The sequence below is a fragment of the Saccostrea cucullata genome, unplaced genomic scaffold (assembly GCF_032062105.1).
Source record: "Saccostrea cucullata isolate Sc308-1 unplaced genomic scaffold, CSIRO_AGI_Scuc_v1 ctg2332, whole genome shotgun sequence".
NCBI lineage: Eukaryota > Metazoa > Mollusca > Bivalvia > Ostreida > Ostreidae > Saccostrea > Saccostrea cuccullata.
Window position 1 is genome coordinate 112,724 of NW_026927295.1, and position 124,777 is coordinate 237,500.

The 124,777-nt window shown below is 32.8% G+C and overlaps 5 protein-coding genes and 1 pseudogene across 5 annotated transcripts; 3 read left to right on the forward strand and 3 right to left on the reverse strand.

Annotated features, from left to right (window-relative positions):
* Window positions 1-37,368: 37,368 nt before the first annotated feature.
* On the forward strand, window positions 37,369-42,549 carry LOC134273981 (uracil-DNA glycosylase-like). The gene is made up of 6 exons (XM_062756206.1): window positions 37,369-37,528; window positions 39,231-39,325; window positions 39,867-40,063; window positions 40,164-40,208; window positions 41,693-41,865; window positions 42,075-42,549. Exons 2-6 carry the CDS (start codon window positions 39,277-39,279, stop codon window positions 42,364-42,366), a joined length of 756 nt encoding a protein of 251 aa, XP_062612190.1. The 5' UTR covers window positions 37,369-37,528; window positions 39,231-39,276; the 3' UTR covers window positions 42,367-42,549.
* A 4,373-nt stretch (window positions 42,550-46,922) lies between these two features.
* Window positions 46,923-69,525, reverse strand: LOC134273994 (uncharacterized). The gene is made up of 9 exons (XM_062756225.1): window positions 69,358-69,525; window positions 68,084-68,180; window positions 56,085-60,069; window positions 55,139-55,285; window positions 54,149-54,225; window positions 51,025-51,202; window positions 50,659-50,764; window positions 48,020-49,897; window positions 46,923-47,460 (listed from the first exon to the last, which is right to left on the reverse strand). Exons 2-9 carry the CDS (start codon window positions 68,132-68,134, stop codon window positions 47,253-47,255), a joined length of 6,630 nt encoding a protein of 2,209 aa, XP_062612209.1. The 5' UTR covers window positions 68,135-68,180; window positions 69,358-69,525; the 3' UTR covers window positions 46,923-47,252.
* A 2,474-nt stretch (window positions 69,526-71,999) lies between these two features.
* On the reverse strand, window positions 72,000-77,182 carry LOC134273979 (uncharacterized). Its single transcript, XM_062756205.1, has 9 exons — window positions 77,128-77,182; window positions 76,574-76,602; window positions 75,543-75,605; window positions 74,303-74,377; window positions 74,020-74,076; window positions 73,291-73,344; window positions 73,042-73,128; window positions 72,721-72,799; window positions 72,000-72,584 (listed from the first exon to the last, which is right to left on the reverse strand). The coding sequence occupies exons 1-8, from the start codon at window positions 77,180-77,182 to the stop codon at window positions 72,734-72,736; spliced, it is 486 nt and encodes a 161-aa protein (XP_062612189.1). The 3' UTR covers window positions 72,000-72,584; window positions 72,721-72,733.
* Window positions 77,183-80,484: 3,302 nt separating this feature from the next.
* On the forward strand, window positions 80,485-92,152 carry LOC134273982 (uncharacterized). Its single transcript, XM_062756208.1, has 11 exons — window positions 80,485-80,544; window positions 81,101-81,133; window positions 82,003-82,172; window positions 82,605-82,692; window positions 82,787-82,943; window positions 83,160-83,355; window positions 85,678-85,936; window positions 87,103-87,247; window positions 89,976-90,064; window positions 90,565-90,655; window positions 91,428-92,152. The coding sequence occupies exons 2-11, from the start codon at window positions 81,125-81,127 to the stop codon at window positions 91,574-91,576; spliced, it is 1,353 nt and encodes a 450-aa protein (XP_062612192.1). The 5' UTR covers window positions 80,485-80,544; window positions 81,101-81,124; the 3' UTR covers window positions 91,577-92,152.
* Window positions 92,153-99,366: 7,214 nt separating this feature from the next.
* Window positions 99,367-103,860, forward strand: LOC134273983 (PE-PGRS family protein PE_PGRS3-like; annotated as a pseudogene).
* A 4,357-nt stretch (window positions 103,861-108,217) lies between these two features.
* On the reverse strand, window positions 108,218-111,457 carry LOC134273984 (uncharacterized PE-PGRS family protein PE_PGRS36-like). The gene is made up of 3 exons (XM_062756209.1): window positions 111,418-111,457; window positions 110,853-111,140; window positions 108,218-109,545 (listed from the first exon to the last, which is right to left on the reverse strand). The coding sequence occupies exons 1-3, from the start codon at window positions 111,455-111,457 to the stop codon at window positions 108,659-108,661; spliced, it is 1,215 nt and encodes a 404-aa protein (XP_062612193.1). The 3' UTR covers window positions 108,218-108,658.
* Window positions 111,458-124,777: the final 13,320 nt, after the last annotated feature.

Genomic DNA, 124,777 nt, shown 5'->3' on the forward strand with positions numbered 1-124,777 from the left:
TTGTGTGATCATTCAAAACACAAGGGTCGTGCATGTGTAATTAACAATAACATGTGTACCTAATCATGCATCATTGTATGCACATTTGGGTTAAAATTAAAATCATTCATATAATATATGAACTCGCACGGATCCTGATTTAAGGGGGGGGGGGGGGGTTCTCATCCAGTCAAAAAATACACAACCCAAAATTCTCTTGTCATGAAAATTTAATGTAATGAATAATTTGCAGTTTTGTCCCGAAAAAAAAAACCTCAGAAAAGGAAAATTAATATCGGTATGACTACAAACAAGACTATTAACGTGTTTAAAATAATCAACAGATAGAGTGAATTCATAAATTCTTAATTTGGTCAATTGCGTTTTCCACCTACGTATAATCTAGCCAAAGAAAAATTTTAAAGTAAAAATTGTATTTCACCCGAAGAAAACCATTATCAATCTTGGCTGCGCCTCGATTAACAATGGTTTTCTTGGGGTGAAAATTTTCAATGTTACACTCAACTACATCCAATATTTATATACTAGAAACGTCAGAAAAATGGTTGTAGGATAATAAGATAATAAAACATCTATATGAAATTTATAGTAAAACTTTTGATTTACTTTAGTCAAAACTTTTGTTCAAAAATTACATTATATACAGTAACTATACTTAACTAAGAGTAAACTAATGTTAACTATAGTTAGCTCAAGTACTTTTTTTGCAGGGAATTTGCAGGGAATTCCTTAAATTTCTGAACAACGTAATATTTTCTTTAAATGACCAAATTAATCGTATCTTATTATCAACTGTTTATTTCAATATTTATATCTAAAACGAGCTCCCGTACATTTTACCTGTGTAAAAGTAAGCGTCGATTGTGAAAGTCAGCGCTTCTCGTAAAAGTCCATTAGAACACATCATGTTGTACAGTCAACGTCAATCTTTTACATAAAAAAATAATTCAGGGCATATAATGAGAACTTTAGGACATTATGAATTCAAATTTGGAACATGGATTGAAATTTCATCGCAATGCCTTTTGCGTATAAACTCTATATAAACCCGTTCAAACGCAATGTTCTAGCTGTGTTTAAAGGCAATTATTGTATTATCGTAGCATTACTGATTGGTAGATTGACAGATTGTATATTGTTTAACGTCCCTCTCAAGAATTTTTCACTCCTATGGAGACGCCACCTCTTACCGGCGGAGAGCTGCAAATTTTGTTCTATACTCGGCACTTAGGGCTATTGAGCAGTGAGGGATCTTTTATGTGCCAACACCTACTGTGATACGGGACCTCGGTATACAGACTCATCCGAAGGACCGGTCTGCACGTCCACAGTGGGCTTCGAACCCGCGACTTAAGAATTGACTCCTTCCTTCGGGACTCTAGAGCAGACGCTCAAACCACTGCGCCACTAGGGCAACTAGCATAGAAATATATTTATAGAAATTATATATTATAGAAATACATTTTTATCTTTCTCGGAATGGCCTCAGTAGGCTTCTGTGTCTTGCTGCGAAAACGAAAAAGTAAATGGGGCAATAAAACAACTCTTGTAAAAAGTTTTAAACAAAATTAAATAAAATTGGCGAGAAGTTTGGATAACTGCAGTGTTCTAATTTAGAGTAAACTAATTGAAATCTGACAATATTTATTTGATGTCATAATAAATGTGTTGTTTGTTTTGCTCCTGATTATTATTGTTAGGATAGAATTTGAGCTTGAATGCTGTTAGTTATATCCATATGTTTCATAACCACACAGTAAGAAAATGTTTACTTTTATTTATCTTGAGGAGTAATGTGTAATCTTTGCACCGCAGCAGGTCGTCATACGCATAACATGCAATAAAGAAATGACATAGATTTACAACCAATTAAACCAGCTTTATCATCATTAGTATAAAAATGCCTTCAATTGTTCGCGGCCAGTTTAATTCTGAATGATTCTTGAACAATTTAGAGGTACACCTGCTTGGACATATCTGGAGGAGAAGGTAATTAATTATCAACACTTCTTAACAGTTAAATAAACAAACATAACTTGTAATAAACTACTAAACTTCATATTTTCTTGTGAAATAATAATTTACGAAACTGCATTTATGTTGTGTTGACCTCCTTCAGGGTATATCCGTCTAGATAATGGTTATGGATGTCAGAGCTCCATTTATAAGTAGGTGTTACTTTGATCAAAATCCAAGTTCAATATATTTAATAGTAATTCTCTAGAAGCATTGGATGGATATATAAGCCTGCTAGTTCATGGATTTTAAAGCAATTATTGATATATGAAACTAAAATTCATAAAATGATTGCTACAGGCAATGGCAACCAACATATCGTTTTGGTGGTCTAGAAAATGCTAAATTGAAATGAAATTTAAGATATTTGACAAATTGAAAAACTTTACTTTCACCAAAACTTTAACTGACAATCTTTTTTCTATCAAATTTTATCATTTTGCTAATATTTAAGATACATTCGTGTTTGTACACAATGTTTAGTTAAAGAAAATGAAAAGCCTTCCTTTCAAGGATCGAGGGATTCTTGGTTTGTTTTTATCTAAATGAAATACTCAAAGTATATTTGCTTACACACCTTTTATATTTAGATGTTATGAATTTTAAAGATCATATTTTCTTTGAATTACAATTTGAAATATGTTAATGTTAATTTGACTTTGAAATCAAGCAGAGACTAATATTTTTGATGGAATAGTTGCTTATGAAATTGTCTCTATTCCTGTTCCTCATAATTACTACAGAATTATCAATTTAAAACGCTTTATTAAACAATCAAAGGCTTCATGATTTTTTATATAACTGAAATTTATAGTAATAGACTAAAATATATGTGACGCGCCAAGCAGCAACATTTAGATGAAAAAAAACCTTATTGTGGTAGTACAAACGACACACGTACGGCTTCCTACTAGCCTGGGGGTTAACCCTTAAGCTTATTCGGTAAAGCACAGAGGCCTCGGGTTCAATCCCAATTTAGGCACTTAATTTTCTCTGTTACACTGTCAAAGTATTTATCTTTAAAAAGTTCGAGACAGTCCCCCGAGCATTATAATTCTATAAAATACACAGAATAGATAGAAAGTATTGTCATAGTTCATGCTTTAAATACCTGAAATTTTAAAGAGTGCGACAGGGGTTTTTTTTTCTATCTACAGGAAAAATAACATTTCTTTTACCACAAGTTAACTATTTACATGTTTTAGTTTCTCTATACACCATCTCTTCTGGTACGTCTTCTGGAGTTCTTCTGAAAATCTACATGAAAAATAGACATTGTACATGTGAGTGAAACTGTCTTTAGGAAAATTTCATTACATCTGCTATATTTAAATTTCATCAGTATAAATGATGTTCAATCAATTTGCTCACCTGATATTCTCAAGTATAAACGTCTTCTTTTTTTTTTTTTTTTTTTTTTTTTTTTGCAAATTATCACGTTGGCAAATTGTTTGATAACATCAGAAAACAAAAAAAGTAAAGTTATTCCGTCCTTAAAAATCATTTTCACAATAAATGAAATAATGAGAGCCATATATTAAAGTACTTTTCCATTGTTTAAATTCTTAATTTGTAATTATAAAACTTCTAAATTAATTTTACCTCAGTATGTGCATCTTGCAGTGGGCTGTAATGTATCACATATGTCCTTCCCAGACTGTGGCTCACTACAATTGTATTCTAATATCTTGATCCTAGAAAGCTGGTTCAAATGTTGCAAGTAAGACACCAAACCCAAACAGTGATAGCACCCTGCATTGTCACTCTTTAAAATAATCTCACTCAGATTGGAAGCAAAACTTGGCAATGTGTGACACAGAAAACCACCTTTGTTTTCCCAGTTGTAAGATGTGAACGAAAGTATTGACAGCTAAGTGATTTTCCTGGTCGATAGCTGGATAGGCAGCACGAGTAATGACAGATGAAAGATACCAGCTTATACCTTTTTCCCAAAGAAATCACTTTGTGATTCTCTGTGCTTAATAGGCAAGAACTTCATTGCCCAGTCCATGACCACTAATGCTTGACTAGGTTGCAAGTCTTCCAAGACATTTTTCTTAGCTTGGTCTTGATGTACTGTTCTTACACAGTGTGCTTTCCATGACAAAATGTTCAATTTTGATTGATTGATTACAAAGTCCATCTCTTCCATTGTGTCTTTTGGAATGTATGCCTTGATTGTACATTCATCAAATTCTCTTGCCACTTCACACAGGGTTTTATCCACAATTTCACACTCTTCACATCCGGATGCATGTTCATGGTCACACTTTGAACGAAATATTTCACATTTTGGCTCACTAAGACTGAAAGTTGTACAGTGACTAACACAGGAGGAATGTGTTGACAGATGACCCTTGAAGTCACATTTCAAATGTTGATTTAGAGATGCTATCATGCTTTTCAATTCTTCAGCTCTTTCCTCTGATAATCCAAATGTTTCCAGTTTTGAAATGATTCCTTCCAACACCTCAACAGATTTCAAGCCACCAGCTGTGATGCTGTCAAGCCCATGAAGGTTCCTCTTCTGGGAAGCAATGCAAACTTTCAAAATGTTGTACAATGTAGATCGACTGAAGTTTTGTACTCTTGATCTTTACAATAAGCTAAGTAAGTGTTGATCAGCCTTGAAGATATGACATTTCGAACAACTTTGGGAATTTGTATTTCCACACCAGAGGACAAGATGCAATTTCCTGGAGCCATTTCCAACAACCTGATGATAAGCTGGACTGCTAATAAACTGAATAAAGTGTGTAATTTGCGGTACACTTAATCGTATTCTTTAAATTGTTGGCTTGTTGATGATTTGTCTTGGTGATTCCAATGCTGCATGCCTTCTTGCTGCATCAATTTTTGCAACTGTCATACCTGGTATTAGCCTCAAGAGTTTTTCTTTTGTAAACTTGTGAGCAAAGAGTGACAAAATCTGTACTTGGTTTGGTCGATTGTCGTGGTCCAAGTAAGCTTTAATCAAAGCTTTTGTCAGTATATCTTCATTCAGCAAATTACCTTCATTTGCTGTATGTTTTGATGCAAGTTCTGATATAACTTTATCAACCTGTCCTGGTACAATATGTTCAAGTAATAAGTGTATAGCATCATTCGCAATTCTTAAATACAAGGATTTTGTACTTCTCGATATGTTTTCCCATGGTAATTGCAGCTGGCTCTTTAAGGCAGGAAATTTTCCTTTACTGAGCAAACTCATGGCACGATTGAACTTTTCTCTGGTACTTACATTCTCCAGTTCCCAATCAGAATGTGACTCCAGGGAAAAGTCAGAAAAATCAGAAGCCGTTGTTTTTGTTGCAGAACTTTCTTGGGAGAATTCTTTCGGCACATCTTCTGTAAAATAAAGCACAAAAATAAGAATATCAGTTAAAAAACCAGACATAAATTAACAAAATCTTAGCATTTAAAAAAAGATTCTTTTCATATTTAATATATTCAGAAAATAATGAAATTAAGCATGGAAACATTTTAAGATATGCACATTTAAGAAAAAGTACTGGGTCATCATCCTTGATTTTGCTTGAAAGTCAACTGAAAAGTCGATGGTAAAAATAGATTTTTTCCTCCTGTAGAGTTATAAACAAGAGGCCCATGGACCACATCGCTCACCTGAGCACATGGGCTAGTTAAAAAACACAATTCATCTCAGTATTGAAAAATTTAGTTGTTGGGGGAGGGGGAATATGAATTTTTTTATTACTTGAGAATGTCACTATATCAATTAAGCATATATGTATAATTTTGCCATACTTTAGAAAAAGATTTAAAGATTTTTCCTATATATTTCTACGTATGGATTTGATTTCCCATTATGGCCCCGCCTTGCCCCAAGGGGTCATGATATGAACAAACTTGAATTACCTCAAACATTTTTCCACATTAATATAACCGATCATAGCTTTGCTGATCTTGAGAAGAAGATTTTTAAAAGATTTTTCCTACATATTCCTATGTTAAATTAAATGAAGTTGTTACGTTAATCAGCCATTGTGGCCCCACCCCTGGGGGTCATGATTTGAACAAACTTGAATCTACACTACCTGAGGATGCTTCCACTTGAGTTTCATTTTTCCTGGCTAATGGTTCTGGAGAAGAAAAGTTTTAAAAGATACCATTAATTTTTCATTAATTCATAATTATCTGCCCTTGAAAGAAGGCTCAGCCCTTTATTTGAACAAAATCAAATCTCCTTCACCAAAGGATACTTTATAACAAGTTTGGTTGAAATTGGCCCAGTGGTTCTTGAGAAGAATATGAAAATGTGAAAGGTTTACGACAACAGCTACAACGACAGACAACGGAAAAATTTTGATCAGAAAAGCTCATTTGAGCCTTTGGCTCAGGTGAGCTAAAAATCCAATATGGTATTCTAAAATTAATGTTTTAGAAAATAAGAGAAGATTAGATATTTCAACAAACAATTGAGTAGAATCACAAGAGAGAGAGAATGTGCCCTGGTATTCATCAATCTATCTGTATCCCAGTATATGGGTATGTGTCAGGGGTCAAATATGCTGCTAAATTTTCATAATTGCTGTCTTTTTCTGATTTAGTTGATTCTGCAAGTCTACACAGCCTCTCAAATGTTTCTAATAAAAGAAACAAATACATACAATATTAGACTAATAGTCAAATTCAGCTACCAATACTATGACTGCAAGAGTATCATATTTAATTAATAAGATGTGTTTGTGAAACAATGATGCATCCTTTTAGTGCAGATTATGGCATAAAAAGCATAAAACCTAATACCTGACAACAAAATTTTAGTGGACATCTTCACACAGAGAAAAAAGGGATGCAACTCAAATTTTATGGCCATTCTCCTTAAAATGGTCTATTTTATATACTGTTTATACCCGCATTTGAAAAGCAGGGGTATATGTGTATTGACGGGAATACCTGTTCATCTCCCAAAGCAAGACAAGGATTTAATAAACATATGGTAAGCTGTGATGGTGTTGTTCATTTTGTGAGCTCGATGCTCACAGTACCTCTAGTTTGAATATGAAAGCATTCCAGATACGACTGTACAGTAAGAGTTTTCATTTCATAATGATTGTGTTGATTTGACAAACATGAGATTGGATTTCTCTTAATTTTACTTTCTACACTTGTCCTTTACCATGTTTACATCAAGACAAATTTTAGGTTTCTCTTACAAGCAGATATAAATAAAACTCCCCATTTTCTTCCTGAAGATTGATTTTGACTTCTCCTGACAATTTGTAAATGTACTATATAAACATGATAAAAGAAATATTTTTTAAGGTATGACAAAATATAAAAATATCTTAATCAGAAATTACATAGAAAAATATATATTTTATCATGAATCATTAGAAAAGAGAGTTAATTTATACAAGTATCTCTTCATTTTATTTGATACTTAGTATATGTATCCGGCTAATAAACTTGACAGGAAAATGACAAATCTAAATTTAATTTCAATACATTATAAATAAAACCTTGCATTCATTACACTTCAATTTCATATAAATATGTGTGTGTTTGTGTGAAGTGTATGCAACATGGTTCAAATTGGGGGGAGGGGGGGGGGGTGGTATTATTACGAGAATATTAAGAAATGGTGTGTATAAACGACAGTTTTAGGGATTTTCATTTTTGGTGCTTATATATAATTAGCTCACCTGAGCCAAAAGCTCAAGTGAGCTTTTCTAATGAGGACCTTAACTTTTGTGAAAGCTTCCTAGGGTAGTGTAGATTCTAATTTGTTCAAATCATGACCCACGGGAGAAGGGTGAGGCCATAATAGGTAATTCAAGTCTTACATTAAAACATTAAAATGTATAGGAAAAAATCTTCTTCTTGGGAACTATTCGGCCAGAAAAGCTGAAACATATATGAAAGCATCGTGGGATAGTGCAGATTTTATATTGTCTAAATTATGACCCGTGGGGTAGGGCTGTAAAAATTAACCTTCTATTTACGCCAGCGATTTTTTGTCGCTACTTCAGTCTTTTTGTATTATTTCTTGTAGTTTAGCTTTTTTTGGCTTTTAGAATGGTTTTAGATAATTAACAAAATATTTACCCTTTATCGGTTTGAAACAGTAAATAAATCACATAAATGTGAGAGGACTACATGTGTATGCATTCTTTGTACATTGCATGCATATGTGGTTGGTCATTTTCCCTTATACCTAGCAGAAACATGCCACATATGCCTACTAATACTATTATATTATGTGTATATGAATATATCCATGTAATCTTGAATTCTCTCTATTCAGCCATTATATCAAAATTTATTAAAAAAAAAAAAGGTGTCCACTACAATAACAAATAAATTATACTGTAATTTTCCATCCTATATCATGTATATCCCATGGCATTTTATAACAAAAACCATATCACCTGATTATAAATGATTTTCCATTGAGATTAAGCAAGAGTAACTCCCCATGGCCGGCATATTATAGGGCAACATAATTCCCAGATTCCTTCATTATATTCAACCAAGTTCAATTTGTTATACTGATTACTGAGGTAAAGATATCACTATTTTTATTATGAGTTTATGTTTGTTAAAGCCTCTTTTAACTCACAATTTTAAGATTATAAATATTTTCCCCGTATAATTATGGCATTCATGGTTATAATTGGTTGTTCAAAGAGGAAAATTCACTGCTTTGCTTTAAAGGATGGCGGCACGCAAAATATGTCAGGAAAACTATCTAGTCTATAACTTAATTCAAACATAGAATTTTTTTTACAATTACAATCATGTTTTCTAATATTGATCCATGAATGCACTTTTAATTTCTTACCAGCTCCAACTGTAATAATTTCCCTTGTATGCAGCTAGTGCTGCTTGCAAGTGGTTGGATGTGTACCCCTACTAGGCTTTTCTTTGCTGTCTTTTGGATGACCTGAAAATTTGCAAGTATGTCTTTTGTCCTTCCAATAGATTCCTAGCTCATCCCGATGTTTTGGACATATTGCAAGATGTAAACAAGAGTCATCGATAGTAAAAATACCACTCATGTACAAAATGAGAAGTCCTTCAGGAATGTCACTTCTGTACCCAACATGTTCCGAGCAATTTGTTCGCCGAAGGTGTATTGTAGTGTCTTTTACACATTCAGTTATATTAAAACATCCCTTTTCACTCTCATAGTGAAGTGACGCACCACATTTTGAAGAAATACTTGAAAAGTCAAAAATCCTGTTCTTATCTTCTGATTCTTCATCTTCCATGTTGTTACATGTACATCTGTCATTTTCACCCGAAAACACAGAAGAGTTTTAACAATGGGAAATAACTATTTAACTTCAGAGAAAATTAGAAAAGGGGGCATAAATTAGCAAACAAATGTAAATAAAGTATCTGAATCAATAAATCCTGTTTTTAAGAATATGTAAGATTTGAAATCTTACTTTTTTATTTAAATATTGTAAAAAAAAAAAATAGTGTATAAATACGATGATGGAATGTTATTTGTATTATGTGAAATTGTAGCAGAGTATGGTATTTCATAGTTGATTAACAGCATGTAAATATTATTTCCCAAGCTCAATAATTTAACACAAAGTAGACTTTAGATCATTCTTTCAGTAACAATTAATGATAACTTTTTCTGAGATAGTTTTATTCCAGATTCTTTCCAGGTCTTGAACTTGTAAATATCACTATCTTCATTTTGATTTTTGTTTAATTCCTCACGGTCAAAAATATCTGACAACCCGAAAGCAATTTTATCAACACTGTCAACTGGCCTTATTGTTAAAGGAGTAATATACTTTATATCACTCTCGAAAGTGTTTTGCTCGAGTGCAAAAATGGCACCCAGCACAAGGTAATTGACTCAATTCTATTCCAGGTCTATATTCATTACAAAGATCTAAACTATCTGGTATTCTGGAAAGGGGATCTGCATTACTATGGTTTTTCCCTGGTCTATGTTGTACAATGATGTTATAGTGTGACAATTCCTCAATCCATCTTGCTAGTTGACTTTCAATGTTTTTTGAAATTTAAGAGCCATATCAAACTATTGTGGTCGGTTCCTAGAATAAAGGTATCACCCAACAAAAAATGTCTGAACTGTCTTGTGAATGTAATAATTCCCAAGAGTTCTTTCCAAGTGGTACAATATTTTCTTTGGGCTGGTGTTAATACCTTGCTTGCAAAACTTACAATTTGTTATTTACCATTTTGTACTTGACATAATTCAGCACCAATTGAATTATCTGATGCATCTGTGTCTAAAACTAGAGGTACTGTGAGCTATGAGCTCAATAAATGATCCCCCCCCCCCCCGCCTCCCATATGAATAAAATGGCAGTGTCCATGTTTTGCTCTGGAAAATCCAAAATATGCGTCAGATCAAAAAGTAAAATAGGAGGTGCACAATGGCAATATGTAATAAAGATTCTGTGAAAGTTTCATTAAATTTCACTCAGTGGTATAAGAGGAGTTGCGGATAAGAGATGGGTACCCCAAAGCGTAACAGACGGACGGACGGACAGACGTACAGACGGACGGAATTAACGATTACTATATACCCTCCCGCTTTTCAAGCGGGGGTATAATAACTAGAGGTACTGTGAGCGATGAGCTCACTAAATGATACCCCCCGCCTCCCATATGGTTATAACTGGTGAAAAAGTCCATGTTTTCCTGTGGCCGGGAAACCCAAAATATGTGTCGGATCAAAAAATAAAATAGGAGGTGCACAATGGCAATATGTAATAAAGATTCTGTGAAAGTTTCATCAAATTCCATTCAGTGGTATGAGAGGAGTTACAGATAAGAGATGGGTACCCCAAAGCGTAACAGACGGACGGACGGACGGACGGACGGACGGACGGACAGACGGACGGACGGACGGACGGACGGACAGACGGACGGACGGACGGACGTACAGACGGAATTAACGATTACTATATACCCTCCCGCTTTTCAAGCGGGGGGTATAATAAAGGTATCTTGTGAATTTGGGTACGCTAATGTCAAAGCTTGAATGATGCATATTTTGATCATTTCAAATGCATTTTGATGTTCTTCTGACCGTTCAAATTTTGACTTTTTTTGATGTTTTTACAAGTTGGTATAATGAATGGGAAATTTTAGCAAATCCCTTAACATTTATGTGGTAGTTTGCGAATCCAAAGAATGATTCTAATTGCTTTGTATCTTTTGGGACCGGCCACTTTTTGATTATATCTATACTTTCAGGGTTGACTGAAACACCATTTTGATTGACTAATTTTCCTAGAAATTTGATTTCTCTTTGGTATAATTCACACTTTTGGGGTTTGAGTTTCAGATAGTATTTTTCAAACCTGGAAATAACTGCAGTAAGATTTTTAGTATGGGACAGCATATCACTACCTAAAATGATATGCTAAGCATTCTTACCATGTTTATCCCCTTAGAACTTGTTGGATAACTCTACTAAACGTAGCTGTTACATAAACCGAAGGATAATCTAACATGTTCATACAAGCCATACTTAGTTGTAAATGCTGTTTTGCTTCTTTCTTGTTTATCTACTAGTATCTTCCAGTAACCTAAAGCCATATCTAGTGAACTGGAAAAAATATTTTCCCCCTAGCGTGTCAATGCAATCTTGTATATTTGGTATGGAAAAAGCATGTTTTGTTGTAACTTTGTTAAGGGCCCTATAATCTATACAAAATGTCATTTTCCCATCTTTCTTTCGGATAAATACGGGATAAGAGGCCCACTCTGAATTAATGGGTTGAATTATACCTTTTTCAACATTTGTCCAATATGTTTTTTCTCTTCATTTTTAAACTCCATTGGATTTAAATGCAACTTTTGTTTAATTGTCTTGCTCCACCAATGTTAATTTTAGGAGTCATCTCCCCATTAAAAAGACCTACATCAAAATCATCTTTGGCAAAAACATGTTGAAGTCTGTTTAACAAAGAGGAAACGTCATAATATTCTTCTTTATTTAGGTTAGTAATTGATCTATCATATAGGTCTTGTAAGTGAGGTGGTAACTGAGATCTTAAAATTTCTGACGATGGTTTATAAAATTAGTAATGGGGTGATCTATTTAAATTTTATAGACAGATATTTGTTCGTCATCTTCCTAATCATTTCATCTATTTCCATTCCAAAACCTATATTTTCACCTTTTTTAAAGGGACAAATCTGTCCGTTGGATTTCTAAAGGAAATGCTTGTATGCTCTGAATTAATCACAAAATTCGGAGGCATAATTCACTTCGAAAAGTTTTGTTTTCCGTCTCAATACAAAGTGAACCTTTGAATGATCTGTCAACTTTTACTGGTGTACTTTGAACATTTTGAAGTGGTATAACTGTTCTTTTCTGTACAGAAATTCTGTATACCTTAACATCATTCTTAAAACCCTCTGTTTTGATCTTAGTGATTGGTACTGATGTTTCGTCCAAAGTAAGAGTCAAGTTTTCCATATTGATTATGCTATTGAGTGCTATCAAAAAATCAAGACCAAGTACTAATGAGTCTCCAATCTCCCCAACCACTACAACCCATCGTTGTACTACTGGCCCTACTCTCAAATTAACCTTTTCTGCTATTTTGGCGTTGGTGTTACAGTCCCTGAGACGTTCTATTTTCCCACCTGAACCGTGAACGAACAGTGAATGAACGCAGAGTGAATGGTGAAGGCAACTTGGTGAACAATGTGTGAACTGTGAACACAGAACGCGAAAGCGAGCGCAAAGTGAACGGAACGCGAACGCGAGCGCAAAGTGAACGGTTAACGCAAGATGAACGATTTATTCGGAATGCCTCCGATCTTTTCCTTGCATTGATATTAGTCAATGATTCTAATTTCAGGTTTTTTAATATAATTACACAGTAGATAAATTAATGAATAAATAAATTAACTAATAAATAATAAGAACATTTTTTTTGCACGTATATACACCTTTAATTTAAATCGATTGTTTTATGACACGATTTTAATTGCCGTAAAACATGTGCATTTGTTACCAAACGCGTGTAGTTTATAAATAAAATTTAATCTAATTATATATGTAGTAAATATGCTTATCTTTTCACTAATAAAAAATGTGGAATTTAGAAGATAAATCTACTACTTATAGAATGAATTAATTACATTGTTCGCGGTTGAATCAACCATAAAGTATTTTCCTGTCAAGGCGACTCTGATTAAAATAACGGATTTTTTTTTTAATTCACAAATGTCTGTTGACGTATTGCATAAAAACTCTTTTTTTATTCTAATGAAAAATATTCTTAGTTATGTGTCTTTTGTTTCTTTTATGATATTTAATTTAGCTTCATTGTAACTTCTACAGGTATATTTAAACATTTCCCGGCCGTGATTATACTCGGCAAAATGATGGAAATTAAGAAGCATTCAAATTATTTGTAATATATTAAATTTTCAAAACTAAATAAGTAATGTACTGTCATAGTTTTTATAGAACGGAAAAATGTACGAGAGAGAGAGAGAGAGAGAGAGAGAGAGAGAGAGAGAGAGAGATACACCCTCAATTCTCAGATATCTGTTGTATGAAATATAAATTCTTATTATTTTTCCTAAATATTCCAAACAGTAAAGGTAATCAATTTTTTTAGATTAACAAACCAATTTGACAGTAATCATTGGCTTTTATTCTCCGTCATCAAGTTCACACGGTTTACAAGAAGTCCACGTGTTTGTCCTTTCAATCACGACACAGTGGAGATGTGGAAATCGCGTTTCACGAATTATGCCGAAGGCAGTCACTTAGTATTTCCAAGTTTTAATATTTTCCCTATCATTTCTAGATCTGATGTTTGCATTCCTGCAGAAAAATAATAAATAATGGGAATATAATACTTGGAAGGATTAAAGAACAAAATGTAAACATTTCTTCATATGGCTAAAATACATTATATTTTGATCAAATTGTAAGCCCTTTTGATAAAGATGCAATAAATATGCATAAATGAATGCATGCTGTGTAAATATAATCCATACTTTTGCAGAAAAATGCTTTTGATATGCTCTTTAGAAATGCGCAGCTACAGAATTCAGCAGAGCCTTAAAAAATCCCCCAAAAATATGCAAATTGTGCATTAATGTTCTCTCTACAACCATTTGTTGAGAAAATGTCTAAATTTTGCATTTTCAAAGGATAATTTCAAGTTCAAAACAAGTTACCGTTGACTTAAAAAAGAGTGCAAAGAACAATAAAAGTAGTTCATGGATAGCAGCACGTGGTCTATTTTTAGCACAGAATTTTGTTTTCCAGACCTCTTCTTAATACAATCTTTAAATGTAGAAGACAATTACAGTTGCAAAATACTTCAAATAATATGAACACTTTTAAAAGAGGAAAGGTGTTATAGTGTGGCTTGAAGTAATTTATTTATTATTATTATCGAACAGTTGTTAAGTAGTGTACGTATTGATATAAAAAATCTTAAACTTAAACTCTCTGATTCCAGGTAAGGAAGTATATTAATGCAGTTTGCATCAAATATATTTTGAGAAACAGGACTCTTACCGTTTACGATTAAACTGTACTAAATCTTGTCCCTGACTGGATTCTGTGCGTATTTTTTCATATAAATTCAACTTCGGCGCCCCAAAACTCACTACTGCTTTTGACTTTTGAATCCAAAAAATGAATATAAGTTACTCAGACATGTAAAGTCTTATTTATTTTCCATGCATTAAAATTTGCGAATATGTGGAGGTACGGTGGGGTTAAAACTGCGTCGCCGCCATTTTGGATTTTACCAAAAAATATTGGGCACACTAAACTTAACTTCCCTTGAGCCTTCATCGATCCCACAAATCTGGTTAAAACACCTGACGAATTTATGCCATCTTAGTTTGTAACATGATCGCTTATTTTTTTTTTTTTTGATTGTCAACTTTGTCTTTTTCTCACATTTAGGTATCTTTTAGGCAAAAGTTTGAGCAAGATTCGATAAAACCATGCTAAATTTGACACTCGCTAAAACCATTTCAGAACAAGATGGTCTCCAAAATAAAATAATTTATGATAGTTTGTAGTCTATGTAAATATTCCACCACCTGGCATCTGCGTCCGTTAACTTGCGTCCGAGTAATTAGCAAAAGTTTTCTTGAAAATTTAAATTTGATCAAACTGTGTCCTTTGTTACGTCATTTTTATTGTCAGTATTCTAAACTTTCTATATTCTGACGTCATTTTCGGAGTTATTACGTCATAGAAATTATAAAGTGACGTCACAATATGTGTATATTTTTCTGATCTTTCCAATGATATCAAACTCAATAATTTCCGTAAAACGGTTAATCTTTTATTAAACAGTTGCCAGAACTTTTTAAATGCCCCTCGTATTAAGCGGAATCTTGGTATTTCTTATCTTACACCATACTAGATCCAATATTGCCTGTACACCCCCCTTTAAGAATTGAACTGAGTTTGAAACATATTTCCTGCCATTACAAAATACTACTGTCGGCACAAGTGTATTCTAAAATACCATTGTTTTACGACTATTTGATGCTTGTTTTAAGACTCATTTTCTTGTGGTGCAAAACACATTAAGTACGTATTAGTTAGATACTGAAAATACTCACTAAGAATTTTATTTCGGGAGAAAAGGCACCGGGGGGATCTGAATGATACTGAATGTCAAACATATATTTCGGTACTGTGAAGGAAGGAATTTTCCTTCTCTAATAGACAAATTTAAACAGTTGGTCTTTTCTAAAATTTAAAATCACACTATCAATTTAATTAGCTCTAAAGATATTTAATTAAATGAATATTTGCAGTACTGTTCAAAATTTTCAGACCTACGTGTAGTTTTAAATACGTGCTACTGTAGAAGTAATTTTTTTGTGTATTCTTGTCTTGGATTAATTATTATACATTCATTAATGCTTTGTCGTCTTTAACATTGCAACAAATTGCTGCCGTGCGTGAAGCATTTGTACACTGGCCTCTTTTTAATTTAATATTCAAGCATCGTTCTACATTCATGCAGGTACTTATTTTCCAGGAAAATTTCATGAATAAAGTAACAGCTGAATTAAAATAATAGAAATATCATAGATAAATTTTGCAATTAAATAATTATTCTTCAAACACGATATCTAATAAGTTATTTAATTAATAAAGTTCATCGGCCGTTGTCTTGCCCGATTTTGACCTCTCCTTTTGTCGGTCGACCAATTTTTTGTCTATCGGTCCAAGTTATAATTTTTTATGCGTCGGTGGCCGATTCCTTCAATTAAAGTTACCCGTCGACCAACCTTCCATCATCGTCCGACCATTGGTGGTCAGTTTATTAAATCAGTCGTCCGTCGTTGGACAATAAGTGTGTTTAAAATTTCGGCCGACGCTTAAAATCAAATTGTAGCTCAGAGCTCGATGATCGGACGACAATTGGCCGACTTGTGAATATTTAACCTAGTAAGGATACAAAACACAAACAAAATTTTGATGCATGGAATGACATAATTTTTTTGAACGGAAATAACTTGAATAATTAATCCATAAGATATCAGGAAATCTGAAGTATTCTTTGCTGCTTAAATATGCACCATTTGTCGTTTTTATGCGATTCCATACAAAATTTTGCACACATTTTCAACATTGAGTCACAATTTTATAAGTTTCTGCCACTTTGCCTTGCAAACACTACACAGGCCACCTATCTGAATATAGATCTATGAAAAAATGTTGCTGAATTTTAAAGAAAAAAGATTTTTTGTGTTATTTATCTTAGTCATCGGTGTCCCTAGGAATTAATGTGACTGATAAGTGTCGCCCGATACTGGATCGGCCGATCATGTTCTTTCAGCCGACAAGACCAGAAAAATTTAGACTCCCGACCTATTCCTACTCTGAAATTGTGAACTACTTCTACGATTAGTCTTGAACAGTCTCTACTGTTGGACGTGTAATTGTGTTGCTGATTTGGAGATTTAAATTTTTTTTTAAATATCTTGGATGCTTGTTTTTATTTCTTTAGTGTCATTTTCTAATTTTGTGACCCTTGACACAAGTCTTGACATTTTTGTTTGTTCTATGTATATATGGGGCCTAAAATAAAATTAAGTTTGTTTGCAGTTGCCGACCGACCCAATGAAAATGCACCCAACCCAAACTTGATTTAGCCATTTGGAAATTTTATTTTCAATTTTTTCAGAATATTGAAACAGTTTCGTTTTCAAATTTTGAAACTTTTTTTTTATCAATCAGTAGTTTATAACAAGAGGTAAGCTTATTCATGTCTAGTAGGTGTATGAAAACCTCTTTTAATTGTTATCTAACAAAAATCTGATTTTTTTTCCTAAAAAAAACTTTAAAAAAAGAATGCCTACCTACCTACCCAGTCTAAAAACTATAGGTCAGCAACTGCAAACAAAGATTTTTTTTAAGCTTGGCCTGGTGTTGATGTTTGTTTATTGAAAAGAGATCTTATCTTGCTAACTTTCTCTTTATCTTCTTCATTATCACTTTCTGAACTTTCAAACTTTACCCTGCTTGTTTCAGACTTGTTTTATACCTAAAAGAGCTTCTGGTTTGTGATTGCACTTTGTGTGGCAATGTCTAGTGTGTATGGCTTTTTTTCCATGGCAATGAGTGCTGTTTGTTGATTTGTGCAGCCTCTCAAAAATGCATCTATTGCAACAGTTTGTCGACAGTTTTCAGGCGTGTGGAAATCCGTCTGTGGCCATTACCAAAACCTTACATGTATCTACAAACTCGTCTGCGGATTCCTCAGGACCTTGTTTGATATCTTGAAGTTGTCTTCGTAGTAAATGAGGCAGGTCTTTCTTGCCAAATTTCTCATTCATTTTTGCACTCAGTTTCTTGAAGCTTCTTTGATCTGAACCTGGTCTGGAACTGAAGTATTTCAAGGCCTTATCTCGAAGACTCTCAATAAGTTTGTCCAGTTTTTGTTCATCAGACCATTTGAATCTTGACGCAATGTGAGAAAACTGTGTAAAGAAGGGTCTCCAGTCGCTCTTTCCATCAAAGGTGGACATTTTTGGTGGACTTGGTCCCTTTGGCTCATTGATTCAGGGTTCGCAGATGAGGTCTTTTTGTAGACTCCCTGTGGTGCTAACTTGTCTACTTCTCGGCTGATTTTTTCATCTTCAAGTTGCTTAATTTTGTTTTCTAAATGTTGAAACTTACCTACCCATCTGCTGCATTGTTCGTCAAGTTTTTGTTCTAATAAAGCAAGTTCTTCGTTCTTTGCCGTCATTTTTTTTTACTTATTGTGTTTTCGTAGTTTGCTTTTGTGTTTGCTAGCTCTGTTTCAATTTATTGTTGTAGTTTGTACATTTGTTGTTCATGTTCTGATCTTAATCTATTTTCTTAATCTGCTATTTGCTGTTGTATAGAAGTGATTCTTTTTCTGACTGAATAATGTGTATGTTTTTTTTATTTCATTGTCTTTGGTGAGCCATGCTATATATGACTGTAATTTTGTAATTTCATTTAAAGCATCTTCAATTTTGGGGTGTTGTGTTTTTTTCTGATTGTGTGTCTCTTTCTCCAAAAACAATCACACCCTCACTCACAAGGGGGTCCCTTATTGTGCTTGGGATTGATGTTAGTGTTTTTAGATCTTCTACAGAGGCTCATGATTAACCCAGCTCTTTTATCTTCTCTGTTTGGAATTGTTTTTAATTCCCCAAAACTAGCATTGTTTATGTCTACAGGGATTATATTATTTGCCATTCTGATTCAGTTTTGTTTTGTTCAAAAATAAAAATAAAGATAGGAAAAACAGACGTGTTGTTGATTAAGTATCAGAATGTCCCACAGAAAATCGAGAGTGAACTGTATATGATTGTTTTCAGAAAATTCGACAACAATCAAATCTAAATGAAAACAAAAAGATGAGAAAAAAGCCATTGAATTAATTTTTTGAAAAAGAATTTTATTTGATAAAATAAACGAAAAACAAAGAATAAATTGGCGCGAAATATAAACACACAATGTTGCACTTCACCGATCGGAATAACCTATCGGTGACACCAGTGTTGTGAAGTGCGTTAGTATAAGGAAGTACAATATATAGTTAGTACAACTCGTGACAATGGTGACCGGTAACAATAGGTTACAACCCACCTGAGTTGTGGACTCCGAACGGGACAGTGTCGTCAGACGTCTGTATAAATCCAGGGTATAATCACAACTGGCTTAATACCGGTATGGCAGTAAATCAGCTGATTGTGACGTATCAAATATATGAATCCCGAACCCGAACTATTTTATAAACCCTTTATCACTGCATTATGGATACAAGAAACTTCAAATTTAATTGAATAAAACAAAACTGGCGACAAACAGGACTGCCCAGCTGACAGATGCCCTGAAAATGTTTAGGTTATGCCCCTGTCAGATCACGGGTGTGAATTTAAAAAATCGCTGATGTCATATTTATGGCACGCCAAATTCACAAAAATGAGATAAACCTAGTTTCACAAATGATAAACTAGGTTTATCGACTGTAAACTATAGTTTACAAACCGTAAACTATAGTTAACGATTCGTAAAGCATAGTTTTCATCTGTAAAACTATATTTAACTAAAGTTTACGAATGCTTATCTAAGTTTATCTGTCTGAATAAAGCGTTAACAAAAGAGTTTGTTGATAAACATAGATTAACGTTTGTAAACTATAGTTTACAATCGTAAACTATAGTTAAGAGTTGTAAATCATAGTTTCACAAATCGTAAAACTATGTTTATCAGATCGTTAACTATAGTTAATGGTTTGTAAACTATAGTTTACAGATCGTGAAACTGTATTTATCATATAATCTATGTTTTGCAATCACAAATGATTGTTTTCGGTGTTAAGTATTGCCCTGTTCACACGGAGAGTTTAATTCGAATTAAACGTAAGTTTACTGCGAATTAGTTTCGCTTAGCGTTCACACGGAGAATTAAATGCGAATTAGTTTACTTCGCATTAGTTTACTGCGCATTAAATTACTTCGCATTAGCTCCGTGTGAACGCTAAGCGAAGCTAATTCGAATTAAATTTTGAGGCATGCCTAATGGCAAAATTAGGTCAAATGCCACATGTGCGTGGTCAGCTTGAAGTATTTGTGCTATTTTTGAGTGAAAAACTAAGGAAAATTGTGTTAATCACTAAAATATGTGTGCAGACACTGTAACATTATGTCAGATGTATCTGCTCCTGTATAAGGTGACGTGATTTGCAAATGACGTCATAATAGCCTTACTGACGCCTGGCCGTAGAAGTAGAATTCGCATTAGTTTACTTCGCATTAGCTGTCGTGTGAACGCATTTTAATTCGCATTATTTTGATTCGCATTAGTTTACTTCGCATTAATTTACTGCGAATTAAACTCGTCGTGTGAACAGGGCATATAGTTTACGGTTGTGAATCATAGATTATCCCCTTAACTATGGTTTACAGATGTGAAATATAGATTAACGTTGTTAACTATAGTTTACAGTCCGTAAACTATAGTTCAGGTCAGCATTTTTTTATTTTTAGGTTTACAAACCCGCCGCTCGAGTTTGTGAATTTTCAGAAAAAAAAAATAAAATTTAGAAAAACTGATTTTTTTTCTTTCTGATGTCAAATTTTAGTCGGGATCGAGATTTCAAATTTACGAACTCGTACTACCGGTTTCAAAAAAAAAGAAGGTAGTTTTGTCAAGTCCATAGCAGCACTAAACCTTGGTTTAATATAAATATTAATACTTGTCACTCATTTAAGGAACAAATAAAGTGCTGACAACTTTGTTGCACAATGACATGTTGGTGAGATAATTATGTATCCGTATTCAAAAGTATCTGTCATCTGTCTCTAAATTAATTTCCTCCCACAGGTTTAAAACTGCCCATGGTAGCTAAGCTCTTGTCAGAGACATTGTTGAAGTTTCTGTTATAGCTTTTAGTCTTAGCATCATTCTTCAGTAAGGGGTTGCTTATGCATCAGATGTAATGAATAAAACTATGGGAGAGATTAAGTCTATTTGAGGAAAAAATAAACAACTATAATTTTGCATAAAGAAACAAAATATATCAAATATTTAAAAACAAGTATATACAAAATTACAAATATATACAGGCAGGTAGTATCTTTTGTGGCTGGCAGCCAGAAAAATTATTTTACACAAAAAATTCCTACTCCCGAATACTCCCTTTCTATTTTAAGAAAGGAATTATTATTTTAGGTCTCAAGTATATTTAGAACAATTTCAACACATTCATCTATTACGTATTAAAAAATTATATTTGATATGAATATATAATATATATATATATATATATATATATATATATATATATATATATATATATATATATATATATATATATATATATATATATATATAAAATCATAAAAGAAAAAGAAAATGAAGTTTCCAAATTTCATTTAACACAAGCGCTTTCTGGATTTCATAATCCGTCTTCAGGTGTACATAAATTTGAACTGAGTGTTTTGCTTAGTAACGTTACTAAGCAAAACAATCAGTTCAATTTATGTACACCTGAAGACGGATTATGAAATCCAGAAAGCGCTTGTGTTAAATGAAATTTGGAAACTTCATTTTCTTTTTCTTTTATGATTATTTTCACCCGTGTGACATCGACTGTGAACTATTTTCAACTATATATATATATATATATATATATATATATATATATATATATATATATATATATATATATATATATATATATATAAAAGAAAAAAAGACAACACAAGTTGTAAAACGTTAGCGCTTTCATTTCAAATTTTTCAGACGTTTTACTTTAAACATTTGACGTTAAAATGTTATGGTAATGACGTTGCCAACAATACATTGACGTCACAATGAATGTTCGGGAAACAAGCAATAGCGTATACGTTGAACATATAAGAAATAATTATACATGTATATAAAAATACAATAAACTATGTTAAACTGTTCAAAGTTGGTTTTAAAGACTTAATAAAATGTTTTTCTTTTTCTCTTCTTTCTACCGTGCTGTCGGTAAACAGTTTGTAAAACGGGAACACGGTAAAATTTCCGTTACCACAGTGGTCCAGATGTTCACTTACTTTGACCTGTCTATATTCCGGATGTTGAATATGTTTGTGGATTCGGATACGGGTGCGGAGAGTAGTTCCAGTCTCGCCGGTGTAAAATTGTCCACATCCTCCACACGTTATACAATATATCACGTTTTTAGAACCACAAGACATATTAGCATTAACTTTAAAATCTTTGAGTCCGATTATAAAGGTATTTCCTTCTCTTATGTACGGACATGTTCCACAGCGACGGTCAGGGCATTTGCTGACTGAATGCACATTATTTTGTTGAAAATGCGACTTGCATAATAAGCGACGGAGGTTTTTAGGTTGCCTCTTACTATTAATAAATTGGAAATTTTAAAGAATTTTTGATTTTCTTTCGTCGGTTTTAAGAACTCCATTGAAGTGTTGAACAATTGGGGTCATGTTTCTATTTCTTGGATTGTGGGTCGTAACGAAAGGAAGTATTTTCACCTCTGTAGTGTCCGTAGACGGTGGATTAATTAATTTGTTACGGTCCAGTTGTTCAGCTTTTTTAATTCCATCCTCTATTATTCTTAAAGGATATTGCTGATCCACAAGATACTCTTTCAATTCTCTAAGACGTTCCTTTCTTCGTGCCTCATCACTGACTATCGTACAGATTCTTCTTGATAAATTATATGGTATTGAACGTTTAGTATGTCTGGGGTGGCATGAACCGAAATGGAGGTACTGGTGTGTGTCTGTCGCTTTGTAGTATACATCAGTTGACAGTTTCTCTCCATTTCGAGTAATTAGGACGTCCAAAAATGATATACTTTCCAGATTCTCCTCCACAGTAAAATGAATGTCGGGATCAAGCTCATTTAGAATGTTGTGGAAAATGTCTATATTCATGTTGCTTACACTCCAAATGATGAAACAGTCATCAAGATATCTTTTCCATTTCTGTTTAATGTTAACAGCTGTAGTTGGATCAAACCGATCACTGATTTTCTCATACAGTATTTCTTCTAAATACCCTAATGTTAGAGTAGCGTAGGTGGGGTCCATTTTGGTGCCCATTGCTGATCCTTTGATTTGCTCGTAATGTTTATCACAAAAAAAAAAGTATTGTTCTTCATCCTTATATTTATATAAACGAGTTTCAAAACATTTCATCAAAAATGTTAAAGTAATGGCTATATTAAATATATCAGTCATTTCACTTATTTCACACGCCTGCACGTGCATGCGTATGCGCGCAAAATGACCTTCGTTCCGCAGACCAACACTACATACCTAAAAAACCTAAAATGTTTTAACTCAGTTATGTGAACAGTTCTGTTCCTTTACAAATCTACACGAAAATAAAATCTAACATTTCTAATGTTTTGCTTAACTGGCTTAAAAAAATCGGATGTTGGACCGGTCGATGAGATGTTGGACAGCTTACTTCACAGAATGGACGGAGTTTATTTACATTTTCATTCCTTGGTAAATTGACGGACCTGAGTTTGCATCACGGAAGACAATACAAATTACGTGTACCATATGTCAAAAAATTAAAATGAAAGGTATAACAAAACATTTATTGACTATGTTCTCGGGCAAATGCGTTTAGTCGACCCTCGAACCAAACTGTCTAGTTAGGTTCTTGGCTCCGACAAAACGCGTGTTGCCCTCGAACTTAGTAAATAAATGTATATTGTTCCCAAACTCTATTTGGGGAACATAATAAGGATTAATCAAGCATTAACTTACTTTAAAATCAATGTAATATATAAATCGCTGTAAAAATTTAGATTTGTGGACATTTTTTTTTCAAGATCACTGACATGTCCTTTAGAGAATTATGATGTTCATTTTGTTTTTGAGACAATTATTTTCTCATGTTTTATATCTTGAATTGGTCCAATTATTGTAGAATGACTGAATAACGTTAAGAATACATCTTCTAAAAGAAAAAAAAAATTAACACAGACTAACTTATTTTTAATTACCAAATAACATTGATTTAAGCTGTTTAATTATAATTCCTAAACGTGCCTGATGCTGCATTGGTCAATAAGTATAATATGTTGCCTAAATACATTATTTCGTTAGTATGCCCACTCCAAGTGACCTGCCAACCACATACCAAATGAATATGCCCCTCCACGTGCGACACTGTTCAGATCATATTCAATTTTTTTTTATTTGAATACCGATGTCACACAAGCATTAAACGACTTGACAGTATAAACCATTGGAACGGAACGGTTTGTTTAACTACGAGAAATGAACTCTTTCAAAATATTCGTCGATATGATAAATCTGTTTCATAAACACTTAGAGAGGTAATAAGGAAATAGAAATAGCAATTCAGGAAATTGGCATATCTAAAAAAAAAAACTGTATATATTTCTAAGTACAAACAAAATGTTTAATAGTCATGTTTAATTAAACACTATGTACTGATATAAATAGTTTTGATAATTGTTTAGGCTGAGCACACCCTTGCAACATTGAGATAGTTTTGAAGAAAACCTTTATTGGGATCACTTTTTATGATGGCTACCAACAGCAGTGGATGTAATTTGGAAAAATATTCCGAATTAGTACAATCGGCCTCGGGTGGAATTTTATTGAAAGGTGTTTGCCTTGACAGTCTGTCCGAGACTACAGCATGTAGACAAACAGTGGCGGATATAAAAAGACAAATAAAAACACAGTCTCCTTGGAAAATATGCATGCATTTCGATAGAAAGTTTACAAATGAACAAGAAATGCAAGAATTCGAAAAAAAAGTAACATATTTTGGTATGGCAGGCGCAATCAATTTTTCAAGTCAACTATCCATAGCCAACATAGAGTCAAATGCCTCGCTGAATAATGCAAATCAAAATGATAATTGTGAGTCAACTTCTTTAGAGAGAGAAATGAACGTGACTTACAGTATTGTTCCTACAGCATTATGGGAATCCAGTTTAGCTGACTTCTCATTAAGTACTTCTGCAATTGAGGATCTCATTTATATTGAGAAGAGTTTGGCAATGCTGGAAACAGAAGCAGATACATTATGTAGAAACTTTTTTGATAAATTTGGAACTCACATCATTGTTGGAAATGTTCATTTTGGAGGCATAAAAATAAAAAACACCAGGAAAATCGATAACAGAACTGAAACAAAGCTAGTAGATAAAAAGAAAAAAATGATTAAGGGTTCGATTTCTGGCAAAACTACGACTCTCTTACCAATAATGGATGTCGGTACAAGTCTTAGCATGGAAAATGAAGCTTCAAAGGAAATGTTTAGGAATACAAAATTTGTATCAAATTGCTTCGAGCAATTTTATATCGGAGGTCCAAAGAATTGTCAGTCTGATGAAGAATGGAAGAAAAAATTATTAGAACAGTCTTCAACATGGGCAGTCATTGACAGAGATGTTACAAAAGATCATAACTTTGAACCAGTTTGGAAACTGATTTTGCACGACTTGGACTCTTTTGAAGATCCAAAAAAACTAGCCGATTACATACGAAAGAGGATGCCTTCCGAATCGACACAAATAGAGTTTGTAGTTTATGAAGAAAAAAGTCTGAAAACGACCATTGATAGTCTTCATAGGCTTCTTAAAAGGGACACTAGCGAAGAAAATTGCATAATTTGTATAACACAGTTATTACAAGAAATCATTAATCTTGAACACAACGGTATGGAGAAATATTTTAGAAAATTATCATGCTGCATCTGAAATTATGCTTTTTACAACTCAGCACGTTAAAACAGCCCAATATAAAATTAATCTAAGAAGATGTCTTAACAATATACTGAATCATAGTACGAGGATACCATTTCAACATAGGACTGAAGTTGTAAGTTGGATTTACAAAAGCTTACAGAATGAACCAGGGAAATTGCCTGATATCGATATTGTTGACGTAAAAGGTCTTGTAGATTGGTTGGAAAAAGACAACATTCTAAAAATAGCCCATTCGCTGCAAGAATACGACAATGAACCAGACCACTGTCTGACAAACATTTTATGCAAAGCCATTTCTGATTTAATCAGTAAAATATGGCAACAACATTTCCACTCAGATTACATTCTTCTACTTGCAGCATTGATACCTTTCAGTTTTGATTATCAAGAGGGTTCATTTCGTACAAAGATGACGATGATTAAGATTAAACAGTTTTTGAATTATATGAGGAAACTTTTGAAGACTTATGATGACCTAGCTGCTAAATCAATGGTCGGTCAACATGCATGGGCATTACATTTGCTGATTACCAACGTAAAACAAATGTCAAATATTGAATCACCTGAATTATCAAAGCTCATCGAGAACGTTTTGACTAGCAAAATTAGATTAGAGAAGTCAGTGGTTACAGTTATTAGATATAACAAAGAATATAAAGGCATCAAAACTGAATTGCAAATGCTTTTTGAGGACGACAAGGATAAACACCTATGTTGGAATTTTCTTACAAGAAAATCAAGCAATCCTTATTCTAATGACTTTTCTGAATCACTCGAGGACTCGTCAACACCTTTTCCCACAATTCCTAACACGATTTCAAATATTCTACAAGAAATGGAATTATTGCAATTTTATCCTGGAAAACTTACTTTGCAGGAAGTTTTAAAAATAGACGAAAACACATATCAAAAGCCTAAATTTCTTAAAGATATTCCATTTGTAGTCTTGAAAAAAATTATTTCATGCAATTCTAAGTTTCGTGAAAAAGTACTCAATGAATTTTACTTGGAGACATCCAAACCTGTAACTAGCATTTTTGATAGTGATGACGAATGTACTGACCCTGAAGACGAAAATGTCAAAAATGACAACTTGCACCCATTAGATGTATTTTACTGTATTTATTTATGTTGTGATTCATTTTTGAAAGGTACACTTTGCAAAAAAATTGCTGAAGTACAACTTGCAATTCCATTAGTGTATCCGTGTGCTGATGACAAACTAATGTTTTCTCTATGGCCCTTGAGAAAAGTTTTTATTAGTGATCAATGTGACACAATGGCTAGGTCTTGCTTTAATTCAGTGTGTTTCTTGAGGATTGGAAAGGTGTCTTTTATGTCAAAGTCGAAACTAATCAATGAACTTATGAGAGAACAGAATGTTGAGCATAATACTTTTTTCAATATGCAGTGTCCTTTGGGTTTTAAACCTCGCAAAGCGTACAATGGAGTTATAGAAATATCCTGTTATATTCCCTCTGAATCAAATTCAATTACAAAAAATGACGGAAGCAGAAATGAAGAGACATCAGGGAGAATTGCGGGGGAAATTAACAATAGAATATTTATATTCAATCTAAGGGGGGATGTTAATGACTACCCAAAGCAAGCTGAGTTAATCTTGCAGATGTCGAATATTATAGTCGTTCTTGTAGAATTTTCCTGTATCAACGACAAGAAAATAGTCGACACAATGAAAAAAATTCATGAAAGTTGTGTTAAAGTAATCATCGTAACAAATAACTGTTCAGATCTGGAATACAAAGATTTGGTTAAAAACTTGAAAGAATACAAAAGAAATGCAAATGTAACAGCCTCCAGAACGTTGCCATTGTTTACAACTGATCCAAAAACAAAAGAAAGAAAAAATGCAATTAGAATCAAAGAAGAGCTTATAACACATATAAAAACTTTCTTGGACACAAACAACGGGATTGTTCTTGAACATATTGCAAAAAATGCCCCTAAGTTTGTTGTTGTTGACGAATTTGAAAGGAACGCTGAGCTGGGCAGAAAAGAAGCTGAAGCAATAATTGCAGGAATTAAAGAAATGGCGGGTGGGCGTTTAGACAAAACAAGAGCATTGCGTCTTCAAGGAAAAACACTGTGGCAGGAGTGGAGTAGGCAACAAAAGCAATTACATAATACAGAAAAATCAAGGTCAGATGATGACATTGAGCAGCTGATGACCTCAATGTTAACGATAAGAAAAATACAGACAGACATATGCAACTCTGAGAGTAATATCATGGATGACTTTGTCGACAATATTCTTTGTTTTGATGAAAATATGGACAAAGTTATGTTTTTTATCTCTTGGCTTCAGGAGTTTTTGAATAGTGAGTCCAGAAAGCTTCTACCTGAGAAAATCAAAAGTGTGTTGCAAGCTCATGAACTTTTTAGGTCAGGTCGTCTAAAGGAAGCTGATGTCAAACACGCAGAGGAGAATTTGTTGAATGCTTCATTTGGGCTAGAAAATTTTTTTAGGGAAATTGGACAGATATACGATTGCTACATGTATTGTGCTTTGAAAGGAGGATACATTATTGAACCACAAACTGTCTCCGTTATTCAAAAACTTCCAAGAGTTGTTGCCAAGCTTTTGATTTCTGGCTTGGCTTTTGAAATCATGGACGGGGACGCTGTAAATATTGCAACAAATTGGATGAAAGCTGTCTTTAAAGAATTAGAAATACTGATTGGGAATAAAAAAGTAATTTCAATATCAGTGGTTGGTGTTCAAAGTTCTGGAAAATCAACATTTTTAAATTCCATGTTTGGTTTAGAATTTCCAGTAAGATCAGGAAGATGTACTAGAGGAGTCTTTCTTCACTTACTTCCTGTTACGAAAAAGAATATTGATTTTGACTATGCTTTTGTATTTGATACTGAAGGTTTGAATTCACACACTTACGGTTTAGGGAGAACAAAGCATGATAACAAACTTGCGACTCTCGCTATTGGACTTGCTGATACTGTAATAATAAACATTATGGGAGAAACAATTGGTGAAAACATGGAAAACACATTGGAAATAGTTATTCACGCTCTAATGCGTTTAAAGCAAGCAAATAACCACATTGAACTAAGTCAGTCTTGCACTTTTGTACATCAAAACGTTTCAAAAACTGGCAAAGGCATTGAATTGAAACCAGATATGCAGCGCATGTATCAAAAATTAGATGAGGTGACCAAGGAAGTTGCTATTCATGAACATCTAGACTATATTGGATCTTTTAATGATGTCATATCATTTGATGTGGAGCGAGATGTTTTACATATACCAAACATATTCCAAGGTCATCCACCTATGGCACCCATAAGTCAGAAATATAGTGAAAGCGTTGAAAAAATTGCTGAACATGTCTTGATGCATTGTTCTAAAAGATGGAGTCACTTGACAATACGTGATACCTGTGATCTAATAGAAAGTGTATGGAAGGGCATTTTAGCAGATAATTTTGTATTTAGTTTCCGTAACCGTCTCGAAGTCAAGGCTTACATTCTACTAGAAACAAAATTTAAAGGATTAACTTGGGACATTGAAAAAATGTATCACACATTTTGGAATGATAAAGCAAAACAAAGGCTGCAGAAATGTACAGAAAGTACCATTGATGACGAGGAAGTTTCTCTATGTTCGGAATTTACAAGAAAATTGAATGAACATGTAAATTTGTCAAAGACGAAATTATGTGAATTCATTGAAAAATCTGAGTTATGTGAACACATGGCGCACTGGGAAGGTAGAAAGCTAAATGAATTATCAGAAACATCGAAGAGAATTTGCAACAAACTTGAAAACAAAATGAAGCAGACAGTTGGTCTTTTTAAGGTTAGACTAAAGAATGATGAAATGGGATCCGAAGAAAAAATTATGCAAAAAGTCTCTGATTATGCAAAACGCTTAAAAGGTAAAGATATATCAGAAGAGCAGAAACAAAACAAGTTTAAAGATTTATGGATGACTTCATTAAACGAACTGGCACCAAATTGTCCCATACTCTCACATGCAAAGAAACAAGAAGAATTACTGACAAAAATGCTACATGTACTGTACGAGTTCGATTCTAATACTTCATTGCTAAAAAAAGAACTTGGAAAAGTTTCTTATGAACATTTTGGGTCATCTGATCTCCTTCTAGATGTCAATGAAATCGATGACGAGTGCATAAATATAACATCAAATTGGAGAAATTTTCAAAAATTATTCATTGATGTTCTAAAAGAGTATAAGCAGAAAACTCTTACTGTCACCAAAAACGTATATCAGACAGTTTCAAGATATCTAAATGAATTACACAATCAGGATGTTGAATGTGATGAGACTCATTTTAGACACATTTTAAATCAATTTCTAGATTTTAAGGAAATTGATAATGATGATCGTAAGTTCAGCATTTCTAATTCGTTTCGGATAAAAGTAGCAATACGAGTTGCAAAATTTTCCTTTTTTCAATTTTCTGATATCAACAGACGTTATGAAGAAAATCATAGCTTGTATTCATTTCTTCAATCAAAAAAATCACAAGCCAAACGAGTGTTTTTTGACATCCTTCAAGAAAAAGCTGACGCTGAAATAGTAGCTAATTATCTGTGCAGCGAATTAAAAAAGCAGTTGAAGGCAAGTATTGGAATATCAATGACTACACTTGTAAAGGAAAGGATGTTGGGGTGTTTTGGGTTTCAAAAATCAAACATTATCAAGGAAATAATGTTAGAATTGGCAGAGAAAGATAACTTTGATGAATATATGGAATATATAAGCTATCCCGAAGTTTATGTGAAAACTTGGATTAAAGTAAAAACACATAGGGAATGTTTTGAGAAGAATGGTGATCAGTTGTCTTTTTTTGTAAGAATGGCAGAGAAATCTTTATCAACAGATATTTCAAACATAACTTATAATGCTAGAAGAGTCACAGAAGATTCGGATATAAAAACGCTCGGAGATTGGATTCAATGTTTATGCGATTCTTTATATGCTTTTGAACTAGGTTCAGGGTATGCTTTAATCTTCTCGGAATATAAAGTGAGAGATTTAAGGTCCTTTTGTGAGATTTTTACAACACAAATCAGTGAAGTAGAATCCGAACTTCTGTACACATATACAAATGGAAACCCTGATGATATTGAATGGGAAAGCACCGCACCTTATGAAGACATTTTTCACTCTTTATGGGGATGTTTAGAGCACTGTCCATTGTGCCTAGAACCATGCCAGTACACAGACAAGGATCATTGGGAAAAAGACAATATTCCACACAGCTGTGTTCAACACAGACCTTTTGCACTTGGGGGAAACTTTTTTCAAGAAAATGATAAGTTGTTAATTGAAACTTGTAATTATGCCATTCGAACTGAATTCTGTAGACGATGTGGGGAATGGTGTAATTGCCCTAGAAAAGATTACGATAATTTTCACTATTTGAGAAAATTTAAAACTTTTATGCCGTCGTGGGATATCGAACCCTCAATCGACATCGAAGGATCAACGTATTGGTGCTGGTTTACTGCAAAACACGCTACTCTCCTGGCCCTACACTATGCCAGAGAACCCCCTGATATTCCAGAACATTGGCGCAGAATTTCAGTTAGAGCAGCTTTAAAAAGCTTAAGTGAAAAACAAACTGAATCACATACTTTAGAACAGAGGTTGTTTGACAGTATATATTGAAAAGATAAATTCCTTGCTAATGAAGATGGTAGCCAAGAATAATTTCTCTTAACTACAGGTTGCGATCTCCTGGCATTATATGTGGATTCTAAATTAAGAATTTATCTGATCGCCTATTCCGAAAATGTGCATGTTTCAATATGGCGGACTGCAGGGCATCCAGAAGAATTAAACAAAAAATATAATTTGACTTTGTTTTAATTTTCCTACTAACAATGATCGGGAGACACGGCACATTGACTAATTGCTCCCGGCATGTTATAATTAATTGTTTTTAAAAACCTTAGGCCTATACGGTAATAATGTTTAAGTATATTCATGTTTCATGTAAAACTTTATTTTTTCCTAAACCAAGCACCATGAAATAACATACATGTACGTGTTACTGTATATAGTCTATAACTGTGCTTGTATAACATTTTTTTCTGTATGCAATTGTAAAAAAAGAAGATATGATTAGACCATAAACCAACCAGACAATGTTTTGATCTAGAATATCTTGACTTTCACATATTATTAAACATTTGAAATGTAAAATTGTCTTATTATATCAATTTGTGCTTTTCCTCTCTAACGTAGAGTAAAAGGTAAGTCATTCCACTTAAGCTAAATTATATAGCTGAAATATGATTATGTACTTTTTTCTTGTAAGCTGCTAAAATGGATGGTTTTTCTCTACATATCTGGTTAGATGGGTGTTACAAACACCAGAATTACATATATGATTTTTTTTATTCATTCATATAAGTAATGTTACTAATGTAAGCCAATGATGAAAACTTGTCTGCGTTTTCAAAAGTTTATTAAAGAAATCCAATTTATAATTTTCTTCGTGATCGTATAGTTTTTAGAATGAATCTGAAATATGTTCAGAATAGACCAATACACTTTTTATACAACTGTTCAAAGGATCCGTCCAATATAAAAAGAATTTAAGACTGAACTCCAAATATTAAATAAATAAAAGTCCAAAAGAATGATTCCCAGAATAATAAAAAGCCAAAGAAGTGTGATAGTTCGAGAACAAAACCGGGAATACTCTTTTCTGACTAAAACAGGGTATTTGGTGCTCAGTGGGTATCCATGGTCCCAGATATAAAAATATATTTCATTGGCTAATTCACTATCACTAACCACCTACGCTTTGTCCGTAGGTCTGTCCGTTGACCTATGAACCCCAACATGGCACCACCCTCGAATACAGGTAAACACTCATTACTAATATTTATGGGCTCAGTCCCCATCTCTGCACCACAGGAGTTCTAGCCTTAAGCTCTTTTACTTACTTACTTCAAAGTTCCCAATTTTATTGTTCTTAGTCAAAACTCTTAATGATACCATTGTATTTCCGTTCAAATTTTATTACTTACTATCGATGGGCTTGATTGGTCTATTCGGATCAATTTCATTACAAAATGATCTAACAAATTATAGTACATTTGAACAACACCAAAATCCAATTTGTTTTGACAAGATAATAATTGTTTACAAAATAAAGTCCTCTTTCCAATTATAAAGTCACCGAATTTGCGTCACTAATAATATACATTCTGATTTAATAAACTTTTATATCATTTTACCTTCACTGCTAATAACTAAAAATGATTATGATATTAATATTGTCTAAGTTTAAAATGTTCAAACAATATGTCTGTGCTAAACCCTATAGGTTTACATTCGTCCCCACACACTAAGAAATTTCCCTGTACACTGGAAATTTCTCCATTAGATCCGGAACATAATTTTAAACTTAGTCACAGTTTATTTCGTTCACAAGGTAAGAAGTTGTCCCGTGACACCGTTCACTTTTTATAAAACAAAATCCACAGTCCTCGAAGATAATTTAGTCACGATTTCTTTATTGTTCATATTGCGTACGGTAGTCGCACAGCATAGGAAGTTCGCGGACGTCATCTTCTTGTTCCCGAAATAAAGTCCAATATACTGTGAAATCACTAATTTTCGTGGGGGTTTAATTTTCGTTGTTTTCGTGGTATGAAGAGACCCACGAATTTATATCCACCACGAAATGTATATATATATGCATAGCTACTAAAAGGTTCTTAATCCACGAAATCAAATCCCAACGAACCAACATTTTTTCCTCAAACCACGAAAATTTGACCCCACGAAAATATGTGATTTTACAGTATACGGTTACATTGATTATATAAGTCCAATATATGTGTCCAATATATGTCCACCTAACAACTCTACGTGGATACATGGTTTTACTACTGTTCACTACTGGCGCCTTTACTACTCCTCACTAAACTCGTTCGCTTTGGAATCAATGTTCTCATTCCACACTTAGGTATAGATCAAAACTTAGTTATATTCCACAATAATATAAGTAACATAAGTTATTGTGGAACTCTTCAAGGTCATTCAGCTGATACAGTCCTTGTGATTTAGTAGATGACGGAGTGTAATAATCACCACTCCAGACGGTAGCATCGTCCTTCAAAATAGAAGCCATCATCGTATCCTATACATTTAAATTCGAATCCAATAGTTTAGTCCGAATAAAAAATTGTTCTCCAACCTCAGAATTTGTAATTGACTTATTAGTTGTTGGTACATCCGTTCAAAAGTACAACATAAATCAGTTAATGTCATTAGTCTCCAACGTTTTCTTCATCTGTGAGCATCTCTAAATGACTGCTATCACCTGTCCTATTCCTCATTTCCACGACTTCTTGTGATATCCACAGTCGGTTTACTCAAAACATAAACTCAGTACTATCCTTTTCACAATCGCATCCTCACAGCGAATTTAACTCAGGATTAGTACAAACACTTATGACGGCCCATTAACACTGGGTCAGACGTAATCACCGTCCTTAGTATCAGACCAACGTCATATTTAAAAATAAATGCCTCAAATTTAGTCCACGATAAATTCCAACGAATTGTTTGATTCAGTGTTGCACTTTTCTCGAGATCTCAAAACTTCAAAACAAATCTAGTCAATTTTCAAATTCAAGATTTAAAAAATGTGACAATAAATCTGACGTGAACTTCATTACCATTTTCTCTTGCCTGTCCGTTACGAAAATAATCTTAGTTTACTTTTTTAAATAACATTGATTACAAGCGAACTACCATAACTACATATACACAATATCATTTAACGCATTACTTGTTTTAATAAATTCAATTTCGAAATGATGATTTTTGTTTCAATTTTCCCACTATTACTTACTTTTTACTCTTGGTAATCAGAAATCGACTCTACATGATAAAAGTTTTTCTTCATATAAAATTTTAGATATTAATTTCCTTCACTTTCAAAACTGCTGCCAAATAAGTCATAAATATCCTTTAAAACAAACCAAAACAATAAGCCAAAAAAAATTCCAAAAAATTAATTTTAAAAAATCAAAACATGGTCAGGCTACAGATACTTCTGTGTCAGAAATTTACGTCCTACCTTGCCACATTTTCCCTCCGCGTTTGACATTTTAGTTATGCTTCGCATCGCCTTGATAGTGAGAAGCGAATCAACCTTGTAATAGTTTTCCATTCCTGGTTCCGAGCATTAATTCAATTCACAGCCCTTTTTCCGTCTTGATCGCAAACGTTAAATGTAATTGTACTTCGCAAATCCTGGTCAACGAGCACCAAATTGACTTGTAGGATGTAAGCCAATGATGAAAACTTTTCTGAAATATGATCAGAAAAGACCAATACACTTTTTATATAAATGTCCAAAGGATCCGTCCAATATAAAAAGAATTTAAGACTGAACTCCAAATATTAAATAAATAAAAGTCCAAAAGAATGATTCCCAGAATAATAAAAAGCCAAAGAAGTGTGATAGTTCGAGAACAAAACCGGGAATACTCTTTTCTGACTAAAACAGGATATTTGGTGCTCAGTGGGTATCCATGGTCCCAGATATAAAAATATATTTCATTGGCTAATTCACTATCACTAACCACCTACGCTTTGTCCGTAGGTCTGTCCGTTGACCTATGAACCCCAACATGGCACCACTCTCGAATACAGGTAAACACTCATTACTAATATTTATGGGCTCAGTCCCCATCTCTGCACCGCAGGAGTTCTAGCCTTAAGCTCTTCTACTTACTTACTTCAAAGTTCCCAATTTCATTGTTCTTAGTCAAAACTCTTAATGATACCATTGTATTTCCGTTCAAATTTTATTACTTACTATCGATGGGCTTGATTGGTCTATTCGGATCAATTTCATTACAAAATGATCTAACAAATTATAGTACATTTGAACAACACCAAAATCCAATTTGTTTTGACAAGATAATAATTGTTTACAAAATAAAGTCCTCTTTCCAATTATAAAGTCACCGAATTTGCGTCACTAATAATATACATTCTGATTTAATAAACTTTTATATCATTTTACCTTCACTACTAATAACTAAAAATGATTATGATATTAATATTGTCTAAGTTTAAAATGTTCAAACAATATGTCTGTGCTAAACCCTATAGGTCTACACTAATTTAATCTCCCAATTCATAAATATATCTCTAAGGAATCGCTGTGTTATTCATTACCGAATTTTTATCTTAATATAAATACATTCTTAATTTCTCGTAACAAATTATAGGCAGATGACTGCCAGATGTCCAAATCAACAATTAGTTATATATATGGCATGTCCTCAATTGTTGTATGACACTATTATTAGTTCGACCAGCTCCTTTACATTGCAAGTTTCATCAAATTTCATTCAGTGGTATGAGAGGAGTTGCGGATAAGAGATGGGTACTCCAAAGCATAAAAGACGGACAGACACAGACGGACGGACATACGAAATACTATATAACCTCTGGCTTTTCAAGCGAGGGTGTTTAAAAATTTGAATAAATTTTTCGTGGTTTGAGGCAAATTTAATTGGTTCATGGGGATTTTATTTTGTAGTTGAAGGATTGTTTAGTTGTAATATATGTAAAATATTCGTTTTAGGCATAAATTGGTGGGTCTCGTTAGACTTTGAAAACAGCAGAAATTAAACCCCCGCGAAAATTAGTGACTTCAGAGTAGGATTAAATTATGTTAAAAATGACAGCGTTGTAGTACAGCTTTGTAATTCATTACAAATGAATTTTTTTTTTTTTTTGAAAAACATACAAAATCAATGATTTAAGTTAGTCATTGAAAAGATTTCTTTACTGAAGGCAAATGGAAATATGTTCTAGATCCGAAATAAAACATAATGTTGACATGTGATACAGTGTTAAGCATTCATGACTTTGAAAGAAAATAGCGAATTAAATATATCATTTGATACATTAAATTTAATGTAAAGTCAAAGTAGTTCATATGATCAGAAAGAAGGGGTTAACGTAACATAAACGTGACAAGTCATGAAATAGTGATATATCTTTTTTTTCTTTTGTATACTTGAAAGGGACCTTAATTTGTGTCATTTAAATTTAATAGCTAATATTGAAATTGTATCATACTTTCTGGTACACTCTGTACATATGAACTAATACACTAACATGTTATTATTTTATGTGTATACTCTCTTTACCCTCAAAGAATGTCCTTTCCTTCAATAATTTTTCAAGTTATGTCACGAAAAATTCCTGGAATGTAAGAACATCCCGTAACTTCAGGTTTTTCCTAGTTTCAATTTCGGGCCCACCTTAAAATATATGTCAACGATATCTGGTCTTCATTTTAAAAAAGCAAAATCTTTCTAACCAATTCGTCTGCTGTTTTAAGTATTCTATTACACAGAGAACAAAGAGTTTTATTCAGTAGGTATATGCCAGTTTCATATCTATCTAAAGAATGATGTCAGACATGTTATCTCAATACCGCTGAATATGATCTCATTGTTTTGTTTCTTTTTGTACCCTTTTGAGAACTTGATGACTTTTTGAAATAAATAGGTTAACTTGAAGCTCTTTATGCGGTTTATTAAATCCCTTCTATGATATCAATTACAGTCATTATGTTCGTTTTTAACTATATAACAGCTGCCAAGAGGAGTTGCCAATCTATGTTCGTGAGCATGCGCAAAATGTAGGTCCTCTCGAGCATTTCTTGATATCTGACGTTCCTGATGTATATTTCAATATTGTGACAGAAGGTTTGGTAAGTCTACTCATTTTTTTTCTTCAGTATGTTTTACAAACATAATAAATATTCTAATTTGTACATCATTTTATAAATGTTTTTGTAAAAGAACTTTGAAAGAGATGTATTTGTAATAAATTAGATTACCTTATACATGTAATAACATGAATAAATAAATTAAAATATTGGTTGAAATTTTAAACTGCATGAGTGTTTCTATCATGTTTTAAAACAATATATTAAGAAAAATAATCTTACGTAAATGTACATTAATATATAGAAAAAAACATTAGATCCATCAAATTCTATGCTAAAACTGCGTTAGGAAATGTATTGAGAGATGTTTGTACATGTCTTTTCATTTTGTTTTAAAGAAACTCTCTTTTTGACAATTGTATCATTTACGTTTTTCGAGATATATACATGCTGTATAATTATTTTCTACAAAAACATTGCTCACAGTATTTCATAATCAGGCTTTACTATTGGGAATTCAAAGTTATACCCTCCAAATGCCGTGACTTTTACCAAAAAATGTCTAACGCGACAAGTATTTGATACTTAGGAGACGATGGTATATTTTCTGCCCCCGTAATCGAAGACTTGGGTTTATAAGTTTTGTCATGTCAGCCTGCCTAGCTGTCTTTCGGTCTGTCTGTTTGTCTGCAGCACTTTAACCTTGCTCATAACTTTTGAATTTGATTTAGAGGAGCTGTGATTTTTGTATTTCACATGTGTATTTCTTGTGTCCAGACCTTTCTTTGGGTACCGCCGAATTTGACCTTTTGGCCTTTGAGTTTGACACACTTTTACACAAAATTCTAAACTTTGAATTTATCCATGACTTTCGAATGGGAGATACTAGGACTTTCGTACTTAATATATATATATTTTGTGACAAGAACTTATATTGGATACCAACATGCTTGACCTTTACCTTGGAAATATTTTTTCCTAAAAAAAATTAACCTCGGACTTTACTTTTGAACGGTAAGGGTTAGGATTTTCACACTTCATATATATTTAATCCTTGTGACAACACTTTTCATTGGATACCAAAAACTTTGAACCTCCAACCTTGACCTTGGAGTTTGACCTACTTCATGTATTTATGAACCTTAACCTTACTCATAGTATTTGAACTGTTAGGAATATGGCTGTCATACTTCTTATATATAATCCGTATAATAAGACCTTTATTTGTAAACCAACAACGTTGACCCTTGACATTGACCCTGGAGTTTTAATTACATGTACCTTTCAAAAACTAAATCCTTGGCGATAACTTTTGAACAGGTGTTTCTACAGCTTTTACATTTCGAAATTGTATTTCTTGTGAGAAGACCTAACTTTGGGTACATATATATTATTACAACAGTAACTTGATCTGAAGGGTCGTATCACGTCGAGTTGACAGGCGTGGATCATCAAATCTAACGAGACGCGAAGCGTCGAGTTTGATCTGATGATCCGCGCCTGTAAACGAGACGTGATACGGCTCTTTGGATCAAGTTACTGATATAATGATAAATTTATTATATACCCCCTTATAACTGGCTAAATATATTAAAATAAACCTTTAGAGATAAATTGGATAATATTAATGAATTAAACAGAGTATTATAACAAGGGACTTTTTAATGCGCAAGAAAAATAGCGTCATATTTGGTAAATAAGAGTTCAGTAAACAGTTGTAATACTTAAATTCTATCTTTTTTAGGAAAGGGCAAACTAACAGCTATACCAGATAAAAAACAGACAATTTGATGTCGAAAGTATTCCAGGGTATTCTAGAGTATTGCACTATGGACTGGTGTGAGTATTTTTAAAGAGAAGTGCAGCTTTTTGACAAAGAAATGTAGTTTTTAAAAATTATTTTAGAAATAAATCTTAATAAATTATTGGACTATTCTCACAAAAGTTCCCCTTTATATGTAATTTTTTTAATGATATAAATTAAATTTAATGTTGGTTTAATATTTTCTACTCTAGGGTGCACAATCACTACATCAAAGAACATTTTATATTATGACAGTATAAAGAGGCTTCATGTCATGTAAAGATTCTTTACCCCCCCCCCTTCCCCCTAAAAAAAAGAATGGGTATAATATTGAATGATTTTTAATTGAAAAATGATAAAATGTGTACGGGTTAGGTTAAAATTTAATAACACAGGAGCATATACATGTATTTTTTTCTTTATTTTAAATAAGATGCAAACATTACAAAAGTATTTTTAAATCTAATATTACATCAAATAAGTGATAATTGACGTTTAAAATCTCTTCAATTAAAAAAGAATATCTTTAAAAGATAAAATTCATGAATAAGTATATAATGCATCACAATATTTTAGGTCTTCCGATTTTTCCAATTTCTCTCATGGACTATATCAACAACAATCAGTGGAAGCAACTGCTTGCAGAAGAATTCAACAAACCTTATATTAAACAGATTGAGTACAAAATAACAAATCATCTTATTGATCTTGACATTATTTATCCGCCATTAAATTTGATATTCCATGCCCTAAATGTGACACCATTGGAAACGGTGAGACGGCAATTGTCGATTATTTTGTATACTTTTATTCTACATTAACTTTTAACATAGGAATTATAAAAAGTTTCTCTAATTGTCTTTTTATTATTAGACCAGGGCAGTAATTGTTGCACAAGATCCATATCCTGGTGGTCAGGTGAGATTTTCATAGTATTGTTTTTACATTACGTGAAATATTATTTACATAAATATGCAAATAATTTTGTTGTTTCGTCGCTTTCTTTTTTACTTTGATTACTCATACCTTACACATTAAAGTTCTAAATATCTTATTACTCAGCTTGCTTTTAAGTAATTATGTTTTCGTTTAGAACTGTTGACTATCTCTCTTATAATATAATTTTGGTTGTATAACGCGTTTACTAATTTGATTGAAAACAAATATAATCTAAGTTGTAAACAATCGTTTACGTCAAAAACAGCTATAATCTCCCCGAACTGAACAAGACTCTCATTTTTTCAGCACTAAAACAATACTCATTAGCTAAGCTTGAACAACAACTCGTATCTGTACTTTCAGTACTTTGATTTAAAAATCAAAGTTAAAGAATTTTCACTTTTCCCATGTTTCCATGGAAGCTATGGACAATTTGCAATTTTTAAATCCAATGAGCATAATTAAAGATACTAATCATTAAATCAATAAAATTTAAAGAAGAATGTTCAACGGACAAGAGAGAAAACTCGCCGACAATATTCGTCACATTTGCATCGGTAGCCATTTTGAAACTGCATGACCACACAACACAGCTACAACCAGTGATCTTCCTTTGAGGAAAGTTTCAGGAAGATTGTTCCAGCCATCTCTGAAAAACCGCCTGGAGAAGAAAAACATGCGTACAATCGCTATATATCGCCCAACTTCGTTCTGGGAGACATAGTTATACTGATATAAGTTCCTTTGTAGGAGGAGTTTACGCTTTTTTAATAAACCGCTTCGCGTTAACTGTCCCAACCCAGGTCATAAGTATCAGTTAAGTTGCTAGCTTTTTGAAAAGTGTAGTTTTCAAGACTTCTATTTCTAAAAGGTTTTACAATATTAAATGATTTAGGGGAGACATATAAAAGACAAGATAGGGTAAGATCCCTGTTTGGCCCCCAAATTTGGGTGTCTTTCAGAATTATGAAACATTTTATCCATAAAAACCTCTTGTCACCCCTGTCACAAAATATCCTACCTTTTTACCCTCTAGTGACTTCCACATAAGTTTTGAATCTAAATTAGTACTACTATAAGGTATGAAAGATTTTAATCAATAGGGATCTAATACTTGTATTTAAAACCGAACTACCTAGCTATTCAGGAAGAACATGATCTGTATAAGTACATTTGTAAAATAAACACTTATTCCAATTTAATTTTTTCTCCATTTTGTAAATTTTCTATCCACTTGACTATAAAAATTTACCTTGCTATCCATAAACTTTATTTCAGTGGTATCATTCTGGTATTTATTCAGTATAAAAATCAAAATCCTCTTTCTACTTCAGAAAAGAGCTATGAATATTTCATAGGGCAGTTTTAAATGAATTGCTGATATCATCGCAAATCATTTTGATTCAGTTTTCGCAAAAATAAAATTATTAATAGTATTTAAATCTTGCATTTCTCTATTGTAGGCAACGGGGGATGCTTTCTCGGTACACATGGCCGATCCGGTTTCTCGATCGTTAGATAATATATTTAAGTTATTTCAAATGATTATCCCGGGATTTCAAATCCCGAATCATGGATGCCTGGACCCCTGGGCAAGCAACGGCGTTCTCCTTCTAAATTCTATACTTACGGTGACGTAAGTATTAATTTCAAGTCAAATCTAATTTAAAAAGTGCATATAGACACAGATTTGATGTAAATATTTTCTGTATAATATTACGACTTATATAAATTATTTTTATAACATTTCCCGCGAAAACATATTAAAGTCTTATTTCAACTAAAAGTTATTTAAACATCCAAAAATATTAACTTCTAATGTTTTATTTTATTTTGATTTTTCAGTGCCGGTAAGCCGATGTCCCATAAAACATATGGCTGGCAGGAGCTGACAAATGCCATAATAAGAATCATCAGTGAAAAATGCAATGGTGTCGTTTTCATTTTATTTGGTTCTATTGCCAAACAAAAGGAAGGGTTGATCGACAAAAACAAACATACCATTTATACATTTCCACATCCTTCCCCACGCTCAATGTCGTCATTCTTGAAAGGTCCACTTGTTCCTTACCCAATCGATGCACCCATAAGTCAAATTAATTGGACACTGCCAATTCCTAATCCTTTTTTAAGCTAACAGTGTATACCAATGATTGAATACAATTAAATATTTCTTTTAAAAGCGGTAAAGCGAAGGTTTGTAGCATTGGAGTTTTTTATTCAACTTTCATGAGAAGCTTTAGAATAAATATATATTATCAAGGAAAGACGGCGATATCAGTAAATTATTTGCTGTACTAGTATTCTTTAACTTCAATAAACAGAGAGTAACTAAAGCATCTGTCATAACGTTTCATGTACCCATGACCTCAATATAATTAAAATTAGATGTTCCAAATCCACTACCGCTTCTTCTTTGTAGATTCGGAACAACTAATTTTAATCAGATTGACCATGACTTTGTGTTTCTCGAATATAGAAAAAATTACAAAACTTGTATGTGTAGACAGATAAATATTGGTGATGATGGAATTTCACAGCATTTTTATCTGGAGAGGAAAGTCCTGTTCTATAGTAGGGGGTCTCGAAAAGGGATATCTTTTGCAACACAGTGCACTCAATTCATCTTCAAGATTTTCTAAGAACATTTTCAAAATAAAACCTCTACGATATCTGGCCCTTGACACAAGGTTATGAATGACAAAATGTCTTAGTCACTCTTTCTTTTTCCATGCATTCAGATTCGCTTCAACGTTTGCAGCAGTAAAAATTGCTTCTCATTAATATCTTTTTTTTGTCCTGGGAGTTAAAAGATGAAACGAAAAAGCAATAATTTCCCTATCCCTGGCATGATTCGTATTTTATTTGAAAATACTTGGGTATGTAATATTTGAGCAAAAGCTGTAAATATCTTATTGTAAGCAGCCACCTTTGACAATCGATAAAGACCAAGATTATACGTAATCTGATTGAAGCAGACATAACTAGAAAACTGACCAGTCAGCAAGGGCCTCGATATGGGGTAGAGTTAACAGGGTTCAGCTTACGGAATGATTAAAAATATACAAAGAATAAGCAACAGCAACTGTATTCTTAAAATTTCAAGATGATTCCTGAATATTCAAAAACTTGAAATAATATCCTTGTATTTACTTTAGGCAGTAAAGAACAATTTGAAATTGAATGTATTAAACAATTATGAAGCTTGTGTTATATAGAATGCCAGCCTTCAATGAATGCAAATATCATGAAGGCTTGACCTTAACTTCAAACAAACAGCAGTTGCAGACAAAGGTTTACATTAATCTTAAAGATAAAGTAAAGCCTACTAAACTTTCTGCAGCAGGCTAGATAATTGATCCCAAAGGATTAATTGTACCTCTTTCATCATTTTCTTCTAAAGTTACAACAAGAACTTTTTTCAGTATTAATGATTGAATGGGATTTTTATAAAACAACCTTAAAATTAATTTACATAAAGTAAAAAAAGTAATTCAAAAAAAATCTTCTTTAATCTATTTCCTGTTTTTAGAATTCAATGAAATCATAACTATTAAAGAAAAATAAATTATAAAAATCTATATCTAAATCCACATTTCACAGTGTTCATAGCATTCCAAATTGACTTTACTTCAAAACAAACTTTATTTGCAGACAGAGGTGGTAATTCATCTCAATGTGACAGATAAAGATAATGCTCTGGATTTTCTTCAGGAGGAAACCTAATTAATCCCAAAGGACTCATAGCCAGCATTCATTTTACAATGGGAACATCTTCAGCAGTTATCTCTCTTTGCCAATGCATTCTAAAGTTAAAGAATCTACCCCACCACCCCAGCTCCAAACCAGGGGACAGAAAGAACCAAACTTAGCATCAAAATATGTATTTCTGCCTACTGAACTACCATACCAAATTTGAACTTGATTGGGCAACCATAAAAAAAGTTGCCCATTCATTCTTAAGATAGTTAAGGAATCTACCCCATCACCCTAGCTCCAAACCAGAAGACATTGAGAACCAAACTTAGCATCAAATATGTATTTCTGCCTACTGAACTACCATATCAAATTTGAACTTGATTGGGCAACCATAAAAAAAGTTATTAGAAAAAAAACAGAAAATTTGTGGACGGAAGACAGACGGACAGACAGAGTGATTACTATAGGGCACCCGCAAATCCTTGCGGGGCCCTAATAAAAACTCTTAAAACTTATTACACTGAAATACAAAGATAATGAATGGTGAAAATAGGTCCACATCTTATGAATCAAAATGCTTTCCCTGATTGTGCACGTGTTGTTTTTCCATCTTCATTAACATCAAAACAACTAACTGCACTTTAAATGTTTATTTATCCACAGAAAATGAATTGCAAAGTTTATGTGTATCATCTATACTGTTATCTACTCTTGTCCTTTTTCGTATATCATGAACTTGAAATCAATAAATCTATAATTAAATGCAAACATAAAAGTTAATGAAAAGAACTTAGCAAAGTTTAAATGCAGCTTTAAAAAAGAAATATGTATAGCAATCATAAATTAAAAACAAACATGATACATGATTTGAACACATAGTCACATACACCACTGTATCAATGTAGATATTTTCAAGAAAGTTTTTGTTAAATAAACCAATCTTTATCAGAAATCAAAGTTTGTATCTAAGAAATTAATAAATAAAATAAAAATAAATCAATCTGCAAATAAGTACATCATATATGAATAAAATGTAGTTGGGTTACATTGATTGTATCCCAAATTGCGATAAATAGTGAAAAATGCAGTTAAGGAAGGATTTAACATTCGAAAACAAATAATTTCTTTAACAGTCTATTAACACAAAATTATTATCATAATATTAAATAAAAATGTGACTAGAAACAACCTGTATAATAACCTTAACTTGCATGAATACTTATTGACAAATACTGTGGAGGGACATAAATTGACTAGTAATACATAAAAATGTAGTTTTCCTTATATTGCACAGGTATACATTAATAAAAACCAATTGACACAGTCACTTTAAATATGAATATTAACAAGCATAATGCTATAAAACATTAGCAATGTGCAAAAAAAAAAACGTACAAGAGAGATAAATTTTTCTGCTATCATTTTCAGTTAATACTATTGTTCTGTACTATGCAGGATTATTTAATTGCGAAATGAAAAATAAATCCTGTATGACTGAAGAACAACTGATGTAGCAACAATAAAAGATATTAAAGAGTCCATGATCTTTCTGTTCACTCTTTTCATTTTGTAAGCCTCTTAAATACCAATGTTGACACTATAGTAAGTATAACAAGAGCGAAACCATCTTTTGGAAAGCAATACCATACACCGTATAAGACATTTTACCATATTAATCTACTGGGGGAACAAGAGTTTATCTTGCAAAGAGTGATAACTCTTCATTTTCTATCTTAAACAGACTTTCGTGTAGCTGTCTTTCCCTTTAAACTGAGTATTTTTTTTAAATGACTTAATCATAATGATTTAAATGTCACAAGAATTCATAATATGACACCAAATTATTAATAAACTTATTATAAATAATATAGTGTTTCATATTAAATCTTGATCAAATAGAAAAGTATCAACATTGTTCTTTAAGATGGGCTCACAAAACTCCCTCCATGATTTAAACTCGTCCTCAATTTAATCTAAATTTAAATTGTAAAATATTTACTGAGATAACAAATTTCAAATATTTTATGTTCATTATAAATTTCTTTAGGCATGCAAAATTATGTTTCATTTTGAGAAAATTAACACACTATGATGCATTAGTGTAAATGTATAGCAGACCGAGGACATTCATTATTGCATGGAGGGCAATCGAAAGAAAAAAAGTTTTCAGACGACACTTGAAAGATCATATCCCCCATAATACATTACAGTACAAGAGCAAAAATCCAGTGTTAATATACATATCAATATAGGATGTCAACAAAAAGAACTATAAATTTTGCAATAAAAAAACTTAATAGGAAATACATGTGTAGTTTGATTTTAGCGAGTTAAAACAACAAAATCTAAAAAATCAATAATCACAATTTAAGATATTTGTAATAACTTTTATCACAACAGGTCCAGGGCAACATAATAAGAAAAAATAAACAAGTGTACTAGGAATTAAGCACATAACAAAGCCAATAAGATCACATCTTACACAACCATAGTAACCTACTTAGCATAATGGGTTTAGCCAATAAAATGACATCTTAAAAATACATGGTAACATAGAATGTTAAGCCAATAAAATGACATCTTACAAACACAACCTGGTAACATAGAATGTGAAGCCAATAAAATCACATCTTACAAACACAATTTGTTAACCTACGTACATGATGGAAGTATATGTATGCATTTAACATGCTGCATACTTATGCACTGTCATAAAGTATATGTAAAAAGTATATATTGCACTCTTCAAACTCCTTGGCATGGTAAATGTACATAATAAGTTTTATCTAAATACAAATGTAATTGAAATTATTTTTATCTACCAACAGAGGAAAAAACCCAAAGTAAATGTATATACATACCGTAAAAAGTATATATTAGCAATAAGTCCATTGCATTGCAAAAAATGCTGTAAATTTATCAGAAAATAATCAAAGCAGTAATTGAAATTATTTTCCAGCCTAATAATACGTAAAAATTTCAACTTTGAGTAAAGCAATATTAGAGTCCATGTATTGACTAATGCTGTAAATTTATCATATTTTCAGTAGTCCAGCCTAATAATATGGATTTCAACTTTGAAAACCCTGCATTTGCCTTTCTAAACTTCAGAAAAACAACTTTTTTTTATTTGAATAAACATGTTGTTTTTCTATTAAACATCTCCTTGTTATATAGACCATAGAGATATCCATTTATATAGTTTTAACAAATCATTATTTATTGTACTGTACCAGATGAATATGACTTAAATCAAGGACATTAATTTCACTAAATATTATAAATAAATTATGAACAAAATAAACACAGAGTTGATTATGACTATTATGAAAACTTATTATGAAGCAGATGAAACTCGTCTTTGTCACTCAGAGGCTTGACAGCGTCAACATGAACTAGTCCTTCCTGTGGCCCGTTCACACAGTAAAACCAACTCGAGTCGATCTCGGCAAGCACCTCAAAGTGATCTCCCTTCCTATACGAGAGCTGAGATATCTCACTGGACTCAAAGTCTGTCACTGTCTCTATGTACCTAATAAAATACAGAAACATATTCATTTTGATTGAATCAATATAGATTTTTCTTGACTAGCATAAACAGGAGAGTCAGTCTTGGAAGATTTCTATAAACCAGACAATGTGTATTCCTATAAGAATATGGTTTACTACAAACCAAATGTAAAATTCTTTCAAATCCTATGCATAATTATATGCTTTCAAAATACAATCGATTTTCATTATGAAAAGAACAAAATTGGACATATGCATATAATTTAATAAACCAGTGTACAAACTGAATGGCTGAATTAAGGAATCACATTGACAAGACAAAATGAACCACAAATGACATGTAATTTTATATAGATATAACACTACAGGTTATGAATTTAATAAACCTGAAGAAGGGCTTCATGAAGTACAAAAGCAGCAAAATAGATACACTTATACATGTATTTTGATAAATCTTGTGTAACTTGATGATTGGATAAATTGCAGGAATCAATTGGAGAGACATAAATTACCCGAATACCTGTGAATAGACAGCTATAACAACTCAGGATAAGATTTTATATCAGTCTGATTTAACATACCTGAAGTCAGGCTTCATGAAGTCCTTACTCGGGGCTGGTTGTGTTGTCCCTCCACTCACACACTGTACCCCACCACCCACGGCCTGATCTGGAACAGGGAGGGCTGAGTTAGAGTTAATATCAAGCTCCATTGTCTGGGACCCAGGAACCGGAGGAGTTCTTCTATTTCGGCTTTCCTCAGCAGTATTTTTCTCAGTAGAAGACCTGTGCTTTTTCTTTTCTTGACAAGGTGCTACAAGTGTCGGGCCCACTTCTAGAGATGCACATTCACTTGATGAGTTAGATTCCACAGATTCAGAGGGATCCTTACTTGGAAACTCAGTAGAGGAGATGATTCCTTCAAACTTATCCACTGGTGCTTTGGGGACTGTTTTTAGAGATCCACTCTTGTTTGTAGACACTTCTGCATTCTTTGATGAGTTTGTTTTGGTTTTCTTGGGTGACTGTACGGGGACTGGGATTTGACCAGCTGAGTGAGAATGCTTGACTCGAGTAGGTGAGTTGAGCACACTCGATGAGCTATACCCTGATGAATCTAACACAAGGCTATTCCTCTGGGGCTTTTTGCTCTCTGACTTCTTTTGCAGTGTTGGGATCTTACTGACTTTTCCTTTGTCTGTTACTCTCCTCTGAGGTGACCCAAATTTTCTGGAAGGAGAATCTGCCGCCTTCGCTGGCACTTTTTCAGGAGTCTCTGGGACATTTCTGATCTTCAAACTTAAATCTGAGGGTGGATTTCTTGCCTGTTTGCTGGACAATTTATCATCCACTTTCTGCGAGAGATTTTTGCCAACACACCTTTCTTCATTTTTCCTTGTATCTTTTTTCTCAATGTCCATCTTTGCCTCACTCTGAATACTTCTAGCGACCACATTCTCTGCTTTGGATTTCGGAATTTTTCGAGCATTAGCAAACTTCTGCTTCTGATATTCCAGACTGTTCTTCAATTCCTTGTTTCCAGAAACAGGTGAGAGACTCTTACTTTCTTGTGATCCAGGTGACCTCTGACCTCCCTCATTCGGAACATTCCAGCTGTGACGTTTTGGTATCTGACTTTTAGGTGCTGAGCCAGTGTCCTTAGGAAGCAACAGTTTGTCAAAGAATTTCAGGATCCCAGACTTGGCCTTTGAGGACACTGTCTCTACATTCTCCTTGACTGTTCCTTGTTCTTTTGGCATTTTCTTCTCAGTGTTGGGTACAGATGGAGTTTTTGTAACACTACTTTCAGAATTTCTTTCTCGGGAAGTATTCATTCCTAATAATTTCTGGGCAATACCAGAAAATGAGTCTGACATTCCTTTTAGGTCCACCTGGTTACCACTACTTAATGGTTTCTTCTCCTTATTCACAGAAACTTTGCTTTCCCTTGGTTTTTGCATTTTTTCAATTTGCATGTCTTCAACATTTTTCCTAGGCTTATCACCAAGGTCATCAGCCACTTTAGCTGAAACCTCTTTTTTCTTCTCCTCCATCTTGGTTTCCATTTTTTGCTCAGGTCCATCATCACAAACACTCCCTTTGATCCACTCCCAAGCTTTAGTTGAGATCAGACCAGTCCCATTCAGATTCATACTCCTGGCGGGTTTTGGGGGTGGCACCACGATTTCCTTTTCTAGGGAAGGGCTTATCAACGGGGACTTGTTCCTATTCGGACTCAAGGTAGGTGAGTGAGAGAGATACTTTGAGTTCTCCAATACATACTCGAGTCCGAGTTGAAAGGGAAGAACTGATAGAGGTTGTAAGGAGATGAGCATCTCATCGTAAGCACGCTCGTGACAGGTCCGGCTTAGGACGATGACGCCATCAGAGTTATAGAATTTGTCTGTCAGACTGTCACTGTAACGTAGGTATCCCATCCAGTAGTCCAGTAAACGCAGGCTGAAATTATAAAAAAATAGTTATATGTTATGTACAATGAACTGCTTGATTAAAATTGTTTAAAGCTATGACTTGATCACTCTTTCAGTCATTCAGTGTATTTTGTTTCTGATAAAATATAAATTTTTAACATACATGTATATATGAGATGCAAGGAAATTACAGTGACCATGTAACCAGGTTAGTTTTATAGATAATGTAGTTTTAAAAAGTTTGTCATTAATAAACATCACAGAATGTACAGTGCAAATATGCATCTCTTATTGAGATTATTCTTCTATATTCATGAATTTTCATAATAACTGTTCAATAACACAAGTCTGCCATTAAATAAACTAATTTTTACCTTCACATAACACTGAATATTGATAAGAGCTTACTTGAGAAGACCAAACAGGAATGCTTCAAACTTGGCAGAGCAGCTGGTCAGGGCGGGGTTACTCTTCAACTGCTGGACAAGGTCATGGATAGCTCTTGTGTATGGACCTATATGAGAGTTATAGAAATTAATATTATTGAGTATATTTTCGGTGATAACAAACATGAATGTAAATATAGTTTATGTTTTTAATTTATTGAATTAAATTGGTGTAAGGTCACACAGGACATGCAAATCTTGTTGGCATATTTTGTCATGAAGAAATAAGTGTCATGTAAATATTAATACTGCCTGTGTGATTCACACACCAATAACTCACACAAAACTTAAAAACATTCCTTAAATAACACTGAATATTAAGTACTTAATAATAAGAGCTTACTTGAGAAGACCAAACAGGAAAGCTTCAAACTTGGCAGAACAGCTGGTCAGGGCGGGGTTACTCTTCAACTGCTGGACCAGGTCATGGATAGCTCTGGTGTATGGACCTGTATGAGATTTAATATAAAATATTAATTTAATAAACACTGATTAGCTAACCGATTAAGAGATTAACAGTTATCATATTAAGGTAATCACAGATAATTAGATAATTCAAAACTTTAACAAAAATTTAAATTGTCATAGTTTAAGAGCATGATTTGCTAAATATTAGTGATTAATTTCTTTTTCAAATTTTGCTTCTTGGTTAAAAAAAATATTCTTTGATGATGTCTTATGCACTGACACAAAAACTAAAGGTTGATACCTTGTTCAGCTGAGATTTCTGCTACTTTCCAGACTGTGATGTTGACTCGACCAAACATCTGGAAGCCGTTAAGGAACGGTTTGAGCCCGTCACCTACCACCTGGTTCAGAGCAGGACACAGTCGGTTCAAAATTAGGTCACCGATTTCTGGTGTGTCTGCTGAACTACCCAATCGCAACTAGAAGTAAAATTGTGTATCAGACTATCAGTAGACAGTACATTTTTATGAAATAATTTTTCCTTATATTTTTGTGTACTTTACAAATTTCATGCCCTATCAGATTTTCATAATTAATATATCCTGGCGTTATCGGTTTTCGATAGTGTAAAACTTAAGTCAAAAAATTAATCTAGGCATGTATGTTATATTTATCTTAATTATATATGTCGTATTAGTCAACAATACATAAATATATTCAGACATTTATTTGTTTTTGAAATAAAGAATTTCAGTACTGTTTCAACTTTTTTTGATCCGCCATAAAGTTGTTTTGAATGACGTCACCTATTTTCGATAGCAAGTATGGCGCACCGTAATTGTCATAAAAACATCGAATTATATTAATATGTGTGGTTTTTTGTTTTCTTTTATTTATTTTTTTTTGTCCTTTTTATGGTTTTGGATTTTTTAAAGTTCTGTTTTTCATTAAAATCTAACAACAAAAAAATCATAGTTGACTATAGCATTACGAATTTCATTTTTTGGGTTGAATTTTTTGAAAATTGAAATTTTAAGTCTGGAGCCAGTGTCTTCTTGGAAAGCATTATCCACAGCCTTTAGACTATAATAATTCTTGTAGTTTTCCCTTTTGATGGAAAATATCTACAAGGAAACGAACAGTAAAGCAACAGAAACAAGACTTGAAACATAGAAAGATATCAAAATTTAAAATAAAATACGTGTAACAAGCTTCCATACTTTATTTTTTTCAGCGGAAGTTTGCTAAAGTAAGGCTTGTCTACTTTTAGGCCACAAGACAGGTTTTTATCAGACGATATGATAGGGTGATCAGATATCGTTTTCAGGCTTAGGAAATAGGGTTTTAAGAGTGAATTTTTTGGCATTATGAGAAAAGGGCGTGATTTGATTAGTTAAAAAGAAAAAGAAAATCTTACCTCTTCAAATGGCATAATTTTTTATCTTTTTGGCTTTATTACACTATTTACATCTGATGATAATTTTGGGATAAGAGTTCAAAAAAATTACGAAAAGTTTTCTGATTTATTGTTAAAAACATTAGCCTATCGAAATTAGGATACTATTAAAAATAGGTAACGTCACAATATATTGCAAACCATCACAAAAGTTTTAAACCAATGGCCACCTTTGACATGCATTATTTTTTGCATTGATTTTTTCTATTGAACACCCTGTTAAATGAAATTGAAAAATGGTCAATTTTTAGCTGGAACTCTGAGCCGAAGGCTCAAGTGAGATTCAACATTTTGTCCGGCGTCCGTCTGTCTAGCTGTCTGTCCGTCTGACTGTCTGTCTGTAAACTTTTCACATTTTCAACTTCTTCCAAGAACCGAATGGGCCAATTTCAACCAAACTTGCCACAAAGTATCCTTAATGAAGGGGATTCAAGTTTGTTTTTTTGAAGGGCCACGCCCTCATTCAAGGGGAGATAATTGGGAATTAATGAAAATTTGGTGGCATACTGTAGAAGTACTTTTTTCCGCGTGGTATTAATTTACGCTATGTACACGGTCACAAATTTTCCGCGGAAATTTGTCCAAGCGTATTTAAAATAAATGCAAGGCATATAGTGACAATCTAGAAAATCAACAAGTAATTTTTAACCAGGCGGATTAAACAGAAATTGAGATTCCGCGGAATTATGACCCCGTGGAAAAAAGTACGTCTACAGTATTTTAAAAATCTTCTTTCCAAGAACCACTGTGCCAGGAAAGATGAAACTTATGGGGAAACATCCTCATGTAGTGTAGATTCAAGTTTGTGATAGAGGGTAACAAAATGACCAAAGTTTTACATAGAAATATATAGGAAAATTCTTTAAAAATCTTCTTCCTAAGAATGACAAAGCCATAATTCATCATATTTTATGGAAGCCTGTAGGTATGTAGATTAAAAGAACATGACCCCCGGGGGTAGGGCGGGGCCAAAATGGCCGACCAAAGTTTTACATAGAAATATATAGGAAAATTCTTTAAAAATCTTCTTCTCAAGAATGACAAAGCCATAATTCAGCATATTTATATGGAAGCATGTTCAGGTAGTGTAGATTCAAGTTTGTTCAAATCATGACCCCCAGGGTTAGGGCGGGGCCAAAATGGCCGACCAAAGGTTTACATAGAAATATAGATTAGGAAAATTCTTTAAAAATCTTCTTCCCAAGAATGACAAAGCCATAATTCATCATATTTATATGGAAGCCTGCTCAGGTAGTGTAGATTAAAGTTTGTTCAAATCATGACCCCCGGGGGTAGGGGGCCAAAATGGCCGACCAAAGTTTTACATAGAAATATATAGGAAAATTCTTTAAAAATCTTCTTCTCAAGAATGACAAAGCCATAATTCAGCATTTTATGCAAATGAAAGGTAGTGTAGATTCAAGTTTGTTATTGACCCCCAGGGTTCGGGGCCAAAATGCAAAGGTTTACATAGAAATAGAGATTAGGAAAATTCTTTTTCTTTTTGACAAAATAATGTATCATATTTATATGGAAGCCTGCTCAGGTAGTTAGATTAAAGTTTGTTCAATTTCAAAAAGGCCGACAAAGTTTTTAGATATATATAGGAAAATTCTTTAAAAATCACTTTCTAAAAAATAGCAAATCCATGATTGGTCATGGGACTACTTTTGGATTTAAACTTTACAATAAAAAGCCATTTTCTACTTTTTCCTACCCTTAGTGCTCAGGTGAGCGATATGGCCCATGGGCCTCTTGTTTTTGTTATAGTTTTGCAAATAATATCTGACAGAGTGTATGAAATACTATCTAGAGTAAATTCCACATACACCCTTAACATGGATAACTAATAAATATGTTGTAATAATACGCCTTTCGGCATTACAGAATTTTATCATTTTCCGGACTTCATATATAAAAATGATATCTTATTTCTTAAATAAGAGTTGTTTTTAATATAGTGCCGTACCTTGTCAAATGGGTTTTTGGCTGAGCTGAAGTGATTCAAGATGACCTCCGACACCTGACACACCTCTATCAACATACCTACAATGCCATCAAGTTTATTTCAAAATGCAATTAATTTACTTTTATTAATATTTTCAATATCAACACAATTCATGATCAATTGCTTTTACTTTAAACATTAGCAACTAGAAACATATTCTATAAAGATTGTTAACACATACAATGAATTTCATTTACCAAATTTTAGTTTCTTCTTTTCTCCCTATTATGATCTACAAGTATGACGTGTACTTTTGCATATTTTTTTATGTACACGTACACGTTTTTGTAATTTGTCTGTTGAGATTTTTATGACAGTAATATGTATGTGTACACCAAGACTGGAGTCTCAGTAACAATCTTTTTAGCAGTTTTGTTACATCAGTTTGATTTTATTAAGCTTATAACAAAACATGATTAAAATAAGTGCTCATGAAAATAAACTTCTTAAAAAAAGTTAAAAAAACTACATTGCCACAGATAAATTGACCAATTTTTATTATTAAAGCTACACATTTTCACGCACTTGTAGCTGCCATTCTACAAGTTCTAAGGACGTGTAGAAAACTCGTCATCACTAAAATTGATACGCGAGGAATTTAGGATTCCACCTATCTGTGTCCTACAAGTTCAACCTCTCTATTTTAAAATACATTTACAGGGACATGCATGAACCTACAAGTTCTTTTATTTCATATAAATTAATAATTTTTAAACTACTATTTGAAGTATTTCCTCATGAACACAGATATTTAGTGAGTAAAATAGCTAGGTTCTTTACCTTATAAAATGATGAATAACAAATAACCAATAAACATGATAAATAAAGGCAATTCAAGTCCGTTTTCCAATTTCAAATTCTGTCCTTCATAAGTTTCTAAAGTAACTATTTTTTTAAAAGCAATTCATTCATTAGTACTCAAGGACATTATTATGATGTTATCAGCCCTACCTCTTTTTCTCTCCAGTTCATCAAACCTGTCTGAGTACACATTCTGTTCTGACGAGGGGGACAATCGGAAACTCTCGGGGGGAACATCCGAGTCTGAGGAGGACTCACAACTCTCGGTCGAGTTGGCTCGAGCTAGGACTGGTGGACCTGTAGAATAAGGATACACTGTGGTTTAATAAAGAGATCAAATGATAAGCTGTTTGTGAGTTTCATCTGAGTCACATAGAAATATTAATATAGAAGTATTAATATAGAAGTATTAAGACAGGTTGTACATGTGTACTTGTATGTTAATGGGTCTTAAAAGAACATGATAAACAAAAATTCAAAATTTCAGGAAGTAAAATGTTAACAGAAAATAAAGTACATGTATCAATATTTATGAGGTTGATTTAAGAAAACCTGAAAAAATCAGACTGAAAAAAAGTCTTCAAGAAGTGGTCCCTCTCATTATTGATTCTGATGTGATTAATTCTAATCATCATCATGTAATTTGATTCTGAGAGTAATGCTGTCTTTTAACATTGTTTAGCATGTTCAGTGTACGGCAATCAAATTTAAATCAATTATTCATCTGATTCAGTGAAATTTGATCACCTATCTGGGTACCTGCAGCGACATACAGATATTAATAAAAGCATTTACTCATCCATGTGATGCATCAGTGGAAAACTAAAACAGATGAGGATTCTGTTTCATATCAAATGGATTGTTAAACCGGAAAAATAAAGTTTTATGTTTAATTTAAACACATTTTGAATGTAATAGATTGATTGATTAAATGGGCTAGTAAATTATGTAAAACATTTTTTTTTCAAGGGTTGGGGCTGGCTCTTTTTTCTTCAAAAGCATGTCATAACTGAGAATTGTGTCGAAATGTTGAAATAGTAATTGAAGTGCCCTATCAGCTTTATGTGAACAAACAATACAACACAATAATTATTACCTGTTGTTTTATCTTCCTCTCCTTTGACCTCAGCCTCTTCCACCCTGTGTTTAGGTGAGGGATGTGGACTGATGTCATGGAAGGAGACTTCAGAGGCAAAACTGACACTCTTTCTCTTCCCACTCAGTGCATCATTGGCCTCTGACCCTGTCTTGGTTCCTGCCTCAGCTGGATTTTTCCGCCTCAATTTGACCGTCTGCATCCCCTCTCCAGGCACCACATCGTCTAGACAGAACATGATGGGCCCGGAGCTCTCATTGGACTGGGAGGAGTTATCACTCTGACACAGATAATACTGACCAGACTCGTCAGTCAGAAGATACACCTCCTCACAGGCATAGGAATGGCGGTTCAACTTCCTCCGCTGCTTCTGACTCTCTGCCGTCTGACCCAGGTTATGGGGGTCAGACAGTGACCTTGACCTCAAAAAGTGCTGTTTTCGGAGGCAAGACTTGAGGGGTTTTCGGTTGGGTTTTGTCTGCCCACTTCCATTGGAGGAGTTGGATTCACTGGAGAACTGGTTGGGATGATTGACAAAGAAACAGTCCTCTCCTTGACAGCAGTTATGGTGACATCTACTGACATCAGGAGAGGAAACTGGGGTGTTCTCTTCCTGTAAAGAATACAGATGCTCTACTGCTGGGTGGTTTTCCAGTAACATCTTCCCATCAGCTTTATTTTCTGTTTCAGCGTCAAGTGCTTTTGGTTTATTTATTGCATCCAGGGAAAAAGGGTGAATCTCATTTGCATATTTATTGACCCTGTTTTCGGCCACTCTCTTAAGTTTCGGATGACTTGGTTTATTTCGGGTTTGAGTCTCAACTTGACCTTCCCCTTTCTGACTTTCACTTTCTACTTTTTCTCTCTTAGCACTCTCTACATGTGGAGGGTAGAATAGTAGTCGCTCAATGTCATTTGAAGGACTGCCGACACTGAATGGTCTCTCATCAGTGATGTAACCTGGATCTATTCCAGATGATGTGGAACAGGTACTAACACCACTACTACTGGAGCCGGATTCCCCGGCATTCTTCAGCAGATGTTGATTCACCAGTTTAGCAGGAACCGACCTTGACCTTTTACTAGTTGTTCCACTTGACTGAGTTTCCTTCTTAGCAGGTACCCCAGAGAATGATTTTGCAAATGTTGGTGTTAGAATAGGGATTGGCATGGCTACAGGTATAGGATCAAATAAAGAGATTTCTTCCTCCGATTGAATATCAGAACAAGAGACTGTAAAATTCAAATCTGGCAAAGTTTTAAAAGTGTAATAGGAAATGCAGCCTCTCTCAGGGATTTCTGCTGTGTCTCTGGGAACATTGCTGTCAGCACTCTTTGATCTTGGCACATGTTTGTGACTTCTGTGATTTCTTCTGGGAATGATGTCATCAAGGTCTGTAAAGGTCTCTGGCAGCATGGACAGGATGTCATGCCTGTCAGAATTTGGAGAGGTCTGTTGAGCGACTTCTGTCATGTACAGCCTTTTATATTCCATTTCTAATGTAGGTGATGTCTGTTGCTCCATGTGAGTAATATGCCCCTCTTTTAAAATATTGGTTGTAGTCTGTATCCCACAGTCTCTGGTGTGAGGTGGAAACTGAGCACTGAAGTTCTTGGTACCACACCACAGTGTAACAGTTGTGGGAGAAATGATGGTCTCTGTGTTCTTCATTTGTTTCTCAGTCTGGCAGCCCTTGGCCTTACAATGTCCATCCAGCCTGTCCTTTTCCAACCATTCAATAATCCTTTTCCTGGTGTACTGGTCAAGCTGTTGTCCAGTGCGGCTAGTGTTGACCAAGTGGTGGATGTTACTGTTAGTAAGGGTGTGACTACTGTGTGATCCGTCCCGCCCACAGACACCACATGGACCAATGGGAGCACTCAGATTGGCCTCACCATGGCAACGATTTTGACTGATCAGTGGATGGAACAGGATCTGCTCTATATTGGCCATGGTTTCTGGGGAGACTGGATTGGACTGATTTCTGACTCTCTGATACAGATCCAGAAGGTATGCAGAATGTCTCTTTCCATGAAAGCTCTCTGCAATTTTTGCAATGTCAAGACATTCCTGGGAAGTAAAAGACTGCCAAGTCTGGACATACAGCTCAGGCATACTACTGCTGCGATCGGGATCCATATTCGTATCTAGCTTTCCTAAAGACTTGAGAGACTTGACCTGCTTCCAAGATGTCACCTTCCTGTTAGGTATAGTATGCCTCATGGAGGACTTTATAGGAGAAGATCCATTGGATTTATGCAGGGAGGCTCTCTTGCCTTGACAACAACCTTTCTTTCCATTATGTCCACCATTTAACTTCTGGTTGAACTCTGAGATGGGACTTCTTGTTATTTTGGGTAGAGAGGTGGATAATTTTCCTTCACTTTCATCAATGTCTGCATCACCATTACTCTCCTGTACTGTCTTTAGAGACTGGAACTTGATTCTCCTGTGTCCATGCTGAACGTTTCCATTACCATTCATGTAACAGAAGTGGAAACTGTCTGTACATTCCTCTGAGACCATTTCCTCCCCCGATGAACTCTGACCCCAGTGACCTTGACCTGATCCAATGGAAAGCAAGGACGCATCATTTTCCGAGTCTGTCCTGGATCGACCTTGAGATCCATCAAATGAGAGGAAGTAATCCTCTTTCTTTGGACAACAGTTGACACAGAGGTTACCATCACTGGATTCTAAGCTGCCTTCCTGACAGCATCGATCACTAGGTCTAAAATTCTTATCTAAGCTATCTGTGGAAACATTCTGTTTTTCTAACTCTTTTGTTGGTGAAGGTGTGAAAAGTGGGTTGTCACTGAATTCCAACATGTCACTTGAGCACATCATTTCTCGTTCACTGGATGACATGTCCATCACTGAATTCCTACAGGAGGAAAGTTCAGATTCATCTGGGCAAAACAGTTCTGTATTGACTTGTTGATCAAAAAGTCCAGATCCCTTCATATTGTTAAACGACAAGTAACTTCCAGTTGCAATGTTTGGAAAATCACTGACAATGGTGGGATCAATACATGTACAGTTTAGTCCAGGGGAAGACTCCCTTAAGTTTGTGTCAAACTGCACAGTAAAGTCCTCATCATAGAAATACTCGTTATTTTGTTCCTCTGATGGGGCACTCTCCAGCCGAGATGAAGGCTTACATGTGTGTTCGGGACTTCCTTGGTTTTTGTTATTCACATTCTGATTGGCTTTTTTGCCTACATTAGCTTTACAGTTACAGGCTGGGTTTTTGTCACCACCTCCATGTCCGTTGTCAGTGGTATGAACACAAGTGGTCACATGACCATGCTCTGTCTTACCATTGTCAGTCACGGTGTTATTTATAGCAGCCGTAATGGAGGCGTTGTCCGTACCCTGGTTTTGAGTGGTCTGGTTCTGCACTAATTTAGTTCTCTGACCCTCAGTTCCTCTATGCTCAGGACTACATACACACTTCCCAATTTGGTTCTCATTTGTGCTGGTTCCTTTCGATGGCAAATGCTCATCTGAAGTATCTCCAGACTTGTTACCTGACAGATCTTTCCAGGAGAGGGCATTATTTCTGTTGCTTTCACGGATGGATTTCCAAGACTTTGTGGGACTGGATGGTGGTGAACCGGAATAATCGCTGCTCCCTGATGTACCACTGGCACTGCCACTACTACTACTTTTGATGCTCCCAGAGCTGTTCTGCCGTGTGATTTTCCTTTCCCTCTTTGGTGACATCTCTTGCCATGTTGTTTTAGTTTTAAGTGTCTCTAATTTCACATCAGTAATTCTCATTTCTTTATTTTCATCAGGTGATAAACGATTGACTACTCCATTGAGAATAGGTCTCTCCTCCTGATGAATATTCAAATTAGCAACATGATTTGGCGATGATTGGTTGTCTGTGGCAGAGGTTTTCCCTGATTGGATGGAATCATGACCAATCAATGGATCCATGCTGTCCACCTTGGAATATAACTGGTTGCCATTTAGACCCTGAAACAAAGTGAAATAAGGTTTAAATTTCAAAAAGAAGATCATCATTTTTCAATACATGTCTTAAAGACTATGAAACATAAAATAATCATCACTTTCTCCAATAAAGTATGCAATAAAATACATAGCTAAATTGCATGTTTTTTTCTGTTTTCTTTCTATCTCCAACCAGTTATTTATTTCAATAAAAGTGTGTTAATTATCTGACTGGAAAAGTCAACTTCTGAAAGATTTTGTCACTAGCAGGACAAAAATAAATTAAAGTAACCCCAATCCAGTTTCATTGGTAGGACTAGGGGACTAAAAATTGATGAGTTCATACAAAGAAAAAAGAACATCAATTTGTCAATCTCACCTTCATTTCTGACTCAATGGTAATAATTCCATAGAAAATGCATAGCACCAGAGTCTCAAGGACACGAGGGAAGGTCAACAGCCAAGTAACCAATGACAACGTAAAATACCAAAGACAAAGCAGTAACCATAGCAACAATGTCAGCAAATCATTCATCCATGAAGGTCAAGAGGTCATTCAAACCTCAAATAATGATGACAACAATTCATGAGAAGTTAAAATAAAAAACAGAAATGTGTCAACAATTCATGAAAAGTTCTATATATAATTCTGAATAAAATCTGTTCATTTATTGGTTTAGACTAATCTAAACATTCTAGATGAGTTGACAACAGAAAGGATTGTGTGGCTATTGATCCTGCCTTCTACAGTATTCTGAACAAAATGTGCTACAGTAAAAAGGCAATTCTCTAGTCTACAATGTAGATGTACATGTATATGTCAATGCGAAAACTTTTGAATCATCTTGTTTCATCAAGAAGTGCGTAACACAAAGACATTTACAGAGGCAATCTATATAATCATCACCTGACAGAGTGCATGTTGAAAGGCCACATCATGATTTTTAAAAACAATTTAAAGCTTCATTGATTAGTCTCAGAATCTCGGAATAATGTAAGATGGATTAAAATAAATATTGATCTGTGGAGAGTTTCTTTGGTTTTACTGAATAATATTTGATGGTTCATACGCATTTGTTCTTGAATGACATTCTGCTACACTCAAAAATGACCTTCTTTACAATTTTTTTTTCCCAATTGCCTGCAGAAATATTGCAATATTAATAGACAAACATTTTTAACAACAATATGTACTCCAAGTTTAAACTGAATGATTAAACCTGACAGTGAGACATGAAAACTCATCGTAAAGCATTCATTTACATGTAAAATTCTGTTTCTGACTCAGGCAGCTGTTACATAACACAACTAAACAAAACCAACAGACACAGCACTGATGTCTGTAAAAATTCCACAAACTTACTCCACTTCCAATGAACACATAAAATAGATTTCACCGGCATCCAGTAAAGGAGTTCATGAAGTTATCCTTCTATAACATTTTAAAGTAATTCTTCATAATCTGAAAATTCGAAGCCAAGCATATCTGACTGTAAGGGCATAGTATGCATTTCAGTGACATCCACATCACCTAAACGACTCAACATGAAGAGAGGTCATTAAATTCCAATGTCAGCTTCAACTTGTAACCACAAAAATAACAATTCATTTTTTTTTTTTTGGTTTAAACATGTACTTGGCACCATCAGCACACAGACCAGAATAAGAAGCACACAGACAGCTATATAGTCCTATAGACTGAGTCTTGGGAATCAATACACTGTAATATTATCATGGCATCTTGAAACACTTTCAATCAATACTGGTCCATTGTGTGGCTCTATTACTAAACCAATCCCTCCTCGTCTGAGAGAGACTTCCGAAATTGTGGTCTGAACAGTTCCCAGTTTTTGTCGTCAATAAAAACATTTGTTCGAGGGGGATATATCATACTACAGCACTTCAGCAGACAAATGTCCTTGATCAATGAAAATGTTAATGCACTGTTAATACTAACTGTATTATGTATGCATTATAGGACAATTTCAAGAATTTCTTTGTACATGGTGTATATACAAAACTTAGCAATAATAATCAATCTTTTTTTTCATGCCCCTAGCTGTAATACAGGATAAATATCATGGTGTATGTACAAAACTTATCATTAATAATTAATCCTTTTTTTCATACCCCTGTAATAAAGGATTTGGGGTTATATAGATTTTGTCCTGTCCATCCATCTGTCTGTCTGTTTGTCTTAATGTCTTAAAAATATTAACCCTGCCCATAACTTTTGACTGGATGGGTTATGGCTTTCTCATTTCACAGACAAAACTTTTTTTTTGGATATTAGTAAATTTGATCTCCTGACCTTGACTTTGGAGTTTGGTCTCTTTATACCAAAAAATACCAATCTTTAACCTTGGCCATAAATTTTTAACAGTTGGTTCTAAGGCTTTAATTCTTCACATGTCTATTCATTGTGACAAGACCTTTAAATTGTATCATTATTTTTTACCTCTTGACTTTGACAATAGAATTTGACCCACTTTGTAAAAAAAAAAAAACTTAACCTTGAACATTACTTTAGAGCTCTCATATTTCAAAGCCTTTAAGGTAGGTTCCAAATGTGAAAAGACAATCTTCTTGGTACCTACAACTTGCACATTTTGACCTTGACGTTGGAGTTTGACTTGCAATTGAGAGACTTCAACTGTTGCCATAAAGCTGTCAAATGAAGGCATCGATCAGTGTTTCACAAACACAGCTTCTTTTTTTATGATATTCTTTTAATAAAAGAATCAATGAATTCAATGCGAAAATATTTCACAAACCAGCAGCCAAAAAAATTCAATTTCTGGCAGCAAGGTTTTTAATGCCTGTTATTTTGATTCGCATCTGAGATCATTTCCCTTTCCAAACTACCATTATATGCAGCTGCAACCGCCATTAGATAATATCTAGAATCGACTTGATTGAACGGCAGATCAGCAATAATGCACTGCAGGGATCGGACAATATTCCTCTGCCAAATGCTTCAGTTAAGCAGCTCACCCCTTTACAAAATAGGTACCACCGCAATATAAATGCTGTGTAGCTTGTGCATTAGACAATAATATCACACACAGCTGTAATGAATCATTCATAAAAACAAATCTTGATTGTACAAATAGATAGGCAAAGCATGAAAATCATTGAGTTTTTATACTATCAGCCAAACAGATTTAATTGCGGTTGTAAATTTTTTTTTTTATCTCATCTTAAGTTGATTGTTTTATACATTCCTTGAAGACTGCATGTGTTCCGAGCAATACATTAAGTTTGGCAATCTGAGAATTTAACTGATATTTTTGTATCAAATGATGATTATATGGTTAAAAAATTGTCTCTATGCCTAAATTGCATGAAAGTTATGACAAATATTTCTAAATTTAACAAAGCTCATTATCAAATATTGATAATATTTGCGTACTAAGCAAACAATTATTTCTGAAAATTAAACATGACTGCAGTGTAACGAAAGATGCATTGTAGTAACAAAATTCCTACAGGACTCCGAAAACAGGGGGAAATGAGAGAGAAAATCTATAAATTCTCCCTCATCTTTACATATTTATTGATTGAGTTGCTGGTAATAACCTTCGTTATAAATACAGCATTTAATGTATCAGACTGCATAGATCTTCAGACAAAAAATTGTCTTATTAAGTAAAGACTTGACTTTGTATCTTCCCTTGGTTTCGAGTTTTTGGTCAAAATTGTTTCAGCTCTTTAAGAGAGGAAGTTATTCACAGAGGGTCAGGGACAAACACAGTGAGACAGATACTGTAAATTCATAAATATATACAAGGAATGAATTATTGCATTATTTCATGAGAGATGGACCACTGATCATGCTGCTGAAATAAAATTAGTAATTATTCATTTTTATTTTCATGGTGCTGATATCAGTGCAAAATATCTCACTTAACCATCAATTCCCAATAGTTCTCATGATTTTTGGCATTAAAAAGGCATTTCCCAATAGTAAGTCCTCAGGAAAAAAGGAATTAATCTACAGAAGATGAAGAGTGATCAGGAAAGCTCACTTGAGTTTTTATTCAGAAAAGGCTAGTGGCAGCATTAGTTTAATGGCATTAGGAATAGCACAGTCTTATGCAACATCAAGAATCTGAACTGAAAATGATATCATATAAGAATGCAATGACCTATGGGCATGTTACAGTCAAACTTCATTACGTCCGTTTTTATTGGGACCAACAAAAAAGCTTAAAGATACCAGCTAGTATACAGGTACATGTATTTGAAATTGTCAGTGGAATTCATTCTAGATCACTTTGTCATATCCATGGTATTGGAAATATCAGTGTTCAAGTTATGTTCAACTGTATTTGAATTGACTGGTACTACAGGCTCACTGAAATAAATTCCAAATGTTCAAAATATCAGCAATTGAAATACTAAAGTTCAAATGTTTTCCCAATACAGACAATGTACACATATAAATAGTACAAAGAAGATAAAAATTTAATTATACTGAAAATACATGAATGAATCTGAATGAATTGCAAAACGACAAAAATCCATCACATTTTAAAACACTAGTTTAACCCTATGACTGACCAACATTTTTTCTTTTGCAGATTCTGTCGCATTTACATGTAAATTACAACATGTACTGTACGAGTAAGCTAGCCAAATCCTTCCACAATTCCCAGTGACAATTACAAAGGTATAAATAACAGACAACATGAATATTCATGAACTGTCTTAAAATTGACTACAGAACTTCCTAGAGGAATCCCTGTAAATACACTACTGGCGTGAACAAGAAAATCAATACAAGCTTGTATATTTGGAAAGCATTTTGGCCGATAAAAATTGAAGAGGTTGCAGTTATGTAAATACCACAGTAACCTGTGTGCCAGAAACAGGGTTGTTTACTCCATCCTGCAATTTTTGTCTATTTGCTGTAATATTTTTTGTGTTCCACTCTCTCACTGAAAGTATTAATTAATATTAATATCAGTTTGTCTGTCCATCCTTCTGTCTGTCTGTCCATGTCTACCTTGTTAATTCCACAGGATATCTCACGAAGCCTTTGAGCTTTTGCTATGAAATGTTACCCAACTCCCTGTGGCCCAAGAAAGACCCCTATTGATTTTAAGGTCAAAAGTCAAGGTTATAAATTCTGTCTGTTTTTTAAATTTTCTCTCAGCATAATATCTCATCAGAAGCCTCTGAGCTTTTGTAAATTAATTTTACACAACCTTCCTCTGGTCCAAAAAAAAACCCTTATTTATTTCAGGTCAAAGATCATTGGTCAAGGTTATAAGGCATACATTCTGTTTGTGGTTAAAACTTTCACATTAAAGAGCTATATATCTAGAAGCATTTGCAATGAAATTTTATTCCATAAATTTCTTTTGCCCCATACCTTTTTTTTTTACATGTTTTAAATTATAGGTCATTAAGTGAATCCTTTTCAATATTTGAGCATTAAAAATTTGATATAGAAAAGATTTAATTTCAGAGCATATCCCAGTAGCATTATTTCAATCTGTTAAGAATTTTAAAATCAAAACTGATTGTTTGATTTTTGATTAACGCCCCTATCGAGAAATATGCTAGTTATACCTACTGTGACATGGGACCTCGGTTCATAGCGTCTCATCCAATGGATTGGCAAGAATCTCAGTGATTCAGAAGAATGCGATTTAAGAATACAGAGGAATGTGATTTGAGAATAATTGTGTAACAAATTCTCCCATCACAACAGGGGTTTATATAAATATCTTTTATATAAATCATTAGTATGATAGGTTCTTCAAAAGCTGATATTGCTCAAAGAATGCTATCTTAGCTCTTCAGAGATTTTATCTTTTTATAATTTGCAAATATAACATGTAAACAGTCTTCAGCACTTTGAGATTGGAGCAATGCAATTCAATCATAACATCTATATCATCATCATTGTTATGTAAATTTACCATATCATCCAAAAAGCTAAACTTTAATTTCCTTAAAGGGAAAATTATGAAATATATTTACATGTTTTATGTGAGGTATACCATACTTGAACAGGGAAGATCATTCTTTATTATAACTATAGTGACCGGCTAAGGCATTAATTGCTTCTGCTTTATGAAAATCTGGATATTAGACATGGTAGATTTAACTCATGTGAAATTGTGAATATATAATTTATATGTGCACTAAATTTATAATGGACTACAGGTATGTGAAAATACTATTTTAAACTTTCTTCACCCTTTGACAATCCAAGTTCAATATGAAATTCACACAAACTACAATAGTTTCCAATAATGACTCATTTATGATTCAGAGAGAGCTCTAATTACCATTTTATTTGACCAGGATCAGGTCACATCACATGTCAACTCAACTGCAGTACCAGAGGTCAATATAGCAATAGACTACACTCATTCGGAATACTTCGGCTGATTCCCTCACATTCATGCCTAGAGAGGTTTGATTCGTATGAGGTGTGCCGAATGACAGTACACTCATAGGCTTCTCAAATAAAGACCCTTAATGAGCCTTCACTGAGTGACAACTGGAGAAAATAGATTATTCTCTTCTATTACAATCAATAAATACAGAATTATACCATCATGACCATTGACTTTGCTATTTTGGACCTTCGAATGGGCAATAATCATGAAGGATCAAGTTTCCTCCAATAAATCGGGCGTTGATATCAAATACCATTACTAGAGTTCCTTAATCATGTTAATATGTCTGAGCAACTTAATATATCTCAGCTAAAAATAATGTGTACTATTAGTACATGAAGTGAACAGCAAAACTAACTAAACAGAGTGTTCTTTTTGGGGGTAGTTTTGGTCGGGGAAGAGGGGGGTGGGGGTGGCATGCTCAATGCTTCAAAAACAACGAAAATTCAACCCCGGTGAAAATTAGAGATTTTACAATATGCTTTTAATGAAATAAAATTTCCATCCGTGGCACTTCATTATCAAGGATATAAATTTTTATTTTTTTTTTTAATTTTTATGATTTTGTATTTAAACTTCGATATATTTCACAATGTCAGGTTTCTTTATTCATTCGAAAAAATTAATTATGTTTTAGTTTGACTGTACAGTTAAAACTATTAAATCAAATCTCCTTTGACTAGTATGCTACAATGCCAGAGAGAGACATTCTTCATATCAAATTGCCATAACAAATCTAAATGACCCTCAGACAATTGTAAATAATTGATGATTTATTGAGCAAAAAAATTGTGCAGTGAATCAATTTTTCCCTGGAGTCAATGAAAAGAAATAATTTTATAGGCTAGCGCAATCTCCACTTTGAAATCTCCCAAATTCAATATTTCTCTTTGGTTTTTTCAGTGTCTCTAAATTGTTATTGATTTTTTCGTACAGCTTCCCACAACTATATTTGGCTCACATAGAATATTATAGCATGACAGAAGCCTAATTATTTCATAGCACCAGCTATGAAATAATGACATTTCCTTTTTCTAATCTAGAAATGTTGGAAAACTAAATATTGGAATTTTATCCTCTTTTTTGAGGATTACTGTATTAGCCCCCTAAAAAGGAACTAGTACACCACTGGCAAATTGCCATTTATATTTCAAAGTGGCGGACGCTGTGGTCATCAAAAAAATGTTAGAGTTATATGCTTGTGGAGGAATAATCCAATGCCCTTAAAATGTTACATATTTACAAATATCCACGAATTCATGTCCACCACTAACTATAAAATGTTACATACATTTACAAATATCCACGAATTCATGTCCACCACTAACTATAAAATGTTACATACATTTACAAATATCCACGAATTCATGTCCACCACTAACTATAAAATGTTACATACATTTACAACTATCCACGAATTTCAATCCCTATGAACCAATTCAGAGTCTTTTTTCTCAAACCACTAAAATTTGACCCCTCGAAAATGTGTGAATTTACAGCAAGTCTATACAATTTTTGTCTGTATGGTGCAGGTTTTACCAATTAAAGTTTGTAGAATTTATTTCCACCTTCATTATGGCCAGAATTGACCAGACTGTGGAATGAGTTCTGGGTGTGATTACCTGTTTATCTGTGACACGGTTTCTCTGTCTTGTGTTGTCATTTATGTCCATCCCCGGGGTCAGCGGCCGGGGTCACTGGACTGTGACATTGTCACACCTACAAAGATAAGGCATCATAAATTACAAGCCTGATGTAATAATGTGTACAGGGCTATTAATTTGTCTTTTTACGCTTGCAGACAATTTTGCCCCATTTTAAATTTTCCCTGTCTCAAGTCTTGGACTACAAAAATTATCCTGCCCTAAACCATGAGAAATTGGGTGTAAATAAAACAGGGATACAGGATCTACGTTTTTAAGGTCATATCTGAAAGACCCGTGACTTTCACTTCTACTGCCAAGCGTTTGTGAGGGAACAGTCACTACCTATGTTTACACCTTAGGTTTGACACAGCCCCGCGAACGAGAATCAAACCCAGGCCTCCCAATCATGAAGCGAATGCTCTACCACTAGGCTACCATAACCGGTGCCTTTATTGAAGAATACAATTAAAAATTATTTGTACATAGGATATATGGTGCGGATGAGTGTAACTCTAGTTCACAATTCCCTTGCTGTGATTGGGCTAAATTTTGAAAGTGTGAATTTCTATACATGTACAATAATATTAATTCAACTGAGACATGAGTTAGGTCAGCCGCATCCAAGATTTGAACTCACAACCTCCCGATCATGTGAATCAGTTGAAGTTAAGGTAGAGACATATGGGTTTTATTAACAATGATTAATGAAACCCAATAAACAGCTGATAAGCACTTTATATATACACATGAAGGAGACAGCCAACCCCCTCTCTTTCAATTCCATATTCTCACAACATATAGACTTATTTGTTACTTTTAATAAAATTTGTACTTTTTACCCATTAAAGCATTCAATTAATGTATGTGCATATTTGTATGTATGTCAGTATGTGTATATGCACTGTATAAGCTGTATAAACATGTTGATTGTATACAGTTAGAAATTATTAATACATTCCTCATTTACAGTTACACCAAAACACATGTGAATAATTTATTTTGTTTTCCTGCCTATCATGCAAGTTTCAGTTTGAACTTCTTACCTCTACATCAAAGAAGAAATATACTACATTTGATATCAAACCCAAACAATGGTCAGTTTAATTTATCTGTTTATATTAAAATTTCGTACATATCTATACAATATCTATTAATGAAACCATATTTACTGTACACATACATATCAACTCCAGCGTTACTTCCATTATACACAAATTACTGGGCTCTGCCTGTGACTCTATATACATTACCTATGGCCTTTCAGATTCCATGATGATGAAGAAGATAAAAAGACGTGTGTTTATAACAAGTTAAAATTGTAAATATACACGATGAAGTCGGAAAATTATTGAAACACAATCCTTACTCAGGAATATTCTATCCGTACGCCATTTTGAAGATACTTATGATAAACAGGCGAACAGCATGCAATGCAACCAACACCGTATTGATTATGTTAATTAGCAATCCAAGGGACGTCACTCTAAATCTACATCGGAAAATGCGAGAATATTGATTCCAGAAATCGATTTTAGCTCCCAGCGCTGCACATACAATTCTTCAAGCCCTGCTTTCTCTGTATGTTTACATTTCACATTTGTTTCTATTTATCGTGTAGAAAATAGTCTTTCATCGAGAACAGAACATCAGCAACCGGAAATTGATTTTAATTGACTTATAATTATTGGCGGGAAAATACGAAACACATTCGAGTGCGTTAAAGGGGAAAAACTCTAGCTTTCGTTCGGTTATTAATATCTATGAAACACTCAGACGGGAATTGAAGGGGATATAGAATTCAATGCCTGTAAATATAAAATTATTGAATGTACATAATAATGAAGATATATTCTCTAGGCCCATACTTACTACATATGTGCATTGAGCTCATTCTTTGATATCCTCCCTCCCATATGACTATAATTGCAAATTAAAAGTCCATTTTGCTCCGGGAGATCCGAAATAATCGTCATGCATATCAAGAAGTGAAATAGGAGGTGAACAAGGGCATTATATATGTAACTGAAGAATTTGTGAAAGTATCATTAATTTTTATACAGTGGTATAGGAAATGGGTACCCTTTAATATTATTGAAAGAATGGCAGTGTCCATGTTTTACCATGGAAACCCAAAATATGTATACACATCGGATCAAACAGTAAAAAAGGAGTTGCACCATAGGCGTCGGAACCGGTGGGGAGGGGGGGGGGGTGGTGCAGGGGAGGCTTAACCCGGCCCCCCTTTTTATCCAAACATAGACTTAGCTAGGCTTTAAACATTGTGGTGTAAGTTTAACCCCCCAACTTTCCATAGACACTATGCAGTATAGGTAAAAAAAAAAAATAAGGAAAGAGGTGGTGTTTGAAAAAGAATATATGGTACTGGTGTAGGTTTGGCCCACAGCACACCCCCCCCCCCCCGGAAATGGACACATTTCCTTTTTTTTGCTTGTCAGGTATTTTTGAAGGTCTAAAAAAATTTAAACTTAGCCCCCCCCCCCCTTTCAATTTGCTTCCGACGCCAATGTATGTTCAAATCAAATAGGTCATTTTATTGAATGAACAAGTATAAGTTTTCTTAAAAATCAAGTTTAAAAACCTTAAGTTGCATTCCCTAGGCTATGAAGTATCCGTAAAAAGTGAATTATTGTCGTGTACAGTAAAATGTTTTTTTAAAACCAATTCCAAGATCAAAGGGTCAAAGTTGTTGTGCCTGGTTTTACAAGGATTACATATAAAATACTTACTGAAAACCCAGGTTAAAGTTTTTTTCTGTGCCCCTATGCTCCAAACAGGGCTTTGCCATGGACCCACTGGAGACCCTCACACCCCCTGCCTGAAAGAACCGTAGGGATTATCCTGCTGTGTGTTGTGACGACTTACTTCTCGCAAAGCAAAGTTAATTTTTTACTTTGAATGAAAAAATAATCATGAGCAATAACATTGGCGGATCCAGTAGGAATCTCGGAAAAGAAGGATGTTGTGGTGGGGGTCAAGGTCAAGGTCAAAAGGTCAAGGCTGTTTATCCACATCCACACGACAAAAAAAAAACCCGATTTATTATATCTTATGCATATTTTAGACCCTGTTGGAGGGAGGGGATTTAAATCAACTAGTGAATAATACAGTATACACTTATCCAAAGTAAAATGGAATTTTTGTGTAAAAGTGGGATAGCTCAAGGTCAATCAAACCCGTCGACAGGGAACTATTCCCAAAGAAAGGGCTTGTCACAAGGAATACACATGTGAAATATGAAAGTCATAGCTCCACTAAATCAAAAGTTATGGGCAAGGTTAAAGTTTTTGATGAAAAGAGCTATCCCACTCACAACCATTGGATAAATGTTTTATTATACTGATGTATAATACAGTTTTTGAGGTTTGAATATTTTTTTTTGAGTAAGATAATACTACAAGAATAATCTGACATCATGATGACGTCACAATGCTACTGAAGTCATTATGACATCATCAATCATGCAATAGATTTATCGCTGGAAATCAAAACTGGTGGCAAAAATTGCATGAAAATTTTCCGAGGGTGGATAGCAAAAACTAAACCCCGGGGTATAGCTTTGCTATGCGTGGACTATCAAAGATAGCTATTTTACCTTCTTAACTTTATGTAGGAAACATTTTAACAGAAGTATAATAATCAAAACTAAATAGCGCGAATGTGACAAGAATGACAACAAGTAATACAGGGTATGCGAGTTTTTGAAGACTCAAGTGCATTTTTATGCAACACTGCACCTTCATCTCACGTATAACGCAGTTCTATATTTATTAATAACATTTAATAATGTTTTTTGGCACCAAATACAGAGAAGGCCGAACCCTTTTGGCATAAGAAAAAAAGAAGATAAAAAATGATAACATGCTATATAATGTGTTTATTAATAATTTGAATAACAGAATTTTGAAAAGAGAGGACAACGGAGCTTTAGAACATCTCTAAATGGATGCTTCCTTTACAATTTAGAAGTTTTTGACGAGGAACGCCCATCCCTGATCCCTGACGGGATGGATGTTCCAACGTAATACCCATTCCTGATCCCTGACGGAATGAGTATTTATAGGGCCAAAGTTCCGAAAGACGTGAACATTTTGGAATAAGTAAATTTTGTTCCGCAATGCTAGCATTAGATCTGTCTCCAAGGCCCCACATTGCAAAAGAATTTTGTTTAAAGGGTTCAAAAAGGAAATGGATTACATTAAACGCCAAAAAAATAAATAAAGAGCTCGGGTGTCCCCTCTTTGGGTCCAATATTCAAAATTAAAAGCTTTAAAATAATTGTATGAATTAAATATTAGTCAGTGATATTAAGAGTCAAATTCATTCGGCAGTGATATTGACGTTGATATATTTCTCGAGTCTCTCTATCTCCTTGTGGACCACTTCAATCTCTTTCTGAATACGGGCTTCCTCTCTCTCTTCCGCTTGTCCGCTTCCGTTTCTCGATCTGGGCTTTTTCCTGCGATTTTGTAAAACATACAGAATTTGTTACAAATATTCTATTTTTTTTTTCAAGTAATAAACACAGCTTGACATGAAATGTATAACAGCATTTCAATAACTCGAAGTTGTTTTTGAGAACAAAATATTGTTACTTTGAATTCATCTCTAGCACATGCAACTAAAACAGGATCGCAGGCAGGACACGAGGCCCCTCAGGATGTTACGCTTCGGCTGAAACGAGATTTTTTTAAATATATAAAATAAAGCTCATATTATCATTGAAGGGGTAATCATTTCAAGATATTAATTAACTTGATTGAGTAAAATTTCAACTCCATCATTTTTTCAACCTTTCAAATTGAGAAGGTATTTTAAAAAAATATTTAAAAATCATTTTTTTTAAAAATAAAAACAGGACTTGACCACCAAATTTATGATTTTTTGTTTTTACAAATTTGTCCACGTTTTCTTACCTTAAATCTTGCCCTGCATCCGCCCTCAGATACAGATACGGCCGCTGAGAATGCGCTGTGAATGGCTGTTAAGGACAGTCGCCTAGCCTATATGTGAAAAATGTCATAAACTGAATATCTTGAAATGATCCTGAATATAAACTCATTGAATTGAGCTCTGAAAATGGTTTGTACAAACATCTCATAAAAGACGCAACAATATTGCGTATAAACACTTTTTAAATAGTGAAAACTTTAAGAATACAATACCTCCTCTTCAATGCTCTCTCTAGAAAACCCAGTTCTGGATGGAATTGGTGAGGTCTTAAAGAAAAAACAACCTTGATTTATTATAAGTTCAGTAGAATTTTGATATAAGAGCTATTATCACATGAGATTGATTGATTATATGTTGTTTAACGTCCCTCTCGAGAATTTTTCACTCATATTGAGACACCACCGCCGGTAGAGAGCTGCAATTTTTTTTCTATACTCGGCACTTGCGGTCATTGCATGAGCAGTGAGGGATCTTTTTCTGCTGCGACATAGAACCAGTCTCCATTTCCAACAGTGGATTCGAACCCGCGACGTAAGGATCAAATCCTTACTTCGCGCGTCTAGAGTAGACGCCCTAACCACTACGCCACGCGGGCAACATGCATAAGAGGATTCTGTTATGATCACAGGCACTTAACTTTACATATCTTTTTTATTAAAAAAAAAAAAATATTTACTAGATATAGGCAATCGACAACCCTCCGATGATTCCCTCACATTCATCATTTCATTAATAGGTAAGTTGTTTTTTTTTTAAATAAAAAAAAATATATAGTCTAGTGTTTGTGGATACGATATACGTACACAAAAGAAAACTTTTATCATATACAAACAAATTCAAACAATTTTATTTTGGTTAAGACCATTTTTTCTCGGTACACACATAAAAAATACACAATTTTATTGATAATAGTAAATTGGTTAGTGCGCAAGCGTGATTACCTTTTCCATTTCCTCTAAATCCTCAGATATGGTTGGCATAACTGCGGCAGTTGATGACTAGTGTAAATAAAACAATATCTTCAATCAATAAATTTTCAAGTCAAACAGTTACATGTCGAAAGTTACCTTACGGTCATTCTGAAATTACTCTTTCGCAATTGATACTTCTTTTTCTTTCAATAAGTGTTATCTAGACCACATTGTAAACCAAAATTTCTATTTCCAAACTTTAGCAATGGTAGTCGATAGATTTTTACTGGTTGTACAGAAAAGAAGAGCTTACTGGTCTCATCCTCTCGTAGCTGCTCTCAAGCTGCTCTCTTGCTATGAGCATTCGTATCATTGTAGAAGTGGAGGTCTGAGGGTAGATAGAAGTCAAAGAAATAAGAAAAAAAAGATTTATTAAACAAACAAGATGTGTTTGTGAAACACTGATGCTGCCGTATGGCCTATTATGGCGAGAATTAAAGTTTCTCAAATGCAAGTAAAATTCAAGGTCAAAATTAAAAGGTCAAATTGTCTGTATCCAAAGAAGGTCTTTTTATAAAGGAATCACCTGTGAAATATAAAATTCCTATAGTCCTAACGGTTAAACTGTTATGGTCAAGGTTAAAGTTTTTTTGGGAAGTTGGTCAAACTTAAATTCAAGGTCATCAGGTCAAATACTTTTTTACCCTAAGAAAGACCCTGTCATAGTCTGCACATGTCAAAGGTCTAATTCAGAGGTACCCGGAGATAGTTTTTGTCACAAGGAATACACCTGTGAAATATGAAAGCCATAGATCCACTTCAAGCATACTTAAAGCTTATGGCCGAGGTACAAGTTTGTGCGGAAAAAATGGACAAACAGACAGGCTGACCGACGGAAAAACAGGGCACAAACTATATACGCCCGAATCTTAGATTACGGGGACAAAAATATTTTTCCTCTTTTTTAGTATACATGGAAGATTAACCTGGGGGAAAAAATTGCGTATGGTGTATAATGTAGGGTTGGCAGATTACAGCTGATTATACATGTATAACAAGAGGTCCATGGACCACGATGCTCATCTGAGTCAATATGTTCTTGTCAATATGTTTCATCAGCCAATTTCTTTTGATATACATTCATATGTAAAACGCCTTTTCTAGCTCCAAGTGTCATATTTGAACAAACTGAATCTAAACTACCCGGGAAATTGCTATCAGTTCATATTCATATATGATAAACTATAACTTTATAATGGAGAGGGGGTCATGACTAGATCTAACTTGAATTTAAACAAAATTGAATTTCCTTTCCACCCAGCTAGGATGCTTTGTAACAAATTTGGGTCAAATTAGTCCTTAAGAAGTAGTTGAAAATCTTATGTTTACAGATGGACAGACAGACAGACGAACACCAGGCAAAATTTGATCAGAAAAGCTCACTTGAGCTTTAATTTCAGATCAGTTGAGCTAAAATGGTATGGAATAGGTCATGTGTATATATATATAGATCTATGCGTGCCGATACTGCGTATATATAAATAGAAGCCTACCAGCTCCCTTCTCGGTAGTATGTGGGTGACTACAGGCTCCTGTTCCACTTCATCGTCTTCTTCCTGTAAAATAAAGTACTAATTATATTACAGGAATATATTGCTAAAAAGAGGCACATTTGCTTAAATGTAGAAATGTCGAATTGATTTCAGCTGAATATAAAAAATTTCTAAGCTAAGGCTTATGATTTTTTTTTTTTATTTTGTGCCAGTCATATATTTTTGGTCCCCTACTGGTTAAAGTGGCAGGGGACTAAAATTAACTCTGGGTCTCTCCGTCCGTCTGAAAGAGAAAATTATCATTTGTCTTATTTTTAGTTCTCTTATAAATGAGGCCCTGGAATATATTTTGTATAATGTAGTCGCATGCATTTGTGATTGAAAAAAACAAACAAACTTGAATTGATTTCATTTGAATTCCGAATATTACTGTACATATTTTTAGTATTTTAAAAACATTATGATCCGTAATTACTGTAAATCGCTATTTATTCGCGAGAACCTTATTTTCGCGTAATAGCGCGAGGCAGAATGCTTGCGAAATTTCATTCTCACGTATGATAATAGAATTCCTTAAGATTTTATACCGCAATGACCACAATTCGTAAAAATTTTATCTAGCTAATATATATAGTCAATGACTATCTCGCGAAAATAAGGTATCGCGAAAATTAATGAGTGTTCCAATGAGAAACGAATAAAAGTCCTCTTTAACTGAAGCAGCACGTTCATAGTCTCTCTCCTTTGTTTACGAATAGACACTTACTTGAATTTTTATACCAAAAAGGGGCAGGTTAAATATTTCTTTTCGCATCTTGTCATTTTTATTGTGTAATACAATGTACATATAATACTTCAAAACTCGAACAGCGAACCCCCAAAAAATTATACACAAATTTGTTTATCCAATTTTCAGAATTCATGTATAAATATTCGACCCCCACTCCCTCATCAGTTTCTATATTTCTGAAAGAAAAACACCCTATTAACTTGTGATTTCAAAAAGTATTGAAACATGAAAAAAAGGTTACCTCAATCACGCCAAGATCCATTATGTATCCTACAAAAGAAATTGAAAAAAAAAATCAGCTGGTATTCAAACCTGTGTCCGTATGTTTTAATTTAAAGAAATTACTAAAGAGGTGGTGGGGGGGGGGGGGTCCTCGTTATCTCTTAGGAATGATTAACCATCTTAAGACCAACAGATAGTACAGCTCATTGTAGTCATTTGTCCTGATTTTTCAAAATATTATTAGAAATAATCTCTTAATCTTTCTGTAAAGTTTTGCCCCCCCTCTCAAATTGTGATTCTGCGGTAGCCTCAATGGTTCATGATATAAAACTATGTGTGAACATAACAAAGTGAAGCACGTGCTCTTTAAAAAAAAAACATGTAAGCAATCATTATCATGTAAAATTTTAATAATGTCTTCTTTGTACATATTTTGAACAATAAAGATTCCAAAGAAAGCGAATATGCTTTATATTTTGATCTTTTTAAAAAGAAATTATAACATATCTTTGGAATATTTTTAATACACTTTACCTATGACCTACTGTATGTGCCCCCCCCCTTTTTTTTTACCAGATCTAGAGTCAGTAATTTGAGCATGATTGAATCGAATCACAATTGGGGGCATGTGTATAAGAATAATGCCCGTGCTTTGCTTTGGTAAACACGAAATATGTGTCAGATCAAAAAATGAAATAGGAGGTGCACAATGGCATCATCACCCATTATGTAACAAAGATTCCGTGATTGTCATAAAAAATAATCCATTCAGTAGTAGAGGAGGTGTTGTAGATAAAAAATGGGTACCCCAAAGCGTAACAGACCAACGTACCTGAGACGGACATCCCGATCAATTTATACCCCCGACTTCAAATGTGTGTGTGTGTGTGGGGGGGGGGGATAAAAATATATAACGCATTAATTATTAAATTAGATTAGAGAATAGACACGAGAAAGATACTAGTAAGTCAGGTTAAATGCCTGAGGCAAGAAACCATATAAATCTCACCCTACTTCGTCAGGAAAGCTTAAAAAGGGATAATGTATTTACAAAACGCAGAGGGATTTCTGAGATTTTTGTTTATATTAACTTAATATATACTGAAGCATATATGAATAATTGGTTGTGAAGATTTGCTTACTCCATCCCACACTTTTTTAGTATGTGACACTACTATTCTAAACAACCGTGGCACAGAACTTTTACATTTCCCATGTACCATGCCCATGTATACTCCTTTCATATTTTCTTAATTCCATTTAAAGTCCCTTTGTAAATTATCGCAGATTTTCGTAGATTACATTCTATAAATTAATAACATTTATTATACATGATTGTAACATATTAGTATTTTAAGATTTAACAATGAGATTTTAAAAGAATTCCATGCAATAGAAATACTCACCACTTTTATCAGCTGATAAGGCTGCCAATTTTTTGTTTGTGACGTCAAAGAATTATTCCTTGACGACGTCACAATGGGCTTTCTTGGTGACGTCACGTGATTAAAAGTAGGAACGATCACTCTAAATGTATTTCCTCCATGCATATTTATAATCATGATATGGGGTTGTAGCGTAACGTAATACTGGTCTGTCTGGAGCCCGAATGCAATCTACGAGAGTAAAAGAAAAATCCAAATGGACTCAACGTCTATGGTTCGGGAAACAACCAACTCCACATGATTCTCATCTTCATCATATTTCCTGAAATATTAACAACCAGAACAACACACAATTAATATCGGTAAACATATTTAATACTCGTTATCAAAAGGCCTTGGCTGTGAAAATTAAAAAAAAATGTTTTTAAAATTAATTTAAAAAATATTTCAAACATTATCCTTAAAAATCAAAAGAAAAATGTTTACATAAAATTTCAGTACACCAAACATGCCCACTGTTGGATTTGAGAGGGCGGGGCGTGTTTCAAAGTATGACAAAACTAATATTTATTAAGAAATACTTGGGTTTTATGATTATATGGCATAGGCGTTGGAACCGGGGGGGGGGGTCTAAAAGTTTTTGTTTTTTTTTTACGCCCCCCCCCCCCCCTTTCAATTTGCTTCCGACGCCAATGTGCACAATTGCACTATATATGTAAAATAGAATACAATATGTGAAAGTCAATCAATGGTATAGATAGAGTCTCGGAAAAGAAATGGTACCCCCAAAATCCCGAAATGTATTGCACCTCTCCCCACCGCGGGCTTCGACATCACTTAACTGCCCTTCCTCCAAACATCCATATTCTAAAACCTCGATCTGCATGCATTGACTGTGAAATTGATGCCCCTCCCCTGGTCAAATATTTATTTTTCCATTGTAATGCGAGAATTGAACTCATGCAGAAAACGACAGAGCTAGGCTTACAGTGAATCAAAGACAGAGACCCCGGAAACTCCTGGGTTTCACAAAAAGGTATACGCCAATCATTTTCTCGGAGATAATGTCATGCCATTTTACCAGATTTTCTTCAGAAATAAGATTTAGTTATAAATTGTTTGAAATTAAGCAAAGTTAAAACTTGCACAGAAACTATACCAAAAACGTTTACTTGAGGGCTGGGTGAGTATTTTTCATTTTACTGATATCATCTCCAAGAGTTACATAAAATGTTCAGCGATACGTTGAATAGTTAGTAGAAAAATAATAAAGGATTTGGGATCTTACATTGAATTGCACGTAGTCTTTCGACGATATAATTGAAATTAAATTATTTAAAAGACCTATAAAAATATATAATAAATGTTTTTCATTTGAATTTTCTCTTACAAACTCTTAAAATTAATATTTCATATGAAATGGTTTCAAATTTCATTGTCAAGAGGCATGCAAGCTATTTATAAAAGTTGAAAGCTCACAGAAAAATGTGCATGGATCGAGATTACAACACATGACCTGTATCTACACACGTGCACTTTCTTTCTTTCTTTTTTGGTGGGGAGGGGGGGGGGTGTTTTATTTGTTGGTCATGGAAATTTTGGTAGTTTATAACCCCCTCCCTTAAAGAAATGTAATTACCTTGTTTGGGCCTTGCATGCATACACCTAACTTTACATCTAAATTAGAAATATTTATTTATTTTTTTAGAATTTTTATTAATCTTAAATTTAAGATAATCGCTGAGTGTAATAAAGACCCACAACATTGAATTCGTGTGAAATAAAAAAGAGATTCAAAGTAGGGGGGGGGGCTAAGCCCCCTCCCCCCCCCCGTTCCAACGCCTATGGCAGATAATCATAAAACCAAAATAAAGCTACTGCACCTCAAGTCCAACTGAGGATGAATTGCATTTTTTGCTAGAATGTCCACTTTACAATGACTCAAGAAAATCTTTAAAACCTTTCCTAATTTGATCCTATTGTTTAACAATGTTGACCTGTTTAGATGGATTATGTCAAATGAAGATTCCGAGTTTGTTGACTTGTTTTATTATGCCAACTTATAAGTGCAAATTTTAATAAGAGAAAACAACAAAATATTGCAGATATTATACATAGGCCATTTATTATGTACATTTTATACATCCTAAAAGAAGATAGCCAACTCTCTGTTCATTATACAATGTTTCTTTTGTTCTGTTTTTGTATATATAACTGTGATGATTTTGGACATTGTTCTGTATGCTCCACTGTTGGCCCAAATTGGTTGAATTAATATTCTAAAATATTCTGAATATTCTAAAGACCCACAACATTGAATTTACAACTGGACCCCCCCCCCCTTCGCGCTTCCTTCTCTATTCTCTAATTTTGAAAAAAAAGAATAAAGGAAATAGAATAAAGGGGACTTCTCTTCATTGTAAATTTGAAATCCACAATCAGAGATCTACATCAGAAAAATAGTTTATTACAAATAGGAGCCTACAAGTCGCATTGCCTAATGACCGGCTTCACTGTTGTAGTAATTGCTATGGAAATGACGTCACTTCCCCCTAATTTCGCAAGCATTGAGAAGTAAATAAATCGCTTCGCTGCAGCGTACTAGGTAAGGTTTGGGGGTATTTCTCAAGTTTATCTTGGTTAAATGCACTCTTTAAGCGAGGTTTTTTAAAAAGGTAAGTGAATTCGAGAGGCTAAAAGAGCATTGTAAGATATCACTGCACTATATCAAAATTAACACGAAAATGGAGGAAAAGGAGGGGGGGGGGGTGCGAGCACCTGTGTTTACATGTATTTTTGAATTCAATCCATGCACCCCTGCTATCCTCCAGCTATATTTTTATTTAGTTTAAGCAAGTGCATATAATTTTGTTCATATATCAGCTATTAATCTACAGAAATGTTAAATACGATCAAATTTTAATTATTTATGATGATAAACACTGAACAATCAATGAATGTCCATTAACCTATTTATCTAAATTATAAAATAACATGTATACTGAAGAATAGAATCCTTAACCAAAAAGACTTAAATGAATTGCCAAGTTTTGAATTCACGTTGATAATCACTTCCCAATGTTTTGCACCCTATTTAACCTGTTTTCCATCTAAATCTTGTTTTACCGGTGTGTGTTTTCTTTTTCCTAATCCATCACTAGGCCTGCTGTTAAAACTACACCAACATGTCTGGGGTAAGTAGAATAATCATATATTTTGATTAAATGTAATCCTCTAGTTTAGTTTAGACAAAATCCAAATTTTACAGATTGCCTATACATATCAGGGTCAATTCAATTTTTACTCACTGTAAATTGTCTCAGCAGGTGACATACGTAGAGTCTATGCAAAAGCATTTTTTTTTACCACATAGGACATTGAATCCTGTGTATTCAATCAACATACTGAATCAACTGAATCAAACTGTGTCAGACCAAAAATCTAATGTAAAAAAAATGAAACGCATGAGAAACTGAAAAAACAGAACCAAGGAAATCTTATACTGCAGATTGGTCTATAAGTTTTCAATCAAATGCATTGATTTATGGATTTGAATTTATGCAATATTTTTTTTTACAAATAACCAACATCTAGATGACTGTCTCAAAATAGTATAGTTTAAAGCCGCACTCTGACGCATCATACCAGAGACACTATACACATCTATCAGGCTCAATGGTCTGATGTCTTTTGCATAGACTGTACGTCTAGGCCCCAGGATCATGAATCAGACATACACTTAAATAAGTCAAATTTTGTTTGCTCATAAAATGTTTCCTTTTTTTAAACAAATACCCAACTTTACAGATAACATTAGATTTTTGACAAGCAGTCAAGTTAATAATTTTAATTTTGAACTGCTTCATGACACTGACAGACCTCTACATCGAACGATCATTTAATACAGATAAAGATTTTGAAATCCAGGGGTCTGACATACCATTTCGTCCCTTCAAGTCTCAATTCATTTTATTTTGTGACTCAGGCTATACATGAATATATAAGATCTTTTATAATATTATGAATTTTAAAAAAAATGTGCTGACATTTTATTTGCTTTCAGGAGGTAACCATGGAAACCCTCAACAAATATGTTGCCCTTGACAACAAAATCCGCATACTGGAGAACAAAAATATCCGCAAGACGTACAACAGTCTCCAGAAACAATACGACGAGACACTGGCTACCGTCAAAAATCTAGAAAACCTCTACGAGCAATGTAAAAAACAAACGTAAGTGTTTGGGGATTCTGTGCCCCTGGTCACTGATGACATATGAGTTTTAATATTTACATTTCCAATGTCTTTGTCCGAGATAAAATTACAAATAATAAATGTACTTTATTTACCCATCAATGTATTGGTTCATCGGAATATCCCTGTTTGTACTAAACAAGTTTGACAGATATTTCTTAACATTAATATTATTCTGATATTAAATTCATCCTAGCCATGTCCACTTCTTTTTCACTTACTCCTACTCCGCATTTCATTTTTCTTAAACCACAACCATTTATGAACCAATATAGCTTTATGAAAAAATTTCAGTTTTTTTCTCTTGTCATTTGTAGTTTTATCTCTGACAAAGAAGTTTGAGATGTAAATATATGTGGGTGAAGTTTATGTTAGGTATGTATAAAATTAATATATGATTGTTATCTACAGAGCAAAAGAGAAAGATGATGTGGACAAGCTAGATATCAAATCCTTTCTGAACAAGGAGGCCTTCGACAAGTCAATGTCCAAAGAACAGGTAACATTTTCAGATCCATCCATATGTATTCAACATTAAAAGCTCACAAGCTCCTACTGTATTTAGATTTCTAATTGATTTCTCCAACTTGAAGGCTGAATACTTAGAAGCTTTAAACAAAGAGGAAGTAATGAAGAAAAAGCTGGATTCTGTAAAGGCCCAGGTAGGAGAGAAAGACAAAGAGATGAAGAAAGCGAAAGAATCCATGGAGGAGTTAGAGAAGTTAGTTCAGGAACAGGAAACCTTATTGTGTAAGTAACTTACGTAGGTAACTTTCATGTATGGTAACATATGTAAGTTACTTCTCTAAGTAACATGTGTATGAAACAAGGATAAGTAACAAGTGTAAATTACATGTGTTAGAAACATATGTAAGTTACTTCTCTAGATCTAGATCTGTGTAACACGTGTATGAAACCAGTATAAGTAACATGTGTAAATTAAATGTGTAAGATGTTTTTTTTCAGCTGAAATTTTTGATGGTGCATATGGTAGTGACCTTGAAAACAAATTGGAAAGTGACCTTGACCTTGTCAGGGAAAAGAGGCAGAGGATAGGTAATGCCAAGTACAAGTGGACCAATGGTAGGATCCTACTGCAACACGCCTGTAATCAGCTGGCCTTTGCCAACAAACGCTGGGGCGACATACAAAACTCATCTCTGTAAGTAGGCTACTATACTGAAGCACAAAACTCATCTCTATATATAGGCTACTTACAATACAGGATAAGATGTTATGTATACAAATTCTTGTACATACAAAACTCGTCTCTGTATGTGTGTGACTTATAATACAGGATAAGATCTTATGTATAAACAAACGCTTGGCCGTCATACAAAACTCATCTCTGTAAGTGTGCGACTTATAATACAAGATAAGATCATATAACTTTATGCTTTTGGAAAAAGAAAACAATTTTTTTTCTTTTATTTCAACATAGAGTATATTTTAATAAGCTATAAAGTTGAACACACTAAAGTACATTATTTCTCATACAATAAAGAAATTATCAAATATAATTCTCAGGGAAAAAAATTAAATGTTCAAAAAGCAGGATAAATTTATTAATTTGATGTGTACTTTGAAAGAAACATAGAAAAATATAATCTCATTTTATACATTTGCTACATTAATATAGAATTGCTTTAAAAAGATCTTTTTTGGTAAAATGGTGTTTAGGGGAGGGGTCAGAACATTTTTTAGATGTGTTGGAAGCATTGCATCTGGAAATCTGGAAATTTTTACATCGATTTTGTTTTGCGAATTCGGGTCAAAGTGCTGTTGATAAATTTTTACGTTTCAAAATTTTGCTAATGACCACTGCTTTTTTACATTTCCTTATTGGTGATTTATTTTGAAGAAAAATATTTTTGCGAATGCAATGAACTCGCAAATTTGCTAAAAATTTATCTACAGTAAAAATTTCCAGATTTTTGGTATATAAATCTGATATTGAAAAAGAAAACCTCACTTTAACAGTTCTTTCCTATGTATTCTCCAGAAACATGCAAGAGAAATATGGCATTGCCACAGAGGCCCGAAACAACCTAATCGCAGCCATACAGAATCTACAGAGCTGTCTGTCTGTATCTGTCGACAACATGACTTCCCCTCTGTAAACCCAACATTCACGACCTTCTGGAGAAGGCCACTAATAATATTTACAAACTTGGTACAAAGCATTCTTGGGTGAAGGGAATTTAAATTGTCACACAAAAAAGGGACATATCCCCTCTGCTACAGTGGTTTGATAATGTAAGTGTAAAAAAAGGGTTGATCAGAAAAAATCTTTTTCTGAAGATACAAAAATTAAACTGAAAATATTGGAAGCATCTCTTTTTTGTTTTAGTGTAATAAGTCTTTGAAAATTGTTGAAATCATGATCACTCCACTTGTAAATTTGGCCACAATGGGGAATCAAAGTTTTACTTGGAAATATATAGGAAAAATCTTTGAAAATCTTCTTCTCAAGAACCACTGGGCCAAAAAAGCTTAAACTTATGTGGAAGCATCCTGGTATAGTGAAGTTTGAAATTGTTCACATCATATGGTGTAATAAATTTTTACTTAGAAATATATAGGAAAAATCTTTGAAAATCTTCTTCACAAGAAACTGGGCCAGAAAAGGAAACTTATGTGGAAGCATCCTGGTATAGTGTAACAAAAGTTCAAATCATGATTATTTTGCATAAGGGCGGGGCCACAATGGGGAATCAAAGTTTTACTTGAAATATATAGGAAAAATCTTTGAAAATCTTTGCATAAAGTAAATACTGGGCCAGAAAAGCTGAAACTTATGTGGAGCATCCTATATAGTATATAGATTTTAAATTGTTCTTTTGACATCATGACCCCAAGGGGTTAAGGGCAGGGAAACTGGGGAATCAAATTTTTAAATAGAAATATATAGGAAAAATCTTTGAAAATCTTCTTCACAAACTGATACCACTTCTCATATTCACATGCTGAAACTTATTGGAAGCATCCTGGTATAACACAGTAATAGAAATTGACATATGGAGGCAACTAAGGGGCCAAATGGGGTATCAAAGTTTTACATAGAAATATATAGGAAAAATCTTTGAAAAGAAAGAACCACTGGGCCAGAAAAAGTGAAGCTTATGTGGAAGCATTCTGGGGTAGTGTAAATTCTGAATTGTAGGAATCATGACCCCCGGGGGAAGGGCGGGGCCACACTGGGGAATCAAAATTTTAAATAGAAATATATAGGAAAAATCTTTGAAAATCTTTATTCTAAAGGAACCACTGGGATAAAAAATGTGAACATTGTGCCCATGGATTAAAATAATTTGGGTAGTGTAGATTATCAAAATGTCTAAATTATGATCAGTGGGGTAGGGTGGGGATGCATTATGTATAACACGGGGGAAATCTGGTAAAGAACAGAATGGTCAAAGCTTCTCAGGTGAGCGATGTGGCCCATGGGCCTCTTGTTAACAAATCTTTCCTATGTATGCTCCAGAAACATGCAAGAGAAATATGGCATTGCCACAGAGGCCCGAAACAACCTAATCGCAGCTATACAGAATCTACAGAGCTGTCAGAAGTACCTTGACAATATCGACTTCCCCTACTGTAAACCCAAGGAGGTCACGACCCTGGAGAAGGCCACTAATAATATATACATAGACATGCAGTCCCCAGACAGACACAAACACGCCGGGGAATGTTATAAAGTCACACACAAAAGGGCAGCGGCTCTGCTACAGTGGTTTGATAATGTAAGTGTAAAAGTAGGATGATGAGAAATTAAATCTTTTTCTGAGATATACAAAAATTTTACTAAATATTTCCATCTCTTTTTTGTTTTCTTTATGATAAGTCTTTGAAAGTTAGTTGACTTGATTTCTTGATCACTCCTGTATTCCAGTGGGCCACTGGAATGTAAATTTGGCCCAGCGATCTTAGGACTCTAATATGCATGTAAATCTTGTGTACCTGTGTCTTGGTGTCTTAAGCTAAGAAAGCCAAATATGCATGTAAATCTTGTGCAGCTGTATATGTGTTTGACAAGAGGGCGAGGACAATTGAAATTGGCATGGGAGGCCTCGTGTAATTTAAATTTATTAGTCTACATTTTTAAAATCTGAATTAACAATTTTATTCACAATGAAATGGAATTATAATTAAGAATCACTGTCTAGTTTAAGTAGAGTATGCCAGGAACATCAACAATAGTTGGAAACATGGGATTATAATGCATAATGGGCTCCTACATTTCCAACTATCATTCATACCCTGGCATACTCTACTAATAAGACTGTGATTCCTAAAATACATTGCATAAAGTGAATATTTTTAAGTAAGACACTCTGACGTTAAGGAGGAGAAAATTTACATAGATTTTCTTTTTAAGTTCTTTTGACATTGATCAATGATGTCCCTCTTAGTTGGTTACACAGTGGAAACTGTTACATGTATTTTAACAGACAAGAACTTGACAGTTCAGATGGTGTTTACAAACTAATATTTACATCCACTGAATATTTTTTCTCCTTTATTTCTTAAGAAAACCCATTGCGTTAATCAGTGCATGAGTTACACTAGGCATGTCACCTGTATCGATTTCTTGCTCAGTGGCTGTTTCATCAATGAAACATATACATGTAAACATGTTCGCAACGTTCGCATTGTTAATGCAATAATTAATCTTTTTAATCCTACTTTAAATGATTATTGAAACAGATATAAATGTAAACAATAAAATGTCTTTCTTCAGTTGTTAGAATGGGAATAAATGTCCCAGCTATTGCAGAAAAAATTTACATAACCTGCTTATGCGGGTTATATATTTTTTCTGCAACAGCTGCGACATTCATCCTCGTACTTTATTGTTTAAATGTTGTCCAGCTTCTCAAATTCACATGTTTTGTCCTTTTTTCCCTAGGTCATTAACACAGTAATAGAAAAAGATATACTGGAGGCCACTAAGGAGGAGTCTGAGGCAAACCGAAAGCTGAGGGCTGAGAGGATAAAACTACTGAAAGAGAAAGTAGAGGGGGAGGGCGGAAAGGTGGACATTGATGACACAGGTAGGTGGTGCTAAAGTGTGAAAATGAAAGTAAATTGTCAATCAGAAAATTGGAAAAAAAAAAGAAATTTCACATGATTTAAGGTTCATTATAAATTTTCTTTTTTCAAAGGGGGATAAATGTTATATAAATTATATCTGTAAAGTAGAAAGCCTGGATAAAAAATGTGAAAATTTACTATGTAATTCAAATGATTTTTTTTTTTGAAACTATTTTTCTTATTTCTTTTCAAAACTAGAATTAAATGTTTTATTTGCAGTCATATGACATTAATTAAACATTTTTACAATAATAAATTATTTTTCCATCTAAAAAAGTGTTATTTTAAGAATTTGTTTTTATTGTGCCTTGGTTATGAGTATATATGACCAATTTGTATAAATGTAGAATGCATGACTGTATTAAGCAACATTGTTACATGTACTGTACACAGTTGAGTAAAATTGTTTTTAATATTATTTCCTTAAAAAGCAAAAAAACCTGGTAAGATAATCTATCGTTTATAGATACAAGAGTTTCTTTTAATGGGTTTTTGTTAGTGCTGTTTGAAAATAATGGTTTATTTGTTGCATTTCTTCAAGTTATAGGCTAGAGCATTAATGAAGTTTGAATATATAACTGGTAGTGAAATCAACTGCTGCAAGAATAAACAATATTCATGCTCTATTGTGTGCTTATTTAGAGTGGTCAGTCAAAAGTTCTACTTTGAGAAATTCAAATTATCAACATCAAGATTTTGTGATAATATAAATATTTCTATTGCAAATTATTCAATTGTACAGTAAACCTTGTCCTATCATGGCAACTTGGATATTAAAGAATATGGCTGAATTATACAACATTGTTTTCAATAAAATTTACTGAAAAAGACTTCAAATGTATAGGTCATATTAAACAAGAATTTGGAATACACAGTATCAGGATTAGGCTAGTTTTACTGATTACTTTTGATTTCGGTACTTAATGAAAGCCTAAATAATAAATATAATCAGCATGCTTTTGAATATAAATCTTGAATGAGTACACAATCAGTATGTATAACAAAGATTAATACAGCTTCAAGCTTGCTAATTTAGTTAAAAGGTTAGTCTTGCACCAATTTGAATGTTGGGTGAATAAATTTTGTTGAGGAGCTGGATTTAGCAATTTTTTTTATTATAGTATAATTCTATTGAATATCAGATAGAAATGCCAACGATTGATCCGTTTCTGTTGCACTGATCTGTAATATCACAGAGTTTTACATATTTTATGACATCAGTATTTTCAACACTTTTCAATGATTAAAACATTCCATCATCTTTTTTTTAAATTGAAGATGAATTATTACCAAAACTGAGAAACTATCAACACTCTAGATAGAGGTCCACCATGGATATTTGTCTTAGGTTTACTTATTAAGTAAAAATATGCTTCTTTTATTGTAAGAAAAATATTTCTATCCAAAGCACTTGATCAAAATAGAAGAAAAATATAACATGCAGATATCCTCTTGCCCCCTCCCCCACTAATACATGAAAAATACCAAAATTAAAGAAACAAGACAAGTCAATAGAGTGGACATTGTTTCAGGTGTTTACATTGTGAAAATGCCTTGTAAAGGGCACATTTGATGTTACACCTAATGTTTAATAAACAAAAAAAAAAAAAAAAGCTAAAAAGACTAATTTATGCTATGCTGACCTTCTCCTAAATCTTTGATTTTTAGATAGGGAACTTCAAGGTGAGCTGGTAGCAAAGGAAGCCATATATTTATCTACCTGAGCACCGAATTACTCCTATTTCACCCCTTTTTATTCCCTTCCCCAAATTTTTAATTAGTGCATTTGTAAATGTAATGTGCCATCATAACTGTAGAAAATGACTCAGTGAGTTGTCTTTTGGTTATATTCATTATATACATTTTCCCTGGTAATAAGAATATAGAATTTCTCTTAGTTTGAAAAGATAATTATTTATTTTTCTTTTTTTTTATGTTAAATTAAAACAGTGCTGTAGCATTAGAGAGTGGTTGCTAACTCAAACTGTTTCTTTACTTAACTATGTTTAAAATGGTTTTCCTATTAATCTTCCTCAGAAATTTCCAGTAACCTTTTAATTAGGTTATATTGGCTTTGCAGTAACAGTACCATTTGGTGATGCAAGCTCACTTCTTTAAGTAGAAATACTTTATTTCATTGTAATTGCCTTGATTATTTAATCAACTATTTATCTAGTCAATATGAATATCAATTCATTTTCTTATATTTTATATTCTAAATCACTTTTACAATTAACCATACAATAGATGATTTGTTATAAATCTATAGATATAATGTTATCTTTATGAAAACAGATAATATATATATTTATTATTATCAATTTTATATATAGTTCTTAAAATTAAAGAATGAAAATTAAAATCAAATATGTTGTAGAATTTAACATCATGTTTTGCAAAAGAGCCTAGATGAGAAAGAATATCCTGAAATGAACACTTTATATGTTGAAATGCATTGTTAAAGTTGATAAAATTACCCTCTTCTGCATAAACATCATTAAACTAGCAAATTCAATATATACAACAGCACAGTAACTACTCAGATCATTTTGGATTGATGAATTCTTCTTTATTTTTATTTTGATTGGTGAATCCTTTTCTTACCTTTCCTTTGTTTTGATTGTTACATTTGTTTGATTGTTAAATTCTTTTCTTACATCTGTTTTGATTGGTGATTGCTTCTCTTAGCCATACAGCTAGCTGACGATGATGATGAAGCAGCAGATATTGAAATCCAAGCTGTTATCTTCAAAGCTGACAATGAAGAAGATAATTCGGTAAGAGATGCTGTCTATTACAATAAAATAATAATTTGCTAAGAAACACCATCTATTACAATGTCTATTGCAACAAAATAATAATTTGCTAAGAAACACCATCTATTACAATGTCTATTACAATAAAATAATAATTTGCTAAGAAACACCATCTATTACAATGTCTATTGCGATAAAATGATAATTTGCTCAGAAACACCATCTATTACAATGTCTATTGCAATAAAATGATAATTTGCTAAGAAACACCATCTATTACAATGTCTATTGCAATAAAATGATAATTTGCTAAGGAACACCATCTATTACAATGTCTATTACAATCAAAATATAATCTGGTTTTGGACATTGTCTATTACAATGAGTAAATAACTTGGTATGTAATACATATCAATGTTCAGCATTTTGGAATCGTCCGTTTTTTAATATCTACATTGAAAGACTACCAGTACATTGTAAACATATCTCTATGTAGACATATACTATTTATCTTTGTCTAGTTAAAACCTGGAGGACAAGACGTGGCTCCAGCACCCACCCCCGTCCCCCTGAGTGAGCTGGCACCACCCCCCTCCGGCGAGGATTTGTTCGGTAAGATTATGCCATTAATTAGCAAATGAATTTTAATTTAAAAGTTTTTGGAGGAATTCACCATGCTGGTATCTTGAAGGATCAGATGAAATAATTGCCTGGTTAAAAAAGGTCCATTTATTCCCAAAATTACAGCTTAAAATATTAATATTTGTTATAAAGCTAATCTTCAAAAGTTGAACTTCCTGAGATGATAAACGACTAAATTGTTACAAAAACAACTGTGTACACTGTGTTCATAAAGGCTTACATAAGGACAATTTCAAGTTGATGAAACAAGAATATCAACAGTCTCACTTTTTATAAGTCATCATTTCATAAGTATTAGGGTAGATACAATGACCTTGTCAGCAAATACAATTTATCATTGAGTGAAATGCTGACTGACGTTTTTCATACCAATTGTTGGTCCATTAATATACACTGAGATGACGACGGATTTTTTCATCATTTCCCGATCATGACAAGGAGCACACGGCAGATGTGACCGGTCAGCAGGGGATGCTCACTCCTCCATGGCACCTAATCCCACTTCTGATGTTTTGGAGGTCCGTGTTTGCTCTGCTCCTATTTTGATATTGAATATTGTTCGTTATCTCCATATCCTTCCATGAATAACCTCATTAAAAAAATTGAAAAAAAAATCACGTTTTGAATAAATTTCTTTTTCTTGAGAATAAAATTCAATCCAGGAACTACTTCAGTGATAAAGGATTAGTATACATATCATAGCGAAATTGCCTTTATATTAGTAATGTTCTATTTTGTGTAGGTAACATTGAACAACTAAAGAAACAACACGAGAAAGAAGTCAGTGATTTCCAGAAGGCCCAGGAGATGAATAAGGCCCGCCTTCAGCAGGGACTGGAGGCCAAGCTAGCGGCCCGACGACACAAACGGTCGAGAACCACCGCCGAATAGACACTTCACGATACTCATCACTGCTCAACATGTCTATTTTGATTGACCCCATATGAATGTGAATGTTGTAATAGTCAAAGAAAACCCTTTGTAAACACTCTCTCCTGTTGTTACATTAAGGTTGTCTGAGAAGGTTATGTTGGAGTTTTGTGGACTCCGTTTCTGCTTTAAATCACATATTAGTCAAAAGTTACCATTATTACCTAACCTACTATATACATGTAAAATGTAATTAGGCATTTTGAGCTGTTTCACGATTCATTTTATGTTTTTGCGTGATCATGAAACAGCAAACTGTTGACCGGGCCACAGAATGAACTGTTGCCTGTTTAAAGCGTCATCGTGATATTCAAGCGTTTTGATGATCACTATATACGTGCTATATCATTAACTGACTAAATTGGAATAAAAACACACAAATAATCAATTTATTAACTATTAATTAAAATTATTAAATATTAATTTAATCTTTACATTCTGTGTTCAGGTAATTAATAGACTGGTATGTGGATAAACAGTTGTTAAAACTCTTTATTGATTGTTTGTTTGTGTTTATTCCAGTTTAGTTAATTATATAGTAGGTTAGGTAATACAACACTTATTCAAGAGACTACTCGGTGAAACATATATACAATATTTCTCGATAGTGGGGAAGACCTGGGAAACTGTTGCCTGAGGCCGACCTGGGAAACTGTTGCCCGAGGCCTTCGGCCTTGGGCAACATTTTCCAAGGTCTTCACCACTATCTCGGGACAATAGTTTGACTGTTTACCTCGTAGTCATTAATTATACATTTACCAAGTGCGGATACATATGCACAAGTATGGGATTTTGTTTCAAACAATAAATAATAGAATTACTAAGGAAAATACACTTTCCCATCCAGAATTATATGATTTAAACATTGAATTGATTCAACAAACATGTAAAATTTATATTGCAATAACAAAGAAGGCAATCATAAGTACCGGTATTTTCAATAGGGAAATTGTAATAGTATAGGAGCTAGTAGTAATGTATCAAAGTTAAGATTTTAAGTCTTTGGTATATTAAGAATGCATAGTTTTTTTTTTTTTTTTTTTTTTTTTTTTTTTTACATGTATTACGTATGTAAAGTACTACATACTGGAGTGTTAATTACTGATTGAAAAAATAACTTTTTTTGGTTACAAAAATCAAGTTCTTATAGAAATTTAGAACAATCTGTGACAAACCAATTTAATTATAATGTTCTTTATATATTATTGAGAATATATATTGTTGCATGGTACATGCATTAAAAAAAAATATAGTAAAATTTATGCTTGCAGCGAAGTCACGTGAATTTCAAATCCTGTGATTTCAAAGTATGTTTATAACAGATTAAACTTGCTTCTAACGGGCACTCTTGTGTGAATTTGTTTTACAATTTAAAGTTAGGATATGCTTTATTCCAATTTTAATTAATGCTTTTTAATAAAGTAACTTCATGCATAATTTCGCTTTTAGTATATGAATATTATACTCGTATATTCTAGTAGCTTAACATTTTATCAAGTGAACCACCACACATCTTACCAAAGATTGTATGGACTATATGAAAAAAATATGATTTTAAAATTCTAAGTTGGATGCAGCAAGTTGACAGTGTATTTTATGTTGATTGTTGCTTCTTTTCTTTTCTTTTTTTTTTTTTTTTACAAACGTAGATCAATGCAATTTCTTCCTATTAAAGATCTTATACCTCTTACCAGTTTATATTCATGTGTTAAAAAAAAAAGATTTTATTATAGCTGTTTATTCCGTCCAACAAATACTGATATTTATTTTATGTTATTTTATCATGTGTAAAAAAAAATTGCTTCTCATTATTTGTATTTTTTTTATATTTATTTGTGCTTTTTATAAATAAAGTAATTTTAGAAGGCATGTTATTGAAAATGAATATTGTTGTAGAATTTGTGCACACAAATATACTCTGCATCATTTTTATGAAGAAAAGAAAGCACAAAATTATAATACCAAATGTTTTCACTTGAACTTCAAAGAAACCAATCATTTTAAATTTCTCTTTATTTTTATGTTAATAATAAATATTTTTTTTTTTGTATTTAAATTCAACTTCACTAACAATACTTTTGGAAAAGAAAAATCATAACTGACCAATAACATATAAATTTTCCATTTCTATAATCTAATCTTTTCCAGGTTATCTGCATAAAGATAATTTATCTTATGAGAAAAATGTAGAATATACCAATGGGGATTTCTATGTTCTTTTTTTATGTACGAAACCTTAATTTACTTACAACATTACGTAGTTCAAGCTGTTTTAATAAGCTGGGTATTTTGATCTCATGCATTTTTTTCTTTCAAGGGAAAATATTTTTATGTTTTTCCCCGAGCTTACATTCTTTGGTAATATATGCTGAGTCTCGAAACAACCATTCTTTTCAAATAAACATTGTCTCAAATTTATTTTTGAAATTTTTTATGTAGTCCTTGGAAGTATAATTCCTTGCCGACTGTGTTTCCACTGCACAATATTGTAATAAATTAAATTTCAAAAGTCACAAGTTTAAAACAAATGGATCTTGAAGTTGTGATATATGATTGAGTCAAATGGTGACTGACGTTTTTTATACTAATCGTTAGTCCATTATTTATATTCTGAACTGACAACGGGTTTTCCCAGTAATTCCCGATCATGAAAAGGAGCACATGACGGGTGTGACCAGTCGGCAGGGGATGCTCAATCCTCCACGGCACCTGATCTCATCTCTGATGTTTTGGAAGTCTGTATTTGTTCTGCTCCCTTTTTTTGTATTTTTAGTGGACTTTTGAGCATAAGTACTGTTCGTTATCTCCATATATTTCAATTTTGAAATTGTGATATATGAACTTTTTGATAAAAAAATAATGATTTAACACAATCATTAATTTACAGTCTAAAACTTTCTCATTTTCCGAAAAACACACTATACTTACATCTGTTTCAGAGAATGAAAAATTTAAAGGTTTCCTGAAAGTAAAAAAAAAGTTATTATGTAAAATAAAGTACAGGAATTATTTTGAAATTATCAAAACTGGAAAAAAAGTATACAACAGTATTCAATATACACCGTTCGAAAAGTAGAAGGGTGTATATCATTACTGGGGCATCCATCCGCGTGTCCGTTTGTTTGTAAGTCCGTCGGCCCTTTATTGTTCTTTGGGGTTCCCATCTCTTATCCACAACTCCTGTTTTACCACTGAATGAATTCTATTGAGACTTTTACAGAATTTTTTTTACACTATTTAGCTCTTATTTTACTTTTTGATCGGATACATATATAAACTAGGTTTCACATAGCAAAACATGGACACAGGCATTCTTTCTATAATACCGAGGGGTGCCCATCTGTTATTCACAACTCCTATACCACTGAATATAATTTAATGATACTTTTATATATTGTTTATTACATCCTCTATTATATGTCTCTGATAACAATACTATTGCTAAAAACGTTACTGTTTACTTTTTATCAGTTTTCACAATTCATTTATATTGGGATGTTCAGGAAGGAATGCATAAAGTTTTGATTAAGGAAATAAAATTATTTTCAAATCAATGCATTAAAACAATTCTTTTCCCTTGATCGTACTTTTGGCCAATTCTTGTAAATTAACTTCTTGTTGTAAATTTAAGGATGCTGTTTTATTTTTCTACATGTAGCTACGATTTGCTCATTGCGTTTCTGATTCAGAATCATCAAAATCAACCTACCTCTTTTGAAACTTAAGATAAAAGCTAGTTTTTTTTTGCTCAGAATTAGCAGTGTAAACTTGAACATTGATTTCATTTTTATAAAGCGTTAAAGTATTGTGGGATTGAGAATAGGGTCTCAACATAATGTGTTGAAAATAATAAGAAACATTCTTTTTTTATTTCGAAAAAAAAATCTGTAAAAATTTAATTTCTGAATAATGGCCTCACAGTACGAACTGATATATTTCCTTTTTCCGATCATGATAAAGAGCGCATAGCTAGTGTGACTAGTCTCCAGAGAGTTCCTTTATAACACCTTATTCCAACCAATATTATTTGGTGCTCATTGTTTGTTATTTTTCTGTGCTTGAATACTGATTGTCATCCCCATGTTTATCTTCACTCTCTTTTGGAGAAAAGAAAAGTTTGTTTTTTGTATATATATGTAAGACTCCAAAGTCCGATGGTGACGCCAAAGTCCGATGGTCTCGCCAAACCCCGATGGTCTGCGCCAAACCCCGATGGCTCGTTGTCTTTACGGACGCCAAAGTCCGATGGTCACGCCAAAGTCCGATGGCTCGTTTCCTATGAGACGCACGACGCTAAAGGGCGATGGTCTGACACGCCAAAGTCCGATGGTGCGGAAGAACAATGAACGTTTATGACGTCACAATAGCCTGACGTCATGACGTTATTCTGCATTCAAAATCCATTGAGCTAACATACATTTTTACTGATATTGCTTTTTGTTTTCACCCACCAGAGGTATTAGGATTAGTCCTCGTAGACCATTCGAGTGATAAGGGTTAGTCTTTGAACACTAATGTGTTTCTTCGAACCAACCCGAGAGATTTTAGGGTTAGTCCTCGCACACTATTGGACTGATTTAGATTAGTTTTACAAGAAATATATAAAGGTTAAAAATCTCGACTGATAATCTTAGTTTCGCACCTACATGTACATCCAAAAGACTGGGCCAGTATTTATGATATTTTGTATTTATTTATTGATATGGCATGGCATAGCATTTTTGACGTCATAAACGTTAATTGTTTTCAGCACCATCGGACTTCGGCGTGTCAAACCATCGGGGTTTGGCACAGACCATCGGATTTTGGCGTGACCATCGGACTTTGGAGTGACCATCGGAATATTGGAAAATTGCACTTTGGAACACACACACACACACACACACACACACCCTCACACACACACACACATATACATATACATATATATATATATATATATATATATATATATATATATATATATATATATAGTTGAAAATAGTTCACAGTCGATGTCACACAGGTGAAAATAATTATAAAAGAAAAAGAAAATGAAGTTTCCAAATTTCATTTAACACAAGCGCTTTCTGGATTTCATAATCCGTCTTCAGGTGTACATAAATTATATTGTTTTGCTTAGTAACGTTAACTATGACGTCATGACGTCATGAAGTCTTTGCAGGGAAGGAAGTAATCTATGACGTCATAGTATGGCTACGTTACGTAAAAGTTAGGGAAAATCAAATTGGACAATAATGGACAATACATCACATATTTTTCAGTCTCAATAAACAAAGTAAACAGAAATTCTAATTGATGATATATAAAATTAGGTAATTTCTCAATGTTAATGTTTGTTCAGTTTTGGTGAAAAAAGATTTATGAAGTAGTTTTCTTTTGCTAATCTCATTTCAGTGGAATCGTTCCTAAGTTTATAATAGGGGAACACACAGTAGTTTCCTTGTGAGCAAATATCGAAATGTTCACTGCATGGCGTGTTTCTTAGGCTCGGATTGTTAATTTGTTGGCGATGTACGCGCATGCGGGCGGTTAATTGGGTTAGTCCCGATGTATTCCTCTCCGCAGTTGTTACACGTAATACAATAAAGGAGGTTTTTGCTCTTACAGGTCATATTTTCATTCACAAGAAATGTTATTCCACACTTGAAAATAATAGAGGATCCTGTTCGTAGGTAAGGACAGGTACCGCATCTCGGATCACCGCATCTTGTTACGGAATATTGTTCTGGAGTGGTGTTGAATTTAGCTCTGGTCAATAGTCTTTTTAAATTTGGCGGTTGTCTTTGGCTGCGAATCAAATCCGATTTTGGTATAAGTTGATGAAGATCATTATCCCGTTCAATGATGGTAAAATTCTTTCTTGCCTCTTGAAATATATTAATGTGTTTTGGATTGAATGTTGTTACAAAAGGGATTAAGAATGGATCTTTGTCCTTTTTTCTGGTTGTTCTTAAAATATGCTGCGGAATTTTCTTGGATTCTTCTATGGCAGAAAGGATAAGATTTTCTGGATAATGTTGTGCTAGAAGAAATGATTTTATAATTTTATATATCATCAATTAGAATTTCTGTTTACTTTGTTTATTGAGACTGAAAAATATGTGATGTATTGTCCATTATTGTCCAATTTGATTTTCCCTAACTTTTACGTAACGTAGCCATACTATGACGTCATAGATTACTTCCTTCCCTGCAAAGATTCATGACGTCATGACGTCATAGTTAACGTTACTAAGCAAAACAATCAGTTCAATTTATGTACACCTGAAGACGGATTATATATATATATATATATATATATATATATATATATATATATATATATATATAAATATATATATTAAAAATATCAACATTTTTTAAAAGCATATGATGCTGTATTAATTAATTTTGATGCAAATAAATATATATTGCCTCTTGCATTTTTCTAATTAATTACGCAGAAAATTTCACTCACAATCTTGCTTTTAAACAGTATGTATATCTTCCTCAAAGTAAAATCAAATGACGTAAATGCTCTATGGTTCTATCTATAGAAATGCCCATTCATATGGCATGCAATCTACGTCATCACTTTTTGGTCGCTAGATCAAATAAGTAGCATACAAAAAAATGAGGAAATACAAGTCTCTTTAAATAAATGTTCAAATATCATATCTGCAGTTCATTCAATATCATATTCCATTTCAGTATATAAATAGATAGTCGCCATTAAATACAAAGTTACATTTTAAATATTATGCTAGATTGTTTGTGATTGTTTGTTTAGATTAGAATAAAGAGAGATACCCGGTATTTTAGAATATCCATTAACGTTTTTTTTCCTTAATGCAGATACACAACATAATTTAAAAGTATTTTTCTTTTCAAAATTTTGATTATTAGCATTGAAGCATGTGCTTTAAACAAAAAGGATGCGAAAATTATATGCATTTACCTTTTTCTGTACGTAACATATACTATTTTTGAAATATTACTGAACCGTTTATTTGAAATTGATAAATTACGAATATTTATTTAGATATTTTTTGTTTTTGTGACTTTTGAATAAAAATATTTTTTTGTATGTTCATATCAATTTTTTTGGAAATCCAACAGGACAACAAACATGCATTTTACTTCTCAAAAATACAATTTATGACCTGCCTATACATGTCATATTGATCATATCAAATTACATGCCCTTTTTATTGCATTAGTATTATCACCACAACTGTAATACACATTGATTAAGACTCAAATAGAAGTCCAGCGATGCAGAGCGTGTGTTATTCTGTAATTTATGACCTTTGGTGACAGCATACAGTGCAGATACCGCGTACGAATGAGAAGATCGTTTGCTTTGTTGACCATGAATACATCAATTATATTCTTTGTCCGCCGTCTCTGGTCAGCCGAAGAAAAAGGTCCGCATTGAGCTCAGTTTGGCCTTAAGAATTGACCCGCGTAGACTATTATAAGGAAATAGGACTTGTTGTAGAGGCAAAATGGAATACGTTTGGGTCATCACTTTATCTGTTTTACTGGGTAAGTATTCTTATGCATTATCGTATTGAAATTTTTATATAATTTTATATTTTAAAAATTTGAAATTAAAAAAGTTGGTTGATATCGTTGCTGATACGCAAACATGAAGTAAATTCAAAGGACTTTTGCTCTCTTAAAAAAATTACAGTCCAAAAATTGAACTATAAGATCATGTTGAAACTGATTTCCAAAATTCAAAATACCTAGAAATTGTTAAGTCAATGGGTAAAAGTAATTTCTAAAACTGTTATTTTTTAATTGTAGGTACCAACTTTTTACTTGCTCAAAATCAAGGTAAGTTTTCATTAAGATCACTGAAAGGATATTATAAAGAATCAAAAAAGAGAGAAAAAAGAGAAAAAAACCCGAAAGTTTTGCCTTATGATAAACACTTGTTATGAGTAAATCATCTTTTCTTTGTCAGTAAGTATGCCATTTTACGATAAGAGCTGTTAATTATCTATCAAGAAATGACATTAATTATTAAGGAAGTGACAAGTCCATTTGATGTATACCAAACAAACACTAAAACACCTACCGTTCTGCTCAAAACAAGAACAGAACTAAAGGTTTTCTGCAAGAACAAAATTTCTTGATCTTTATCTTCAAATATTTCATAGAAAAAAGTTTCAGAAATAAGAAAATAAAGCTATTTGAAAAAAATGGCCATAGCACTGCAACATTTCCACAAGCTTTTAGAAATCAGAGATAATTTTTTTTGTAAAGTTTTTTTTTTTTTATCTGGAATACTATTATTTTTAATCAAAGGAATATTCAGTTCTATTTATATATTTGAGAGAATCCTCTTTATATAGACCATTAATTGATATCCGATTTTTAGGTCATTGGGGTAAGTCTGTGATGGTTAATTTATATCCTTCTCTGAATATGGTTTCTTAGAACGAACTAATTTCCGTCAAAAATATATTTTTGGAAAAAAATATAATATTTTACAAATAGTTACAAATATACAACTATGAAAGACTAACTTTGCTGGAAATATGTGCATTGAAATAGACTTAAGTTTATTATTTTGTTGACATGGATATGTTCATCCTTCTTTAACAGTAGTATTGATTGACTAACTAAAGTTTGAAAGTGAGGAAAATTATATATTTTTTTCTTACTTAAAATTTGAAAGAACTCATATTCCATGGGTTTTTTGTTGATAACTTTGTGTACTAAAAAATATATAACTTTGTGTACTAAACAATATACAAAATATACTTTTAAACCTTATAAATTTATGCATGCATAAAGATATGCATATCCCAAAGTGTGTCACAAGAAATGGTATAATTCGTCGTTTATTTATGGAAATAGATATGCGTCATCAACCTATATAAATCGCCTTTTTGTAGATGTTAGATAGCAAGATAAGTGAAATAAGTAGATATGCATCTTGTAATTATACGCTGGTCGCCTCTTTGTACGTTTCCTGCGTCAGATCTGACTCGGGCTGTCATGTAGATGACAAAGAGGCATTAGTCCAGGTACCGTATAATATAGGCCAGCTTATTACTCACATCACGTAATGTTCATTTCATATGTCACGTGATCCATGTACTTATAATTTAATGTTTTTGCACGCAATGCTAAAAATAGAGAAAAAAAATTTTTGATTTATTATTTTATAATTTTGCAAAGGCATCCCGTTTCATATTACTAGTATATAGTTAATATACAAAAAAGTTTATTTCTTAGGATGTAAAGTTAGATTTCCAGTCAATATGAAAAAAATATAATTCCAAAATAACACACAACATATTTTGAGCTATTACCAGGTATTTAAGTTTTATAAAGGCATCCTGTCAACTTTATCGTAGTTTCCCATGTATCGACATTAATACAACATTAAAACAATGTAATATGCATTGTACTCTTTTTTGTAGATACTTATGATTAACCACAATCTAATATAACATGTATGTGACGTTATCTATCTTTAGAATGATATAAAAACACCCACCGTACAGTAACATGTGGTTTTTCTTATCTTGGAACATACATGAATAACACTTTTTTTTCTTCTTACAAATGTTATATCTTTGAACAAGTATGTTATAAGTTTCTAACACTTAAAGAAGCATATATTGATTTACAGAACTTTCAAAAAAATACTAAATACTTTTATTGTATTTGATGTGACTATTTCTTTCTTCCATTTTTTAAAAATTTTTCCTTTACGTTCATTAGGTACTGCTCTTTAAAATGAATTAAGTATTTTAGCTGTGCTTTCATTGCTTCATGTAAAAATCAATTTACTTAGATCATTACGATTATACAGATATAAATAATCTTCTGTATTGTAGGTTCTTCCTCATCCAATCCTTCGTGGGACCCAAACCCCCAATTTGGCAATGGTGGTGGAGGAGGCGGGGGAGGGGGTCAATCAGGCAACAGTTGGGGACCACAGAATAATGGATGGTCCAATCCTTCTTCACAATCTTCTAATTCCATGATGGAGGCAGCCAATATGGCGGCCATGATGAGCTTAGCTGGAATGGGAGGAAATTCAGGTGGCGGATCCATGGGTGGGATGGGTGGATTGGGAGGCCTGGGTGGCATGGCTGGTGAGTAGTATTAGAATTCAGTTTGCGAGATTCCTTATTCATTTAATACTTAGGTAACAATTACATGTAATGATAGAGAGTCTCAAGGTATTTTCACATATTACTGTGAAAGTGTTTTTGCTTTTCTTTACTTATTTTTTTATATAACTTTGATTGAAACAATTTGATTGGATTGCTTTTATGTTTTTTAACTTCCCATTCGAGAATTTTTACACTCATATTGAGACATATATTTTAGTAGAAAAAACTGTTGAATGCTTTTTGAGAAATTTTTTTTCCTTCAGGAATGATGAATCCCATGTCACTAATGTTGAGTATGCAGGCTAGCAGAATGGGAGGTTTGTACTGGTTGATTGCTTAGCAACATATAAGCAAACATTTTGATATTTAACTAATTCATTAGTGATTGACAAAAAAAATTAATCAACATTTGTTGATTAATATTTTACAGTGTCTGTTCAGTAAATTGGTATTGCTTTCTTTATTTTTGAAAGACATCTGAGAAAAGACGAAAATATATGAAATTAACCCCATTTTTGGCTTAGAAACTTAGATATAATTTTTGTAAGGAAAAAATGCAGTTTATTTCATCGAAATTTAGTCATTTTCTTTCAAAAGAGACTTTCCTCCTTAACCTTAAAAATGCATAAGAACATTGATATAACATGAATTTAACAATAGAATGTTTTCGTTTTTAAACATAGAAATACATTTAACTGAAATAATAAATATAAAAATACATAGAGTACATTAAATAATATTTTGTAAATGTATATTAAATATATATGTATTCAAATACTAAAAATAATTTTCCTTTAATTTTTTTTTAGATAACTTCAATCCTAGTAAGTAGATATTTAACATATTTGCGAGAACATTTGCTGAAGATGTGTAAAAATTAATGGAGTTATGCAGATTTCAAATTCTAATAAGTTTTTAAAATATACAGTTATGCTGCAATAAAATATTATTGCAAAGTGTTTTCTTTTCTGGTAAAGTAAGTTAAAATTGTTTTTCCTTAATTTTCAGATCCTCCTGAAGTTGTATATACACCAAATCGTAAGTATTTTATCGTAGACGGAAGGTTTTATATAGAGAACAAAAATAAATTAATGCTTTAGTAATGAATATGAAAAAAATAATTAAAAATTAAAAGATCGCCGTTTTTAAAAGAAAAAATAGGAAGGGATATTTATCTACAAATGTCTTAAAATGTCAATATATTAATTATAAAGATGTTTCACAGTACAAAAATAATAAATTATTTTTTAATAGAATGTCCATCCTTCACAACATTCCGTCAATGCCAAATCAACCCCTGTCCCGTTAGATGTAAAAGATTTCCAACAGCACGATGTGTGTAAGTAATAGACATGTATCTCTGTATTTTGACAGAACATAATACTGTGGTTTCATCAGCTTTCGTTGGCATCAATTTTCGTGTATTTCCAAGGATACGTAATTTTATGGGGGAAAAGCATTCTATATAAATGAATTTACATTTTTCTTAATTTAGTGAACATTGAATTTCAAGGATCTGTTCAACATCGAAATCCTCGAAAATTTGTGTTCAAGGAACATTGATAAAATCACAATATAAATAAATCATTATTATAAAATGAACTCTAAGTTCATTTAAAAAAAGACACTTAAAAATGTGACTAAGAAAAAGTTTTAAAAAAAATTGTAAAAAATGATATTTACTTTACAATTTTTTAATATGAATTTCATATTTCTTAGTTTTATTCTCTTTAACATTTTTCACGTTGGTAAAAAGGATAAAAAGTATCAAACTTGAAGTAAAATATTTAAAATTTCACATTATTACATGTATTTACTTATCAAAAATGAAATTATAAATAATGGTTTTAAAATGGAACAAAAGCGAATGTTTTTGTAAGGGATAATTTTTCATGAATACATTTGTAATTAAATTTGTATGGTTTTTAATAATTAATGCTAAGCATAAAACTTGTTTCAAACATAGAGACACTGTTTTTTCTAGAATCCTAGGCACCTTTTTTTCTTTCAAATAATTAGTTTTAGTGTTTAAAACCTGTTTCAACTAATTGTTTTATATCTTTATTATGTAGAACAAATCCCTGTGGTGGATGTGCACCAGAATGGTACACATATAAATAAATCAGATATCATTTCCCGTATTTAAAAAAAAATATATAAAAAGTGATAATTACTTAATTTTTAAATATGAATTTCATATTTCTTTAATACAGGTAAATCCAGGTGAACTGAATCATAGACTGTGATTAATACAGGTAAATCCAGGTAAACTGAATCAAAAATCAATGATGTTAAAATGAAACAAAAGCGAAAGTGTTGTAAAGGATAATTTTTCATGAATTTTTTTTATTGTTTTTAACAATACAGGTAAATCCAGGTGAAACGAATTATAGACTGCGATTAATACAGGTAAATCCAGGTGAACTGAATCATAGACTATGATTAATACAGGTAAATCCAGGTGAACTGAATCAAAGACTGTGATTGAAACCGGTAAATCCAGGTGAACTGAATCATAGCCTGTGATTAATACAGGTAAATCCAAGTAAACAGAATCATAAGCTGTGATTAATACAGGTAAATCCAGGTGAACTGAATCATAGATTGCGATTTATACAAGTAAATCCAGGTGAGGTGAATCATAGACTGTGGTTGATACAGGTAAATCTAAATAAACTGTGTCAAAGACTATGATCAATAAAGGTTAATCAAGGTGAAGAAAACCAAAGACCGTGACTAATACAAGTAAATCTAAGCAAACTGATTCATAGACTGTGATTAATACAGGCAAATCAAGGTAAACAGAACCAAAGGCTGTGATTAATACAGGTACATCAAGGTGAACTGAATTATAGTTAATCAAGGTAAACGGAATCATTGTCTGAGACAAACTCTAGATTAATTCAGGAAAAAAATTACAGGTAAGTTAGTTACAAGTTTTTCTAAATTATTATTATATACGGAATGATAGACTCCTCCATGGAAAAAATCCAGATTGACAAAATCGGAGTCATATTAAGTACAGGCAATTTACGATACGCATAAATTGTTATTAAATACAGATAATTTAAGGTTTTGTAAATTACGCTATTCTTTTTCTTATGAAAATGCAATTTTTTCTAATCTGAAAAGTATTCAAGTTATTTAGAATATATGCAAGTCAAAAATAACATGCACAATAGGTATTGCCGAATTTATTAGTACAATGTAATGACAGGACGAATACTCCGGTGAAAAATATATTGATTTGTGTAAAGTACTTGAGAAATGCAAACTACTTTCTTTTCATTTTCTTTCCAGACCAACGATTTGAAGAACTGGGCAAAATGTTGTATTTAATAGAGGGATTTCCAAAAGACCCATATTTATCAAGGAATTTAATATTTATTCACAACTTTTTTTAGAATTATTAAATGAATATGAAAAGAAATAAGAATATTATATCAATCAACATATATTTTACAAGTTGGAGAGCTCGATTTATATTTACAATTTATGAAATCTTTTTGGAAAGCCCAATGTCGTATAAACTAAAAAAAACTATTCAATATTTGAGACTTCCTCATTATATTGCATATTAAATATGCAAATTATTATGTATAGTTCTGAGTTTGTTTACATATTGTTATGCATTGTTGTAAAAAAAGACTTAAATAAATATTCATTATTTATAATTTTTTATTTCCTGTTTATTTGATTATGCTTGGAATTTTTTTCTTCCATTAAGACCCTTTATGTCTGTCAAGTTCGTAGTGTCAATATAAATAGTACAAGTTCATTTTGATTAAACTCACAATATCAAGACTTGAATAAAAAACTTAAGTGTGGGGAAATAGTGTAACTAACTAAATACTTTATTTTTTTTTTCAAAAAAAATAAAACAAAACAAAACAAAAAAAAAGAGGAAAAAACAAAGAACAAAAACAAAAAAAAAAACAAAAAAAAAAACAAAAAAAAAAAAACAACAACAACAACAACAACAAAAAAAACACCAAACATTCACATATTGGACAGTTGCAAATCAACGCTCTTCTTCAAATTCGTTCGCTAAATGTTTCTTGTATAAAACGTTTTTATATACATGTAAATGTTTCAAAAATATTCCGATGACCGTATTTTGAACCAACATAAGTTCATAAACTTTAAGGGAAACATGAAACAAAGTATGACTTTCTGCGAAGCTGGTAATTCATACTTAATAAACTTCTTTTTGGTAAATATCAGACTTCAATCTTTACTTAATTAGACTGCCTCGATCAGTTTGGATTAATTTGTATTTGTAGCCTTGTAGTAAAATGCAAATTGTTTATACCTGACAAATAAATAAAAATCAGACTAACGTAAACAAAAAATCAGATACACAATTCGGTTTTTAAGCTGGATGCTCTATTATAGTATTTTCCATACAAATTTGTTTTCGAAAAAGTTGAAGAAAAGCAGCGTCTTTACTGTTGCTTTATCAATTACAGCACTGCGCTTGACATAATTAATCGGGAGAAGTTGTTGTCAAATTATGAATAGGAAAACCTTTGTAAATCATACTGGACGGTATTTATTGTTAAACGTTGTTTAGTGCAGAGATAAGTAATGCAGAAAAAAATCATTATTGAAAATTTACCACCAAGGGAACTGCAGCATTTCAAACAAGAGGTACATGTACGATTTTGGCTTTATTGTGCCCTAAAAATGTAAAGTTCTTAAATATCTATGAAGTTTGCTTTAACAAGAGTTGAGTAGATGAATATAATAAACCATTAAAGGATATGACATGAAGGGAAACCATTCTGAAAATGGGACGTCATTAACAGTTCAAGTTTAATGCAGAAAAACCTCAGAATTACTCATTTCTATTCCTCTTTTCTTTTAGAAAATAGTGTCTACCTTCGTCGCCCAAAATTGAATATATTATGTAAATTGTATTGAAAAATCACACATCTGACTATGTTTTTGAAAGATAATTCAAAATAAAATAGCATTTAGGTCATATGAGAAAAATGATTTGTGTATTTTACTGTATGGAATTCCTTTGAATCAAAAAGAAAGAATTTTAATTTCTTATTTCACTTTTATTTTTAGAAAAATGTAGGGCTAAATTTGTATTGATAGTGTACCATGTTCTTTATTAATTTCATTGTTGTTAGCTGATACGAAAATATTTGAAAATTCGCCAGAGGATTGGCAAACAATGCAAAATTTCCTGCATCTTTGTTTCTGCATGGGACCTATTCGCAAATACATAAAAGATAATGTATTCCAAAACAATTTAGCGGTAAATTCTATATGGTCATGTAATCATAACCTCCTCAGTGTGTCGATTGTTTCAATTATGTAGGACTTAAATTGTTTTATAATACACTGCACAGAATTTAGTTCTAAACATAAAAAGACAGGTCAGGGGCAAAATGGCAATTTTTGGACTAAATCGAAATATTCAAATGGTAGAATGTTATGTTAGAATTTAATGAGAATCGCTTTGTCAATTGTTTAATACCAACATATTGAGCGTTTTAAATTATGCTCGTGAAATTTTTAATTTCTACAAATTTGCTAAGATAGAGCGCATTCATCTTACATTCTGTAAAAAGCCTGTTTTTTTTTAAAGATCAACTTGTATTTACATAGTTCATCGTGATTTAGATCGTTTATTTTTTTAATTATATCCATGAAAATAAGAATTATAAAATGTTAGGTTATTTAGGTTATTTACATGTACTTCGTACAAATGATTGCATATTGTAATCTTCTTATGAATATTAATAACATAGAATGCTAAATAAGAATTTTAAAATGGTAGGGTCAATTACTTCGTACAAATGATCGTATATAATAATCTTTTCATGAATATTAATAACATATAATGCTGAAAGGGAAAAAAAATCTAAAATAAAGTGGGTAAGAATTTGTTTAGAATGAGACAATGGAATTGTTATAAAGCCTACACGTTTTGTTTCTTTATACAAGGAAAGCGCTGGACCTAACTTTTTCAGATTGTAATTCTTGTTATTTGTTCTTTCATCTAAATGATTCAATCTTCATGAATATTTAAAGAAGTTTATCGACCTATGTGCTGTTTAACATAAAAATACTTAAATGAACAACAAAAAGACAAATGCATGAGACTGATTTATTTTGTTATATATATGTAATAAATAATTTTATGTACAAAAAGAATTTATAAAGCTATCTACGTTTGTTAAATAAATATTACAAAAGCTAATGAAGACCTGGAATATATTATGTTATGAATTGAGATGATTTATTACAAATGACAAAATGAAAACAGAATGACTTCTACTATGCAATGTTAAGTGATGTGAAACGCACAAAAATGCATAATTCTCTTTCGATCTACTCATTGAACTGTGAATACAAATATCTAAAGATTTTATGCTTCTGAATTGTTTTAAATTTCCGTAATCTTTATAAATTTTATCTTATGTTTTTTTGAAAATAATTTCAGGCAAAAAATAGAAAAATTACTTTTCATCAATTGATGTAAAATACAAAACAATTAGATTAAAACTGAATGTCAGTGCTTCTGTCAAGTTCATTCATAAATGCTTTTTACTGTCCATTTATGGCTATAATAATTTCATCTATGACGAAGGGATGCGTGGATATAATGTCCAGAAAATGATAGGTAGTGACGAAAATGATTTATATTTGTGTTCTATAGAGTAATGTCTCATTATGAAGGGTTGGTACATTAATTCTGTCACACTTTTTTCACATTCATTTTCCATTCGCTGGTTATTGCTCTTTCTGAATTGCAAGAGTTGCATTTTCTTATCCCATCAAAGAAATTGTTACCAAAAGTTGATAATTTATTTGTTTTTTATCGTCTTAGAATTTCTCTCAATAATATTAGAACATTTGGGAGAAATATATGTGTAGACAGTGATTTTCCTTCGAATGTATCTCATGAGAAAGCAGCCATCATCCCTAGACCCCCTAACCCCCCTCCCATCAACCCACCCAGTCCCCCACCCATCAGGGAATTACCCATCCCTAATCCCCCCATCCCAAGACCCGCCATTCCCATACCCCCGAGTGATCCCATCATGTCTCCCATTCCCATCGCTCCCATAGATCCCATAGATCCGCCCAAACCGCCCATAGATCCCAAACCTCCTAATCCACCCAAACTGTTCATCGCACTCAGACCTCCAAGTCCCATCATTCCACCGCCTAACATTCCCGCTTCCGCCATATCACCTATCATATCCATCCGCGTGTCCATCATGTCTGAAATCTGGTTTTGCATGGACTTGGCCGCCGCTACTGACGACACTGAATTAATGGCTGATGCTGCTCCAGCAGCAGAAGCAGCAGAAGCAGCAGCAGCAGCAGCAAGGTTTGCTGTCTGTGTTGCTTTTGTTGGTAAAGTTTTTTGAACCAGAGCTGCAGGTGGGGTCTGTATTTTAGGCAGCGTTACTTGCTGTACAGGTGCAACAGGGGCTGACTGAAATATTGAAGGGGCCCTTGGGATATTGTTTAACAGAGAAGCTGCACTGAAAGAGTCTGTAGCTGCAGGTAGTATTGATGGAGTGTTAGCTTTACTGGCTTTTCCTGCTCCTGATGTTTTAGTTGTTCGTTTAACTGTGATTTTCACTGAAGCATTTGGCGTTTCTGTACGTGTTTGTCTGATGATATTCTCTTTCAAGCCTTGATCTCTTGTAGGTGTTTGAAATCCTATCCCACTTTTTAGCACTCCTTGCGTCTCCGGTAGTGTGTTTCCTCTAAGAGCGTCCAACCTTCTCTGTAGACTTTGAATGGCTGCTGTTCTGGTTAGCACTTTAGTTGGCTCTAGAATACAAAAATAGAACAAATGAAATATAACGCAATTGTAATTTATTTTTAAACAAATATTACATGTATATATTGAAAAGTTTCAGATACCACGTACAAATTTCGAACAAAAAATATTTTGACCTATATATTAAAACATACGTAGTCAAATAATTTGACGATTTTTTGGTAATCCATAACTCTTACTTTTCCTATCTAGTGTCCGTCTACCCGATGGTCTTTCATATTACAACTTAACATTTTTCTTTGATTGCAATATGCAATCATTATGTAACATAATTACAATTAGAAGTATATGACATATACCTTTTTAATATTTTAACAACATGAGCGTAATGGGGATTATCATCTTCATATCATTTTAAATACTATTTAAGGTATATTTATAGTCATAAGGATTTCAAGGGACATGGACACAGTTTCAATTGAATTTTTTAAACCAATTCTAATGTTTACAATTCCTAACTAAGGCTTCATCTAATGATCAGCGAAAATTTGAACATCATCTGTTGATTATCAAACGAGAATCAGAACTTAAAATTCTTCATAATGTAACCAAGGTTCATGTCTTGTTTCTGTTCACTTATAGATAGTATCATATAAATAACAACATAAAATTCAGCCATTTACTAGAGAGAGAGAGAGAGTCTAAACGTATACAGAATAAACTTCTTTATTAAAATTATCTGATTTAGACGGACATATATTAGTATATTAACCTACATAAACAAAAACATGCCACGGCCCCTGTTTACATATTAAAGGTTTGGAGCTCTGAATCTCTTGTATCTCAACAAATGAAGCTCAGTTTTAATAATCATTAGAAAGACCTTAGTTTAATATTTATAAATATAACAGAATAAGTTTGAAATTTTAAAGGTGAACTGTGTCCATGCCCCTCTAAAACCCGTTTGTAATCTAAACCAGTAAATAAATAGTGAACACTAATCAAAGCAGGTCGATTAAACTTATTGGCTTCTAATGCGATACTCAAAGTATAAAAAGTTTATGAAAATTTCTAATGGACACTCATATTATTTGACATTTAAACTGGTAAAACATGACACTACTGATGAAAACATATACCGATGTAAAAAAAATATTAGTAGTTTATACCGATTGTAGAAATTCTTATATACTTCTATTTTCTTAATTATAGTTTTCCCCATTGTATGTTTAATACATTTTTTGATGACCTGAAAGTTTTCCAGCTTTTTAGTTTCCAAAATGAATGTTTCTCTGTATGTAATTCAGTAATTAATATTGAAATGATTACAATGTATAAAAGTACATTTGGAACATACGTGAGATCTGAGCTCTAGGAGCCGACATGGAATCCAGTAGAGAGGCCACATTAAGGGAGGGGGTTTGAGTGCCCCTCCCGAGCAGTCCCCCGGAATCCAATAAACTGAGACTAGGACTACCCAACCCACCAGTAGTTGTTAGTCCGCCTCCTGTCATCAAACCTGCATTTAAACCGCTCCCCAGAGATGGAGAAGTTAAAGATCCACCTCCGATGTTCATGGTATTTCCTAATCCTTGCCCGGTCATTTGTTGTAGTTGATTGTTCATCAGAAGACGCTCCAGAAGTTCTAAGAAATTATACATAGAATAAATCTAAATAATGAATGATTTGAAAGATAATAATGTAAATTATTTTATCTAAAAAAAAGGGTTAGTCAATGTAAAGCAAAATCAGAAAAAATTGTTTCATATCATAATAAACACAACCATTTTATTACAATATTACTCAGAGTAAATCTAAATATAAATGCATTGTTCCTTTTGGATAATGAATGACGCCATTTTAATACATGTCTACTTTTTTACTCTTTCAAGAAATTATTTAAAAAAAATGAAAGAACTTACTTTGCCGAAGACCTGCGATACTGTTGCCTGAAATGATCATTGAAATGTTTATTTATTTAGGAGCGAGCCATATATATTAAAACGTTTTCGTTGCAAATCCTTAACATTATCTTGTGTAAATAAGTCACTTTAAGTACTATTTTGTTGGTGTATAGTAATGTGCATTAAAAGTAAAAAACGTGTAAGAAAACAGAAAAAAACAATAACTTGCAACGAAAGGTATTAGAATCTTTTTTCTTCAAAGAAATATATAGTACAGTAATAAACTGTCTAATCCGACACCTGAATAATCCGACACACTGTGAATTCCGACGTTACATTTCTTTCCCATTTTAGTATTTTCCTAGTTTTTAACTCTGTGCAATCCGACACCCTGTCTATTCCGACACAAAAATTTCTCCCAGTGCATGAGGTTTCACTGTAATTATCTTCTTAATTATGACAAAAAGATAATTTTTGACATGTAAGGAAGTAGATTTACATTTATTCATATTGAATGGTCAATTATGAATATATATAGATTGTAAAATGTAATTTACGGTGAATAGTAAACCATAACATCATCCATAGTATTTTTGTGAATGACATTCTCACATCAAAGCTTCAATTATCTAATACCGGGGTATGTCTTTTTTATATCCATATTTATTTGGTTTTGTTTATGTGTTGCATCATTCATTATACAGGAAACAGGTTGTTTACACATATATACCTATATATACTTATATCTACAATGTGTAGCATAGCAACCTAATTGAAGAGAAGCGAGCTATAGTGCGTGTTTAGTATCTATTGTGCTTGATAAAAATGCAAAATCTTAAATTAATTATGTATAAAAATATATCTTCTCAAGTCGCTTACAAATCAACATTGCACATTATTGGAAATGCATTTTTCAATTTATATTGCATGTAATTAAGGTAATTAAATAGTTGTGTCAGGGTTTCTTTTAGAATCATATACAAAAATAGAAAAAAAAAATGTTCCTTTTGAAAAACTAGGAAGTATTTTATGCCAAAAAAAAAAAATCTTAATAAATGTAGCGCCGTCTAAAAGAGTCGGAAATGATGTTAGTCTCTACAAAAGCTCGTCAATGTGCATTCTGCACAGTTATTGTATGCAACAAACAATTTTATTTTTTTTTAAACTCCATTTCTTATCATTGAATAGTTCTCTCAAACAAGTTTATTTTTTTTTAATTTTAAAATTTGACTATTTAATATCATGATCCCTATAGTCCTGCTATTGCACATATTCCTGATAACAAATAATGACATGAAATGGAATACCTTTGTTATTGACTAGTGATTGTGATAAAACATTATAATTCTCAAGGCACAATTTTATACAAATAAGGGGGATACTCAATCCTCAATGGCACCTTATCCCACCTGTGATGTCTTGGGGGCCCGTGATTGCTCTGCCCCTGTTTTGTATTGTGTTATGGAATTTTGATCTTGAATACAGTTCGTTATCTCCATATATTTCACGAAAAGAATATCTCATTTATGCTTTTTTGGCTATATAACTGTATTACGTACAAAATCACATTTACAAGAAATGTTCTGATTTTTACTTAACTTTAACAACACGTTGTAACGTCCTTCGTAAATGCACATATATGTTCTTTATCAAATACATAACAGACATTATATTCTAAGTATTTTTGATACATATTTTTTTCAAATATCAAATCAAGTATATATATTTTGTATTATTCTGAATAAAAACAGCGAGTTGAGTTAATTGCAACTTTTCAGTTGCATTAAGTGTTCAAAGAAATATTGAAATAGATAAGGTGACAAAACCTGAGTTAAGTTTATAAGAATTAAGAGGAAAATATGGCATAAGCAATATAGTACAGGGAACAGTTACTATTGTTCTCCGGTTTCTACATTGCTATAATAAAGGTAAACATGTATTAGCTTTAAATTGCAATGCACTAGAGGTATACCTACATATTCATCCTTCTAAATATCTAATTTAGCAAATCTGTAATCTCTACAGAAAGAATAATACAAAGATACAGCTACATATTACACGGATTCTGCTACGTAATACACAAATACTACTGCATATTACACGGATACTGCTACGTAATACACAAATACTACTGCATATTACACTGATACTGCTACATAATACACACATACTGCTACGAAATACAGAGCTACTTCTATAAAAAAAATAAACCTTCAGTTGCTAATTCACTCATCAAGTCTGGTGTTGGCATTTGGAAGTGTAGTGTACTGGGGAAGGGATCTGTATAAAATGAGACTTATAACATTAATACGAGCTCTCGTATTATAGTTTTTACTTATTTTATTTCCCTATTATCTAATCAATATAAACCAATAAAATGTAAAATGAGTTTAACTTTTAATATGAACATTTTTGTAATATAAAGAAAAACGATGAAAACTTGTTAATATAAATGATTCAGTCAGTCAATACAACCTCAAACAAAACATTCACTAAGTAGAAATAATATACTCATATTACATATTTATCGTCTACAGATACTAAGATTCTAATTGAGTAAAAGGGGAGGGTTAAATTGGATCACAGTCCCACAGCTCAATAGTCCCACAGTTTCATCTTCTTGCATACAGAAAAAGATAGGTTAATAATAAGGTAGAATATAAGTATTAAACATTTCTATTAAATACTAATATAAAAATGTGTAGAGGAGAAGATCGATCTAACAAATCATCAGTACGGGACATAAGCGTATAACCTATGTATTTTGCCAGAGTGAAAATCATCGTGTGATGTACAACTAAATATACTTAAGAAAATATGAATGATCTTGTTGACTTTAAATAATATTCATCAATGCATTTTCTCCTTCAATTTAAATTCTGGTTGTTTTAAAGGCCAATTTTTGTTTTTATTCAGTGAAATTTTGATTTAGAATATTGATCTTTATCATCATATTTTAATTATTTCAGCGACGAATCATTATTTCTTTGTTTAATGATATGGTCTCATACAATGTAACTGCAGCGGCTTGTGCAAACAAATTGAATTAAACGCTTTGTAAAAAAAATTATAAAAAGAGGCCTAGGGGCCACAGCACTCACCTGAGCACATCGGCTAGGAAAAAGCACATATCAGATCAGAAATGAAAGTTTACTGAGGTTGGAGGGGGCTTAAATTGTAACCCCAGGGGTCATGATTTAAAAAAACTAGAATCTAAACTACCTGAGGAAGATTCCATATAAATATCACTAATCATGGCTTTGAAGTACTTGAAAAGAAGATTTTAAAACATTTCCCTATTTATTCCTATGAAAAATTTGATCGACCATTTTGGCCCCACCCTACCCCCAGGGGTCATGATTTGAACAAACTTGAATGTACACTACCTGAAGATCATTCTACATGAGTTTCATCCTTCCTGACCCAGTGGTTCTTGAGGAGAAGATTTTTAAAGATTTTTCCTATTTATTCCTATGTAAAACTTTTAACACCCATTATGGCCCCACCCTTGCCCCAGAGGTCATGATTTGAACAAATTTAAATCTACACTACCTGAGGATAATTTCACATGAGTTTTATCTTTCCTGTCTCAATGGTTCTTAAGAAGAAGATTTTTCAAGATTTTTCCTATATATTCCTATGTAAAATTTTGATCGGCCATTTTGGCCCCACCCTACCCCCGGGGGTCATGGTTTGAACAAACTTGAATCTACACGACCTGAGGATGATTCCACATGTGTTTCATCTTTCCTGGCCCAGTGGTTCTTGAGAACATTTTTAAAGAATTTTCCTATATATTCCTATATAAAACTTTTAACGGCCATTATGGCCCCAACCTAGCCCCGGGGATCATGATTTGAACCAATTTGAATTTACACTACCTGAGGATGATTTCACATGAGTTTTGTTTTCCTGTTCCAATGGTTCATGAGAAGAAGAATTTTTAAAAATACCATTAATTTTTCTCTAATTCATAATTATCTCCCCGTGGAAAAGGGCGTGGCCCTTCATTTGAACAAACTTGAATCCCCTTCACCCAAGGATACTTTGTGCCAAGTTTGGTTGAAATTGGCCCAGTGGTTCTTGTGAAGAGGATTAAAATGTGAAAAGTTTACGACAACGACAACGATGACAATGACGACGACGACAGACAACGGACAAATTTTAATCAGAAAGCTCACTCGAGCCTTCGGCTCAGGTGAGCTAAAAATTTGTTTGCACACACCCTTGCATTTATTAAGAAAATGATTCAATGCTTATATTGTTGTTTTTCATTGCACATGTGATTTTTATTTTAGAATCCCTGTATTATCTTTCAGGTAAATTCCAGTTGATGGAAGAGCAAATGAAACAGCTTCTATTCATAGGGAGCGTGATATTTTGTTAAAGTTTACGCGTTAAATGTTTGTGACGTCAAACTAAAATGTCATCTTTAACCTTTGGACCCAGTGTCTGTGTTTTGGTGTTTTGAATGCGGTAAATTTGCAAAATTTACATGCAAAATACATTTGTAATGTAATTATTTCATTTATCTGAAATAACATCTGTTACAATTCTTTAATATTATTTAATTTCTTTAACTTTTTCATGACTTGTCAAAATTAGAAGCTATAATACCCATTACTGTATAAAAAGCAAAACTTGTCTGAGATTAGTTGATGGCTAATATATATATATATATATATATATATATATATATATATATATATATATATATATATATATATATATAATATATATGAGTGTTTATTTTAATTTAAACAATATAAACAGTAATTTTTGTCTTTTGCTTTGCACCCAAAATGCAATATTCCTGTATATCTTTACAGAATATTTAATCATCCAAATGGTTTGGACAACAAATTGTCTATTGATATCCACTTTGTTTTTCCATAATGCTAGTAATCTGACATGAACATAATTGTATCAAAGTAATATATATGTTCCTTTATCAAACATTTCTATAAAAGATGTCTCGTTTTTGACAGGAACAGTCCAGTATCAAAAGAAATATATATTCCTACATCATTCATTCAGATTAATAAGTTTCCATTTTTAGTCTTAAACCGAAATAGTCGTTATTAATAGCAGTTCAATTGCAACGTAAATCATTGTTATAAAAGCTAAAAAATGTGTAAGAGATATCATGCAATCTTTTTCCACATATACAATGGGAAGTAAACAAATAGATCGTAAATCATTAAATAGTGTAAGTAACTAATTATTTTGTAACGTACGGCCCACGAATCTAATAAAGCAGGAAAGCCCTTAGTAATTTATGGGAACATTTACTGTTAATTTGCTGTTTATTTGTTATTATTTGGTTATAATTTTAGTAAATGTAATTACCAGGCAATTAATGACGTCGTTGAAATGTAAACAACCTTAGAAGGGTAAACAAAGATATTGATCAGCGAAATATATTATCATATTTTTCAACTGTATTACGGTAATTGATCTTTGCAATCTTACAAAAATGTGATCCCGTACAAGTGCATTTCTCTTTAAATATGTTCTTAAAGGTTAGATAAAATGAATTGAAACCACATGTTACATTGATTTAAGAGCATTAAGACATTGGTCCCTTATTTTATTCCCTATCTTTATAAAACTACTTCGAGGTATACATATGTCATTACAAATAGTATAAAAAACAATAGTTTATTGTCTGACGTCATGGGTGTCAGACAGTTCTAAATTTACCCAAGACTTGTTGGTCAAGTCGTTCAATAAATTTCTTGCGATAACTCGATCTTGGAAACTTTGTTCTATCTTAAATAATAGATAGAATATATTGAATCTAATTATTATATAGAACATTATCATTAGCAGTGATCTAATTATCATATATAACATCAAACATTGCATATTACACATATTGTGCCATTTTCTTATGCATCACTCATCCTTAACTAGCAAAGCTATTCAGGCTATACAGTCTTTCTACCTTTAGAATTACATTCCCCTAACTTTGCAAACGTTTGATGTACTTAAGGGATGAAGCTTATTTCAACTTATGTTATCCGATATAACATAACTTGGGGCAGTTTACGCTTTATAAACCGCGAAGCGGTTTATAAGAAAGCGTAAAAAGTTTTGTTATATCGGATAACATAAGTTGAAATTAGCTTCATTCCTTATAATTTAATTTCAGTGTAGACAATGAGACAATATTTCCTCCGGAAAAAGGCTTCAAATTGAGCAATATTTTAAAAGTAACGTCAAGCGGAGTAATACGTTTTTGACGTAACTCATTGTGACGTAGGCAAGTTATGCTATACAAAATGTTATATGTTCCTCTGAATGATTCAGCCAATGAAATCGCTTGATACAAGTGAAATTAAATTATTCATAGTTAAAGGAATTAAAAAAAAAAATGATTGAACCTTTCTTAATTATTAGCAGAATGATTTATTTCTGGATTTAGAATAATGTTGATCACTCTGAATTAAAATTTTGTGTTGTTCTTCATATATATAATGTTATATTCTGCTAAGGTATAGCAAGCTTGTAATGAATGCTAATACTGGAGAGTAAATTATTTTTGCAATATTAGCAATATGGGTGATTTTGTCATATAAATTGACAATGGAATATATTGTGGGTGTAATTATGAAACAAGAATAGCTTATGTTTAAAATGCTGACTTTAGAAGAGAACACACTTTGGTTACTGTAGAACTGACAGATCTTTCAGCACTACCGCAGATTGATTTATTGACATAAATATTATTATGTAGGCCACAGTCATTCATATATTTGCCTATATTGGCACATAACAAGTCACATCAATGAGATTAAATCGAATTGATCGATTGATTTACACGTGTGATCAAATGAACAGTCTTGTTTCACGTGTTTTCAAACGATGTTTGATGCAAGACTTTCATGCATGACTGAATTATTATCTCTAAAAGTAATACATTCTCTAAAAAAAATGACTCACAAATTGAGTATTTAAATTGAACTTAAAAGAAATAGGATAAGACTGCTTTCTACAATCATTACTGATTCTGAGTCGAAGACCCAATTAAACATGTAAAAAGTGAAATCTTAAGGTAGTCAAAAATGTTTTTAACTTAAGTTTTGAATGTCTGAAACTTCAGAAGTCATATTTAGAGTTAAAGAATATATAATAAAAAAAATGAGATAAGAGAAATCATATTGAAAGTAAAATACTGATCAACTAGTCCTTGGCTACGTTTTATACTTCTACAACAAACACAGAACAACTAAGAAGACGTTACATAAAAGTTTGGTTTCAGTATGAAGTACAGAGAGTGGGTTTACATGTTTTACGACTAACGATAGATATACGCTATAAAGAGAGTGAGAACTACAGATAAAGCACCTGGTGAATTTCCTGTTAAAAGATCGTATCCAAGGGGCACGGTCAGCCCCGCAGATGGAAATTTCACTGCAATTATTTCAAAATATTTAGATTTTAATATATGTAAATTTAAAGGCAAATATATATTTTTGCTTTTCAAATAAGCGATGTGATAAGATTTAGCATACTTTGTTAAGAGTTTTAGTATGTATTCAAAATACTGAATGTGGATTGGAGATTATTAAGAGTATTATTATTGAAAATTTAGAACTGGTTCAATACGTAGTGTACCTTGAACTTGAAAATATATACTTACGTTGTCCATAAACGCAACCTGAAATTAGATATGAGAAAAATATATATCATGTATCAAAAATATTCTCCAATCATTAATATCATTTATGTTGTAAAATTATTTCCAAAAATCCATCACTCTTGACAACTAAGTACATGTACTACACTTAAAGTTGTCTGATTCCAAACGACATTCCAAACGACATTAATATTAAGATTTTATTTATTGCTGTTTAAAAATTCTTTGCAAAGAAATGTTTCTGTAATACACTAGTTAGAAAAAGTACACTTTCTCTTAAGAAATTTATACTTAAGGAGGATGAGTCTATTTCAAAAGTGAGGTTATTCTTCAACAAACAATATTTACTGTACTTGGAAAATCGTAAGTAGCAATTTGTTTCAACTCGTTCCCATGTTCAATATAAAAATTCCTTTGATTTTACTCCAAAGATAATATGGCAGAGTCAATTTTAGATGAATGAATAAAATAAATTTAAATTGAAAATATGGATAATTCATAATAACTTGAATTGAATTGACTTTCCGTAATTGATAATATGCAAGGTTCTAATAACATTGAGATCGTCTAATCGTTGTATGTCTGTCATTATACATTCAAAATTTCACACATCCAGACAAGATAATGGTGTCTCAGAATACCCTAAGGTGCTAAATGCCTTAGGGTCAATTTCACAACTATGGTGATGATATTAAAATGACGTGTCTATTAGAACATAAATCTCAATCCTTAAGTGTAATGCTTGTATGTAATAATAGCTATATTGTCTCGATAATTTGTAAATTTGTTCTTATGCATGATTTACTGGTGTGAGACAGAGAGAATGGTGTTGAAGACTTAACACCCTACATTAGTCATTTATGAACGACAAAATATTCTTTCTTTAAACAAGCAACTAATTATCATTGTTATGAATCTTGATTGCCTTCACAGTTCAAGACGAAAATTATTTCTGTTTTATTTCACATGTTCGATATTTCAAAAAAGGGAGACAATGCTTCTGACGAAATAAAGTTATATACAAAATCATAAAGTAAAAAAAATCCAAAATAGAGTTAATCGTCCATTTCATATTATGCATCTGAACATGCCTTACTGCCATTGGATTGTCGAGTCATTATAAAAAATAGATACATGTGAATATTTTACATTTATTTGCAGATGTTTATGCTATAACTCAATATTTAGTGATGATTTAATGCGAGTTTTCTTGATGTTTTATACGATTATTATAATTAATGAATGCATAAATAATAATCATACAATAAAAAAACCATTGCAGGATTTTTGCTGCGTAAGAATACAGTTGGGGTGACATTCACTTGGCCTAGAAACATTATATTAAGCTGAGTTACTATTCGGTAATAATACATTGAAAATTCATAGATAAGGTAAAAAAAAATCACTCACAGTTATTTAAATACTGGCACTTCTGTATAAAGTATAACTGTCTTCATATTATTAAAATATCACGGTTATTTAAAATGAAAGTGCCTGTAATTTATTTGAACTCTATAACTGAAGCTCATGGGTCTTTTAAAGCGATAACTTTTTTTTTCAAATGTTTTAATGATACAAGTGAAAACAAGTATTGTCAATCAAAGATTCAAGGCAGTTTTTTTTTAAATAATTGCATTTGATTTATCGCTTTATATCTAACTTAAATTCTGTCGTAAATAGCTACGGAAAAGAAACATTAAAGAGAACCAGAAAAATTTAAAATTCGACGATATATCTAAGCCATTTCCATCGGAATAAATAGTCGAAAGTGTATTACTTGAATAACTGTGTCCACTAAAATGTTATTTCATGGATCAAAAATTAAATTAAACATGACCCATTTTATCTATTCATTTAATGTATGATTACATAATTTCTACTTTTACAATATACTATTTTCCTATCAATAGGCTTATATGAATGTAATTAAAAATATATTTACATTATGTTGGATATCATAAAAGTCATAAAGTTATATATTTTTTTATAATATACATTATTTGTCAATCACCGGTCCTTATATAAATGTTAGTTTGATAACGTGCAATATAATACAAAAAATCAGGCTTACATAAATGTTTTTTATATATAATAAATATTATATTACCTATCAGCAGGCTCCAGAGAAGGAAGAATTTAACAAGATCCAACATGACAGAGTGTAGAGAGATGGACAACTTAAGGTGGCATACGAGGCTTATGGACTCCCCCTGTGTTAAACGTGGGTCCCCTAACAACAGGTATTGACAGGGACGGTCTATTGTCAGGTTAAAATGCACGAGATCGCCCCCGGGCCACACGACGGAGCAGTGTGCATGACCAATTATCACTGGTACATGTTAGAGGTTTTTTTGTGTCGGACACATTACGTGAGATGATAAATGGTTTATTAACGATGAGAAAAAAAGGTTTTTCGCTCGAGTGCAATTTTTCATAATTAAAAAGTGTTTTAATCAACGCAAGAGTTCTCATATCTTTTGGACAAAATGATTAAGTTGAAAAAGACAGACTTTTAAGGGGATGAAGGACCTTTAGCTGAAGAAATACCTGTCATTTAATTTTTTTCATATTTTGTATATATCTTATTTAGTATGTCCTACATACTATAAAGCAGACATATCAATAGGTTTCTAGACTTATTTCTGAGATATTGAGTGACAATTACCATACCCCACAGTGTCTGAGCGGAGTTTTTATTCTCCGTGTTTCTGGGTCCATTACTCAGTCGATAATTGAAATTTTTCACCATAGATAAAAAATATACCAGCGGAAATGTGTCTTTTAAAATATTTTAGAGTATGAATAGGGTTAAAAATTCGAAAAAGCAAGATTCTTTTGTAACACCACATCTGGAGACGGAAATTTACGACTTTTTTAGGACAACTTAAACCATAAAAAAATTAATTTGCAAGAAATCCTATCATTCAATATTTGAAAATTTACGTCGAAGTTCAAGGTCGTCATTGTATTGATTAACTGTAAAAATATGGATTGGTGAAGCTGAGCTCAATATTGCACGGGGCAAAGTTAAACGAGTCATGATCATGAGAAAAACGTGTCATGTTTACATTTCTCGAGTACGGGAAAACCCAACTATGACGTCACACATTCCTGAAATAAGCGAAATAAGACAAACCCACAGAACTTTTCCGTCAACAACCATGTAAAAATATTTTTTTGCGTTCTGAAATTTTCAAAATACCCTACCATGTACATATTATGGCCCGTTTTTATGATTTTATACTAACCGTTTTTACCGTGTATGATCTTACTGAACTAAGAGATCCACTATGACGTCAAAGACGCACTGGACGCGCAGAGTAGGGAAACGGCAGAGTGGATTAATCTATTCCGTAATTTGATAATATTTGCAAGAAGTTTTGAATGTTTTTAGATATTTTTATACTAGATGGTGAACGCAAACAAACAGTCAAAAAAATTATACAAGTACTGTGGTTTCAATCTCGTTTTGTACATATTTTATCAGAGATTATGACGTAAATCAACTGAGTCACGTGACCATACATAATCCAATAACCAATTACTATTATGAAGGTCCGTTTTTTCAAATCAATAAAATAGGATATGACCTAATTATATTTTATAGCTTATGATCCTATGAGTGACTTCGAATTAAATATTCTATTATGCGAATGTTAAGATTTATGAGATTTATAAGTGAAATAAAAAAATTTCTCTAATTTTTCAAGATTTCATTTAGGAAAAAATAAGGGTAAAATCCAAATATTTTACTGCATGACTGATTTACAATGGTGCAAATATGTATTGCATATATGAACTCATATCGAAAAATTCAAAATTGAAAAGAAATTGTAGATTCTTATCGTGATTGTACATCGTTTTTGAAACTGTTTGTGTGGAGGAGAACCAAGAAAAAATCCTGTTTCTTTGGGAAGTTTCTTAACTTTTTTCAGCATAATTTGTTCACTAAAACATTATACATTACTCTCAAAGTACTTTTGTTAGACAATACAATAATCAAAAATGGGAGGGGAGCATAAGGGCTTTAATTCAATGAAATATTTTTATAATATGAATTTAAAACAAAAGTTTAAAACAATTGGAAGGGGCGATGGCCTATTCTTGATATTACCTACATGAACCTGTCACACGACAGGTAAAAATACAGCAAAGGTGATGGATTTGCTATAACCTCTAAAAGTCGGTATTTAAAGCTAAATTAAAAAAAAATTATGAAGCATATCTAAATCGCTCCCCGGAATCACTGTTTTAGACTAAGTAATGGATATGAAGGGTACTCTAGACATAATCATTTTCCTTAAAAAGATATTGCTGAAATTGATTTTCAACAATATCTTAGCATATTATATCATGATCTTTACTTTAAAAATACAAATAAATACACTATCATTAGAATAATTGCTGGAATAAAAACACTTGGAAACCGTCTTATTATCCGGTATTTTCTCGATCATGACGAGGAGAACATAGCTGATGTGAGCAGCGGCAGGGGATGCTCACAGTCGCATGACACTTGATTCCAATTCATATGTTTAAGAGGTCCGTGTTTGCCCTGTCTTTGATGTACATTGTTTAACGGACTTTAAAGCTTGAATACTCCTCTTTTTTTCTATAAATTTCAGTTCATTATCTCATTAGTTTTAATGATTGTTTTTAATATCTTTACTTTTTGTTTACATAATTTGTCAGGTGTTACCAGAAATAAGCACAAGGACAAGAAACCCAAAAGTATTGAGATACGATCATAATGACAGCTTCGGAGTACCTTACAAAACAAAGGTTTCAGGGAAAAATTTTAACAAATCTAGAGAAAGGGTACCACAGAGAGAATCATCATTTCACAAAAAGAGTAAATCAATCAAGGCAGCATTTCCGATGTAGTTTGCGTAACCTTCGAACACCAAACTTGTCCATTATGTACTAAGTAGAAAAGCTAGCATTTTTGCATTGAAAGTATCGGAATTGTGAACCTTTTTGAAATACTTTTCTAAAATCTGGAAATGTTAATGATGTACAAAAACAACAAATTGAGGACGAATAAATTTTCTTTATTATATAGCTAATAAATAGTCTGTAATAAGTTACTAACAAAAATCTAGAGAATTTTAGCGTTCAGTATCTTGACGTGTTATTGAGCGCTTGGTTCGACTTACGTATACGAGTATGCCCGACACATTCCGAATAGGAACATTCAATATCGAACGCCCCGTTATAAACAAAAGAATTCGTCTGGTAAAATTCTCAGAGCTAGATTTAGGAAAGGAAGTGGAATCTAGATAAGATGTGTTTATTTTTCACACAAAAGGAAATTATTTATTAAAAATTCAGTACGTATTACACCTATCAAAACCAAGATACACAAATCATATTGATCGGTATGGTCATCGAAATGATGCGATATTGAACACTAACAGGATAGACGTTAATTTGAATACCGATACTCTAAAATCCTTAATTTGAGTTTTCTAGTTGGAATAAAAAATATAAATTGTGTGGAAATGTTTCAGCTATTCAATAAATGACTTATTGAACTGAACAAGCTCGTGCATTTGAACAATCAACATATGCCAATATTTAACAAGAGGCCCAGGGGCCATATCGCTCACCTGAGCAATTGGCTAGGAAAAAACACAGATCAGATCAGAACTGAAAGTAAACTGGGGGAGGGGGGGGGAACTTGAATTTTCAACCCCTCATAGGGGGTCATCATTTGAACAAACTTGAATCCACACT

Bases quoted from the DNA above. Each gene is read 5' to 3' on its own strand.
- LOC134273984 (XM_062756209.1), bottom strand. From the start codon at position 111,457: ATGATCATTTCAGGCAACAGTATCGCAGGTCTTCGGCAAA. The intron at 111,141-111,417 runs GTAAGTTCTTTC...ATAATTTCTTAG, and splicing joins TATCGCAGGTCTTCGGCAAA to AACTTCTGGAGCGTCTTCTG. The intron at 109,546-110,852 runs GTATGTTCCAAA...TTTGTATTCTAG, and splicing joins TCCTAGAGCTCAGATCTCAC to AGCCAACTAAAGTGCTAACC.
- LOC134273982 (XM_062756208.1), top strand. The intron at 85,937-87,102 runs GTAAGTGTAAAA...TTTTTTCCCTAG, and splicing joins TGCTACAGTGGTTTGATAAT to GTCATTAACACAGTAATAGA. The intron at 87,248-89,975 runs GTAGGTGGTGCT...TGCTTCTCTTAG, and splicing joins GGTGGACATTGATGACACAG to CCATACAGCTAGCTGACGAT.
- LOC134273981 (XM_062756206.1), top strand. From the start codon at position 39,277: ATGTCGAAAGTATTCCAGGGTATTCTAGAGTATTGCACTATGGACTGG. The intron at 40,209-41,692 runs GTGAGATTTTCA...TCTCTATTGTAG, and splicing joins ATCCATATCCTGGTGGTCAG to GCAACGGGGGATGCTTTCTC. The intron at 41,866-42,074 runs GTAAGTATTAAT...TTGATTTTTCAG, and splicing joins AATTCTATACTTACGGTGAC to TGCCGGTAAGCCGATGTCCC.
- LOC134273994 (XM_062756225.1), bottom strand. From the start codon at position 68,134: ATGGACATAAATGACAACACAAGACAGAGAAACCGTGTCACAGATAAA. The intron at 60,070-68,083 runs GTAATCACACCC...ACTTTGTTTCAG, and splicing joins ACCGTGTCACAGATAAACAG to GGTCTAAATGGCAACCAGTT. The intron at 49,898-50,658 runs GTAAGCTCTTAT...TTATAATTTCAG, and splicing joins TTCCTGTTTGGTCTTCTCAA to CCTGCGTTTACTGGACTACT.
- LOC134273979 (XM_062756205.1), bottom strand. From the start codon at position 77,182: ATGCCCCCAATTGTGATTCGATTCAATCATGCTCAAATTACTGACTCT. The intron at 73,129-73,290 runs GTATTGTATTCT...TTTCACATATAG, and splicing joins GAGAGAGCATTGAAGAGGAG to GCTAGGCGACTGTCCTTAAC. The intron at 72,800-73,041 runs GTAAGAAAACGT...ATCTCGTTTCAG, and splicing joins GATGCAGGGCAAGATTTAAG to CCGAAGCGTAACATCCTGAG.